This window comes from Amphiura filiformis, chromosome 17 (assembly GCF_039555335.1).
Source record: "Amphiura filiformis chromosome 17, Afil_fr2py, whole genome shotgun sequence".
NCBI lineage: Eukaryota > Metazoa > Echinodermata > Ophiuroidea > Amphilepidida > Amphiuridae > Amphiura > Amphiura filiformis.
Window position 1 is genome coordinate 27,040,332 of NC_092644.1, and position 144,179 is coordinate 27,184,510.

The window sequence follows — 144,179 nt, forward strand, 5'->3', positions numbered from 1 at the left end:
CGCGTGACCTCTACAAATGATGTATGTTGGAAGAATGGACACTTGCCTAGTTAACATCACTGTGTGAAAAATAACCAGCCAATATTTTATTTATTCTCCAAAACTTCTAGCAAATATATTTCTCTAACATGACCTAAAATTACAGCTAGGTTAGATGTTCAGAAATGGTCGCACTTTTGTAAAATATGAGTGAGGGCAAGGCATAGCTAGCCAACTCCCCGTGTTAATTGAATGGAGATTTGACCGAAAATATTGCTATCGGACCGCTCACTTCTGAAGGATGCCACAAAAAAACGGTAAAAGCTACATTTAAACTATTCTAAATAGGTTCTAGAAAATATAGTTTTGTAACATGTCCTAAATTTTTAGCTAATTTAGATGTTTGGAGAGGGTCGCACTTTTGTGTTTTAGGAAGGATATGTAAACGACAGATAACACCAAAAATATGAAGAAATTATTTCCAAACCGTGTTAAGTCAACAATCATTATGTTGCTCATTTTGAAGAATGCTGGTTAACAAAAAGCAGGTCTTTGTCTCATTTCGTGAACAAAGGTACACATACCATTGTTTCCTTTCGTTTCCTTTATAATCGGTTACCCAACTGAAGCTATAATACCAGCTTTATTGCGATGTCGCACATTGAAAACAGACACTTGTGCACAACCAGAGAAGATCTGATTTAATCAGTTGAGCTGCTTCAATGAGTGTTATCTTGGTTTAATAGCTTTTAATGGGGTTTAAGTCCTGCAAAGGTCGAGATGAATTCTACTGTAGACATGACTGCATCATGTGGCAAGTTGCCATACGAGTGAGCAGTTTTGCCGTTTCTGTTTATCATGCCGCTCTCCGCATGAGTACTATTTTCCTTCGGGCTGGCGCCCTCGGGAAAATAGCTTATGATATCACTTCGGACCAGCAGACCATAGTTCTAACCAGTGCCTCTCAAACCCGGGATCACAGCGCACCCTTTCCACAGGTATGTCAGATATTGTCTTTACAAGCCGACGACGAATGTCGGCTTGTTCTGTCTCTTCCCAATTCTTACAAGCCGACGACGAATGTCGGCTTGTTCTGTCTCTTCTCAATTCTTACAAGCCGACGACGAATGTCGGCTTGTTCTGTCTCTTCTCAATTCTTCTTCTTCTTCTTTCTTTCTTTCTTCTTTCCTCTGGCAACCGCAATCAACTGCATGTAGCTCCGCAAGGGATTAACAGATTTCAACCAAAGTTGACCCAAATGACCATTGGGCTAGGCCAAACCTTCCATTTGACTTTGACCTCGCTGTGACCTTTGACCTAGCTATAATGGTCAAAATGTGATTTCACAAAAATGCTACTCCTTCCACAAATTTCATGCGATGAGGACATGGTTATATCATGTGACTCGACTTTAGTCGGTGTCTATAGGGTGTGCTCAGATAAGGGGTCAAAGGTCATTAAGGGGTCATTTCTGGTCAAAGTCTAAAAATATTCAAAAATTCACTGTCTTTACAAATTACATAGCAGAGAGTCGCCATTAGCACACATGCATTGCTACTAGCCAGGGTCTTTAGGATGCCTACAGTTTCGGGGTCAAAGGTCATTAAGGGGTTACTTCCGGTCAAAAACCAAAATTATCAAAAATGTTCAAAACATTTTTATCTCAAAATGTAAACAGACCAGAATAATATAACCAACATACATGAATTAGTGTTCCCTGATGTATGCATGGTATTTTTATTTTGGGGGTCAAAGGTCATTAAGGGGTCACTTCCTGTTTTTAGCTGAATAACTTCAAGAAATTTTATCTCAAGAACTAAACATGGTAGAATTTTTTAATTAAAATTGGAACAATGCATTTTGTCGGTGTACATAAGGTTTTTTTTTCATTGAGGTCAAAGGTCATTAAGGGGGTCAAAAGATCAATCAAAAGTTTTCAAAAAATCAAAATCCATGTATAAGTTCCGATTAAGCTGAAATTCACCAGGAATATTTCTTATGACATCCTAGGCACAATGCAAGAGCAGTTGACCCCATCCGTAACCCAGGGGTCAAGTTATAGGGGTCAAATTGCGGCTTGTATTCAGCGTCTGTTGACTCTAGTTTTTTCTTACCTAGCCGGGACACCGGCTAGGTCTTGTGATGCTATCGGATCTTTCTTCTTTCTTCTTCTTTCTTCTTCTTCTGGCAACAAATTTCAAAATGCTTCTTCTCTTACATGTTACATCCTACATTGACGTCACTTGCACATATGCATCGGCTATATCCAGTGTCTATAGGGTGTTAACAAATTTGGGGTCAAAGGTCATTAAGGGGTCATTTCCGGTATAAAACCAAATATCTTCAAAATGCTTCTTCTTCCACAAATTACATAGTACGATGATGTCACTTGCACATATGCATCGGCTATATCCAGTGTCTATAGGGTGTTCACAGATAAGGGGTCAAAGATCATTAAGGGGGTCATTTCCGGTTTGAAATCTAAAAATATTCAAAAAATCACTGTTTTAACAAATTACATAGCAGAGTGTTTTCAGTAGCACACATGCATTGTTACCAACCAGGGTCTTTAAGGTGTCTACAGTTTCGGGGTCAAAGGTCATTAAGGGTCGCTTCCGGTCAAAACCAAAAATCATCAAATATGTTCATTTTTTTTTATCTAAAAACGTAACCAGACCAGAGTGACATAAACTTCATATATGCATTAGTGTTACCCGATGTATGCACAGTATTTTTATTTTTTTGGTCAAAGGTCATTTAGACGTCATTTCCGGTTTTAAGCTAAATAAGTTTACGAATTTTTATCTCCATAACTAAGCATAGTAGATTTTTTAAATTTAAACTGTAACAATGCATTTTCGTGGTGTATATGAGGTTTTTTTTATATTGGGGTCAAAGGTCATTAAGGAGGTCAAAACTTCTTATTTACAAAAAAATGTTCAAAATTTCGGACAAGTATCTGTATCTCAGCCTATGGAAGACGGATAAAGCCCCATCATGCTACAGTGATGCACCATTAATGGTGTGAGATGTCCATAAACTTTAAGACTGGCATTTCCGGCCCCGGCTAGGTCCAGATCTGTAACCAGATCTAGTTTCTTCTTTCTTCTTCTGGCAACCGCAATCAACTGCATGTAGCTCCGCAAGGGATTGACAGATTTCAACCAAAGTTGACCCAAATGACCATTGGGCTAGGCCAAACCTTCTATTTGACTTTGACCTCGCTGTGACCTTTGACCTAGCTATAATGGTCAAAAATAAGAAAAAACAAAAAATGCTACTCCTTCCACAAATTTCATGCGATGAGGACATGGTTATATCATGTGACTCGACTTTAGTCGGTGTCTATAGGGTGTGCTCAGATAAGGGGTCAAAGGTCATTAAGGGGTCATTTCCGGTCAAAGTCTAAAAAATATTCAAAAAATCACTGTCTTTACAAATTACATAGCAGAGAGTCGCCATTAGCACACATGCATTGCTACTAGCCAGGGTCTTTAGGATGCCTACAGTTTTGGGGTCAAAGGTCATTAAGGGGTTACTTCCGGTCAAAAACTAAAATTATCAAAAATGTTTTATCTCAAAATGTAAACACACCAGAATAATATAACCAACATACATGAATTAGTGTTCCCTGATGTATGCATGGTATTTTTATTTTGGGGGTCAAAGGTCATTAAGGGGTCACTTCCTGTTTTTAGCTGAATAACTTTAAGAATTTTTATCTCAAGAACTGAACATGTTAGAATTTTTTAATTAAAATTGGAACAATGCATTTTGTCGGTGTACATAAGGTTTTTTTTTCATTGAGGTCAAAGGTCATTAAGGGGGTCAAAAGGTCAATCAAAAATTTTCAAAAAATCTAAATCCATGTATAAGTTCCGATTAAGCTGAAATTCACCAGGAATATTTCTTATGACATCCTAAGCACAATGCAAGAGCAGTTGACCCCATCCGTAACCCAGGGGTCAAGTTATAGGGGTCAAATTGCGGCTTGTATTCAGCGTCTGTTGACTCTAGTTCTTTACCTAGCCGGGACACCGGCTAGGTCTTGTGATGCTATCGGATCTTTTTCTTTACACAGCCGTGACGTTAGTCACGGCTGTGTCTTTTTTCTTACAGGTTCTTTCTTACACAGCCGTGACGTTAGTCACGGCTGTGTCTTTTTTCTTACAGGTTCTTTCTTCTTTCTTCTTTCTTTCTTCTTCTTTCTGCCGACCACTACATTTGCTCTAGCACTTACATGCTTGTACCGATTTTGACCTAACTTGGTCACAACCATCATTGACCATGCCCCTACATGTCACATGAAACTCGTGGGGTCAAAGGTCACGCTAGGGTCATAGGGGTCAAAAACGTGATTTCAACTCAAAATGCTTCTTCTCCTACAGATTACGTATGACGGTGACCCCACTTGCACACATGCATTGCTATTACCCAGTGTCTATGGGGTCCTCACAGATTTGGGGTCAAAGGTCATTAAAGGGTCACTTCCGGTATAAAACGAAAAACCTTCAAAAAATTTTATTTGCTAAGAAAAACATAGGACAGTAACGGTATGTTCACACATAAATTGTAGTTACCCTGTGTATATGTGGTATTTTTTTATTTAGGGTCAAAGGTCATTAAGGGGCCACTTCCGGTACAAAACGAAATACCTTTAAAATGCTTCTTCTCCCACAAATTACGTAGGACAGTAACACCACTTGCATACATGCATTGTTATTACCCAGTGTATATGGGGTCCTCACAGATTTGGGGTCAAAGGTCATTAAGGGGTCACTTCCGGTATAAAACGAAAAACCTTCAATTTTTTTTTTCATTTGCTAAGAAAAACATAGGACAGTAACGGTATGTTCACACATGAATTGTGGGTACCCAATTCATATGTGGTATTTTTTTATTTGGGGTCAAATGTCATTAAGGGGTCACTTCCGGTCTGAGACGAAAAACCTTCAAAATGCCCTTCTGCCACAAGTAACAGCAAAGTGGTGCCACATGCACCCATGCATTGACATTAGCCAATGTCTATGACCGTTTTCATATATTTTGGGGTCAAAGGTCATTAGGGGTAACAACACGGCTGTGTTCGTGGGTTAGACCACAGCTTAGTCTAGTTCTTCTTCTTTCTTCTGCCGACCACTACATTTGCTCTAGCACTTACATGCTTACACCGATTTTGGCCTAACTTGGTCACAATGATCATTGACCATGCCCCTACATGTCATATGAAACTCGTGGGGTCAAAGGTCAAACAGGGGTCATAGGGGTCAAAAACGTGATTTCAACTCAAAATGCTTCTTCTCTCACAGATTACGTAGGAGAGTGACACCACTTGCACACATGCATTGTTATTAGCCAGTGTCTATGGGGTCCTCACAGATTTGGGGTCAAAGGTCATTAAGGGGTCACTTCCGGTATAAAACGAAAAACCTTCAAAAAATTTTATTTGCTAAGAAAAACATAGGAGAGTAACGGTATGTTCACAAATAAATTGTAGTTACTCTGTGCATTTGTGGTATTTTTTCATTTAGGGTCAAAGGTCATTAAGGGCTACTTCCGGTATAAAACGAAATTCCTTTAAAATGCTTCTTCTTCCACAAATTACGTATGACAGTGACGCCACTTGCACACATGCATTGTTATTACCCAGTGTCTATGGGGTCCTCACAAATTTGGAATCAAAGGTCATTAAGGGGTCACTTCCGGTATAAAACGAAAAACCTTCAAAATTTTTATTTGCTAAGAAAACATTGGAGGGTGATGGTATATTCACACGTAAATTGTGTTTACCTATTGTACATGTGGTATTTTTTCATTTGGGGTCAAAGGTCATTAAGGGGTCACTTCCGGTCTGAGACGAAAAAACCTTCAAAATGCCCCTTTCTGCCACAAATAACATAGCAAAGTGGTGCCACTTGCACCCATACATTGACATTAGCCAATGTCTATGGGCGTTTTATATATTTTGAGGTCAAAGGTCATTAAGGCGTCAAAACACGGCTGTGTTCGTGGTCTTAGACCACAGCTAAGTCTAGTTCTTCTTCTTTCTTCTTCTTCTGGCAACAAATTTCAAAATGCTTCTTCTCTTACATGTTACATCCTACAATGACGTCACTTGCACATATGCATCGGCTATATCCAGTGTCTATAGGGTGTTCACAGATTTGGGGTCAAAGGTCATTAAGGGGTCATTTCCGGTATAAAACCAAATATGTTCAAAATGCTTCTTCTTCCACAAATTACATGTGATGGTAACATGCTTAGGACATGTGACTTGACTTTGAACGGTGTCTATAGGGTGTTCACAGATATGGTGTCAAAGGTCATTAAAGGGGTCATTTCCGGTCTGAAAGCTAAAAATATTCAAAAAATCACTGTTTTTACAAAATACATAGCAGAGTGTTGTCATTAGCACACATGCATTGCTACTAACCAGGGTCTTTGGGGTGTCTACAGTTTTGGGGTCAAAGGTCATTAAGGGGTCACTTCCGGTCAAAAACCAAAAATCGTCAAATATGTTCTTTTTTTTTTTTTATCTCAAAACGTAACCAGACCAGAGTGACATAAACTTCATATATGCATTAGTGTTACTCGATGTATGCACGGTATTTTTATTATTTTGGTCAAAGGTCATTTAGACGTCATTTCCGGTTTGAAGCTAAATAACTTCAAGAATTTTTATCTCCATAACTAAGCATAGTAGATTTTTTTAATTTAAACTGTAACAATGCATTTTCTCGGTGTATATGAGGTTTTTTTTATATTGGGGTCAAAGGTCATTAAGAAGGTCAAAACATCAAATTTGCAAAAAAATGTTTAAAATTACGGAAAAGTAGCTGTATCTCAGCCTATGGAAGACGGATGAAGCCCCTACATGCTACAGTGATGCACCATTAATGGTGTGAGATGTCCATAATATCAATCACTGACATCAAATAATAGCCGGTCAAAGGTCAAACTTTAAGACTGGCATTTCCGGCCCCGGCTAGGTCCAGATCTGTAGCCAGATCTAGTTAAGTTAGGCGTGCAGCCTAACTTATTTTTTTCTTGCTGTTTGTTTCTTTCTTTCTTTCTTTCTTTCTTTCTTTCTTTCTCACAATTGACTACTAGTGCTACATCCGTGATCGGATGTGGACCAAACGCATAGCCAAGCCGTATTGGGTAAGTGGCTACAAAAGTCTTAAAAAGTTTTAATATCGGAGGTCATCCAGGGGGTCACAGGGGTCAAAAATGGTCATTTTTGCCTCATATGTGCCGCATCCCCCATTATAATTAGGGGCAAAACATGGAGACATCTAGTCTAGTGTTTTGATAAACAAGAGATAACCACAGGCAATGGTTCTGCTGTCTGTGCTTCAAAACGTGTAAAATTTCGTCTGGATTCGTCTAGTGCTAGGTGGTGAGTGCCGTGCATTCTCTAAATTCAGTAAATTTCCATCGTCAACCGTGTGGAAAATGTCATACGGCCGGGCGGTTTCACAAGTTGCCGGCTCTATCATACCAGTCGCTGCCTGGCTATTGCAGCTGCAATCCATACATCAAAACGTGTAAATTTTGGCTATTCCAACTGCAATCCATACACCCTTCATGCAAGACATGACTGGAATCGTCCACACAGGGAGTGAATATTACAAACGGAGTCACCCATTGAGGTAGGCCCATTCGAAATTCACACGCCCTGTGTGGGAGATTAAGATAATGTCTTCCGGAGAGGTTGTATGAATTTCAACTGGAACAGCCCAGTTGGGGTGTATGAAACCCCAAGTGGGCGATTCACACGAAACAAACTGAGGTATGTTCAGATGCCAATTTTGTTACATATCTTGAGTGTAACTTGTGATGTGATGCCTGTATGCTAGATATAAACAGCTACATCATTTCCACTGATGGCTATAGGGTGTGGGGTGTGTGTGGGGTGATATCTTGGCTAAAACTGCATCACGCCTTCCCATGATGCATTTATGAAAATCAATAATCCCACTATATAGTTTCTACAGATGACGCAATAATGGTGAATAAGGGGGTGAGGGGTAAGTAAAATGTTGAAATATGACCGCATTAAACCACAAAGGTCATGTGAGGTCAAAGGTCAGGTCAAATTACAAGTTGCTCCGATTGGGCTGTAACTCGGGAAAATGATCCCTGACACTTTGGGAGTATAAAACCACAAAGGTCATGTGAGGTCAAAGGTCAGGTGAACTATGAAGTTGCTCCAATGAGGCTGTAAGTCGGGGAAAATGATCCCTGACACTTTGGGAGTATAAAACCACAAAGGTCATGTGAGGTCAAAGGTCAGGTCAAATTTGAAGTTGCTCCAATGAGGCTGTAAGTCCGGGAAAATGATCCCTGACACTTTGGGAGTATAAAACCACAAAGGTCAAGTGAGGTCAAAGGTCAGGTCAATTTTGAAGTTGCTCCAATTAGGCTGTAAGTCGGGGAAATGATCCCTGACACTTTGAGAGTATAAAACCACAAAGGTCAAGTGAGGTCAAAGGTCAGGTCAAATTTGAAGTTGCTCCAATTAGGCTGTAAGTCGGGGAAAATGATCCCTGACACTTTGGGAGTATAAAACCACAAAGGTCATGTGAGGTCAAAGGTCAGGTCAAATTACAAGTTGCTCCGATTGGGCTGTAACTCGGGAAAATGATCCCTGACACTTTGGGAGTATAAAACCACAAAGGTCATGTGAGGTCAAAGGTCAGGTCAAATTACAAGTTGCTCCGATTGGGCTGTACTTCGGGAAAATGATCCCTGACACTTTGGGAGTATAAAACCACAAAGGTCATGTGAGGTCAAAGGTCAGGTCAAATTTGAAGTTGCTCCAATGAGGCTGTAAGTCGGGGAAAATGATCCCTGACACTTTGGGAGTATAAAACCACAAAGGTCAAATGAGGTCAAAGGTCAGGTCAATTTTGAAGTTGCTCCAATTAGGCTGTAAGTCGGGGAAAATGATCCCTGACACTTTGAGAGTATAAAACCACAAAGGTCAAGTGAGGTCAAAGGTCAGGTCAAATTTGAAGTTGCTCCAATTAGGCTGTAAGTCGGGGAAAATGATCCCTGACACTTTGGGAGTATAAAACCACAAAGGTCATGTGAGGTCAAAGGTCAGGTCAAATTACAAGTTGCTCCGATTGGGCTGTAACTCGGGGAAATGATCCCTGACACTTGGGGAGTATAAAACCACAAAGGTCAAGTGAGGTCAAAGGTCAGGTCAAATTTGAAATTGCTCCAATTAGGCTGTAAGTCGGGGAAATGATCCCTGACACTTGGGGAGTATAAAACCACAAAGGTCATGTGAGGTCAAAGGTCAGGTCAAATTTAAAGTTGCTCCAATTGGGCTGTAAGTCGGGGAAATGATCCCTGACACTTGGGGAGTATAAAACCGCAAAGGTCATTCGAGGTCAAAGGTCAGGTCAAATTTAAAGTTGCTCTGATTGGGCTGCAATTCGGGGAAAATGATCCCTGACACTTGGGGAGTATGAAACCGCAAAGGTCATATGAGGTCAAAGGTCAGGTCAAATTTGAAGTTGGTCCAATTGGGCTGTAAGTCGGGGGAAATGATCCCTCACACTTGGGAAGTATTAAACCGCAAAGGTCATCCGAGGTCAAAGGTCAGGTAACATTTAAAGTTGCTCTGATTGGGCTGCAATTCGGGGAAAATAATCCCTGACACTTGAGAAGTATGAAACTGGAAAGGTCATCCAAGTTCAAAGGTCAGGTCAAATTGAAAGTTGCTCCGATCAGGCTGCAACTTGCGGCAAATGATCCCTAACACTTGGGGAGTGTAAAACCGAAAAGGTCATCCGAGGTCAAATTTAACGTTGCTCAGAATATGAAGCCGAAAAGGTCAACGTTGCACAGTATTGCTGCGTGATGATGTCATCAGTCATACGCCTAACTTACCTCGTGCCCTTGCAAAGGGCACAGTTGCTCTAGTTCTTTCTTTCTTTCTTCTTTCTTCTTCTGGCAACCGCAATCAACTGCATGTAGCTCCGCAACGGATTGACAGATTTCAACCAAAGTTGACCCAAATGACCATTGGGCTAGGCCAAACCTTCCATTTGACTTTGACCTCGCCGTGACCTTTGACCTAGCTATAATGGTCAAAAATGTGATTTCACAAAAAATGCTACTCCTTCCACAAATTTTATGCGATGAGGATATGGTTATATCATGTGACTCGACTTTAGTCGGTGTCTATAGGGTGTGCTCAGATAAGGGGTCAAAGGTCATTAAGGGGTCATTTCTGGTCAAAGTCTAAAAATATTCAAAATTCACTGTCTTTACAAATTACATAGCAGAGAGTCGCCATTAGCACACATGCATTGCTACTAGCCAGGGTCTTTAGGATGCCTACAGTTTCGGGGTCAAAGGTCATTAAGGGGTTACTTCCGGTCAAAAACCAAAATTATCAAAATGTTCAAAACATTTTTATCTCAAAATGTAAACAGACCAGAATAATATAACCAACATACATGAATTAGTGTTCCCTGATGTATGCATGGTATTTTTATTTTGGGGGTCAAAGGTCATTAAGGGGTCACTTCCTGTTTTTAGCTGAATAACTTTAAGAATTTTTATCTCAAGAACTGAACATGTTAGAATTTTTTAATTAAAATTGAAACGATACATTTTGTCGGTGTACATAAGGTTTTTTTTTTCATTTAGGTCAAAGGTCATTAAAGGGGTCAAAAGGTCAATCAAAAATTTTCAAAAAATCAAAATCCATGTATAAGTTCCGATTAAGCTGAAATTTACCAGGAATATTTCTTATGACCTCCTAAGCACAATGCAAGAGCAGTTGACCCCATCCGTAACCCAGGGGTCAAGTTATAGGGGTCAAATTGCGGCTTGTATCAGCGTCTGTTGACTCTAGTTATTATCTTATCTTTATGATTATATAGTTAGATATTGTACCAAAGAATTCCAGATATTAATTCCGATTTGTATTTTACTGACACGTTTTTTTTTGTATTTTTACATGTGTATTTATTGTATTTTTACCCATATTTGGGTATTTTTACCTTTATTTGTGGTATTTTACCAGTGTTTGGGGTATGTAATTTTACCAGTATTTGGTGTATTTTACCCGTGTATGGAATATTTTTACCCTGAGACGAATTAGGTATATTCTACTTCGCAACGCAAACTTAAAAGAAAACCGGGCAAAACCAGCCTCTTGCCACACTTTCACGATATCCGACGGGTACCTAACAAGCGCTACGAAGCGTGCCTCTTCACACCTTACGAAATGCTTACTCATTAGCGTTGCGTTGCGCTGCGTTGCCTTCCGTTGGAGTTACTTAGGCTACAATTATTTCCTCTTACTTAATAAAAAGAAACGAAACAAGTTAGATTTAAAATTCTACCAAGGATCGACCGAGGTTCGAACCAGCAACCTATCGATCCATCCATAGTCGAGGCACTACACACTATGCTACAAGTGGTTGTGCTAGAAAGTCGTCTATTTATTATACCTATACGGAATAAAGCGTGCGCGCATGGTATACTATTACTATTACTAGCACTAGTATATTACCAATAAATAACCCTAACCCTAATCCTAATCCTAACCCTAACCCTGACCCTAACCCTAATCCAAACCCGAATGCTAAAGCTCTGTGCCGGGCAAAACAGGTACGCCGGGCAAAACAGGTACCTGATCGACGCTACTAAGCGAATCCCAAAATCCCCTTTTGATCGCTACGAAGCGAGCTAAAATGTGACTACGGGGTGGCAAAACGGACGTGTCATTTATAGGTATGAAATCTTTGTTTTGGCGCCTTATTTAAGTTTGCACTGATGTGCCATCTCAGTTTGGGTGCGCCAATGAATTATTATTTATTCTGGATATATAATAAAGCATTAATTACAATTTCAAGCATAGGAGTTTAGGCAAGAAGTACAAGAACCTGTGTAATTAATATGACAAAATATGCAACTATTTCAGGAGCCTTGTATATTTTAGCGTACTAATTGAAATCATGAAATTGCGCAATTACTTTTACCCATGTTTGTGTTATTTTTACCTGTGTTTGGAGCATTTTTACAATTCTTTTTATTTTAGCCGTGTTTCTTATTTTTACCCGTTATGTTCATTGTGTTGTTGCCGTCGGACCTATTATTATGACATGTCATTATACAGGGTGTCCCTAAAAGAACTGTATCGTCGGGAACTGAATTGTTTTAGGTATTCTAAAGCATAAACCAAGCATAACTAAATAACCAATGTGGTTGAGGAATATATCAGCTATCACATACTATTTGAATTTTGACAATTGACCACTCCGTTTTTTGAAGTAAAAGAGTTGTCCGAAACCACCTCATTTTCAATCCGTTCCACGGAGTCAATTATCTATTAATGACAATAGACACCTCATGCGCTGATGATGCGCAGCGATTAGCACTCCGAATACAGATCATCGATTGATATTTGAATCCGTGGAAAGGTTTGAAAATGAGGGAGTTTCGTAAAATTCTTATATTTCAAGAACGGTGTGATCAATTGCCAAAATTCAAAAAGTATATGATAAATGATTTTTCCCCTCAACCACGCCAGTTATTTCGTTATGTTTAGTTGTGGCGATAAAATACCCAAACAATTAAGTTTGCGACGATACAGTTCTGTATCAATTTTAGCGAGTTCGGCATTGCCAAGGACTAAAAACCACATACACAAACAGAAACAATTATTTTAGTCCAATAACTCTTCACAAAGAAAGTGTAAAGATCAGATTAACAAAAGGAGTGAATACAATCATAGAGCAAGATTTGACCTCAAGTTGCGGAGTATGAGTTTGTGTACCCAAATTTTGAAAGGTCATTCAATGAATGTGCAACTGTATTGGGGTTAAAGAAATGTGCCCTGATAGATGAGCATGTTGTGGATCCTAGTGAAAGAATAGGGCCTACAAATCTTTTGAAAGTTTCCACTCGGATTTATTGGTATAATTGCTAACTTATTACAAACGTGTTCCAAAAGGTGAAACACCATTGTACCTTGCAGTAAATTACGTTGGGAACCTGTATTTTAGTATTTGAATTAGATGCCAATGTCTGTTCAAAACTTTAACTGTATATATGTGACCAGCTAGATAGCCTAAATCAAAAGCCTACTCAGTGATTTGCTCGTTCGGAAATCATAAATAATCATAATCCAGTTCTTTTGTAACTTTATTTAATAGTAGCATAGATGTGCTAACATAGCCCGGGGCCACTTGTATTTCAAGGTGGACACCATGCTCGTGTTAAAAGTATGTTTAGGGTATGTTTTGCATGCGCTGAGTAATACTCGTTTAGGGTGCGTTTTGAGAGTCCATACATGAGCATGGTGTCCATCACGTAATGTAAGTGCCCCCCCCCCCCGGGTAACATAGTCTGCTAGTAGTTAATAGTCCTGTTGCAAAGTGTGTGGTTTTCAATATGTCGTGCAGGCTTTGTGATTACAAGGCTTGGAACCAAGTTAAAACTATGCTGAAGACTTTGAAAATCCAGAAAAACATTGGTGGCAAAAATGCACCTTGCTCCAAAACGTTATGGTCCCTTAATTGATAAGATTTTGTTCAAAATCACGTCAAAGTATTCATCTGGTCAAAACGATTTTAACCAAAATGGTCTCGAATCGTTCATCTTGCAAACACAACTCAACTTCGAATAGTTTGAACCATCTAGGACGTAACGTTAAATAGGTAACATCGCCATATAGGTCAAGGTTAATACGGTTCAATGAGTATTTTGATCATAACTTGAAGTTAGTCATAAACTAGTCGAGCGACCAAACTAGTCAAGCAGGCTTTGACTAACGTCCAAGTTAGTCAGGCAACTTAGTCAAGCCTGTTCGACTAACGTCCATTAGTCAAGCAAGTTAGTCGAGCCGGTTCGACTAACGTCAGGTTGGTCTAGCACGTTTAGCCTTTCAAGATGGGCACCATCTGGATTAAATCTGCATTAGTCAAGCTGACCAATTTTTAAATTGAAGTTTTCAGTGTACATACTACATTTGATTTTGTTTTTTTATATTTCTTTGTCTTTTCCCCCCACATATAAATTATAATCTTCTCAAATCAATCTGTTTTTAGATATTCCAGGTATCATTCTTTAATCATTCTTTGTGTTTTGTAACTCGTCCGTTAGAGACACCTTTAGGGATGAAATCAAAACTCGACCGGCGGTTGACCGCCGGTTCCGTTCGGTTTCTATTGTTCTAATCAATGGAAACCGGACGGAAATAGGTGGAACCGGTGGTCAAACTGGTAAACCGCCGGTCGAGTTTTGAGTTCATCCCTTACCTATTTTGCTATTTCGAAAACTAATTTAGCGACAAAATATGGAATACCGTAATATAAAATATAAAATTGGTGAATGTTTTCAAACCTGATATTTTGCTATATTTGTGTTTGCATATGTCTCAAATTACTGAAATCAGCCAAATTTGTTGTACTAGTATTAAGTCAAAAGAGCATTTTCCGACATAGAATGGTTTAAAAATAGAGCTGCATTTCTGTTCTACTTACAATAGTACATTAGTATGTACACACTAACCCAGACGCCCATACGGCTACCCAAACAACAAAATATATTGATAACAATACATTACTACTGCGCGACTCATTGTACGTAAAATAGTACACACGCTAACCCTGACGCCCACACGACTATCCATAAAGGAAAACAAGTCACTGCAAACAAAAAATATTGAAAACAATAATATACTTTACTTAAGGTGAAGGAATTATCCAAGAATTAAAACAACCTTAACATTGACATCAAGAACGTTTCGTACATAATGTTGAAAAGTGCAACTTTTTCTGAAAGCATCATTTTTGGGATTAATTTTGTCCAAGCAAAATGTTTTTGCAAATGAAACAACTCAAGGAGGGCGAAAAACGATTCCTCTATTCACAGATTTTTGAATTTTTCAAATCAACAAAACGTATGGCAAAATGTGTGCATTGTTCATTTCATAGCGAGTGTGTAGAAGAATTCAAATATCACAGATATACAGGGTGAGTCAAAACAAAAAGTGCACCGATTTGAATCTTTTAGGTTTTTAAACACTGTATAAATGATATATCCATTTGTGACCTTGTGTGAAAAAATCAAGGATTTAGCATTTACTGTTTTGTTTTTATGGCACATTTTATAGCGATACCCAATTTTAATGTTTGTCCAAGAGATACCTAAAATTTGAATGTCAGCCCACTCTGTGTAAGGTAGATTTGGAACAACTGCCATTTTCTTAACCTCATTGGCTCTGAAATAAAACAAAAGCACCCTAAGTGTTATTGCCATTGGTCTTGTTTCAGGAGAAGAAACGTTATTTGTTGTTATTTTCATTTTACCATTACTTTAAAGATGTTTATTGTCTATCAAAAACATTCAAATTTGTAGGCATGTTTCCCAAATGTGAGTGGACACTACGAATGAACTGTAAACTCGGCAAATTGTATTCTGAGTTACAGTGTAAAATATGCGTGAAGGTCGTATTCATAGCTGTTTCAATTCAGTGCGACAAGTATCTCATCAAACACTGTTTAAATAAATCTCACCCTGTACTTTTGTAGGTCCTGTGGTTCTTGAGTTATATTTTGTTGTTTACAGTGACCGATTTTCCTTTACGGCTACCCATAAAGGAAAATCGGTCACTGTAAACAACAAAATATTGATAACAATACATTACTACTTTAACTTAGTTATTACTGTGCGCAGGCGGCGGATGACATGATCGCGCCGGCAACTCGTGAAACCGCCCGGCCGTATGGCATTTTCCACATACTCGGTTAGTTTTGTGGGGTTCATTATCGAACCCCAACGGTTTTAGCTTGTATTTATATTATTTATCAACATAGGCCTATTTGTTTGTGATATTTCAAGCGTTTTAAAATTTCAAAATAATCCCATTCAATTACACGGTTGACGATGAAAATTTACTGAATTTAGGGACCGCATGTCATACACCACCTGACTGTGCGGCTCAATGTTATTTCTTTCGAACCCTGTACCTATTGAACTCATTACAGTGCATTAGTCAAGTATTATGTCAAATTGAGTTTCACAGTATATAGGTTAGCAACTATTTTAAACTGTTTGGATTCGTAGGTTAGTTAGAATTCAAATATGCTTCGACCAACAGTACATCGTCTCATACCGTTTCTGTCTCTGATCCTTCAGGCACCCATGCAACCGTTGAACTTAATTTTGACATAAATGATTTTAATTTGAAGTTTTAAATCAGCAGTTGTTTCAAATTAGGAGGAGAAACGCATACATTTGACCAATAAAGCGTGAACATTATTTTACTCTGTAATGGCCCAGACAGCAAAGCATAGTGGCACGACATATTGCTGAATATTAGCACAATGTTGGTATAATTAAAGACCGAATTAAAAGGACTAATTTGCGTCTGACGTCATGACAAAGGCGCGCCGTGATTGGTTGCTAACTTGCGCAGTATGGTATTTTTGGTCTGATTGACAGGACTTCATACGCAGGCTAGTCTTTTTAATTCGGTCTTCAATTATAGGTGAACGTTGTTATGTGCCAACGCAATTTTGTCCGTCAGCCAAACGTTAGCATGATGATGGTAATTTTACCTTTCGCCAACCATTTGCCAACGTTGATCCAACCATTGACAATAAGCCAAAATAAGACAAAAATCATGACAAAAATGTTTAAAAGGTTGATGCTCTGCCAATTGAGCTAACGGGGTTTCTACATTTGATGAAGTGTTTTTTAAACACTTCATCAAATGTAGAAACCCCGTTGAAAGTTAATACAGGGTATAACAATAAAATTTGTACAATTTGGGAAATAGAATTACACTAGTGTGCCGCTTATATTTTGGTTTGATATTTATAAGTCTATAAAGATAATTTATAAAGCTTTATTCCAATAAAGTCGATGGTATACAATTAAAGATATGAAGATCTGAAATAAAACATTGCGACCTTTTCTCATATTTCTTCATATAGACACATGTCGGAGGCAAATGAGCTGAAAACGGGCAAATTTTGACCATACGTTTTGAAAATAAAGCCGCAACAATCTCAAATAAGCGGTGGACTATTTTAACCGAATTACACTGGTACATCAATCGTGGAGTGATTTGGTGGTGCGCCCTCACCGAATCGCTGGTCGGGACAGCGAAACCCCGTGGCATGAGGTCGGTGATAGTGTGCGTGGCACCAGTGTGTGTACCAAGTGAAATCTGTGTTCATCTTTACACAGCCGTGACGTTAGTGGGGTCAAAGTTCACGTGGGGTCACAGGGGTAAAAAAAACGTGATTTCAACTCAAAATGCTACTTCTCCCACAAATTACATAGGACAGTAACACCACTTGCACACATGCATTGTTATTACCCAGTGTCCATAAATCATACACAGATTTGAGGTCAACGATTATTAAGGGGTTATTTGCGGTGTAAAACCAAATACCTTCAAAAAATTTTATTAGACAAGAAAAACATAGGATAGTGACGGTATGTTCACGCATGAATTGTGTTTACTCATTGTTATTACCCAGTGTCTGTAAATCATACACAGATTTGAGGTCAACGGTTATTAACCCTAACCCGCCTGAATACTACAAAATACTACTTGATATATGCGCTGTTCGTGCATGCATCCCAAGTGATATATAGGCACGGTTTCGCTGGCCATCGAAGCCCAAGACCCGTGGCAAAGTGTCGCCGACCGAGTGCTTGGCATGCGAGGGGTCTCGGGTTCGAATCCCACCCAGAGCAAACAACTTCTTTCTTTCTTTTCTCTCTTTATTCTTTCCTTCTTTCCCTTCCCGTCGCCGAAAAGCCCTTAGGGGGTTAGGTTAGGGGGTTATTTCCGGTGTAAAACCAAATACCTTCAAAAAATTTTATTAGGTAAGAAAAACATAGGATAGTGACGGTATGTTCACGCATGAATTGTGTTTAATCGACGTATATGTGAAATTTTTTATTTGGGGTCAAATGTTATTAAGGGATCACTTCTGGTATAAAATGAAATACCTTCAAAATGTTACTTCTCCCACAAATTACGTAGGTAAGTGACGCAACTTGCACACATACATTGCTATAACCCAGTATCTATGAATCATACACAGATTTTAGGTCAAAGGTCGTTAAGGGGTCACTTCCGGTACAAAACAAAACACCTTTAAAAAATTTTATTAGCTAAGAGTGACGTATGTTCATACGTGAATTGTGTTTACCTAATGTATATGTGATATTCTTATTTGGGGTCAAAGGTCATTAAGAGATCACTTCTGGTACAAAACGCTTCAAAATGCTACTTCTCACACCACAAATTACGTAGGATAGTGACGTAAGTTGCACACATGCATTGCTATAACCCAGTGTCTATGAATCATGCACAGATTTGTGGTCAAAGGGGAGGGCACTCAACTTTGGCCTGTCAAATTTGCATATACCCGATGACCCCCTTTTCTAAAAGTCATACCCGATGACCCCTCCTTTTTTTAGGCGCGGCTACCCAATGACCCCTTTTTTGTCTAAAATTGTATCATCAAAATGCCACAAAATATTGCGGAAACTTTCAAATTCTCTTATTTAAGCAAATTTGTATCATAAATTTGGAACAAAAAATAGAATTTTGCTCCATTTTTTCAAAATTTTCTAGCCGATGACCCCTTTTTGGAATTTTTTTAACTTTTTACCTAATGATCCCCTTTTTTCAAAATATTATACCCAATGACCCGTTTTTCATTTTGTTTGTACCAATGACCTTTTTTAAACAACGTTTTGTCATTAGAACAAGTTGCCATAGACCGAGTGACAAACTCTAATGAGATGTGACATCAATACCCAATTTACATCTCGCCGTCCACAGCCAATACAAGAGAGGTTAAGCTGCATATCCTATCAGCGATACCTTGTTCAGGACTTTCAAAAGAAGTTCCTGCTTGTGCAACCATGACTGTTTCAACACTACGATAGCCCGCCAAAGTCATGCAGGTAACTCCGCTGGAGATCGTGCATTGAATTGGTCTGAATGAGGAATCATACGGGATCCAGCGCCTTTTGTTAGAAGTCACACATGAGTAAATGGATAACCTCTATTGGAGCAACATTGGCCTGTTTGCCAACTATGGGCATAATATTCAATATTTATGAATATTGCATGGTACATGAAGGGAAAATACCCGAATGGTGTCCAAATTTTGCGCGAATATACCTTATGGTTGATACTGTCGAGTGAGTTTGATATTTTTATGAATGATCTGGCAATGGCATTATTGGGCCTTGATTCACTACGAAACAGTGGTACCTGAGTCGGATTTTTAAGTTTTTAAATTTTTTTGCATGAAATATGAAGATAAGATATACAATTTTAATTGTGATATCTTGGCCTAAATATATTTGTTTAGCAAGATACGGCTTTCGAAAGGAGTGGATACGTGCAGTTGGCATATACCCTAAAGCATTTTAAGTGTGTGATTATTACGTAGTCAATTCACCACACACGGCCGGAGATGTCATCCAACATTTTCTAACGTACCGACAGGCCCCTACTTCGCGACACCGGTAGGCACATACCCGTCAATTCTAAAGTTGAGTGCCGATAGCATAAAACCATGGTCCGCGTTAGGGTTAATATAATATGGGTGATTGACAAAAATAGACTTGCACTGTCAAAGAAGGTCAACAAGTCAGACATAGGCCTATATTTTTAAGTTGTTGTTGTTGCTGTTGTTGTTGTGAATGTTCTTCGGATTTATTTATATTTCATTCTTGCTTGTTTTCTTTATACAGCTTCGGTAAAGCATAGTTCATGAAATATTACAAGCCCGTTACAAGCAAGCTGTACAAAATGTTGAGAGTGATAGCTATGACGATGTTCTCCATTATTCTGTTTTCTGAGGCGATTCGTGCATCGCACCTCCGCGTTGTTGACCTTAGTCACACTCATGACCTGGACGCAGTAACTTGGCCGGGCAATCCCGATTATAACTTCACGACGATTTTCCGAGGATCCAGCGAAGAGGGCGTTTGGTAGGTTAACTTTTACCTTTGTGTGGTCGATAAGGCCATTAAGGCGGGCGTCCTAGAAAAATCGAAGTTTTTCTCTTACACCACGGCTTAGAAATTAACCATATCTATACAGTTTGGAAAACTTAGAATCTTCTTTAAAACTTATTTAGGCGGATCTAGTTTTACTTTTACACCGCGTATTGCATTCATATCTACATACTGTGGAGAATCTTAATAATATCTTTTTCTCGGATGAACCGCAGAGTGTACTGTCTTATCCCTGCAATGAACTACCCAGCAAACACAAAACGTTTTCGACATCATTCGCAAAAGGTTATAAAAGGTTGTCAGAAAACGTTTAAATGTCGGGTTACATAAAGGGTGGGTATATTAAGGGTATAAAACGTTTTCATAACATTTCAAAACATTTTTTGATAATCTACTAGTTACCCAGCAAACACAAAATGTTTTACAGAAAACGTTTAAGGGAAGGGGTATGAACGTTTGGACAGTATTTATTGTGGGACATTAGAGCACATCAGACATATCGAATTGCATTCTGAATACGAAGAATGGCCTTCTGATATCAAACAATTTTGATTTTTTGAAATTCGCAATGTAATACACATTTTATGGCAAATCATTAAAAATTGATATTTTTGATATTTAACAGTACTCGAAGTAAACTTTAAAAATGCTGTCGAAATGCTCAAAACGCTCACTCCAGTTCCCTTAAATGTCTGGTTCCGGTTATATAAAGGGTATAAAAACGTTTTAATAGCATTTCAAAAACATTTGTGAAAACTTGATACAAAACATTCTAAACAGAATGTTATTTTGGGGTTGAAAAATATTTCGCGAAAAAATTTTCCAATAAAGTTTTGAAAACATTTTCATGACCTTTATATAACCCGACATTTAAATAATATTAAAGCGTTTTGAAAAAACATTTTAAGAACATTTCTGTGTTTGATGGGTTCAAATATTTTAACAATAATGTTATTAAAGTGTTGACAAAATATTTGGCAAAAATATTTGCAAAAATAGTTTACAATAACATTTTGAAAACATTTTAAAAATATTGTTGTACTGTGTTTTCATATAAAACGTTTTGAAACGTTTTCATGACCTTTATATAACCCGAGATTTAAATGTTATTAAAACGTTTTGAAAAAAAAAAACATTTTAAGAATATTTCTGTGTTTGCTGGGTGCAAATATTTTAACATAATATTATTAAATGTTGACAAAATATTTGGTCAAAATGTTTGCAAAAATAGTTCATAATGACATTTTGAAAACATTATAAAAATATTGTTGTAGTATATTTTCATACAAAATGTTTTAAAACGTTTTCATGACCTGTATATAACTCGACATTTTAATGTTATTAAAAGGTTTTTTTTATTTAAAAATTTTGGTGGGTATGCTCCCCCGGAATTTTGAGGTGGTGGTTCTTTGGGAGCTGACAGCGTACCGGTAAAAGGAAGTCTTTTAGAGCTGCGAACAAGTAAAATGGGGATTTTTGGAGCTGCGAAAGGTCAAAATCAAGGGTCTTTCTTGGCTTTCTGGTTGAAAATCGCCTGAAAATACCTTTTGGAGCTGAAATTATCAAAATCAAGGGTCTTTCGGAGCTGTATTTTGGTCCACTAGGGAGCTGCGAAATCCAAAAAGGGGGTCTTTCCGGGGGAGCAAACCCGTATGGTCATTTGTGGTAAGTGCCACCCCGGGATTAGGCCAAAAACTGTCTAGGTGTTCTCTGCCGTGACAGTCTCTACTACAAAACATTTCCAAAACACACGAAAATATCTCTGAATTTGCCATATGTAAGACAGTAAACGATGACTTTATGCGATTAATAATACGAAAAACAAACTGAAGATGGGATCAAATATCGAGATTTTCAGACAAAAAGCTAAAAACTAGTCAGACGAACACACAAACTAATGTATGGAAGAGAAATCTTCTCAGATTGGCGTTTACAACTGTACAATTATTTTATATTATTCTATTTTATAATGGTCGTTTTTCTAGGTTGCAGTTCAATTCTTTTCAAACGCCAGAGCATATGGGTACACATATAGATGCTCCATCTCATTTCAACGAAGATGCTCTCCAGGTGCACCAAATCCCGATTGAGAAGCTTATTGGGCCAGGAGTCATAATTAATGTGAAGGTAACTTAATAGTAGCAACCTAGGAACTAGGTAACAAAAGACAGCCGGGAATCTGGAGCCCTCTATAGATCAGTCAACTAAAAAATAGCTGGAATTCCAAAAGCAAATTATGACAAATAGAATTACGAACCATTGACATATCAAAATATTTTGGAATTTTGAAACCCCAAAGGGACCGTTCACAAACACGTGTTAGGGGGCCTGATACAAAAAGGGGGGGTGAAAAATTTTTACGATGAATTTTTTTTGCATCAGACCCCTCCCCTAACAAGTGTTTGTGAACGGTCCCTAAACATCGCAAGTACATTAACACGTGTACTTTTCTCGCAGGTGCATAATCTATTAAATTAATTAATGTTCGAACGTGTTCTTGTGTATACCACAAAACAAACTACTTGGAAAAGACTACTAATACTTACGGTTTAGGATATTTCTATCAGTCTATCCAGACTACTTTGTGTGCTTTTTATGTAAGCCCCGGGATGTAAGCCTGTCCGTCCCGTAAATTCCCATCCAATGAGGACTTTTGAACTATTTGGTGGTTCCCGTTTTCTGATTGTGCGGTTCGGCGGTGTCTGATCACCGGAGGGGTAATGCCATGGGGCACTAGCTTAACTCAGTTATTCTGCCTTGGGTTGCACTCATCACATGTGTATGTGTGCAATCATGGAGAGAGGTTGTGCATAATATGCATATATTATGACCCCCGGGATTATGACCACCGTAAATATGGCGGACTACTCAAATGCATGCAACAAAAGCATGATTGCAATCTACGGCGACAGTTCGTCTCACAAACATAACAAATGCACTACGATCAACAGATTGATGACAATATATGATTGAATGTACTGCACTGCGCCATGATTACGGTGTAGTACACTGGTTCAAATCCTTTGATTGGAGCCAATCAATAATTTCACGTACAACCTCTAAATGATAGCTCTTTTCAAAGATACCAACCCTACAGGTACGGGTGATCAGCATGATGTGAAATTTCTATAGACTTCCAGGCCTTTATTATTTTTTTTTATTATCCCTGTCGATAATCTATGGTATGGTGCAATGCAGAGGAATAGTGTAACGTCAAGTGCTGAGCAATACATTCACCTGGTTTTTAGGATATATTTCGAAAAGTTTTCACTTTGGCAAAAAGTCATGAAAGAAAAGTTGCTAAACACGGTCAGACCTAACAGAAATTATTAGAAAAGCGATGAAAAATATTCTTCCTTGTCTACTTTTATTCAATTTTGACCGATTTACAGCAAGATATCTGGGTCCAGCCGAATATTCCTAATGACTTGAAACTTTTGATGGGATAATCTATTTACAGCAAGGGGTGTTTGAACATTGTAATCATGCATATTGATCAGTGATTCCACCCTTTTTTTCTTTGATCCTTTTACTAATTCACAATAATGGCGGTCTAATAAAATGCATTCAACAATATTTGATTGAATGGACTGCACTGTGCCATGATTTCGGTGTAGGACACCGGTTCAAATCTTTTGTTTGGAGCCAATAAATAATTTCATGCACAACCTCTATAACTCAAAAGATGTCACAGTTGGTGCATTATAACAAATGATAGGGCAAGTTACTATGCGTCTGGAGTGTATTGTGAATTATACTCCTCACCAATAACATCCGAACATTTATAGGGCATACAATTTGTATTTTCTTAGAATAATGGGCCAAGCCAAAAGCATGCATAGAAGAAGATTCAAATACCGCAACGAATTGTTGTAATTGGTTGAGGGACAGCTGGGATCACTTATAGTTAATACACTAATATGCCAATTAGAAACACTGTCTGCATTTTATGAACTGAATTATATTTTTCATTTTTATAAAATGTTTTTGGTGAGGAGTATTATTAATTTACTATTCATCCATTCACTATCCAAAATCACCATACCTACAAATCTGTATAATGAGACCTTCCAAAATAATGGTACCCAACTTCTACCGGATTATTTTTAAAGTGTTGAGAAAAACCTACCAATTTCAATAGAATTTCTGGTAAACTCTCACTCAATGCTTTGGAAACACAAAAATCCCGTTAGGTCTCAGCGAATGTTAACACTTTTCTTTCATGACTTTCTTTAAAAGTGGATATTTTTTCAAATAAGTAACAAAAACTGGGTGTCTAAGTTATTTGGACAGACAATAATCATGTAACATCACTACTTCTTTGGCGAATTCGCAGTATACATGCCCCTTGTGCTACCCATGTATCCGGGTACGAGACTATAGTGTTGGATTCATATAAACATCCCGGATAAACATGATAAATAATTACTTTAGTCGTTTTTAGCTCTTCTTGCATTTCACCGGATTTTACAGCATTATTCACATTATTTTTTAAACTTTTTTGTTCTTTATATATATAATATTACTATCTTTACAGTCGAAGGTCGCAGCAAACAGCGACTACAGAGTCACCTTAGATGATATCCAAGACTGGGAAACCAAGTACAACCAAATTCCTGACGGTGCGGTCGTTATAATGAACTCGGGATGGTCCCTGAGATATCCTAACAAGACGCTTCTATTTGAGAGCCAGACCTATACGGATGCCACTACGTACCATTTTCCTGGTTGGCACGAGGATATTGTTGATTGGTTGTTGAAAAACCGAAATATAAACGTCATCGGTGTGGACTCGGCTTCGTTAGATTACGGGCCCGCGACAAACTTTCCGGTTCATCAACTGCTCGGTGCAAATAATATTACGGGTGTTGAACATGTTGCCAACTTGGACTCCATTCCAGAGAGTGGTACAATCATAAGTGTCGCTCCTTTTAAGTTATACGGAGGAAGTGGTTGTCCATCTCGAGTTTACGCGACACATACGGTTTCTTCTGCTTCAATACTGTACACAACGCCCTGTTGGACAATCTCGGTACAGGTCTTGGTCATGTGGGTAGCAGCAATTAAATTTTAATGTGGACACGGGTAACCATAAAGATTTCTGGCGAGGGCTTTGCTAAAATGAGAAAAAACTAAAATTAACATAAATTTGATGGAAAAAAGTCTATAAATTTCTCAAAAGATAGAACCGGTCGCGTGAAATATATTGAATCAATTGTGCCGGATACCGGGGTCGGATACCAATGGTAATACCTTAATAATATGTAATCCAGAAATGGGTTAGAAACGAATTGTTAGGCTGCGAGTGGGCCCCGGAGTGGGCAATTTTTTGCATTATTTTTCGTAGTTGTCGGGAAGACATCACTTTTGGTTAGGGATATGGCCAATGAGGGTAGTTTAGGCATTGCTTTACTATTGTTTCTAAGAAAAGTATTATAGGAGGGAAGTCTTGAAATAAGATATGTATTGTTTGAAGGCGAGGGTGTTTTAGATTTCTGCTTTTGAAAGGGTAGTACGGCTGCTGCGACCGCACGGAGGGAACATTTGGAAATTATTACAGTAAAGGATGTGGTGGTGGGTCTTTAGAAAATAGAAAGTTTTTGGTTTGTACATCTGTTAGTTACTTACATGCAGTACGGGCATGTAAGCACGGTGGCTCAGTGGTTACGGCCTTGGTGGCTCAGTGGTTACGGCCTTGGCTCAGTGGTTACGGCCTTGGACTCATAATCTGAGAGCTTGCTTTACGTGCGTGGGTTCGAGTCCCCGTTACGCCACCGTGTTGCGCCCTTGGGCAAGGCGCTTTGTCTCGCTTGCTTCACCCCACCCAGGTGCAATGGGAAGCTGTTAGGGGTAGTCACAGTCGTTGTACTGATGAACCCTGCGCCATTTGTAGGCAGCAAACGTGGTTCCGACATATTCTAATAACGGCGGAATAAATGTAAAGCGCTTTGAGGCTGTTTACGGCATAAAGCGCTACATAAATATCTACATTTTTTTATATTTTTTAGTACTGTAAAAAATAATAGTATTGCTTCTGTACTGAGTCTTATTCAGTATTGTAACAGAACTAGGGCTCGGGCTATTATTAATATGAAAACGACACGAGGGAAAGCCTAACTGGTCATATATAAAAGTGGATGAAAGTCTTTAAGGTTTTTTTTAAAACTATTTTTGCAATTTGAGGGGAAATGGGCCAAAACGTGCAATTTTGCATGTTTTCTTTTATTTGAAGTCACAAAGTTCTAAGACTTGGCACAAGTCAAAGCTATCAAATCTTGAGTAAAGGCTAAGCGTTAACTCGTAATGTTAATATTTTATGTTATTTTTGACAAAAGTTTAGAAATGCATGACTTGAAATTAGTCTTGCATACGAAAAACGTCCTAAAAACGCATGTTTTTGGCCCTTATATCCCAAAATTGAAGTATTGCCAGTTAGAACTAACTAAAGGATTTAGCTATGTTTCATCTGGCAAAACAGGATAATTAAAAAAATTAGTGCTGCATTTTTCTGGAATGGGGAGTAGTCGTGATCCAAAGAGCATTTAAATATAAATAAAAGTGTCTCAGTCCAAGAGGTTTCCTTCTTAGTTTTCCTTTCTTATGTTCAGCAATTTTATGGACATTAATCTTGTTGGTGTATTGAAATGTCTATTATTTGTAAGATAAGAAAAGTTGTTTATTCTTAATAAAGAAATGTGACACTCTTGTGAGTTTGTTTCTTTACATATATAATATGAGTTAACAGGCGCGGATCCAGACATATGCACACCGTGCCCGTGCAACCCCCCCCCCCCCCTCGGGGTCCTAATTTTTTTTTTTTTTTTTTACAATTTGAACCATTTGTTTAGCTTTTCATTTTTAATTGTTTTATGTTTTATGGAAGATATAAATTACATCTTATTTAACGATCTATGACCTCCCATGCCAGTGGCGGATCCAGGCTGGGGCACACACGGTCTGTGCCCCCTTTCCTGTTAAAAAAAAATTCCGTGAAAAAAGAATAGTGAAAAAAACTGCGACGGGCACTGAACATTCACAACATGTAATAGTAGTGTAAAAATGGTCCAAGGCTTTTCGGCCTTTTTTTAAATACTGAGGGGCGCATCTTCCTCCACACACCCTCCCCCCGCGTATAAAGAAGTGCACACTTTGACTTCTGTATTGGACATCCGTACATTTTTTTTGTTTTAAGCAATGATAACAACTATAGTGTCAAAATGAAATGGTCAATTGGGCATTTATTTTGAATTTTTCCACATACAGAGGGGCTCATACCTCCTCAGACGTACCCCCTCCCACGAATGGATAAAGAACTTGTCTGTTTGGGCTTCTGTTTTGGACACCTGTACACTTATTGTTTTAAGTAAAGATAACAATAGTGTCAAATGGTCCACCAAATGGTTTCAGTTGGCTCTTTATTTTGAATTTTTTTCCAAATACTAAGGGCATCCCCCCTCAGCCACCCCCCCCTCTGCGTACGGATAAAGAAGTGTCCGTTTTGGCTTCTGTTTTGAACACCTGTACACTTACTGTTTTAAGTAATGATGACAACTGTACAATAGATTTTAAAATGGCGTTTATTTTGATTTTTCTCAAATACTCAGACACCCCCTGCGTATGGATAAAGAGGTGTCAGTTTTGGACACCTATACACTTGTAGTTAATGATGGATAAAGAAATGTCCGTTTTGGCTTCTTTATTAGACACCCGTACACTTTTGTTTTACTGATAACAACAAAAATGGTCCCCGAAAATCCGGCGGCGAAATGACTTCAATTAAAGGGGCATTTCGTGATCCACAGCCTCATCCCCCCACTTTTCTCAAAAAAAGTTGGACTTTTTATATCACTGGAAACCTCTGGCTACATAATGTTTATGTACAAAATATTTCTTGCAGATTAATTCGTTTTGCAAAGATATCGTGAAATTTGAATTTCGTTCTGGTGCACCAGAACGAAATTACAACACATTGTCTATGGAGCAGTGCAATACACATAATCATGCATAACTCGCAAACACAAAATCGGAATCAACTGAAATTTTGGGAATAGGCTTTTTCGTGGATATGTAATGAAAAATGTCATAAAAGAGGATGCTAGGATTACGAAATCCTCCTTTAAGTCTTTATTTTGCCCAAGTTTCAAATTCTCAGGGGGTACATGATTCCCCCTCCCCTCAAAAAGGTGGCATCAAAAACGTCCCAAATTCCCGAATCCGCCACCGTTGGTGATGTTGCCATTAACCCTTACCCTAACTTCACGGAGGCTTTTTGGGGCGAAGGAGAAGGAAAGATAGAAGGAAGGAAGAAGATGGATAGAATTTTAATTTTCTCGGGCGCGTGTTTGAACCCCGACCCCTCGGGTGCTAGACACATGGACGGCAGTGGATTGCTGCTGTAGCCTTTTGTGGCTTTTGGGTAACATAGGGTTAACCAAGCATTTTGGTTTGCATGTACATGCTTTCGATGACGTCAACCAGATTCTTGTCCTCCGATCAGGCCCTAACTGGCCCGCTAACGGGGAGGGCCGTTTCATCTCGAGATCTTTCATTTCGAGATACACCTTCGTACCTAACCACTTCAATGTCTAAATTCAACATTCCAAGTCATAATTCGTCGACTGTATTCCATAGTGGCGTATAGTGATTTTTGGTCATTTTTTTGAAAATTGGCACAAATGTTTTTAATGATGTTCTCTTTCATTTTTTCTAAGTCTCATTAGTCATAATTAGCTAATTAATTAGTAATTAATTAATTCAATGCGGCGTATAGTTACAAAGTGACATTTTTTGTATTCCATAGTGGCGGATCGACCATACGCCACTTTGTATACACATTTTATAATTAAGAAATATCGGCAAAAATGAGAAACATTGTATGTCATAGTGGCGTACACGTATCGGACCTATACGCCACTATGGAATACAAACGACGAAAAGTAACGCCATAGGGATTACACGGCGACCGAGGTGGCGTAAGGTTAACGTTAGGTTAGGGTATTGCGTTTTGTTTGTTTTCAATAGTGACGTATAGTTTTGTGCTTTTTATTTTCAGTTTGCCAGCAATAGTATGTATTTATTTCTTTTGAAAAATATATAACAATAAAATCTATTTAGTTTACTACAGAAATTTCACATCATTTACAAAATATAATGAATGTCTGATTTACACAACTCGATTTAAAACTGGCATTTCTTCAAACCCGATTTTCTCGAAAAGTTGTTTATTCGCGGCGCCCCACTATACGCCACTATGGAATACAGACGACGAATTTTGATAAAAGAATTCTCAAAATAAATTTTTTAATTACGTACAAATATTTATCACAGGCAATCTCCTATTTGAACGCGGAGTATTGTTTCAGTTTAGTGCTGTGTTTAGCGCGTATTACTTAAAGGAAATCTGTACCATAAACTAATCAATGGCTAATATAGTTATATACCCCTAAATTAAACATACCACGTTCTATATGAATTTCGGAATATTCCTAACAAAGAAAAAGCACTTTTAATCCTTCGTTTCTGCGATTCATGGAAGCCGCCATAATAGCTGCTTGCGAATTCTTTCTGCCACAAGCGGTAGTGTAACCCTTCACACAGACCCGCGGCGAGCGTGTGTTGCTATGGCATTCGCGACCCCCACAGTGATTTTTGGTTTTTAGTGCTGTTTTTACTTTTCGTTCTCAAAAGACATTGTTGATCATAAATATTACTTAAAATACATTTTTTTATGTTCTTCTGTAGTTTTATGGGTAAAAATTGTCGCGTTTTCTTTTGAACGAATGTTGAATCTGAACTCACCAAAGTTCACGAGGGACGAGGCTCGTGGCACGGATTTCGCTGGTTTCAAAATCGGGGTACCGTTACAGCGTAATAAAATACATCGGGTATCAATATGGCCGCCACCATGGATTACAAACTGATCGCTGATTCACGGTTGTTTGATGGGATAATTTATTAGTTTTTCAAACAAAACATCATGCACTTCCAAATTTTAGATACAGATGTTTTTGAGTCATTCTCAACTTTAATTGCCCCTTTTTTTACAGAATTATTCACTTTTATAGCATTTTAAAAAGCTTTTTCGGATATAGAATGTATCATTTAATGACAAAATTGGTGGCGCTATTTAGTAACTGGAAATTACGCTTTCAAGCTTTTAATGCAGATAATTCCTTTTATTGTTTGATAAAATATGTTTATAAAATTTCCTTGTTGCTTGTTTCACCTATTCCAGCTGTTTTAATGGCAGTATTAATCACCTACCCCTTGCAAATAAAGAAATATGATTTAGGATAAATAGCGCCATCTATAGTTTGCATTTAGTTAATAATGAAGCCAAATAAATAATGTGTGCATCCGCCTATTGATGGAAACAATGATCTAATCCGATTGATCAACTAATACGATAAGTAGCTTTGCGAGTCACGACCGGTCACGACTGTCTAGCTCTAAACGACGCATGCCCGGATATCAATTTGTTACGTCAGTTGACCGCGAAATACAATTTCTGTATTGTTTAGCATGACTGGCTGCTAAGTTTGACCCGAGATCCCTGTGAAAAAGACCCGCATTTTGGATCCAAAATAGCATTTTTGGACACGTTTGGACACAAAACGGGAGTACATGGAGAAACTGACACGAGTTTGAATTACTGATTACACTGGTTTTAAGTTTCCGTAAACTGCCGCAAATATTCAAATAGTTACCATTTAAATTTCTTTTCCTTTGACCTTATATTAATTTGACTGGAAAATTAATTATGCTTGACTTTCCATAACTTAACAATTTTTTGATTTTTTTAATGCGAGTTGCGATATATATAATGCTTTCTCACTCGTTTAAAAATCATGGTCACCCTAGTTAGTATTTTTTTTTTAAAGAAAAAAAGCATGATTTGACTGCAAAATTGGGACTTTAACGATGTACTTCCGTGTGTGTAATATTTTCTCCACTAGAGAGAACTACCAAATCAGACGAGCGTGTGGCGGATGAACAGATTACCACAAAGGAAATTTCAAGTGGTGTTTTAAGTACCCCAAACAAAGAAAAGTGAATAGAGGTTAACTGTGGGTAATCGGATTATATGTTCGAGCGATCTCCTCTTTTCTCATCTTCTCTGGTCTTACGCACAGTTTTTTTGTATTTTGTAATCATATTCAAGGTTATTAACAAACTGTTCATCTTATTTCCACGTTAAGATGCATCCTTTGCTTAAAATAGGACGTAATTATGAATTACCCTTAAACGTGATCTAGTCAAAATCTGGCAAATTTCACTAACATTTGTGTGTCTGCTGAACGCTTTGATGTTTTCTTCTCATATAAAACATGTTTCATTTTGTTTTGAAGTCCCAAAGTATGTCAGGGAGCTCAAACACAACCAAAATAGTTATCCTGAGTAAGCAATAACCACATCTTGAAACATTTTTATGGACATTACCCAAAGCTACAATATGATGCTTACTAAACTTTTGGCTTCAGTTTTTAACCGTTTCCGATGTACCAAATCGGTATTTAACCAACATATCTTAACAATCAAAAATCAAACTTTCCATTGACTCATATAGCGTGCGCACTATACTAAGATGAACATGGGAATTACAGTGGGTGTTCGAACACATTTTTCCGGGGATTGTAGATTCTCGCGCAGCACTGCCTGTACACAATAATTATTTACCTGGTGTGGACGATGTGGTCCTTGTTGTTCACACGGTCCGAGCGTATAGCAAGTTGCCATACGAATGAACAGTTTTGCCGTTTCTGTTTATCATGCCGCTCGCCGCATGAGTACTATTTTCCTTCGGGCTGGCGCCCTCAGGAAAATGGCTTATGACGTCACCTCGGACCAGCTCAGACCGATAGTTTTAACCAGGGCCTCTCACAGCATTAAACCCGGGATCATAGCGCACCCTTTCCACAGGTATGTCATATTGTCTTTATTATCTTATCTTTATATAGATATATATTGTACCAAAGAATATATAATTTTCCGATAAGACATTATTTTACTTGCATGAGCCGTTTTTATTTCGGTTATTAATCCCTCAGATTCGATTTGTATTTTTACCCGTGTTTTTGTATTTTAACCTGTATGTTTATTGCATTTTTACCCATATTTGGGGTATTCTTACCCTTATTTGAGGTATTTTACCAGTGTTTGAGGTTGCAGCAAAATAAGCATCAAGTTGCCAGGGCACTATAGGGGGCCTAAAAGATACAGTCATAGTCATGACAAATTTCAGAAAACTGTTAGCGCCAAAATATGGAATATCGTAGTATAAAATTGGTGAATGTTTTTCAAACCTGATTTTGCTATATTTGTAGTGTTTGTGTATGTCTCAAATTACACCTAACTGAAATCAGCCAAATTTGTTGTAAATCAAAAAAAATTCTGACATAGAACTCCACGTTCAGTTACAAGGCCAAAATTGCCAGTGGAGTATCTTTCACTTTACTTCATTAAGTGAGATTAAAATGGACAGAACCCTTTCCTGAGAGTTTACAACTATATCAAAATTTTGGGTAAAGAATAAAAATTTGAATTTGAAGGCAGTCGTACATTATGGTTTAAAAATAGAGCTCCATTTATGTTCTACTTACAATAGTACATTAGTATGTACACACTAACCAGACACCCATTCGGCTACCCATAAAGGAAAACCAGTCACTGTAAACAACAAAATATTGATAACAATACATTACTACTACTGTGCGACTCAATATACGTAAAATAGTGCACATTACCATGACGCCCACACGACTACCCATAAAGAAAAACAAGTCACTGCAAACAAAAAATATTCAAAACAATAATATACTTTACTTAAAGCTGAAGGAAATATCCAAGAATTAAAACAACCTTAACATTGACATTGAACAAAATGTTTTTGCAAATGAAACAACTCAAGGAGGGTGAAAAACGATTCCTCTATTCACAGATTTTTGAATTTTTCAAATCAACAAAACGTATGGCAAAATGTGTGCATTGTTCATTTCATAGCGAGTGTGTAGAAGAATTCAAATATCACATTCTACAGGGTGAGTCAAAAAAAGTGCAATACAGAAAAGAATCCATTTTGATTTAAGAACCGATTTGAATCTTTTAGGTTTTTAAACACTGTATAAATGATATATCCATTTGTGACCTTGTGTGAAAAAATCAAGGATTTAGCATTTACTGTTTTGTTTTTATGGCACATTTTATAGCGATACCCAATTTTAATGTTTGTCCAAGAGATACCTAAAATTTGAATGTCAGCCCACTCTGTGTAAGGTAGATTTGGAACAACTGCCATTTTCTTAACCTCATTGGCTCTGCAATAAAATAGAGCACCCAAAGTGTTATTGCCATTGGTCTTGTTTCAGGAGAAGAAACATTATTTGTTGTTATTTTCATTTTACCATTACTTTAAAGATGTTTATTCTCTATCAAAAACATTCAAATTTGTAGGCGGGTTTCCCAAATGTGAGTGGACACTACGAATGAGCTGTAAACTCGGCAAATTGTATTCTGAGTTACAGTGTAAAATATGCGTGAAGGTCGTATTCATAGCTGTTAATGCGACAAGTATCTCATCAAACACTGTTTAAATAAATCAATAAATAATACTATTGCTGAAGAGGATAATAAGCTTCTACCTATCTCTGTAGAATAGTTCTTGTCTTGTAATTGTTTGCTTTGGCCAAATCCTGTTCAAGTGGTAGATAACAAAGCATTGTTATTTGTCTAGGTATGTATAATCAACAATTAACAATGAGAGGACATTCCTGAACCTCGTTGACTTGGGGATGATTTGAAATGACCGCCAATTATGACAATTTGATATTTGTCACCAGAAATGTGGAAAAAGAGACACATGTAGAACCGATAAAAACTAAAACTTTTGTTGAAGAGTTCAACTAACCATTGCCCCGCTTCTGGATATCGTTTGAAGTCAAATGATATACCGGGTACCAATTTAATGCTTATGATATATATTTTCTAAACACGAAATAAAACAAAATTGACCGGGGCCGACTTTACGGCTGATTCGTGATGTCCTGTCACAAATATCAAAATGAAATGCGCGCAAATTAAAGTGGTGTGAATTACAAAATATCCAGGAAGTTGGGCATATTGGGTATGAAGGACTTAAAGTAATGCTAGAAAGATTGTTTGAACAGAAAAAATAAATAAAATAACACTAATAATAAGTTGAAGTCAGTTTAAGAGCCTTTATCGGGCATTGTGTGCTCTCAAAATACATGGTACCTCGTGGACAAATAATGAAATTGGGTATCGCAGCAAAAGGACTCATAAAAATTAAACGGTAGTTGCGATTCACTTCATTTTTTCACAGAAGGTGACTATTGAGTGTGGCATTTATGGAATTTTCAATAATGGGAAAGTTCGACTTGGTTCTTACATAAATATCGATTATTTGCTTTACTGCACTTTTTTTTACTCACCCTGTACTTTTGTAGGTCCTGTGGTTCTTGAGTTATGTTGTAAAGAGGGCTGATATAAGAACACTTTTGAGAAACTTGCATAACTAATTAACAACAATCAATCGTGCAAGTTTTCAAAGTATATGATTGGTAGAATGAACTTTTCCAAAACTTCAAAGCGTTATTTTTCAATAATATATTGATTTAGATGATGAATATCGACCAACAATACTTCGTCTATATACCGTTTTTGTCTCTGATCCTTCAGGTACCATGCAACCATCATTCGTTGCACTTAATTTTGACATAAATGATATTTTCTTTGAAGATTTAAATCAGCAGTTGATAAAATCACTAGGGAGGTTTACATTTGACCAATAAAGTGTGAACATTACTTGACTCTATAATGGTCCAGACAGCAAAGCATAGTTGGCCCAACGTTGGCACGACATTTTGCTGGATGTTTGCACAATGTTGGTAGGTGAACGCAAATTTGTCCGTCGGCCAAACGTTAGCATGATGATGGTAATTTTACCTTTAGCCAACCATTTGCCAACGTTGATCCAACCATTGGCAGTCCAAGAGAACGCCAAATATGGATCAGGAGTATTACATAATAATACCCTGCTATGACAATAGCTGCACTAGGTTAATGGTATAATCTCCTTATGTGGTTAGCATGGCTGGGCCAGGAAATCCACAAGGTCAGCCAATGTATGTACATGTATTCGGTACATGTACCATATCTTTACAATGGGTGATAAATTTCTGGTTTGTTTTATTTCAAAACGCAACATTCGATATTCTAAAGCTTGGTCCAAATCCAAGAGAAGAACCAACTCTAGTAATTTATGTGGTTTCAAATTATATCAGACGTTGCCTTTTTGATAGAAATGATGTTTGTTGATGTGCACAGTTTCCCATTAGATCATAACATGCTGTTGTACAACAAGGTCAAAGGTCTTTTAATCCATATTTGGCGTTGTTCTGGGACTGATTGGCAATAAGCCAAAATAAGAAAAATCATGAAAAAACTCTGTTTAAAACGCATGTTTAAAACGCTGATGCTCTGCCAATTGAGCTAACGGGGTTTCTACATTTGATGAAGTGTTTTAACTTATATTTTGGTTTGATATTTATAAGTCTATAAAGATAATTTCGTTATCCACCAGATATAAAGCTTTATTCCAATAAAGTCGATGGTAGACAATTGAACATATGAAGATCTGAAATAAAACATTGCGACTTTTTCTCATATTTCCTCATGTAGACACTTGTCGGAGGTAAATGTGCTGAAAACGGGCAAATTTTGACTATACGTTTTGAAAATAAAGCCGCAACAATAAACGGGGGACTATTTTAACCGAATTGCACTGGTGCATCAATCGTGGAGTGATTTGGTGGTGCGCCCTCATCGAATCGCTGGTCGGGTCAGCGAAACTCCGGAGATAGTGCATGATGCAGTCATGTCTACAGTACATTTCACCACGACCTTTGAGGGACTTAAACCCTATTAAAAGCTATTAAACCAAGATAACACTCATCATGTGTCTGTTTTACATGTGCGGTATCGCAATGAGCTGGTATTAAAGCTTCAGTTGGGTAACCGATTATAAAGGAAACGCAAGGAAACAATGGTATGTGGACCTTTGTTCACGAAATGAGACAATGGTCTGCTTTTTGTTAACCAGCATTCTTGAAAATGAGCAACATAATGATTGTTGACTTAACACGGGTTGGAAATAATTTCTTCATATTTTTTGGTGTTATCTGTCGTTTACATATCCTTCCTAAAACACAAACGTGCGACTATTTCCAAACACCTAAATTTAGGACATGTTACAAAACTATATTGTCTAGAATTTCATAGAATGTAGCTTGTACCGTTTTTTTGTGGCATCCTTCAGAACTGAGCGGTCCGTTACCAATATTTTCGGTCAAATCTCCATTCAATTAACACGGGGAGCTCCGGGAGTTGGCTAGCTATGAGCTAGCTATGCCTTGCCCTCACTCATATTTTACGAAAGTGCGACTATTTCTGAACATCTAACCTAGCTGTAATTTTAGGTCATGTTAGAGAAATATATTTGCTGGAAGTTTGGAGAATACTTTAAATATTGGCCGGTTATTTTTCACACAGTGATGTTAACTAGGCAAATGCATATACTTATAAACATACACTATTTGTAAAGGTCGCGCGTCAATGGTGAGAGCACTGTGTATTGTGTATAGGAAAACGGACAGTAACTGCAGTATGGTGCGTGTACCAAGTGAAATCTTTGATCATCTTTACACAGCCGTGACGTTAGTGGGGTCAAAGTTCACGCACATGAATATACTCGATGCATATGTGACATTTTTTATTTGGGGTCAAAGGTTATTAAGGAATCACTTCTAGTATAAAACGAAATACCTTCAAAATGTTACTTCTCCCACAAATTACGTAGGACAGTGACGCAACTTGCACACATACATTGCTTTAACCCAGTGTCTATGAATCATACACAGATTTGATGTCAAATGTCATTAAGGGGTCACTTCCGGTATAAAACAAAATACCTTTAAAAATTATGTATCATGTATATGTGATACTTTTATTTGGGGTCAAACGTCATTAAGAGATCACTTCTGGTATAAACGCTTCAAAATGTTACTTCTCCCACAAATTAAATAGGATAGTGACGTAAGTTGCACACATGCATTGCTATAAGTTAACCCAGTGTCTATGAATCATGCACAGATTTGAGGTCAAAGGGGAGGGCACTCAACTTCGGAATGACGTTATGTGCCTGTCAATAGGGCCCCTTTTTGAAGTTGCATATACCCGATGACCCCTTTTTTAAAGTCATACCCGATGCCCCCCTTTTTTTTTTAGGCGCGGCTAACCAATGACCAATTTTGTTTAAAATTGTATCATCAAAATGCCACAAAATAATGCGGAAACTATCAAATTCTCTTATTTAAGCAAATTTGTATCAGAAATTTGGGAAATTCGGAACAAAAAATAGAATTTTGCTCCATTTTTTCAAAATTTTCTACCCGATGACCCCTTTTTTGAAAATTTTATACCTAATGATCCCCTTTTTTCCTAATATTATACCTAATGACCCCTTTTTCATTTTGTTTGTACCCAATGACCTTTTTTAACAACGTTTTATCATTACAACAAGTTGCCATAGACAGAGTGACAAACTCCAATGAGCTGTGACATCAATACCCAATTTACATCTCCCTTACTTCGCGACACCGGTAGGCACATACCCGTCATTTCTAAAGTTGAATGCCGATTGCATAAAACAGCCCCCATGTCACAAGGGAAAAAGCGGTAAATCGCACATTATTTCACATTATTTGCACATTATTTGCAGAATCTCGACTCTTGTTTCAGATTATAAGCTTACTTAACAGAAATTGTGGGAAATTTTGGCGAACTTAGCGTTTTTGAGCGATTTTGCTCGTTTTACCGCTTTTTCCCTTGTGTCATGGGGCCTGTATCACCCGCCATACACCAAATTTTTTGAAGGGAAAAAAAAAATGCATTGGGGGGTGTTTGGGGGGTCAAAAAAAATAAAATGTTTGAAATTGCCCATACTTTCAACCCCTGCAATTTTAAGGCAGTCAATATGTAGGATATTGTCCAATTTGAATTCCAAAATGTGGCTTTACCACAGGGTTCAATGGGAGAATTCAAACTTTAAATGGCTTTTTCCGGAATTTCAAGTGCTTTTTTCCTCTGGCGTCACAAAATTAGAATTGAATCCGGATCAAAGTTTCGCAACGAGAACGCGCATATTACTTAGGGCTTTCGAAAGAGGCGGGAAATTTAAATCAAATTTGCTCCACAGGTTCCAAAGTACACAATGTGCTTACACTCAGTGATTTACCAGCCTACCTTGTATGTCCGATGTGTGAAATGCAGCAAATGCTTAATGGGCTGTTCCAGTTAAAATCCTTACACCCTCTAGATGGAGGTCATGACGTCAATCTTGCACAGAGGAGTGTAGATATCAAATATGGTCACCCATTCAGGCAACTCCATTTGATATTCACACTCCCTGTGTGGAAGATGTCTTGCCGGGTGGGGAGTATGGAATTCAAATGGAATAGCCCAACATTTCTTCTTTTGTAGGATTTGAAGGATTTCAATATTTAAGTCTGTTCCAGATCATGATTTTACATTTGAAATCACTCGCCTTTAAAAAATTTAAAAAATCTCATGGGGTAGGTGGGGGGGCTGAAAATTTGAAACGTTCAAAATCACTCATATTTTTAACCACTGGAATCTCAAGGCAGCCAATGTGTAGCATATAGCTCAATTTGGACTCCAACTTGTATATTTTGCATAGGGTTCCATGTAAAATTACAACTTCAAATGCATTTTTCTGAATTCCAAGTGCTTTTTTCTCTGGCGGCCAAAAAAATTAGAATTGGTTCCGGATCAAAGTTTCGCAACGAGAACGCGCATATTACTTACGGCTTTCGAGATAAAAAAAAAAAAAAAAAAAGCCGCAAAAATTGAAATCGATATTTTGCTCCACAGGCTGTGTACTGTACAAACTCAATGTGTAGCTGATACAGTGAAATTTGACTGCCACACTCTTGCAGCCAATGGGCTATTCCATTTGACATGCATACACCCCCTAGATGGAGGTCATGACCTCAATCGTGCACGCAGGGGTGTAGATATCAAATGGAATCGCCTATTCAGGTAACTTCATTTGAAATTCACACTCCCTGTGTGGAAGATTAAGGGCATGTCTTCCATAGGGGTGTATGGATTTTAACTGAATAGCCCAATGGTTTAATCACCTGTTTGAGTTCTGCATGTAAAATCATCTGCAAGTAAGAAGCCCCCATGTCACAAGGGAAAAGCGGTAAATCGCACATTATTTCACATTATTTGCACATTATTTGCTGGATCTCTCATCTTTTTTCAGCTTATAAGCTTACTTAACAGAAATTGTGGGAAATTTTGGCTAACTTAGCGTTTTTGAGCGATTTTGCTCTTTTTACCGCTTTTTCCCTTGTGTGATGGGGCCTGTTTCACCCGCCATACACCAAATTTTTTGAAGGGAAAAAAAATGCATTGGGGGGTGTTTGGGGGTGTTTGGGGGGTGTCAAAAAAAAAATGTTTGAAATTGCCCATACTTTCAACCCCTGCAATTTTAAGGCAGTCAATATGTAGGATATTGTCCAATTTGAATTCCAAAATGTGGCTTTACCACAGGGTTCAATGGGAGAATTCAAACTTTAAATGGCTTTTTCCGAATTTCAAGTGCTTTTTTCCTCTGGCGTCAAAAAATTAGAATTGATTCGGATCAAAGTTTCATAACGAGAACGCGATATTACTTAGGGCTTTCGAAAGAAGCGGAAATTTAAATCAAATTTGCTCCACAGGTTCCAAAGTACACAATGTGCTTACACTCAGTGATTTACCAGCCTACCTTGTATGTCCGATGTGTGAAATGCAGCAAATGCTTAATGGGCTGTTCCAGTTAAAATCCTTACACCCTCTAGATGGAGGTCATGACGTCAATCTTGCACAGAGGAGTGTAAAAAAGCGGAAATTTAAATCAAATTTGCTCCACATCTCCAAAGTACACAATGTGCTGACACTGTGATTTACCAGCATACCTTGTATGTCCTATGTGTGAAATGCAACCAATGGGCTGTTCCAGTTAAAATCCTTACACCCTCTAGATGGAGGTCATGACGTCAATCTTGCACAGAGGAGTGTAGATATCAAATATGGTCACCCATTCAGGCAACTCCATTTGATATTCACACTCCCTGTGTGGAAGATGTCTTGCCGGGTGGGGAGTATGGAATTCAAATGGAATAACCCAACATTTCTTCTTTTTGTAGGATTTGAAGGATTTCAATATTTAAGTCTGTTCCAGATCATGATTTTACATTTGAAATCACTCGCCTTTTAAAAAAATTAAAAAATCTGCAGGGGGGTAGGTGGGGGGGCTGAAAATTTGAAACGCTCAAAATCACTCATATTTTTAACCACTGGAATCTCAAGGCAGCCAAAGTGTAGCATATAGCTCAATTTGGACTCCAACTTGTATATTTTGCATAGGGTTCCATGTAAAATTAAAACTTCAAATGCATTTTTCTGGAATTCCAAGTGCTTTTTTCCTCTGGCGCCAAAAAATTAGAATTGGTTCCGGATCAAAGTTTACAGAACGAGAACGCCAGATATTACTTAGGGCTTTCGAAAGAGGCGGGAAATTTAAATCAAATTTGCTCCACAGGTTCCAAAGTACACAATGTGCTTACACTCAGTGATTTACCAGCCTACCTTGTATGTCCGATGTGTGAAATGCAGCAAATGCTTAATGGGCTGTTCCAGTTAAAATCCTTACACCCTCTAGATGGAGGTCATGACGTCAATCTTGCACAGAGGAGTGTAAAAAAAGCGGGAAATTTAAATCAAATTTGCTCCACATCTCCAAAGTACACAATGTGCTGACACTGTGATTTACCAGCATACCTTGTATGTCCTATGTGTGAAATGCAACCAATGGGCTGTTCCAGTTAAAATCCTTACACCCTCTAGATGGAGGTCATGACGTCAATCTTGCACAGAGGAGTGTAGATATCAAATATGGTCACCCATTCAGGCAACTCCATTTGATATTCACACTCCCTGTGTGGAAGATGTCTTGCCGGGTGGGGAGTATGGAATTCAAATGGAATAACCCAACATTTCTTCTTTTGTAGGATTTGAAGGATTTCAATATTTAAGTCTGTTCCAGATCATGATTTTACATTTGAAATCACTCGCCTTTAAAAAAATTAAAAAAATCTGCAGGGGGGGTAGGTGGGGGGCTGAAAATTTGAAACGCTCAAAATCACTCATATTTTTAACCACTGGAATCTCAAGGCAGCCAATGTGTAGCATATAGCTCAATTTGGACTCCAACTTGTATATTTTGCATAGGGTTCCATGTAAAATTAAAACTTCAAATGCATTTTTCTGAATTCCAAGTGCTTTTTTTCTCTGGCGCCAAAAAATTAGAATTGGTTCCGGATCAAAGTTTCAAGAACGAGAATGCGATATTACTTAGGGCTTTCGAGATAAAAAAAAAAAAAAAAAAGCGCAAAAAATTGAAATCGATATTTTGCTCCACAGGCTGTGTACTGTACAAACTCAATGTGTAGCTGATACAGTGAAATTCACACTCCCTGTGTGGAAGATTAAGGGCATGTCTTCCATAGGGGTGTATGGATTTTAACTGGAATAGCCCAATGGTTTAATCACCTGTTTGAGTTCTGCATGTAAAATCATCTGCAAGTAAGAAGCCCCCATGTCACAAGGGAAAAAGCGGTAAATCGCACATTATTTCACATTATTTGCACATTATTTGCAGAATCTCGACTCTTTTTTCAGATTATAAGCTTACTTAACAGAAATTGTGGGAAATTTTGGCGAACTTAGCGTTTTTGAGCGATTTTGCTCGTTTTACCGCTTTTTCCCTTGTGTCATGGGGCCTTAAAACCATGGTCCGCGTTAGGGTTAATATAATATGGGTGATATTAAATTGACAGAAATACACTTACACTGTCAAAGAAGGTCAACAAGTTAGACATAGGCCTATATTTTTAAGTTGTTGTTGCTGTTGTTGTTGTGACTGATGTTCTTCGGACTTATTTTAATTTTATTCTTGCTTGTTTTTCTTATACAGCTTCGGCAAAGCATAATTTATGAAATATTACAAGCAAGCTGTACAAAATGTTGAGAGTGATAGCTATGACGATGTTCTCCATTATTCTGTTTTCGGAAGTGATTCGTGCATCGCAACTCCGCGTTGTTGACCTTACTCACACTCATGACCTGGACGCCTATATTAATTTACTAGTCAACATTTGCATAGGAACCGCATAGTCGGAGGCAAGGTTCATTATTGATTGGAGATTATATACGTATTTATTAGTAATAGACAAGTAATATATATATATCGCGTGTTTGCGATTTATTCCGTAATCAATAAGTATGATGAACAAACGCATTTCTGGCAGAAGCACACACAGCGTAGTGGTATTCGATCTCGACTGTTAATCAAAAGGTTGTGGGTTCGAACCCTGGTAGAATTTTAATTGGAATAAATTTGTTTTTCTTTTGTTAAGTAAGAGGTATTAATTATGGCAATAAATCCGCCGTATAAAACTGAACACAGCTCAATCCAGCCTCATATAGGCCTATATCATGTAAATGTATTATGTGATGCAAATGTTGACTAGGAAAAAATATCGCGACCTGGACGCAGTAGCTTGGCCAAGCGATCCCGTGTATAACTTCACGACGATTTTCCGAGGATTCAGCGAGGGCGTTTGGTAGGTTAACTTTTACCTTTGTGTGGTTGATAAGGCCATTAACCCTAACCCGCCTGAATACTACAAAATACTACTTGATATATGCGCTGTTCGTGCATGCATCCCACGTGGTGCGATGACGCAATCGCCCTAAGTGATATAGACCTTTTTCCCTCTATCCCACAATGCACTATTCCAGGGGGGTATGACGTAGTTCATCAACCTCATAGATCGTGTGCATCCGATGGTCTTTGCCAGGCCTTTGCAATTATTTTGTCTTAATATGGGCATACTGATTCCATATATGCGGATTCTCGTAAAGGCCATCGATGTTACTAATTATGCAATTATTGAATACACGAGTGATGCAGTTACGGAGCGATGCAGAACATATGTGTAAGAGATTTTGTGTTCGTTTTATTTTCAACTCCGAAAAAAAAGTGAAACGGACGCCGGTAAAATATCACTGCGTGTCCCGTCATCAGTTTTTCACCATTAGGTCTATAAAATGTATGCAAAGTTAGGTTTCAATAACAGGAAACTTTTTTGGGTGAATATACCATGTCCATAAGGCATAGAAATGTTGTTTAGTGACCGTGGCGCCATTATCATCATTATCGGGGATTCCTTTTTTGTGATGAAGGCACCAGTCGAAATGTCCGTATTCCAGAATGTGATGAACATAACTCTGTACTCCCCCGGGGAGATGATGTATTTTGCGACACTCATACCCCCCTGAAATAGTGCATGATGGGAAAGAGGGAAAAAGGTCTATATAGGCACGGTTTCGCTGGCAAAGAGTGCTTGGCATGCGAGGGGTCTCGGGTTCGAATCCCACCCAGAGCAAACAACTTCTTTCCTTCTTTTCTCTCTTTATTCTTTCCTTCTTTCCCTTCCCGTCGCCAAAAAGCCCTTAGGGTGTTAGGGTTAGGTTACCACTATCGAAACTCAGTATAGGCTTCCTTAACCCTAACCCGCCTGAATACTACAAAATACTACTTGATATATGCGCTGTTCGTGCATGCATCCCACGTGGTGTGATGACGCAATCGCCCTAAGTGATATATAGGCACGGTTTCGCTGGCCAGCGAAGCCCAAGACCCGTGGCAAAGTGGGGTTAGGGTTAGGGGCGCCCTAGAAAAATCGTTTTCCTCTTACACCACGGCTTAGAACCATATTTACACAGTTTTGAAAACTTAAAATCTTCTTTAAAACTTATTTAGGCGGATCTAGTTTCACTTTTACACCACGTATTGCATTCATATCTACATACTCTGGAGAATCTTAATAATATCTTTTTCTGGGATGAACCGCAGAGTGTACTTATCCCTGCAAGGAACTACCCAGCAGACACAAAACGTTTTCGACATCATTCGCAAAAGGTTGCCAGAAAACGTTTAAATGTCTGGTTACATAAAGGGTATGGGTATAAAACGTTTTCATAACACTAAAAAACATTTTTTTGATAATCTACTACCCAAAATGTTTTAGAAACTAAAGGTGTTCTGTGCCGTGACTGTCTCTATTACAAAACGGACATTTTCAAAACGCACAAAAATATCTCTGAATTTGCCATACGTAAGACAGTAAACGATGACTTTATGCGATTGATAACACGAAAAACAAACTGAAGATGGGATCAAATATCGAGATTTTCAGACAAAAGCTAAGACAAAAGCTAATGTGACCCCTCGGCACAACTGAGCCCGGATGACGACAGTGCCACTATTGACATGATCCATTAACAATGATAAACAATATGAAACAAAAGATTTATTGACTGTTTTATTGATTTTTCACTTCTTAAATGTCAAGTACTATAGACATGATATACATCATTTTAAAGCTAATTTCTAGCAGAATATTTTGGTTGAATATCTCAAAAATGATGATTGGCGACTTCAGGGCTCAGTTGTGCCGAGGGGTCACAATTATATGGAAGAGAAATCTTCTCAGATTGGCGTTTACAGTTAGCAACCTGGACAACCGATTCTTTTGTTATGCAAGACTCACTCAGTCATTTAATGAGGCAATACAAACGATCGAATTTGGTGTTGAAATGAGCTAAATTTTGAGTTACACCTTTTCAATGTAAAATTAATTTTCTCGGCCATATAAAAAGCAATCATTTTCATTTTTTCAGTAAATGTCAGGTCAAATTGTAGTGCTTGATACTGTATTTTTTTTCAAATCCTAGTGTTAAACTTAGGCGTGAAATTCAGTCATTTCGTGTAAGATTTTCGATTTTGATAGGCTTAAACTCTGCCCGCGAGCCTTTTTTTGGATCAACCTTTTAGCTTTTCAAAGTAATATAGTTCGCTAATGAAGGATTTTCCCCAACTTTCTAACGCACATCACCGTGAGCGATATATCATAGTTTTGTCAGAATTTCCGTTTTGATTTCACCATTTTTTACTCCCGCCTGAAAATTTTTCAAAATCAACGCGTGAAATCTAAGGCTAATACTAGCATTGTGGATCGATATCCCTGGGTTTAATAGGAATACCGGCATGGCTACAGTTTTGCCAGAACTTCAATATAGCAACGAAATTCCCAGGCCTAATAGCGCTCCTACTGATCACAGCGGCGTAGCTGGGATTTTTTCCAAGGGGGCAAGCCTGTATGGGGCGGGGCCCAACCACCAAATTTTCCTGCACTTGGGGGAGGGCGGGGGCCCAAATAGACAATTTTGCCAGGCTTATTGAATATAATCGTATGGTATTGCATATCATATGGATTCTCCATCTCTCTGCCCCTCTTCTCCCTCTCTCCCCCTCTCTCCTCTCTTTTTTCTTCTTTCTCCTCCTTTTTCCTCTTTTTTCTTTGCATTAGGGGGCGGGGGCCCAAATAGGCAAATTTTGCCAGGGGGCAATTGCCCCCCTGCCCCCCGGCAGCTACGCCATTGACTGATCATGTTTATAGCACGATGAGGATCTTTCATCACGTGAAATTGCATTGGAAGTCATGGTTAAAGTGTGTTGAGTACCACCCCAAAGTTTCCCTACATACACCCCCACTACCCACCTCACACACCTCTGCACCCACCCCACCCTATAGGCTTATACATGTACATGATATTACATAATATTATATAGTATTAAGCATAGCTATACATTTAGGTATACGCCTACATGTCAAATTAAAAACAAACCCGAACACAAGTCTGAAGGGTGTAATGAAATGGCAACCCGCGATGGGGGGGGGGGTAGGTCATACAAAATTCACCTGGAGATAGGAGGGACAGAAGATTAAAATCCCGTATAATAACACGCTAATTTTTCTAGGTTTGGACCGTGGATTTTCCCATGGACCTCAAGCGTGCGTCTCTTAATACGGACTAACCTAGGTAAACAAACAAACAGACAGACAAAATGGTTTTCATAATCATGGAATCCATATAAATTGAAATTGCAGGCTATCACGGGAGCAAATTTTTAAAATTCACCTCATTTACCAGAAAACCCAATTGGGGATTTGGGCTACTAAATCGCTGGTCGGGCAATATTTGCTTTTCAATGGAAAATTGCCCTGGATGACAACAATGAAAATATCGACTATTTCTGCTGGTTGCTCACGAGATAAAAGTACTGAGTTTGACATTTTCGGAGCATGAAGGGAAAAAGGGTAAAATAAAAACGGAAATTCTGACAAAACTATAATCTATAGACCCACACGATGTGCTTTACAGAGGTGGGAAATATCTTTCTTTAGCAAACTATATTAGTTTGAGACGCTAAAAAATCAATTCCGTAAAAAGCTCGCGGGCGAACTCAAGGCCTATAAAAACCAAAAATATCACACTAAAAGACACAATTTGATGCTTAATTTTAACACCAGGATTTTTAAAAAAATGTATATCCAAGCACCAAGTTTTTAACTGACATTACTGAAGAAAAAAAAATATTGCTTTATATTTGACCGAGAAAATTAATTTCATAGCAAAAAGGTGTATCTCTGAATTGTGCTGATTTTAACATGTATCGATCGACTTTTAGCGCGACTAAGCATTTCTAAAGAATCGGTTGTCCAGGTGGCTGACTGTTTACAACTGTACAATTATTTTATGTTATTCTATTTTATAATGGTCGTTTTTCTAGGTTGCAGTTCAATTCTTTTCAAACGCCAGAGCATATTGGTACACATATAGATGCTCCGTCTCACTTCAACCAAGATGCTCTCAGTGTGCACCAAATCCCGATTGAGAAGCTTATTGGGCCAGGAGTCATAATTAATGTGAAGGTAACTAGACTTGACTCAAGTCCTTTGGCGTATATATTACATAGTTAGTGATGTTAAATTCAAGGAAGCTTTGCCGCATCTTCCAAAAATTCTTGTTTCTTTCCAAAATTTTGAAGTTATTCTTTCAAAATAATTATTCACCATCATAACTTTGTAAAAATCTATTCTGAATAATTGCTAGTCCAGATAGTGGACTTTCTTATCATACTTTACCCCAGGCGTACTGTGCACAGCAGGGGCGGTGTTTGAGCAAAATGCCCACCATGCCCACAAGGCACACTTCCTCCCTAGCGCATGTAGCCACTGCACTGCGCCATGATTAAGGTGAAGTACACCGGTTCAAATCCTTTGATTGGAGACAATCAATAATATCACGCACAACCTCTATAGCTCTTTTCAGGTGCGGGTGATCAGCATGATGTGAAATTTTTATACACTTCCAGGCCTTTATTATTTCTTATCCTTGTCGGTATATGGTGCAATGCAGTGGAACAGTATAACGTGCAGAGAAATACATTCAAAAATAGTGTGAATCGCTATGTTAATTAATCCTGTAACAGTATTACTTCTTTGGCGAATTCGCAGTATACACGCCTTTTGTGCTAGCCATGTATCCGGGTACGAGACTATAGTGTTGGATTCCAATAAACATGATAAATAATTACTTTAGTCGCTTTTAGCTCTTTTTGCATTTTTAAAATATCACTGCGGATTGTCGCCCATTATTTCAAACTTTTGTTTGTTCTTATTACCATCTTTACAGTTGAAGGTGGAAGCAAACAGCGACTACAGAGTCTCCATAGAGGATATCGAAGACTGGGAAACCAAGTACAACAAAATTCCTGACGGTGCGATCGTCATAATGAATTCGGGATGGTCCCTGAGATATCCTAACAAGACACTCCTATTTGGGACCCAGACATATGGTCGAATCCAACGAAAAGTGTACACGGCATGTTCAGGGCCATAACTTAAAAGTATTAATCAATTGGCATTCGTTTTTGTATTGTGTTTATTCGCCTTGATCATACGCTTCGCGCCATATATAATAAGACCCCTTCTGTGAAAAAACATAGACACAGAGACCCCAAAACATGCTATTTTTACCAATTTGTTCAAAATATTTCTTAAAGTATTTTTAAAAACATCTAAATCAGTTATGAAAAGAAGTCATTGGATTGAATCTAAATTGATTTCCTGAAAGGTGTGTATTCAAAGATTTCCTGTTCAATTTTTCACATATTTATACATAATTATGAATTTTTTGTGATAATTTTTTGAGTGGTATTTTTTTACATTACCTACGAATACAATTTTTCATAGCACTAGATATATCTTTAAAAATGGAAATCACTAATAAATGCGCAATTGATACAAGCTTTGATATGTCCAATACTGAAATGCATTGCATTCGGACATCTTTATTATTGTGTTTAGCTGCCAGAAATTCTAAATGGCACAAAGGTAGGTTTGGTAAAAAATACGCATTACCTCCGAATACATGTTAAAAGCTGTGCCATTTCCACAAAGTGAGAGAATAGTAAACAATAGTTAAGCAATAGGTGCAGGGTAATACACTCTTTATTTCTACCAAGTTTCAATAACCTGCGTTTAAATATTTCTGAGATGTCAACAATAAAAGCAAGTATTCGTAGGTAAATTTCGGTAACCGAATGTTACCTACGAATACACTTTGACATCATGACAGTATTGTGAAACACCGCCATTCATGCCAATGCCCATATTGGTACATAACGAAGGCCTGTATGTTTGCTATCAAATCATATGTCAATGAAAGTTGCGAATTCACATACATGCCCACCATGCAAAACTGAATACGGCTTAATTGGTGAAAAATATGTACTGAAATAGACGACGGTCTGCTCATTTGAAAGAAAAATCAGATTCAAAGAAGATTAGAAGGGATAAATACTTGGATTTGTCAACTGTCATGTGTGCTTCATTTTAAATGTTTACCGACCTTCTGGTTTCTTAGTAATTTGTGTCCAAATTGATTGATTCGAAGGTAACTTTTGAGGTTTTCGCTAAGGTGACGTACGAATACCATGGAAAAAACGACTGTTCTCATTGTCTCATGATCTGGACAACACATTGATGGACCCTGGTATAAAGCTAATTGTAGTTGCCCTCAAACGAAAGGCCACAAGACGTAACTGACTCCAAGATGGACTTCACAAGTCTGCAATAACGGTTTTAAGCGATTTGTGTGCAATTAAGCAAATTAAAGTCACTTTAGTGCCTTTGTTTCTTACTTCAATCCTCTTTCAACCGTTGTGAACCGACATTATTAATACATGATAGGGTCTAAAGTATCAATAAACGCACATAAAGAAAATAATACATTCAAAGTGCTTTATAAAATGAAGTTTTGATTGTGATATCCACCAAAAGTCTAATTCTTACCTACAAATACTGAAATGTTACTTACGAATACAGCATAATACATGACATGTGTAATGAAGTGTCCCTACCAATGGAAATTAATTGTCAAAAACTTTAAGCGGTACCCCAGGACACTATTATTACCCATATATGGATTCATTCAACAATTATTTATTATGTAAAATTGCTGATTAACTACTTGTATATCAAAATGAAGTGGTCAAAATCTTGCTAAAAGCATCAAAAATTGTTGATCTAAGGTAATAGCATTTATTCATTTGGACGTACCATCTGAAAGGGATCTAAAACTACCATTTTATTAATTCATTACCATAATAGCAAAATTTAAACCTATAAACTCAATATAGATATTGTTAAATCGCTCATGTTACCTACGAATACCCGGGTTTCTTCACCTTTTCATTGTATAAAGCGTTAGATGTATGCGTATAATTCCTAATATTCTTGAAAACATATATCATACTCGTTCTTATACAATGTGTAAATTGATTCATACCCATTTGATAAATAAAATACAGAAACTGACCTAAACTTCATTTTCAAAAATAAACTAGCATAAATTGACTAAGATCATATTGATCGCGTTATAAAAATTAAAACAAATATTTTCTGGTTGAGTTAGCATTTTCCTGACACCCTGTGGTCTACATTACACGAAAAAAGCGTTAATGGGAATATTCCATTTGTTTTAGGTTGATTAGTATTGCGATAGTGAAAGCATCCTAGTGGTATTCGTAGGTAACATTGGGTTTTGATATCACATTTACTATCACACGTCCTGGATTTAATTTTCAAGATTAGTAATGGCACTTTTGGTTCCTATAAGGCCAATATGTCATCAATCAATGGGCAAAAGGAAACAATTGTGGAGACATTTTTATTTCGGACTTTTATTTTTGGCCCGTGGACACTTTTGGTTGGATTCGACCATATACGGATACCACTACGTACCATTTTCCTAGCTGGCATGAGGATACTGTTGATTGGTTGTTGAAAAACCGAAATATAAACGTCATCGGTGTGGACTCGACTTCGGTAGATTACGGGCCCGCGACAAACTTTCCGGTTCATCAACTGCTCGGTGCAAATAATATTACGGGTGTTGAAAATGTTGCCAACTTGGACTCCATTCCAGAGAGTGGTACAATCATAAATGTCGCTCCTTTTCAGTTATACGGAGGAAGTGGCAGTCCATCTCGAGTTTACGCGACATATACGGTTGAAACCCCAAGAAAAATGAGAAAAAACAAAAATTAACATAAATTTGATGGGGAAAAGGTCTGTAAATTTCTCAAAAGATAATGTCGGTCGAGTGAAATATATTTAAACAATTGGGCCGGATACCGGGTCGGATACCAATGGTAATACCTTATGTAATTCGGGAATGGGTTAGAAACGAATTGTTAGGCTGCGAGTGGGACTATTATTAATATGATTGGATAATTAGATATTATTAGTCGGGATAATTAGATATTATAAGTCGGGTTATTATTAATATGAAAACGACACGAGGAAAAGCCCAACTGGTCATATATAAAAGTGGGTGAAAGTCTTTAAGGGACAAGATCAAAACTTGTCCGGCGGTTAACCGCCGGTTTCGTCCAGTTACTATTGTTTAAAAAAATAGAAACCGGACGGAACCAGAGGTTAATCGCCGGACAAGTTTTGATTTGAATGATTTCATCCCTAAATATTGTTAAGTTCAGTTTTGATAAAGTTCTAATTGCCAGGAAAGAATTCTCTTATCTGAAAATTACCTGTACGAGAATCTCTATTACTCTCCATTATTCAAGAGCAAACAGAATAATACTTTTAACTTTACAGGTAAAATGCCTGCAAGAAATTAAATTATAGGTCTGAATTCTTCCCCTTGACCTATTTACTTACAAACTGGCAATAAAAGTCAAATTTTAATATTTTTGCAATTTGAGGGAAAATAGGCCAAAAACAAAGTTCTAAGACTTGGCACAAGTCTAAGCACTCAAAATATTGAGTAGAGGCTGAAAGTTAACCCATAATGTTAATATTATGCATACGAAAGAACAACGCCCTAAAATTGCATGTTTTTGGCCCATTTTCCCTCAAATTGCAAAAATATTAAAATTTGACTTAAAGATGAAATCCCACTTTTGGTTCCTTAGGGAATTAGTCAAGGTTAAAATGTATCCATGTAAACTCTGTTCTGTCTATCATCAAAGTAACAGGTGTATTGTCAGTTCTTCACAGAAGAACTGGCCAAACGGGGCTTCCTCTTTAAGCTATGTTTCATTTGGCAAAACAAGATAATATTTTTTTAATCCCAAAAAATTAGTGCTATATTTTTCTGGAATAGGGAGTAGTCGTGATCCATTGCGACTAAATGTCTAAATAAAAGGGTCTACAGTCCAAGAGCTCTCCTTCTTAGTTTATAAGTTTTCTAAAGTTCCGTTTTATGGACATTAATCTTGTTGATGTATTGAAATTTCTATTATTTGTAAGAAAAGTTTTGTTTACTAATAAAGACATGTGAAAAGAGAGACGTGAATTTGTTTCTTTACATATGAGTTAACAGGCGCGGATCCAGGCATATGCATTCCCTCAGACACCCCGTTTGCGTACGGATAAAGAAGTGTCCGTTTTGGCTTCTGTTTTGAACACCTGTACATTTATTGTTTTAAAGTAATGATGACAACTGTACAATAGTTTCAAAATTGCGGGGTTTTTTTTTTCAAAATACTCAGACACCCCCTGTGTATGTATAAAGAGGTGTCCGTTTTGAACACCTATACACTTATAGTCAATGATAACAACATAATACCATGATAGCATGATAATGATGAATTGTTTTTTCAAATACTGTGGGCGGGATATCCCCCTCAGACACCCCTTGTGAATGGAAAAAGAAATGTCCGTTTTGGCTTCTTTATGAGACACCCGTACACCTTTGTTTTCTTGATAACAACAAAAATGGCCCCCGAAAATTTCAATTAAGCCTTTATTTTGCCCAAGATTCCAATTCTCAGGAGGCACATGATCCCTCCTCAAAAAGGTGCCAGCAAAAACTTCGAGTGTCCCCCACACCCTCTTTTCCCGAATTCCCGGATCCGCCAATGTCGGTGATGCTGCAATTAAACCTAACTTCACGGAGGCTTTTGGGGAAGGAGAAGGAAAGATAGAAGGAAGGAAGAGAATTTTAATTTTCTCGGACGCGGTTTTGAACCCCGACCCCTCAGGTGCTAGACACACGCACGGCAGTGGATTGCTGCTGTAGCTTTTTGTGGCCTTTGAGTAAGATAGGGTTAACAATAATTTTGGTTTGCATGTACATGCTTTCGATGAGGTCAACCATATTTTTGTCTACTCCGATGATCCGATCAGGCCCTAACGGAGAGGGCCAGTGTCATCGCCCCGATATCTTCATGGCAGAAATCGCCATGATGGTAGATCAAATCCACTTGTTCTTCAAAAGCCACGCATGGCCATATTGTGCCGACCTGTTTAAATAGTTTAGAGGCCATGGGCCGATGGACTAAGGCTATTGACAATAGCCTGGTAACTGTTCTCTGTAGATGTCAGTGAGCCTGGTTCGTCATCTGCTTTAGACTACCTACACTGCGCTAGTACCGTGTTATGTTATGTAACCATACAGGGTTGACGAATGAGGGCATCAGTCGGGTTTTTTTGTTCTGCGCACATAAAATCCGATTTTTTTGTCAGTTTCTGGTTTCAAAACGCACAGTTGTTTGTCAATACGCACGCTCATGACTATCATGTTCTTTCAATACATATATTCAAGTGCAAGCCTTACAATTGGTTTCTGTAGAAATCAAAAATGACGGGAGATATTCAGCATTTTCTACCTCGATATCCAAAGATCTATTGTCTGAAAATTAATACACGTTGATGATCGGCGTGTATAGCAGATACACGTGTATTGATTTAGTTTCCTTGCCTGTACAATATAATTATTTACTAGGCGTTGTCGCTGTGGAAGGGTTAATGCGGGTGGTGCGGCCGCACCCTCCAATTTAAACAAAAAGTTTGAAAAAAGGCCTCAAAAATTCCAATTTGCCAAAATCGCCCCCGGAAAAGTCCCCCCAAAAAAAAAATCATGCGTACGAGCCTGACGTATACATTTCCATAATGCAAAATAATACTTTTTTCAATAGAAAGATTGAAAGATTTACTTCACGTTGGTTAGAGTAATTTTTTAAAGTTAAAATTTGAATAAAAACGTCTACATCGTCTACAAAACGTCTACAATGCTACCCAGCAAACGCAAAACGTTTTCGACATCATTCGCAAAAGGTTATAAAAGGTTGTCAGAAAACGTTTAAATGTCGGGTTAAATAAAGGGTATATTAAGAGTATAAAACGTTTTCATAACCTTAAAAACATTTTTGATAATCTACTGCTCAGCAAACAAAAATGTTTTACAGAAAAACGTTTAAATGTCGGGTTATATAAAGGGTATAAAAACGTTTTAATAACATTCAAAAAACATTCTTGAAAACTTGAACAAAACATTCTAAACAGAATATTATTTTGGGGTTGAAAAAATATTTTGCGAAAAATGTTTGCCAAAATATTTTCAATAACGTTTTAAAAACGTTTTCATGACCTTTATATAACCCGACATTTAAATGTTATTAAAATGTTTTGAAAAAGACATTTTAAGAACATTTCTGTGTTTGCTGGGTTCAAATATTTTAACATAATGTTATTTAAGTATTGACACAATATTTGGCAAAAATGTTTGCAAAAATAGTTTATAATAACATTTTTGAAAACATTTAAAAATATTGTTGTAGTGTGTTTTCATACAAAACGTTTTAAAACGTTATCATGACCTTTATATAACCCGACATTTTAATGTTATTAAAACGTTTTTACCTAAACCCAAAGCCAAAATATAACTTATTTAAAACGTTTTTAAAACGTTTTTGTGTTTGCTGGGTACTTCCCTCCGAGGTAAATCGGCGTATATCACAAATAGTACATGAGACTAGAATTGTTTGCATGGCAGATGAGTGTTTTTAACCCGTCTACAGGCTCAGGTAAAATACAGCATGTACTGGAAAATAATATAGCAGATGCAGTGTTTGTAATTGTAATGTGAAGGAATGTCGATATATGTGACGTGTCATGTCAAAAGGAGACACTTTTGGGCAGGATCGTAAATGGAGAAATAGCCAAAATTCTGCCCGGATGTGATTTTTTTACAATTTGGGTTTGTTGCGAATTTGTGATGTTATAAATGTTTAAAATATTGTCTGATAGTTTCAGACCGGAATATAACTGGCATCTTGTATTTTTGGAGACATTATTAAAGGTAATTCCTACTCTCAACATAGTCGATATTATTTTTAAAGGTCGATATCTCAATTTCCAATTTTATAATACCATAACTTACAAACTCAATATCTTCGCTTAGGAATGTCCAATTTCATTGGGGAAAACGGCATTGTGGGGCGAAATATCTCTATATTTAAGATATGTAAAAACCTCAAAATTGATAACCTGCCCCAAAGTGTCTCTTTTTGACATGACACGTCACATATATATATTTTGGCATTACATGTAACCAAAACCAGAGTATCTATCGATAGTTAATAATACGCACCTTGGAATTGAATTAATGAACTTTCACACAGTATGACTTTAACATGAATAGAATGGTTGATTACGTATTACAACGCAAAACCACCAATTTGTAATTCTTCAACCATGGTATAGCTTTCACCAAATAATAAGCTCGAATGGTTAATAATAGACTACATACGCAAATAACTGTTTTGAAAACCTTTATTCAAACTATCACACAATATTACTAGCTAGGTATGACATGCAAATCACATGTTTAGCGCGTGTTACTTAAGGTTACACCAAGAAACATATAAAAGACGTATAAACTTGTTCTCTAAAACCAAGTTTTCTCATTTGTTCAAACCTGATTTTTTTTGCATATTTGTAATGTTTACACATGTCCCAACTTGCACCTAAATGGAATCGGCCAAATTTGTTGTCATTTATAGGTCAACATAGCAAAGTTCGACATAAAGTCATAAAAAAAATTATGACTTTATGTCCCCCCATAGAACTTAACTGCATGTCAAATGGCCAAAATAACCAGTGGGGTTTATTTCACTAATACCTTGTTGTTTCAGCTTGAGGGGGTACTACACCCCTGGCCAATTTTGTGCCTATTTTTGCATTTTTCTCAAAAATTATAGCGCATTGGTGACAGGTAAGATATGTATATTATAGGGGCAAGGACTACAACTACTGCACTGGAAATTTTATTTCAGCACAGACAACAGTTGTGGAGTTACAGTCAAAAATGAGGGAAAACCAATATTTGATCAATAAATCAATAACTACTTGCCTTGAGTTGCTGAATTTTCAGTGCAGTAGTTGCAGTCCTTGCCCCTATAATATATACATATCTTACTTGTCACCAATGCACTATAATTTTTGAGAAAAATGCAAAAATAGGCACAAAATTGGCCAGGGGTGTAGTATCCCCTTAAGATAGACATTAACCCTTCCCGGTGCTGCGTAAGGATCTAGTTGCAGTGAAAAATGGGTAGTTCTCCACGTTTTGACCGTGATAGAGTCGTGGTATACTATGATCATCATAGAGCGTGTTTATAGTGGGAGCTGAGCAGATGTGCGGTACATTGCGGTATAATTTCTATCCGGTCAGAAATTATCCCACTATAAACACTAGCAGTATATGTATGTACGGTACATCGATATCCTTCTCAACCGAAGGATATCGTAGCGAGATATTTGCACTATAAACACACCAGTATAAATTGTGTGCGGTATTACCGGAAGTAGGAGCTTCTTAATGATGCGTAGGATGCGCGCAGGACATTCGGAACGATTCTCACCCCAAGAGAAGCTACATGTTCACCGCCATGTTCATATTGTTGAATGGGTTGTTTATAGCTCGCACCACAATATTTACACATTCCCCGTGTGACCTCGGGGTCATTGCAAATGTACGATAATGTTAGTTGGTATATAATTTGTGCGGTAACTGTGTCTCACTATAAACAACAAGGGTATCGGTACATATACAAGGATTATCGTATACGGCATACTCAAAATGCGGTATATATTCACTATAAACACGCTGATAGTGGTAATGTTTATATACACTGGGTGTGCATTGAGGTTCATTTGCATAATGCTGTACAATTTAGTAGAGGATCAGCGGTAATGTTCCGTGACCAAATCATTAAGGTTCAAGAGTGTCGTTTGACTTGCCTGAAGGATGCTGAACAATTTGGCTTGAGCTGCCCTCTTGAACATGGTCAAAGTTTTGGCAATTTTGGTAGGGGTCAATTAAGGTTAAACAGCGGGGTCAAAATTGAAAACAATTCCCAATCCTGTTGAAAAGTATGTTAAATTATTCGTCTGGAATCCAAAACTGTATATACAATGGTTCGTGATATATTGGTGCGCATCTCTAGCCCCCTGTTTGTGAACGGGTCCCTAATATGGTTAACATTGTCCAAATGAAATTGCACACTCTTACCCGGATTAGTAGATTGGTCCCAGCCGATGGATTGTTGACCTTTGACACGTTTCTGCCAATAACATCGTAACTAAACTAGACAAGATGGAGCAAATTATTCTTTGGTTCACATCAAGTTTGGTTGTGACATACTGTGTCGGCCGTATCACATACTGACGTATTACAATACAATACAATAAACGGAATTTATATAGCGCCTTAGCATAAGTATGAACAAAGCGCTTTGCAATGATCTTAAAAGTACAACTTACACTACATCTTAGGCTACAGTAAAATGTACAACTTAATTAAAAATAAAAAACTTAGTTTGGAAACAAATAGGTTTTCAGATTTCAGATGTGAAGTACGAAGTTTTACAGGTAATTTGTTCCAGAGAGCTGGCACAGAATTGCAGAAGGCATTATTCCCATATGTTGTGTGAGTTCTTTTACATTCAAGCAGACTGCCATCAGCATGTGATCGTAGGAACATACCATCAGAAAATGTGTGAGATTTTAGGAGATTTTGTATGTACAGTGGTGTTGTTTCATGTCTACTTTTATAAGCGAATGTGAGTAGTTTGTAGGTAATACACTCATTTACTGGAAGCCAGTATTCGGCCTTTTTAACATTTTTGAGAAAATTGATATGTTAGTTTGTTATTGTCTACTCTATATATTCACCAAAAACCATGCCTCAAAGTGGCTTAATTAGTAAGATATTAATTAATTAAATTATGTCGTATTTACAAAACCTTGAAATGTCTGCATCACATAACGACGTATTTTCCGATCACCTACACTCATAGAAATGACTTGTTCGCCTTGTTGGCGCAATTCAAAAGGAGTAAGTTTGACAACTCAAAAATAGTGTAAAAGTTGCCCAAACAAAATTCATTTTAGTTATCCGAACTTAAAAAATGCTGAAAAAGCTCAAAAAGTTCAGTCAACTAATCAACTTTGTTGGTTAAAGGTGAACCTCATTGAAAATAAAGTTATATATCAATGGAAAGCTTATGATGTCAGGATATTAAAAATTATTTTTTCCGATTTTTTTGATTGCTAATAAAGCTGAAAAATTAAAAAAATGATTGATTTTTTGGTCTTTTTTAAGGCGCCTAAAAAGCACCCAAATCAATCGTCTATGACCTTGGGAATGCTCGTGACGTAAGCTCAGGGTTCGCAGTCACGTGATCCTACTCGGAAACATGTAAACAAGACTTGCTTCCTGTACTTTGCAAGCTGCCCGGCAAGTCTGATTTTCACAATAAAGCTTGAAATTAGAGGAATCTTCAAATTGCTGGTTCCTTCTATTTATATTAGAAATAATAGAATTATTGTCAACACATAAATTTTCCGTACATTTTTGACAAAATCAGTCATAACTGGCTGGGTATAACTGGGTAATTGAGTTTGAATTTCGCGCTGGGATCAATCCCATGCGCAAATGCTGCTACCGTTCATGTCATGGACTGAATAAACATGATCGAATAACAAATTAAATAGTTGTTTGTGACATTCCCTATATATTCTTGATTCATTTTAAAATGTCTGATTAAAAAAAATATCGTCTTGCAGTAATTAAAAAATTAATAAAAAACCGCCGATTTCATCAAATCCAGCCCATAAAAGGTTTTCATATTTAGCGTATTGCGGTAATACATTCTTTCGATTGAAAGAAACAGATACTCGGGCAGATACTTTATTATAAAATAAATACAATTTAGGCTTAGTATGCCGTTATTTGATGGAATTCTGAAATCTGAATAAAATTAAAATATTGTCACTTGTGTCATGATTCTTTAATGATAGTACAATCAGTGTACGGTACTGAAAAAGTGAAACATTCATGTTTTATGGATTACCGAACACGATGCGTAAATTGCTGCTGAATTGCAGGGACGGATATGCACAAACACAGCGACTCGCTTCGGGGCTTCGTCCTCCGTGTTTCATGGGGTGTTTCAGCAGATTTGATCAATTGTTCCCTTATTATTTGGAACATTTACAGGAATACATTTTGCTGATGAAGTAGCAATAAGTTGGAAATATCAGAATGTGAATATCAAATCGGTCATTTTGTCTGCAAGTTCAGTACAGTCGCGGATACTGAACACTCGGCGTAGTGAGACTCAGTCAGTCACTGATCTCATCCCGTATGTATCTGTACGAGTTCGCCTATCATATATGACCGGCCATGACTGGTTGTAAAGCTAAGAAATAATTAAAAAATCCTGTACATGTACCTTATTCTATTCCTTCATTTTCTCATTGTGATAAGTTCATCTCAACTTGGTGTGACGATCTGTACTGGTAGCACTAGCAGTTATTTTTTTGTAATCTGTTTTCATTCCGGTTCTTCGGCGAATCTTCGCTCTTCGTGCTTTACTGTAATATTCCCTATGCATATCGTGGATGGCTTGGCCTATCTCAAATCACCCCGGCCAGCACTTTTCCCATTTTTAAATCCACACACTTTATTCAGGAACTTCATTCTTAATTTGATCATGATATTTCCTTCATGTTATTCTTATTTTATTGAAGATATTTTTCATGTAAAATAAGTTGACAATGACTGAATTCGTGCATTGGCCCGATGCATGCCACAGTAATACACGGACATTGTGTTTACAATCAAACCCGGAAGTAACTGTGTGTCCCTGGGCTGACGTCATCAACGAAAGCGCCCAATTTGAACGATTTCGTTTTGTAATTTAGGGGGGGTGCCAATATCCAATCTTTGCATGGAGATTATGTCTAGCCTGGTACGCTATGCTAATAAAAAATATTCTTTTCTGATTCCTGACATCATAAGCTTTCCATTGATATATAACTTTATTTTCAATGAGGTTCACCTTTTTTAAAAAGTTGATGTAAGTCGTTGCGTCAACTTTTTAAGTAATGCCAACTTCTGAATTCAAGTTCAGGGAACTTAAAAAAATAAACAAGGATCAAAGAACCAATTAGTTGAGTTATTGTAACTCAACATGTAAGTTGATGTAACTCGTTCATATTAAGTTACTGGTACTTATTGTTTTGAGTTATTCCAATTCGGTACTTTGTTACTTAATTCACGTAATTGGATCATTTTCTGCACAATTAGCAGTTTTCAAATATTTATTTTTGTAATCAGTGCAAAATTTTGTATACTATAGCACACCTCTAGAAAATTATGCTAACCTAGTTTCATTTTCTGAGTTGTAACAACTCAATAAAGTAAGTGCAAATGAGTGCGACCAACATAATGATATCGAGTCAGCGTTACTCAAAATTGTACGCGTTGGCATTACTCGGAAAGTTGACGCAACGACTTACATCAACTTACTGAGTAATGCCAACGAACAATTTCTATGAGTGTATATACTGCGCAAGCCTAGTATATCGCATCTGCAATTTCAAGAATTTGCCGTTTCCCATACTGACGTATTTGCGCGACTCTGTCAATGCACGGCAAAATTGCTGTTTTGTCCTTTTCACATAGTGACGTATTTGCGCAACTGTTTCACATACTAACGTATTTGCGCGACGTATTTGTCATTTGAACGGCGAAATTGACATTAGTCCTTTTCACATAGTGACGTATTTTATTTAATATTGATTTTTTGAAGAATAAGTTATGCTCTGATAGTGATAAGTGAATTATATTGAAAAATATATATATTTGCATCCATCTTTCTCTAGCTTGAAGTAGAGTACCGCTTATGATCAAGTTTAAGTCTGATTGTTTCAATCTGATATCCAACTTGGCAGTCCGCATGACTCTTGCTTTCCAATAACTTTCTCGGGAACTTCGCGAACCGCTGTTTCAAAGGTCTCATACCTATCAGAGATGGGTGTGGCGTCATCTATGCTCAAGACCTGGAATCTGTTTGATAGCTCCAGCTGAAATTCCTCCTTTGTATCAGGATCTTGCAACTTCTTCCAGTTGAATTTTGGTATCTTCCAAGGTTTTCCTTCGCTTGTTCGCAGATTGACCTTTGAACATACTGTTCTTTGAACCTGATGATTTCCTCCGCCCTAAAGCTGGCATGTTCAGCAACTGAGCTAGGTAGTCAGAGGGCGCTCATTCCCTCTGGATACCAGCCCGCACCTGGGAGCACCCAATGGGAAATCCAACACCAGAAACAGCATGTTAAACACTGATTCTTTGCAACCGGGGTTGCAGGTGTTGGCAAAGGTATTTTGCAGCTCCCCGACACTGCAGCAGTGTCTCCCTTTCAGAATGTGTGCCTTAGTATAAGAACCCATACCCGATCTCCGGTTCTTTTACTTAATACGGACATCCGTCGTGGATTCATCGACCGATATCCGTATTAAAAAGATGTGAACGCCGGTATGGGTTCACGCGAACCAGTGTATGCAATGCATTTATGGATTCCTTTATTGATTGGGACATCTTTCAATTTTGACCCCCTGTCTAACCTTAATTAATTACCAAATATTGCCAGAACTTGGAACATGTTGAAGAGGGCAGCCCAAGCCATATTATTCAGCCCCCTCCGCAAGTCAAAAACACTCTCGAACCTTAATGAGTTGGTCACGGAACATTACTGCTGCTCATTATGCAAATGAACCTCAATACACAACCTGTGTATATAAACACCGGCATGACATCATTTATACCACGTCTCTATCACGGTCAAAACGTGAAGAACTACTCCTTTTTCACGGCAACTAGATCCTCGCGCAGCACTGCCTGTACAAAATAATTATTTACTTGGTGTGGACGATGTGTTCCGTGTTGTTCACACGGTCCGAGCGTATGCCAAGTTGCCATACGACATGTACGAGTGAGCGGTTTTGCCGTCTCTGTTGATCATGCCGCCCACCGCATGAGTACTATATTCTTTCGGGCTCGCGCCCTCTGGAAAATAGCTTATGACGTCACCTCGGACTAGTTCAAACCAATAGTTTTATCCAGTGCCTCTCACGGCAGTATTAAATCCGGGATCATAGCGCACCCTTCACACAGGTATGTCATATTGTCTATATTATCTTATCTTTATATAGTTATATATTGTACCAAAGAATATATAATTTTCCGATAAGACATTATTTTACTTGTTGAGGTAAGTTTAAACTGGTCACACAACTTAAGAAAAATTTTTGACTTACTCAAATTTTCGTCCGTCATCCGACTTGCATGAGTCATTTTATTCCGGTTATTAATCCCCCAGATTCGATTAGTATTTTTACCCGTGTTTTTGTATTTTTACCTGTGTGTTTATTGTATTTTTACCCATATTTGGGGTATTTTTACCCTTATTTGAGGTATATTACCAGTGTTTGGGGTATGTAATTTTACCAGTATTTTGAGTATTTTACCCGTTTATGGAATATTTTTACCATGAGACGACTTAGGTATATCCTGAGTTCGCAACGCAAACCGGGCAAAACAGACGTGTCACAAATTATCATCGGTATGACATTTTCATTATTGGCGCCCTGCTGAAGTGTCATCCCCGGGGTGTCATCTCAGTTTGGGTGCGTCGATTTGGATCATGTGCTAATGAATTTTTATTTATTCTGGATATTTTTAAATAATGAAGTATTAATTATAATTTCATGCATAGGAGTTTAGGTAATAAGTACAAGAACCTATTAATATGACAAACATGCAACTATTTAAAGCTACAGGATCCTTGTATATTTAGTACAAACTCATGAAATTGCGCAAGTTGCACCCGATCTCTCGACCGTCTGTGTATACAAATCCTCCTACGCCGTTGTGCAAAGCAACTACGGTATTATAGGTTCCCTGCACTAGTATATTCGTCTCAATTTTTACCCGTGTTTGGTGTATTTTTATTACTTTTACCCATGTTTGTGGGTTTTTTTTTACCTGTGTTTACATAAGCATAGCATAACGAAATAACCAATGCGGTTGAGGAGTATATCATGCCAGCTATCACATACTATTAGAGTTTTGGCAATTGACCGCTCCCGTTTTTTAAATAAAAGAATTTTACGAAACTACCCCACTTTCAATCCGTTCCACGGAGTCAAATATCTATCAATGACAGTAGAGGTTATCCACGTTACTCATGTGTGACTTCTAACTAAAGGCGCCTGATCCCGTAGTATTCCTCATTCAAACCAATCCAATGCACGACCTCGGAGTTACTTGCATGACTTACATGCGCGTATTTTTTGGGGGGCTTTGGGGGCGCCAGCCCCCCGGGGTAAAAAGGGGGCAAAAAGGAAGGGGCGGCAAAAACAGGGGCGGCAAAAACAAAGGGGGCGGCAAAACGAATTAACAAAGAAAAAATGGCGCTATCGCCTAAAATCCTATACCCAATGACCCCCCTTTTAATTCCCAAATTTAGGTGGTATTTGTGTTCTCCTCCAGAAATAATGAGATTTTTCACATTTCTAAGGTGGCCAAGTTGTTTTTACGCAGTTTGGCACTTACTTATGTGTACTTAATGATACTCTTTTGGCAATCCTGTGCTCAATGACTCCCATTTTACTTTTTGTTACCCCAATGACCCTCCTTTTTCAAAGTTTCATACCGAATGACCCCATTTTTATTCAGGTTGTGTACTGAATGACCCCATATTTTTGTAATTGTACATTTGACCTGAATGCCCCCTACTTTCAACATGGCCGAGGCACATCCCTGCCATTTCAGATAGGGAGTGCCCCCCCCCCCGGGGGTTGCACATGCAGGTACTTCTTTTGAAATCCTAAACAAGGTATAGCAGTCGTTGATAGGATATGCAGCTTATAAAACACGGACAATCTCTATAGACGCCTTGCGCTGATGATGCGCAGCGATTAGCACTCGCAATACATGCAGATCGTCATCGATTGATATAATCCGAGGAAAGGTTTGAAAATGAGAGAGTTTCGTAAAATTCTTATATTTCAAGAACGGTGTGGTTAATTGTCAAAATTCAAAAAGTATATGATAACTGATTTTTTTCCTCAACCACGTCAGTTATTTCGCTATGTTTAGTTGTGGCGTTAAGGGCTGGGGTATGAACGTTTGGACAGTATTTATTTTGGGACATTAGAGCACATCAGACATATCGAATTGCATTCTGAATACGAAGAATGTCATTCTGATATCAAATAATTTTGAATTTTTGAAATTCGCAATTTAATACACATTTTATGGCAAATCATTAAAAATTGATATTTTTGATATTTAACAGTACTTAAAGTAAACTTTATAAATCTGATGATTTATACTTAAAGTGTATGTAGGTGGGTTGAAAAGCCGACGATCAATTGAAAATTTTGACCTTTCGTATTGAAGATATGGATTTTTTTCCCAAAACACCAAAAAAATTAGGTCTTTTTGGGAAAAAATCCATATCTTCAATATGAAAGGTCAACATTTTCAATTGACCGTCAGCTTTTCCTCCTGCTACATACACTTTAAGAATATATCATTAGATTTATATAATTTACTTCGAGGACTGTTATATATCAAAAATTCGAAAAATATCAAATTTTTATAATTTGTCATAAAATTTGTATTATATTGTGATTTTCAAAAAATGAAAATTATTTGATATCAGAAAGACATGCTTCGTATTCAGAATACAATTCGATAGGTCTGAGGTGCTCTCATGTGCCACAAAAAATACTATCGAAACGCAATAAACGCTCATTTTAGATCCCTTAATATACCCAGACAATTAAGTTCACGATCATACAGTTCTTTCAAGTACACCCTAGCTGTATTTATTGTAGCGAGTTCGGCATAACCAAAGAATACAACCGCACAAACTGAAACAACTATTTTAGTTCAATAACTCTTCACAAAGAAAGTGTAAAAGATCAAATTAAATAAAGGAGGTAATAGGGATCATGTCAAAAAGTTAGTTTGAACTTGTTACCAAATGTAAATGTCATTGAATGAATCAGCGTGAACGTTATCTTACGTAGTCCCTTAAATAATGGCTCTCTATTGAAATGTGACTCTTATTGAAGTGAAATTTCTTTGGGCAAAATGCAATCAGAGTCTAAGAATAGGTATTGTTTGTTTGTTTACCCAGGTTGGTCCGTGAGGAACACATGCTAATCCATGGAAAACCATGGACCGTTCCAAGCTCATACAAATGCACAAGCCTGGATAGCCAGTGTAGGCTAATATATGCATGCTGGCCTAGATAGCTTTGATAAACAAAGCAAGAAATGGAAGAAAATAGCTAGGAAAAAGAGAAAAGAGAGAGGCCACTCCCAAACACAATTGTACAATTTTACTCTTAGCCCTTACTTCGTGAGAAAGGAAACTGGAATTCCAATCTCAGGCCCCGATGCAAAGGCTATAATGGTTCATGGTCATTGGTCATGTGTGTGTTTAGTGGGAGTTGGATAAAGAATAGAGCCTACCAATCTCTTGAACGTTTCCGCTCGGATTTATTGGTATAACTTTAATTCAGGGCCGGATTTACCATAGGGCCAGATTGGCCCGGGCCCAGGTCCCCCCAAATTTTTGGGGCCCCCAAAACTGCTCTGTGCAGTGTGCCTCTTCCATTTTAGCCGAAAAACACCATGTTTTGGGCCAAAATAGGATACAAGAATTGCACAATTTTGCGCGCTTCGCCTGTTATATAGCAAAATTCAGCTTCAATTTGGACTAAATTAGTCTAAAATTGAATTTTTTTCAAGCGCTTTGCGCGCAAATGTCCTAGTAGAATCTAAAAACTTGGCCACTTGAGTGCACACGCCTTCCTCACGGTGCATTTGGGGGCCTCCAAATTTTGGCCTGGCCCAGGGCCCCCAAATAGGTAAATCCGGGCCTGCTTTAATTGCAAACGTGTTCCAAAAGGTGAAACACCATTGTGTTAGGTAGGGTTCATGGTTGGTCATGTGTGTGTTTAGTGGGAGTTGGATAAAGAATAGGGCCTACCAATCTTTTCCACTCGGATATATTGGTATAATATAATTGCAAACTTTAATTGCAAACGTGTTCCAAAAGGTGAAACACCATTGTGTTAGGTAGGGTTCATGGTTATGTGTGTGTTTAGTGGGATTTGGATAAAGAATAGGGCCTACCAATCTTTTGAACGTTTCCACTCGGATTTATTGGTATAATATAATTGCAGATTAACTTTAATAGCAAACGTGTTCCAAAAGGTGAAACACCATTGTACCATGAATTAAACAGTAAATTATGTTGGGAACCTGTATTTTACTAGTATTTGAATTTGATGCCAATGTCTGTATAAAACCTGTGTGACCGGCTAGATAGCCTATAGATCTAAAGCGTACTCATTGCTCGTTCGGAAATTCATAAACAATAATCAAAATTCAGTTCTTTTGCAACTTTATTACTAGCATAGATGTGCTAACATTGTCTGCTAGTGGATAGTAGTCATGTTGCAAAGTGTATGGCTTTCATATGTTGTGCAGGTTTTGTAATTATAAGACTTGGAACCAAGTTAAAACTCTGCTGAAGACTTTGAAATACCAGAAAAACGTTTGTGGCAAAAATGCACCTTGCTCCAAAACGTTATGTCCCTCAAGGTCATACAGGGGTCAAATTTCAAAAGTGATAAGATTTTGTTCAAAATCACGTCAAAGTATTCATCTGGTCAAAACGATTCAGAAAAAGTATTGTTATTAGTCTACCTGCGATGTGTGGTTCTCGAATTATAAGCAAAAAGGTCAAAGGTCGCATTTAGGGCCCATATTGGTAAAAACCTAAAAATACTCCGATTATAACCAAAATTGTTTCAAATTGTTCGTCTTGCAAACACAACTCAGCTTAAGAATAGTTTGAACCATCTAGGACGTATCGTACATCGCCAAATAGGTTACGGTTAATACGGTTCAATGGGTATTTTGATCATAACGAGGGTTGAGAACTAGAAAGCTTCAACTCACAATCACCTGCTCCAAAATATGAGCATAAAGTCGTCAGGGTACTATAAAAGATACAGTCCATTAATGACAAAATTCAAAAGAACACAAAAGACATTGTGAAGGAAATATTGATTTTTGAAGACCAAAGCAAAGAGCCAATCATTTTGTGAGAGCAAAGTCATAGTGAGTTACGGCTTTCTGGTTCTGAAGCCTCGATAACTTGAAGTTAGTCATAAACTAATCGAGTGACCAACCTAAGCTAGTCAAGCAGGCTTTGACTAACGTCCAAGTTAGTCAGCCTGCTCTACTAACATCCGTCGAGCTGGTTCGACTAACGTTAAGTTGGTCAAGCACATTAGTCAAGCAGGCTTGACTAACCTTACGTTCGTCAAGATGGGCACCATCTGGATTAACTCTGCGATAGTCAAACTGGCCAAATTTTGAATTTGAGTTTTCAGTGTACATACTGCATTTTTAAGTTGTTTTATATTTCTTTTCCCCACATATATATTATAATCTTCTCAAATCTTTCTGTTTTTAGATATTTCAGGTATCATTCTTTAATCATTCTTTGATCCTTGGTGTGTTTTGTAACTCATCCGTTAGAGACACCTTTAGGGATGAAATCAAAACTCGACCGGCGGTTGACCGCCGGTTCCGTTCGGTTTCTATTGTTCTAAACAATGGAAACCGGACGGAACTAGGCGGAACCGGTGGTCAACCGCCTGTCGAGTTTTGATTTCATCAATTACCTATTTCCGAAAACTGATTTAGCGTCAAAATATGGGATATCGTAATATAAAATTGATGAATGTTTTTCAAACCTGATATTTTGCTATATTTGTAGTGTTTGCATATGTCTCATGGGTGTCCCAGAATGATTTATACCGAGAAAGATGAAATTTTTTAGGTATGAACGGCATTTCTATTGGTCATTTTGTTTTGCATTTTAAGTTGTACATATATTTAGCTTTCTCAGATTTTTTTATTTAAAAAATGGACGTTTCTAGTAGAAGTTAGAGAGGATTGCGTAAAAATGGTGAATTCCAACACTGAAAACGAAACTTGGGGTGACTAACTAAGGAAAAGTTAGTTAAAACAATGTCAAGTACGACTAACCTGTAACTAATACGGCTGGACTGGACTAAACTATATGTTAGTAGGTCAGGATACACTAGGGACTTAACTATCAAAATACTAGTTCAACCTTGACCTACTAATATAATAAATTAGTTCAACTAGACCTACTAGAGCTTACTAGGGACTCTACTAATATATTGGGGTGTTCTACTAATGGGCTCTACTATCAAAAACGATGTCAAGTACGCCTATTTTTTTTAATAGGGCATTCTGTACTAATGTTCGACTAGTTCAGCTGACTGAACTAGTCTGTGGAACTAGCCCAATTCTAGCCCGGTAGAAGTGGTCGAAGATATGGAAACTTACGTTTTATTGACCTTTTTTCCCAACCTTGTATTTTTTAATAACTTACAAACCGTTTTAGCATGGTTAGAATTTGAAAAACAGATTTGGCCCCGTTTTTTTAGCTCTGTTTTCTACTACACACGGCATGATGAAGGTTTCCACGAATTCGGCAGCCATGGCAGCCTCAACCATGCATGCACAAACCCACGGTCCATGATCATGACATTTGTGTTCCGATTTACAATCTCATTTCAAATTCTAACGGTTTGTAAGTTATTCAAAAACAAGCTTGGGAAAAATGTCAATAAAATATACCTTTCCATTTCTTCGACCATTTCTAACGGGCTAGAATCGGGGCTAAAATGTCCATCTCAAGACGCTAGATGTGCTATGTCTACAGCTGCATGTGTGAAATGTCGTCTATAAGCTAGTAGAGACTAGCTCTACTAGCTTAATTTGTCATAAGAGTCATGTCATGTGATCAAAAGGGCGGTAAATTCAACTTTAGTACAACCCTTGGTACGGTCCACAACCATGATTCGTTCTACCAATTCGTAAAGCCAGAAAAGTTAGTTGGACCAACTTTTGCGGTGCAACTAATTTTCACTTATTAGTAAAGTACCATAATTTGGCATAGTTCGGCATGTCCGTACTAACAATTTCCCTCACTGCATGCTGTACTAGCCAAGCATACTAGATGGACGTTTAGTACGACATTAAAAACTAGTTTACCAGGGGAAACTAGTGGTCCTACTAAACAAAAGCTTAGTTCAGCTTACATAATACGAGTTTTTGTTTTCAGTGAAGTTTTAACAAAGCAACCTATAATGTTATGCAATATATTGCTGTGTCCCGTTCTTACTTCTATTAAATAGTGGATATCTGTCGTTTATTTATGATGTTACGAAGCAATCATTGTATGGAATAAAGAATTTGTTTCGCTTGAGTGACCTTAAACTATTCGTTCATTGGTGGCAGTTTTGAAGACAATTATCGAGGTGTGTGAGTTTCATCATTTGAAATGCCGGCAGAGAGGGATTGTTCATAAAAGTATAGAGAAGGTTCGTCCTTTGTGTCACAGCATGCATTTATGTCCATAGTATATGGGCAAACCCACAGCTATACGTAACGGAGAAGATAAAAATTTACTGTGGAGGTTCCTTGAGGAAGTTATAATAATGACATTTTAGGGTCAAAACTGTGGTAAAAATCATATATGCTTTTCAACCTAAATATCTGATGCCATTTTGCAATGTTTCACTTAATCCCATATCAAGAATTATTTAGCATTGTAAGCTCTACATCTGTGCCAAATTTGGTGTATTTCCTATCAAAGAATGTAGAATTTTTCCAATATATTTCACAGTGCGGCTGGACGATGGTGATAAAGGATCCATGTGTTGGGGTGCCTTTGCACTGTAAATTACACACATGCAATTTTCAGTAATAGCAATGTCACACCAAAACTAATCAAGCTATTTTCATGAAAGTCACAGAATTAGTAGGAGACATGTATGGCATTGTATTGCACTTATTAAAATTAGATACGCTGTTGACTATATATTTTTGATATTTTGTTCAAACACGGTATAAATCACTCTGGGACACCCTGTAGTATTTGTAAGTCAAAAGAGCATTTTCCGACATGTTCAGTTACACGGCCAAAATTGCCAGTGGGGTATCTTTCACTTAACTTCATTAAGTCTGTTAAGTCTGATTAAAATGGATAGAAACCTTTCCTAATATTATACAAAATTTTGGGTAAAGAATAACAAAATTATAATTTGACGGCACGGCAGTCGTACATTATGGTTTAAAAATTCTACACACAATAGTACAATAACTGTACAGACTAACCCAGACACCCATACGGCTACCCATAAAGGAAAACCAGTCACTGTAAACAACAAAATACTTCATAACAATTATACATTACTGGTTCTATTTTGGGAAAACACGTGTTCCGAGCGTTTTCGTAAAAGTTGGCAACTAGCTTATTTTTGTTAATTTGGGTATATGCTGAACTCGAATCTGCTGTCTGCCAAGCAATATTTTGCGACCATTACCCTGTGATGTTGTTCAAACCATACATAAATATTCCTCTGGTATCAATGAGTCAGAAAAAGTATAGATTAGCCTATCTGTAACGTATAGTTCTCGAGTTATAAGCATTAAGCAACAAGGTCAAAGGTCATACCCTCCCACCTTGTTACTTATGTAACGAGACATCTGAGATGGTGCAAACTATTCTTGAACAATATTCATGATATTTGAATTGTTATCAACAATGACACAATTAATTAGAGACCATTTTTATGACAATTGGAGCATTTTACAGATGTTGACCCCTGTAGAGCCCACAAATGCGAACTTTTACCTTTTTGCTTATAACTCAATAACCATTGCATCTCAGAAAGGTCAAACCATACTTTTTTGAACCGTTGTGATCAGAGCAATACTCACTATGATGTGGATTATAACAAGATCTGATCAATTTTGAGGAGGAAGGTGCATTTTTGCCACCCAAGACTTTATCTTGTCGGATTTATTTGTATTTTATTCTTGTTTGTTTTCCTTATACAGCTTCGGCAAAGCAAAGTTTATGAAATATTACAAGCAAGCTGTACAAAATGTTGAGAGTGATAGCTATTACGATGTTCTCCATTATTCTGTTTTCTGAGGCGATTCGTGCATCGGAATTCCGCCTTGTTGACCTTACTCACACGCATGACCAGGACGCAGTATCTTGGCCGGGGCCCAATAACAAGTTTAACTTCACGAAGGAACACCGAGGAATATACGAAGGAGGCCCGGGGGAAGGGGGCTTTTGGTAGGTTAGCTTTTAGTTTTTACATTCATATGGTCGATATTGATCATTGAACACAACCATATATAGAGACCACAAAATACTACGATGAAAACCACTGCTCATGCGTGAATCCCAGTGTCTGCGATGAGTGTTAAATGCTCACAGAATTGCTGCCCGGGGCAGCGTTACCCGTGCACACCGACATCGCCTGGCTAATAATTACTTGGTACAGCAGAGATACTAAAATAAATACCCGGGATCGATACACGTGAATTTGCTATGCACGAGTTTGATATGAGAAGAAAATCTTTCATGGATACCGGTGTAGAAAATGATGAATATCTCCCGTAAATGATTTCGTATAAAGAAACCAGATGTGGTTCCTTGCACATGAATATATATTTTGAACAGATATGATAGTCGTTAGCTTGCGCTTTGAGACAGTAGCTTGCGTCTTGAGTCAAAAACTGACAATAATTCCGCAATCATTCTGATTTATATGTGACGAATTATATAGCGCAGTGTATAGGCCAATCGTGAAGGTTGTCTAAAAGAATATGACCTATGGCATACCATGCTTGACTGACACACAGCGAAGTCAGTCACCGAGCTAATCGGGGCTATTGTCAGTAGCCTTAGTCAGATGTCCTTCAGCCTATTATGCGACTCAAAACTATTAAACAGGTCGATATGTATAATGGCCATGCGTGGCGGTGGATTCAATCTACCATGGCCATTTCTGCCATGAAGATATCGTGGCGATGACACTGTGCCGTGTAGCTACCGTGATCGTGTGCTTGGCATGCCGGGGTCTAAGGTTCGAATCCAGGGGTGCCAAGTGACTTCTTTGTTCATCTTCTCTCCTTTTTCGTATCTTCTTTAACTTCCGATATCAAAATGCAGGGTTGGGTGATAGGGTTAAGGAGCGTCCCAGAAAATCGAAGTTCAGTGCTCATACGTCTGTACACCACGGCTTGGAACCAGATCTACACACTTTGGAAAACTTAGAATCTTTGAAACTTATTTAGGTGGATCTAGTTTCACTTTTACACCACGTAGGCCTATTGCATTCATATCTACATACTATACTGTAGTTTGGAAAGCTTAAAATCTTTACATTACAGTAAGTTTTGTGAAATAATAATAATCTCTTTTTTTCTGGGAATGAACCGTAGAGTATACTTATCCATGCATGGAACTGACGAGGTTCCCTCTTGAATAAAGTGCAGAGAGAGAGAGAGAGAGTAGATAATTGATAGAGTGAAATTCCCGGAGACAAGATCAAAACACTAAATTCATGATAGCTTTGCCAATTTAAAGTCATATTATAACATTTGCTCTCAATATTTTTCAAAATTCTGTTTTTTACATTATTATCATAATTATAATGTACTTTATTAAACTAACATACCCTGCAGAAATCAAGACTCTAGGTACTGTAGTTTAGTCACAATTCTAGAAAACGCAGGAACCGTCGTTTTTAGCACAACCGAATGGAGTGACACGCATTGACGATATCGGCGCTGGTATTAAATTCCAATTTTCTTTGTTTTACCTCAGTTTTTCAGCTTAAAATTAAAAGGGGACATATCTGACAGTAAAGGCTAACATTTTATGGAAAAGAAATCTATTTTTATGGAAATGTTATAGCATGGCTTGTGGTCCCGGCTTGTGGTCCAAGCCATCTGGCTGGCGTGACCTTGCAATTAGACCAAAAACTGTCTAGGTGTTCTCTGCCGCTTTCTTGACAAATATGTGACGGTCAGTCGATTGATTGAATTTTACTTTAAAACTGTAAGGTCTACTACAAAACATTTCCAAAACACACAAAAATATCTCTGAATTTGCCCCTGATAGAAGCAAGAGTCTCGGGGCCCATGGACAAGGACCTCACCTTTATCAGCCCTATCCCTAACCCACTTCACTTTCGCTTTTACCATGTTTACTTGGGGCCCCTACAACCTCGGGCCCCTGGACTTCATCCACCCTGTCCATCCGCTTGCAACGCCCCTGAATTTGCCATATGTATAAGACGGTATACGATTACTTTATGCGCTTGATAAGAGCCAAAATACGAAAAAAAACTGAAGATGTGATCAAATATCGAGATTTTTACGTTCGTAGAAAGCTAAAAACTAGTCAGACGAAGACAATCAGTATGAAAGAGAAATCTTCTCAGATTACGTTTACAATAATCATGATAATGTACAATTATCTTATATTATTCTATGGTAATTTTTCTAGGTTGGAGTTCAATTATTTTCAAACGCCAGAGCATATGGGTACACATATAGATGCTCCGTGTCATTTCGCCGAAGGTGCTCCGAGGGTGCACCAAATCCCGATTGAGAAGCTTACTGGGCCAGGAGTCATAATTAATGTGAAGGTAACTTGATAGTCATGATAGTAGCAATCTAGGAACTAAGTAGCAAAAGACACATACTGCAGTTACTGTCCGTTTTCCTATACATAATACACAGTGCTCTTTCCCATTGACGCGTGACCTCTACAAATAGCCTACGTTAAAAGAATGGGGATATGCCTAGTTAACGTCGCTGTGTGAAAAATAACCGGCCAATATTAAAAGTACTCTTCTAAAGTTCTAGAAAATATAGTTTTGTAACATGTCCTAAATTTTTAGCTAATTTAGATTTTTGGAAATATTCGTACTTTGGTGTTTTAGTTAATGTTATAGGTAATAGTACATTGCCTAGTTAACGTCGCTGTGTGAAAAATAACCGGCCAGTATTAAAAGTACTCTTCTAAAATTCTAGACAATATAGTTTAGTAACATGTCCTAAATTTTTAGCTAATTTAGATGTTTGGAAATATTCGTACTTTGGTATTATGACAAAAGACTGGATTCCGAACCATTGACAAATCAAATTCTGGAATTTTGGAACCCCTTGTAAGTGCTTGAACACGTGTACTTTTCCCACAGGTGTATAATTGGTGAAGGCCTATTGTTCGAACGTGTTCTTGTGTATAACGCAAAACAAACTCAGTACTATGCATCGGTGGCTATGTTAATTACCTGTAACATCACTACTTCTTTGGCGAATTCGCAGTATACATGCCATGACATATGGGTACGAGTAGTGTTGTGACGATAATTTATTTGCATAATTGAATATTGATCATTGTGCCTTAAGCCCTGATACCCGTTCATCAAGTGAACGTGTTTTGTCCCCGCGCATCAATTGAACGCCGTGAAGTGAGCTATTGTCCGTGCTTTGGTCAACATGATTGCGAATATTTTGTCATCATGTCTTACACGTGAATCATATTCAATTATACCTATTATGCTGAAACGTGACTCTGGTAAGAATTATTAACACATACATTATGTTAGTTTGATTTGTTTGTCTGATGTAAGTCCATAATAAGGGAGTGTTCATTAATACTTTGGTAGGGGGGGCTGGTCTTCCTCAAATTTTTCGCCCGAAAACTTTTTTGGCCCCCCCTCGATGGACCGCTAACTTTTTTGACCCCCCTCTTTTGACAGACAAAACTTTTTGACCCCCCCATTATCGTAGAACAAACATTATACTGAAGTGTTGTTTCCAGTGGTGTGGTATCATGTCATATGCATTGAGGGAGGCAAATGTTTGAAACATTCCCGGTGGGACAATTGCGCATGAAATATATAGGCCTACTTAATTTAGAATTGTCCCAAATCAGGGTGTTCATCTGATTTTACAGGAATAAATGAAATAGAGGATTTATTTGGAGGTTCATATAGACACATCAGCATAATTTGAATCTGTGGCTATTATGATAGTACAAATGTACGCAAAAAATTTGGCCATGGAGCTTGAATGGTCAAATAATGTTAAAATTGGAACTAATTTATGCAAAAAGCTAAAATGATCAAATGTGAGATTAATTTGGTCACGCAAAATGTACACAGGTATCAGTTTTGGCCCCCAAAGACCATGGTACACTGAAAAAAATAAAGGTGTCATTTTACACCACTAGAGGTGTCGCATATGGGTCCCCACATGAGCATGCTATGGTGTCATTTTGACAAGTATGTGGTGTAATCTTGACACCTTAATGGTGTCATTTTGACAATTATGTAGTGTAATCTTGACACCTCAATGGTGTCATGATTAACACCTTTAGGGTGTCATTTTAAATTGACACCATTGGGGTCTCGTCTCAGGACCCATTTTGAAAGGTGTCAAAATTACGCCTTTCAAGGGTTGGGAGACCAACTAAAGGTGTCATTTTAAAATTGACACCATTGGGGTCTCGTCTCAGGACCCATTTTGAAAGGTGTCAAAATGACGCCTTCCAAGGGTTGGGAGACCAACTAAAGGTGTCGTTTTAAAATTGACACCATTGGGGTCTCGTCTCAGGACCCATTTTGAAAGGTGTCAAAATGACGCCTTCCAAGGGTTGAGAGACCAAGTAAAAGTGTCACGTTGGTTGATATGTGAAATCACACATTGCCAGATATCCTGTAGGGTTGTAGATACCACACTCAACTGTATGATGCTGAAAAAAATCAGACAACAGAGTGATCAGACAATAACATACTGCATTCTACTGTTGCTACATGGACCGTCATGACTAGAGAGTCGTATGCCTACATTAACATTTATACATGTAGAATAAGCTTACTGGGCATATACGTGCAATTTATGGGGACTAAAAGTATACTATAACGCCGTAGTTTACACGTTTTCATGAATTTATACGAATACTGTATAATCTATAATATTCATATTTGTCATTGCACCTTTTTTATTATACCAAAAACATGAAATTAATGATAATACTCACATTTTAGACGGAGCTCCCGATTTCACACGACCACTTCGCTGCGCAGACGATCAGTGCTATGAAATCAAAATACGCATGTGCACAGCGTGGCCAGCTCAAATTAACACTACAAAGGTGTCAAGTTACACGGGCGTGTTGACACTGCAGAAGAGTATGTAGTAGAAGCACACTCCCATGGGGTGTAGTGACATACTCCCTTGGAGTGTAAGTGACATGTTCTACTACTGGAGTATATCGGAGGGTCAAATGACACCCTTGAATACACTGCTGGCGTGTCAATTAACAACACACTGGTGTCAATGCATTTCGGTACTATTATCAAAACACTTTAAAGGTGTCAAGTAACACCTCCAATCTTATGTGGTACTCAATTTCAGCATTTCATGGTTCCATTTTCAGTAGCTAAGTGTGTCAAGAAAAGAAATACACGTGAAAAGTGTCATTTTACACCCCTGTATTTTTTCAGTGTACCTGGGCCTGTGCCCACTCTGTCCTATGGTAAATCTACCCATGGGCCTATGTGTACAAAATAATTTTGCAACATATGAGAAATTGTGAACTGAAGTGTGCAGTTTACATGCAAAGAAATCCAATTTATTTGCAATATTTTCTTGAATTAGTTGTATTTTGATCAGATTGGTACATAATCATGTTTGTAGCCTACTTTGAAGAGATATAAAATTCTATGATAAAAAGTGCCAGTATTTCTTAGACCAACCCAGATGTTGCTGATTAATTAATAGATATGTGTACACTAAGTGCCATAATTTTTCAAACAAAAGGACTGAAAACCCAAACTTGCCCATGTGGTAGAGAGGGTGTCAATGCGCGCAAAGCGCGCGAAAATTTTGAGTTTTAAAGCGGAAAACTTTTTTGACCCCCCCTTTCCTACCACCTAAAACTTTTTGGTCCCCCCTCTTTTAAGGTTCAAAACTTTGTTGGCCCCCCCCCTTTTTACCCCCCCCCCCCCCCCCCCCACCAAAGTATTTCTGAACACTCCCTAAATCCCTTAAACTTATTTCTTTTTCACCTGGTTCATTTATTCATTTAATTTCCCGTTCATTATCCCTCATCCCTTGGAACTCCAAATCCGGTACCTCGCTCTGCTTTTCCCTTGGACTAATTCCCCAATTTAGCTTCATAATAGTGTTGAATTCCAATAAATGATTACTTCATTATAAAAATATCACTGCTGATTGTCGCCCACTATTCACATTATTTCAAACCTTTTTGTTCTTTATATGTTACCATCTTTACAGTCGAAGGTCGCAGCAAACATCGATTACAGAGTCGCCATAGATGATATCCTAGACTGGGAAACCAAGTACAACAAAATTCCTGACGGTGCGGTCGTTATAATGAACTCGGGATGGTCCCTGAGATATCCTAACAAGACACTTGTATTTGGGAGCGACACCTGGGAGGATATCACCTCGTACCATTACCCTAGTTGGCATGAGGATACCGTTGATTGGTTGGTGAAAAACCGAAATATACATATGGTCGGTGTGGACACGACTTCGTTAGATTACGGGCCCACGGTAACCGCTCCGGTCCCGTTTGCGGCTCATCGAGTGCTCGGTGCAAATAATATTACGGGTATCGAAAATGTTGCCAACTTGGACTCCATCCCAGAGAGTGGTACAACCATATATGCTGCTGCTTTTAAGTTATACGAAGGAAGTGGCAGTCCATCTCGAGTTTTCGCGACGGTACCGGTTGATAACCCAAGAAAAATGAGAAAGAACAGAAATTAACATAAATTTAAAGGGGAAAAAGGTCTGTAAATTTCTCAAAACATAGAGCCGTCCGAGTGAATTATATTTGATCAATTGGGCCGGATACCGGGGTCGGATACCAATAGTAATACCTGATGTAATCCGGAAATGGGTTAGAAACGAATTGTTAGGCTGCGCGAGTGGGCCATTTTTTAGCATTATTTTTCGTAGTCGTTGGGACTCCTTTTGGGCAGGGATAGGGCCAATGAGCGTAGTTAGGCATGTGTTGTATATTATCAAGTTGTTTCTCAGAAAATTATAAGGAGGAAAGCCTTGAAATAAGACATGTATTGTTTAAAGTCGAGGGTGTCTATAGACTTCTGCTTTTGAAAGGGTAGTACGGCTGCTGCGACTGCATGGAGGGAAACATTGGGAAATTATTACAGTATAAAGGATGTGGTGGTGGGTACTGTCACGTGCATTATATTGCACCAATTATAGTGAGATACTTCAGGTGTTGCAGCATTCATCATAATGATGTATTCGGTAATTGTAAGCATATAAATAGAAAGCAACGCTTCTACTCAAATTTAGTACACTCGCCAGAGCGCTTTCACCGGTTCAACCAGCGTCTTCAGCGGATGTTATTGCGCTGAGTGTGTTTGACGTCATCTACACATGTGACGTCGTCGGAGGTGTCTCAACGTGACTGGTAACAACACATTTTCAGAGCAATATAAATAACATCCGCTGACGCCGGTTGAGCCGGTGAAAGCGCTCCGGTAAGTGTACCAAATTGCAGTAGAGTAGAAGTAGTGCTGATTTCTATTACCATTTTTTATGTTTATTTTGGTCTTTAGAAAATAGAAAGTATTTGGTTTGTACATTTGTTAGTTACTTACATGCAGTACTGTAAAAAAATAATTGGTTTGCTTCTCTCTACCTAGCCTTATTCATTATTGTAACGGAGTTATGGCTCGGGCTATTATTAATATGAAAACGACACGAGGGAAGCCTAACCCGGAGCCTAACTGGTCATATATAAAAGTGGGTGAAAGTCTCTAAGGGATGAATTCAAAACTCGTCCGGCGGTAAACCGCCGGTTCCGTCCAGTTTCTATTGTTCTAAACAATGGAAACCGGACGGGACCGCCGGTCAACCACCGGTCGAGTTTTGATTTCATCCCTAAATATTGTTAAGTTCAGTTTTGATAAAGTTCTAATTGCCAGGAAAGAATTCTCTTATCTGAAAATTCCCTGTACGAGAATCTCTATTACTCTCCATTATTCACGAGCAAACAGAATAATACTTTTAACTTTTACAGGTAAAATGCCTGCAAGAAATTAAATTATAGGTCTGAATTCTTCCCCTTGACCTACTTATATTTACCATGGTCATTATTACTTACTCCCTATTCGAGAAAAATACAGCACTAATTTTTTTGAATTAAAACAAAATATATTATTCTGTTTTACCAAATGAAACATAGCTAAATCCTAATCCTTCAGTTATACTGGCAATAAAAGTCAAATTTGAATATTTTTGCAATTTGAGGGAAACTGGGCGAAAAAAATGCAATTTTGCATGTTTTCTTTTATTTGAAGTCACAAAGTTCTATAGACTTGGAAGTCTAAGCACTCAAAATCTTTAGTATAGGCTAAGAGTTAACTCATAATATTAATATTTTATGTTATTTTTGACAATTGGTTATGAAAAAGTTTAGAAAATGTGTTTTCCAAAAATTAGAATGCATATTAAACTTTAAATTTAATAGTCTTTGAACAAGTCTTTGGGCTTGATTGTCACAGCTTACGAAAAACGCCCTAACGCACGTTTTGGCCCTTATATTAAAATTGAACTTTCATTGCCAGTTAGAACTAACTAAAGGATTAGGATTTAGCTATGTTTCATTTGACAAAACAGGATAATATTTTTAATCCTAAAAGTTAGTGCTGTATTTTTCTGGAATGGGGAGTAGTCGTGATCCAAAGAGCATTTGAATATTTGAATTTAAAGGGTATACAGTCCAAGAAGTCTCCTTCTTTATCAAGTTCAGCAGTTTTATTGGTGTATTGAAATTTCTATTTTTTGTAAGAAAAGTTTGTTTACTAATAAAGAAATGTACAAGAGAGACGTGAGTTTGTTTCTTTACATAACATGAGTTAACAGGCGCGGGTCCAGGCATGTTTTTACCCCTTTATTTTGTTTTTCACCCGGTCTGTGCCCCATGATGTTTTAAAAAAAATAAAAATAAAAAACTTCCGTGAAAAAGAAAAAAATTTCGACGGGCACTGAACGCCAATTTGTGCGCAAAGCACGTGAAAAAAATTCAATTTCAGAGTATCTTAACCCCAGATCAACATGAATTTTGCTATTTGAATGCGCGCGAAGCGCGGAAAATTGTACAATTTTGCTCTATCGGCCAAAAGACATGTTGTTATTGGGGTTAAAAGAAAGATGCATAGGGAAATTTTGGGGCCAATTTTTTGGGGCCCTGGACCCGGGCCCATCTGACCCAATGGTAAATCCGACCCTGCTCTCCATTCGCCTTTGTGCTCGGGCCCCAGAATCCTCGGGGCCCATGGACTTTGTCCACCCTCCCCGCCCCACCCGCTTACTACACCCGGGCGCGCCCCTGCTACTAGAAAATAATATAGCAGATGCAACGTTTGTAAATTGAAGGGGAGAGGAGGAGAGCGTGGCCTAGCGGTGAAGGCATAGGACTGTGAACCCAAGGGTCAAGGGTTCGAATCCCAGGTCCGGCTCTTTGTGTCCTTGAACAAGACACTTCACTCTACTTGCTTAGTGCTTCGGAGGGCACTTTAAGCTGTCGGTCCCGTGTACATGCATATTTTCTCACATTAATGTAGTGTGCACGTTAAAGAACGTCACAGGCTATTCGAAAAGAGCAGGGGATCATCCCGGTCATGTTGACTGTACTTCAAAATACACTCATCTACTCTAGGTTCCAGAGTAAAAATAAAGTACAGCTTGTCTGTACGCAGTGCGACAATACTCATACATATGAGGGAGGCACTTATAAGGAAGACGAAGGGATGTCGATATATTTTGGCACTGTGACTAAAACCAGAGTATCTGAGTATCAGAGTAATAATACGCACCTTGGAATTGAACTTTCACATAATTTTATGACTTTAACATGAATAGAATGGTAGACCCACGCAAAACCAATTTGTAAGAATAATTCTTCAACCATGGTATAGCTTTCACCAAATAATAAGCTCTAATGGTTAATAATAGGCTACGTACGCAAATAACTGTCAAAAGCAATATTCGGGGCAATATTCAAACTATCACACCATATCAGCTTGGTATGACATGTTTAATCACATGTTTAACGCGTGTAAGAAACGTATAAAAAACGTATAAAAGATATATAAACTTATTCACTAAAACAGTTGAGTTTTCTCAGCATTTTTTAAAAAGCCATAATGTCCGGCATAATGTACGATCTTATAATTTTTTCAAACCTGATTTTTTTGCCAAAGTCTGATCCTAAATCCAGAGACCCCAGTGCACACTATACTGGGAAAACTAGCTTCGATGGTGACAATGTTGATGTTTTACCAACGACTATACCTCAACGACAACTTTTGATAGCTGTACACTAGTCCTTCCGGGCCGGGTGGACCGTTGCAACGGTGTGGTACTTGCTAGTGTAGCTTAAGCCCTGTTATTCATTTTGTTTGTTAGTTACACTGCAACAAGGTGATTTTTCTAATTTTGTCATCTTCCAAGAGAGAGTAGTGCTCATCTTAAGAAGGGTGAAACTAGACTCCGAAGATGACCGCGCTGGTGATCTACCAATACCCACAAAAGAACCTGAGATGGACATCTCTGACAGTCAGGAAAGGACTGGCTGACTGGTGGGGAATAGTACTTGCTGGGAAAGACAGCTGACTGCTGGGAAAGACCGCGCTGGTGCCGGGGAAACAGCTGGGTTGATCTTCGAACAGGTTGGCAACCTATAGATCTACAGATTTACTTGCTTATAAAAGTCCTACAAAGAGAAATACCCCTGGGTCCATGCGAGAGTTGGGGCGGAAGATGGGGCCAAACGGATTGACTCAACGGCAACAACCTCCGGAACAGAATAGACGGATGAGTAGTTCTGTAACAATGCAAGATATTAGTGCTACCTGTCCAATATGTGGAAAAACAGGCTTCAAGAACGTTAAGCTGCATCAAGCGAAATCATGATGTGGAACAAGCTAATCGCAGCCATGCCCTCGCACCGAAGGCAGGCGTAAGTCGAGCCAGCCGACATGCCCACCACAAGAGGCAATTCAAGGAGCCAAGATAAACCCCACAGTGCTTCTACGACGACGTGTAAGAGCTTCCACCATAAACGAAATACCAAAGAAGAAGCCCACCAAGCATGCAGAAACCTAGCTGTTAAGGAATCTACCGAAACCATCGGACAACATCTGGAAAGCCTTGGATGAAACACTATACGAAGAACTACCCACAGAAATAGGAGGTAGTCCTGATGAGCAACTAACCTACTTAGAGAACCATGTCCACAAAAAACCAGTGACATCTAAAATGTCTGGCAAAAAAACCCCAGCATGCCTCAAGACAACAAAGGAAACTCAGACGCCTGAAAAGGGAAGCTAAAGACCAATACAAAATAGCCCTCAAAGACGGGGACAAGCCAAAAGGTGCAAATCTCAAGAAAGACTTTCTCAAGCTGGTCAGGTTACATAACAAAGTCAGAAAGTTGGAGCTAAAACTTCAAGAGAAGAAATCAACAAGCAAAGCACAACAACAATTCGACAAAACCCTTACCAATATTCGAAACGATAGCTTAACGACAAGCAACACAGAATTCCATCCTTCAGTAAAATAGCTGCTGAGAAATACTTCAGAAATACGACAAAAGGCGAGAATACTAATACCAACCTATGAAGGACATGAAAAGACCACCAAAACCAACAACACAATTCAAGACCAAACCATCAAGCCTGTCAGGGTTCAATGCCTATCTCCAAAAGCGTAGAAATGCCAGTGCTCCTGGAACCAACCGTAGTCCCCACCTAGTATGGAAGAAATGTCCAAGAATAACTGGAATAAATTTGAACCAAGAATAAATTATCTGTGACATCTGGAGAAGCACATCAATACCCTCTACATGGAGAATACATGAAACCATCCTTATCGCCAAGGAAGAGAATGCCAATGATCCATCATGCTTCAGACCTATCACTCTGAAGAATTCCAGTGGCAACCTTGGAATGGGTATTCTTGCTCAAAGGACAATCGAGTACCTGACAAAGAACAAATATATTGACAATGCTGTTCAGAAGGGTTTTATGGAGAAGATATCAGGATGTGTGGAACACACAGAGGCACTCACTGAAATGCTCCAAGATGCCAAAATGAACGGCAAGCTAATTGTTACAACCTGGTTAGATTTGCAAAATGCATATGGCACTGTACCAGACAATCTTATACAGTTTGCCTTGGAATGGTATCATGTACCAGAAGACATTAGAAAGATCATCTTCAATTATTACGATGAGTTTTTCATCAGAGTGAAAACTGAAGATTGGATCACAGACTGGATTAAATGTTGTACTGGTGTCTTCCAAGGATGCCCATTATTGCATCTTATTCCTAGCAGTCGTCAATCTGTGTCTGGATTTTCAATCCAGCAAACCTTGGATACCGCATGAGTAGCTCAGACATTACATCGTCAGCCAAGGCATATGCAGATGATCTGACCCTTGTAGCAAGAAGCACTACATTGTCAACAACTTCCTCAATTGGACAAGAACTATGAAGGCCAAACCATCCAATTGCAGATCTCATGCGATGAAGAAAGTAATTCCAAACGCAGAACAGAAGTTGAATGGCCACAAGACCCAATATGTAGCCTACAATCCTCAGCTACAAATAGCCGGACAGATGATCACCTATATTCACAATCAGCCCATGGGATTCCTAGGAATGCTCATCTATGAAGATCTAAAGGATGGTGGCATCAGACAAATGATTAATCAGAAACTGCCATCCATGCTGAAAACTTCTGATAAAAGTCAACTGAACGGAATCATTAAAATGTGGATATAAAATCATATGATTATCCCCAAAATGACATGAGAGTTCATATACAATCTCCCAAAAACCCTACATCGAGAACCAGGAGGCAACCTATACGAAGTACTTGAAGAGATGGGCTGGAATTAGCAGGTGCACCACCAATAGTGCATTGTACAGAACTAAAGGAAAACATGGCCTACAGTTGAAAAAACTCACCACCGCTGTCAAATACCATCTGAACATTAATACTCCAGAGATGGAAAGACCCAAACACTATATAGAGATTGTTTGGAAAATAAGAAAACCAAGCAGAGGTGGAATGGAGTTAAAGAGATCGAACAGAGAGGGGGCCACGTCATCTTAAATGATATGAGTCGAGGTCAAACTGGCCGGGCAGGACTGGGTTTCAAGAAGAAAACCCAAACGTTTATTAAGGACATGAGCCAGAACGAAAATGCCTCACTAATCTGGTGAACGAAGTGAATGAAGAAGATATGCTGGTTTAACTCTACGGATGTGCTAAACAGGACAGTGGTTGAGATGGGACTCTGCCATGCAGACTGACACCTCATGGAAGAAGCTCCTATATATCTGGACACCAAAGCTCCTGTCTTTTCACATCAATGCCATCCATGACCAACTTCCTTCACCTGCTCATCTGAGTGGGTGAAACCAATCTTGGACTGTGCCAACTCTGCAACTATACCGTAACTATACTCTGCTCCACATCCCGAATTGTTGCAGCTACTCGCTTGAGAATGGAAGGTACGACTGGCGCCATGACCAACACTAAGAACAATAGCATCAGGCCTGGCACCATATATTGATGAGGCTAGCAACAGCAAAACAACAGAGAATACTTCATCCCTACCATTGCTTTCCGTACAGCCGATGGCACAACATACAGGAACCCAGCTCTACGTACTCCAACGACAGAAGTAAAAAACATCCTGAAGAAGGCTAGAGGCTAGACCTTCCTGATGGATGAGGAGCACAAGCCAATAGTGTTCCCTACAGAAAAAGCAGAAACTGCCAAGCGGCCTGATATTACGATCTATTCAGCCACCACCAAACAATGCAATCATCATCATAGAATTGACAATACCATCGGAGGATAACCTAGCCACTGCGTACGCCATGAAATAGTGTTAATATGAAGACCTGGTAGCCGAATGTGAAAACAGAAGATGGACTGTGTTTTACTTCCCAGTAGAAGTGGGAAAGCAGAGGCTTCTATCATCTGAGTAGGCTAGCAGAGGATTCGGTGGTTGTGTTGCTCACACCGCATCCAGGGTGGCTGTGTTTATCCAGCAGATCAAGACTTAAGTTGAAGACAGCCAGAAATGGGATGCATGATAGTGGACAACCTTGGAACACACCAATGCTACAGTGTATCCAGTCTGTTGTCTTTACACGAATATAACTCTCATCGTAAGCTATCGTAGTATTAAGATGTTATCTGGGACATCCCAGCAAACACAAACACGTTTTTAAAACGTTTTAAATAAGTTATATTTTGGCTTTTTGTTTTGGTAAAAACGTTCTAATAACATTAAAATGTCAGGTTATATAAAGGTCATGATAACGTTTTAAAAACATTTTTGCCCAATCTTGTGTCAATACTTAAAAAACATTATGTTAAAATATTTAAACCCAGCAAACACAGAAATGTTCTTAAAATGTTTTTTTTTAAACGTTTTAATAACATTTAAATGTCGGGTTATATAAAGGTCATGAAAACGTTTTTAAAACGTTATTGAAAATATTTTGGGCAAATATTTTTTGCAAAATATTTTTTCAACCCCAAAATAACATTCTGTTTAGAATGTTTTGTATCAAGTTTTCAAGAATGTTTTTGGAATGTTATTAAAACGTTTATATACCCTTTATATAACCCGACATTTAAACGTTTTCTGTAAAACATTTTTGTTTGCTGAGCAGTAGATTATCAAAAAATGTTTTTTAAGGTTATGAAAACGTTTTATACTCTTATTCTATTACCTCCACGACACATTATTCAAAATCGCGCACTGTGATTTGTTGAAACGCGTCACGTGAGAGCCCATTATTCTGCATTCTTAGTCAGTGGGAGTGGTCTAGTTCGTAGACACATTTGTGATTGGACAATCGCATGATTTCGGGTGCCGTTTATCAGGCCGTAGACGACCCCACGTCATCATGCGTCTCGATAATGTGTAACACGCGTGTAGAGGTGCGCGTATGTATCGCGCTGGATGCGTAGACTAGTGCGGAATACGCGAACGCGCTAGCAATACGCACAACAGAATACGTGAAGTTGTAAACAAGTTTCGTTCATTTTATAATGAGGGGAGTTTTTATGACGGTAACTTAGTTTTTGCTTAAAAAATTAGTTTACAGTTATTATAATAATATTTAACCGACTAAGAATGGGAATAAACGGTAGAAATTTTTATTTTGCCTATCCTCTACATGATAGACGACAGGCAGGTCCAATATTTTTATCGTAGTGGATACCGGCTGCGCCGGCATCCACTACTCAAAATATTGACCTGCCTGTCGTCTATCACACGGTAGAGGATAGGCAAAATAAAAATTCCTATCGTTTATTCTCTAAATAATGGGTCGAGCGCCGTAACACATTCTACGCACAGCATTACGCTTGGTTACGCGTGCAATATTTCCGCGATACGCACTGTCACTTACGCGTACGCGCTCCACCTTGAAGTAAACAACTTAAAATATTTGTGCCAAAAAATGATATTTTTTCTTTAAATCGCACTATTTACTGTTAATAGAATAGAAATAAAGGGTGCAGCATTATCTCTTTACACGCAAATAATGTGTCCTCGGCAGTAAAATGTTTAAATAATGGGTTCGGCTGCGCCTCACCCATTATTTACGTTTTACTGCCTCGGACACATTATTTGGGTGTAAAGGATAAAGCATTACCCTTTATTTCTTAAATATAACCTTTATATAACCCGACATTTAAACGTTTTCTGACAACCTTTTATAACATTTTGCGAATGATGTCGAAAACGTTTTGTGTTTGCTGGATGGTACCATTCCAATGCGAACTGAACATCAAGTTGTGTGGTACAGTGCCATTCGCATTTTGGAGATCAAGCCTTGTTGTCACAATAGGATTTCCATATTTTTTGGCATACTGGAGCATCTCGGTTAGTGCCTCTGTATGTTCTACACAGCCGGATACTTTCTCCATGAAGCCTTTCTGAATGAATTTGTCAATGCAGTTGTTTTCACTCAGGTAGGTGATGGTCCTTTGAACTAGAATTCCCATTCCAAGATTACCACTGGAGTTCTTCAGTGTGGTTGGTCTGATGTGGGGATCCGATGTCTCCTCGTCTTTGGAAATAATGATGGTTTCACCCATTCTCCAACTCAAAGTTAGGCCCATATTTCCAGTCCGCCATATACCCGGGGCCATATACTGCATATTACTTCGTGCAGAAGTGCTGTTGTTTTAGGGCACTTTTTTCTATACTAAGTAGGTATGTGCCCGAAGCACTGGAATTTTTTCTTTTCAGCAAGTAATTTGTAAGACTTCGTGGTTTGGTATTGAATGGTTTCTTTGGGCATGGTCTTCTCATCCCCTTTAGTGGGCGGTATTTGTATCCACGTTTCTTGTCATTGTTGACTGAACTGAAGTATATAAATTCTGCTTCAGGTTTCTTGAGGGTTGGAGTTCTGTTTTCATTTTGATCACGAAGTTTCTTGGCAAATTGGTGAGGATGTTCCGGTAATTCTGTTGAGCTGTGCTACTGGATGTTTTTTCCTGGTTTTTCAGCTCCAGCTTCAGAACTTTGTTGTGTATCCTTATGATCTTATGGAAGCCTTTCTTCGGCTTCTTAGCCTCCACCTTGTCTCCATTTTAGCGCCAATTTGAATTGGCGTTTTGTCTCCTTCTTGAGAGGTCTCAACTTTCGTTGTTGTCTTGACATCTTGGGTTTTTAGTCTGCATTTCTTAATGATGCTGGTTTCACCCCAAATCTGTTCACTAATCTTTTGTTGTAATCTAAGTTGTAGAGCTGATCGGCAGGTGATCCTCCAATTTCTGTAGGTAGTTCTTCTTCGTAATTAGACGCTATTAGAGTTCATTTAATTTTTTTTTTTCAAGAAATCAACCCTAATTAATTATGCAGATTAAAATGAGCAAAATGCTAAATACTTCTATTGTGCTTGTACCCAGTCTCAGCTAGACTAGTCCTTATAGTTACTTGGCTGAATTCCACTTGGCAAAATTAACTTTGCATAATTGGGCGTATGCAATTTTCATCTTTGGCCTGGCTTTCAGTTTTCTGATGCAGAGCCAAACGCCGCCGGGATAAATTCACGCCGCCAACGGCAACGAAGTGGTCAATTACAAAAACGGTGCATAAGGACATGTATTTAATAAGGTTCAGCAAGTCCAAGGTCAATTTGCAGAGTTAAAAATCAAAGTTGCTCAATCAAAGATTTTCGTAAAACTGGAGCCAACCTGTTCCTTACCTTCATATGCTATAAAATCCTTTGACCTCGCCTGTAATAACCCTCTGGACACTACTGATCATCTAACAGAATTTCTGATTGGTTGATAACTTGAAATGCTAATTTCAATTGCCAATTATAACTAGGCTTTAAACTTTTTATGGTCAAACTTGCATTTGCAGGTTTTGGTTCAAAATTAGATTTCGTTTTGGCCAATTGGCAGGTAGTTCTCATCACAATAAAAAATCCAGGATCACAATATTACCATTCTTTGTCACATTTTATCACATCTGCCAAATTTGTTCCAGTTAAGTAGTTTCTCGAAATATAATATTATATCAGATATTTGCTTGTAAATGAACAAAAAATATTTTTTTTAAATCACAATTATTTCAATTCAATTTTATTAAAATAACATCGCTATATATTTGATATCATCTGGTCATTCTTCGTATTCAGAATGCAATTCCATGTCTGATGTGATCTCATGTCCCACAAAAAAAATACTGTCCAAACGTTCATACCCCAAACCTTAACAATGTTTATAAGACTCCCAAAAAACCAAAGCATCTGCAGTACACAGACCCAGTCACCGGGCAGTCGGGCACGGTCAATCTGTATGTATCAACGGCAGATCATGATAATAAGTTTGAGAGTTTAGAACAGGTCTTGAAATAAACCAATTTAAGGCCAAATAAAGATTCTACACCACATTTCATATTTATACCCATGAAAGTGGTCACCGGCAAGAAATTTAATGCCTTTTTCATCCTACACAAAATCCATGTACTTTCGTGGTCAAAATATTATTTGTACTTTCACTTAAAATGATGGGACGGACGATGGGTATTGGTTTTGACATACTAGTATTGAAGCAAAAATGGTAAACTACATGGTGCAAAAGCGGAACAAATTTGCACAAATAGTGCAACAATTGGCACTTTTTAGGCTAAAATGGCCAAATATGAGATTAATTTGGTCAGAAATTCACATACAGACATCAATATTGGGGGAATGAATGTACCCCCCTTATCAAAAAAATGGGCGGGGGTGGTCATCCCCCATCCCTACAGGATTTATGCCTATGGTATCCAGCTTATCAGTAAGGCTCACCAGGGTACAATTTTATTTCCTTTTTCATTAGCATAATAATTATTGGACTATACTTTTATGGTCATTGGGGTAGTAAGATATACTGAAAACACTAGACAAGGACTTGACAAAGAAACACATTTATTATTGCAAATCTGGAAGGAAGTTTATTAAATACTGGAAGCAATTTGCTCTGACATGAAGTCTGATTTTACCCTCTCACATGAACATAGATACTGCACACTACATAATAAAATGAATATTGAATCTGTTCATCTGGACTTACTATTTTTGATAGCGACAGTATCACGTCTCATCCAAGACGTATCATCATGCTGACTGATCAATTGATGAACCATTGACCTGTGACACACTTGATGGTATGAGGTCACAGGAGTCGCCGGGGTAGCTTTACGATTGCTGTGTCGTAAGTCCTTGAAAGGTTGTGGCGCAGTCCCCCTCCTCTGTTGAGCGAAGGTTCCTCCCGCCGGACATGTATGACCTCCTTGACCCCTGTTTCAAATCACTTATGTTCTCTATCGAGCACTAGCACATCCTTATCCTCAAATGCATGAGCTACCCCTGCGACTCTCCTGTGACGTCATACCATCAAGTGTGTCACAGGTCAATGGTTCATCATCTGATAAGTCAGCCTGATGAGACGTGATACTGCCGCTATCAAAAATAGTAAATCCAGATGAACAGATTCAATATTCATTTTATTATGTTTATCTACCTGGATGACTGACAATATTCACAAATTTATGCACACTACATACAAACATTATTATTGCAGTTGTCACAATTATTTGAACAGTATCTTACCTACAGTTTGTCCACTTTGAAGTACGAAGTAAGGTACGCACATTTTGCTCACGCATTTGTGTGCAGCTAGCAGCGTGTTAATTCCTTTTGACATCATGGCGCGCCAAAACTGCGTAATTTACTGCGTACTTCAAAAAGCACCAACTGTAGAAATAGGTATTTTCATTACATACACAAACATTTCTATTGCGGTTGTCACAATTATTATTTGAAGAACGCCTTATCTAGAAATAGGCGATTCACATCATTTGTGATCTGCTACCACAAAATGAGCGTAAATTTGCAAGTTGGTAGTTTTGAAACATCCTAGCTGCTGAGTCAATGTTCTTTGATTGCTGCGCCTCTGTACAAACCAGTATAATATATCCTTCGTGTGGCCCATTGTGAGCCGGCCCATTATGATTCACAAAGGACACACAGTTAGACATATAGGCAGGTTTCATGTACGACATGGGTTACTAGCCCTGGAGGCACAACAATGATATTGGAGCACATGAAAATGAAATATCACCCACAGAGTGCTAGTATTCCTTGGGTTTGAATGATGCGCCAAAGATTCACAGAGGATGATAATAGTTTGTTTGTCCTCCAGCATCACTTGACTGACTCTCAATGCAGGTTATTTTTATCAACCTTTTAACCTTTCGTGCAAGCGCCCTATTGGCTTGAACAGGTGTGTGTGAAACAAAGAACACAACGCAGCAGCTGAGATGATTCAAAAGTACCAACTTTTCTCTCATCTCATGGTAGCAGATCACATTTGAATAAAACTGACCAACTTATAAATTTGACTTTAAACATGTTAACCAGGCTTCATCAGCCTTCTGTGGGTTCAATAAATTCAATGTGCTCTATACTTCTAATTTAGCATATCTGTCAAGGACATTATGTAAGCAATCCCTGAGTATACTGCCTGTCCAAAATGACATAAGGACAGGTGGATCGATTCCTCTAGTATCATCGCTTTTAATCTCTTTGATGAATCGCAGTTAGCTGTCAAAGTGACGTAATACTCAGTTTAACGAACTACCATAGCAATAAGTAGATAATTAAATCTGGTCAACCAGAAAAACTCACTTTTGGTCAGATGGAATCACCGACGTTTCGGCCAAAACCTTTGGCCTTTAGCTGGGTGGATGATTTAGGGTCATCCGAGGTCAATCGATGAGGAAGTTGCTTGATGACCCGATCCCAACCATGTGACAGATTCACTCTAACGCCCGCTCCTGTTGAGTGACGGGTTCCACCCAGCTGAAGGCCAAAGGTTTTGGCCGAAACGCCGGTGATTCCATCTGACCAAAAGTGAGTTTTTCTGGTTGACCAGATTTAATTATCTACTAATTGATCAAATCCCAGATGACTGAAAGTATACACAGTGTTACCATAGCAATAGATGAATACAATATTTGAATAGATCGCCCTGCACTACAACGGTCACACGGTACCTATGCATTGAACCATAGATGTCAAAGAACAGGGATAAAGAACTGGATAGCAATTCTATAGAATATGCATATTATGCTGATCACTCGCAACTATAATCAAATTAAGTCATTTTTGGCCAAACTGGAACACTGTGAACGCTAGTGGCTCCGCGATAAACACACACGAATATAGCGCGGTACAGACATGACAGAAGAAAGTATACACACGCCTTACACTGCGTACACGCTTAGTACACTACATGGACGCAACGCGCATGTTCCAGTTTGGCCAAGAATTACTTAATTTGATTATATTAAATCTGGGTTTGTTGCAATGAACCAACCACACTGATGATTTAGATCATTTATTGGTGCCATTCATATGTATTTTATATTGTGTATACAGTTACTGTACAACATAAAATAATGCATAGGGTTCTTTATATATTTACATTATTTACAATATTAATAATAATTAAGTCTATACAAATATTGATATACAAAATTCTGCATGATGTTTGGACGGAATAACAAGCACACATAAATCTTCCATTTTGTGGGGAAAAAACTGATTCTATCTAATCAATACCATCTACATCCAACTGTATACGATAAGGCCAAGTAAAATAAATAATATGTATATCGTCTCCGCCCTCACCAATGTTTGGAGATTTTCAAATATTTTGATTATTTTTCTTCTTAGCTCCCTTACTTTGTTTTTAAAATTGTTGTAATGAAAAGACATGTTAGGAAGTTATTGTTTATCATTAATAAACACATTGCAAACACTTTCTTCAAGCTAGGGTAGGGCTTTGGAGAAATAATAAAAATATTCGGGGATTCCCTGCAATTGCAATTTTGCACAGAAATGAAAAGTAAATTTGTAACAAATTAACAAATAATAAAAGGGGCCTCCCTCACCAATTTTTGAGAAAGTCTGGACGATATAGGCCTACATGTTATTTATTTTACTTGGCCTAATGATGTTCTGATGGGAGAGTCCATTACTTTCCTTTCTTGGACCTATGCGATGCCCGTGAGCTTGCGCCTGATCTATTGGATACTTGTGAGTGAGGTCTGCTCTGGGAAGAATGAGGAGTCTTCCTCCCAGGTGTCGGAGATGGGGAATGAGGTGGTGTCGGAGAAGCTTTGACTTCAGCTGTTGCTTTGGGTTGGGCTTGTTGTGGTGTTGCCTGACCACTTTCCTTTGTATCATCATCAGTAGCTGCTGGTGCTGTTGCTGCTGCTGCTGCTGTTTCTGATGGTTCATCTGTCTTGGTGTCTGCTTCGGCAGGAGCAACGGCAGGTGTGTCAGCTGCCGGGTTGGGAGTAACGCCTGTGCGTTCCATTGCACGCATCTTTTCATTCGTTACTTTCATGAGTTCTTCCAGCTCGGTGACACGGTCTTCGGCTACCTGAGCTCGCTCCTCTGTTTGACTGTAATAACAAATCAAAAGGGTGAAATATATAACTGGTTATTTTTGCATTCATAATTTTTTGGGCTTTCTGACAACAGGGACTTTTGTGTATATTGGTATTTTCCTGAAATTCATTGACAGTGTTATCAACAAAAGTTCACATTCACAAGTATTTGAATTTGTGACCTTCTATTAGAAAACATCCGAAACTAACAAAAAACACTCTTTGGTTTCTGAAGGAAAATATCAGACTACAGAATGAATGTTCAGTAAAAAATGACACAATTTGTATTTTGCAGTTGGGTACAACTTATCCAATGTCAAGATTTAATGTAGGACAACACTTTAAAATAGCTCAATTCTGATTGATTCTATAATAAGTCACTCTTGAAGATTAGGATAAAGGTTAGTATATATACTTCACCATTTAGTAGGATTAAGAAGTTAGCATTACTGGTACCCACTTTTCGCATGTTGCACCAAATGTTGGATTTGTTTGATTTTTTTTTTCAACAACTTCATTCCCAATATATTTTTGCTGATAAAATACATGAGTAAGTTTTGAGTCAACTTTCATCTGGTTTTGAATTGTTTTTGTACTGCACAAATTTCTCAAGCAACTTAGAACTCAATCCCCACCTCATCTTCCTATTCTGTTTCTCACCTACAGATAGGCAGTGATGTTAGAGAGCATTACGTTGCATGCTGTCTTTACACACAAGTGTATTATGCCGAGGACAGTATGTGCGCTCCAAGGCTACGATACCTAAAACATGCAGTGAGATCACTACCAATATAGAGGTCAAAAGCAATATAGTGGACCCATGTGAACTTTCTAACATGTTCAGCTGGCCACAGAGTTCAATATGAGTACTCACATGAGCTGCATCTGCAATGTTTTCACAGCAGCTAGAGCTTCATATGCCCTGTTTGTGTCTGGTGTGGACGGCATGGTACTTGCTGGTGTGCCACGGAAAGATATCGCTGTCTGAAGTACAACAAACAAGTATGAAATCAGCATAATTACTGGGGTAATCAGTACAGTACAATACAACACAATACAATAATAACATTATCAGTATAGTGCAACAACAAGCGTTTCTAAGCGCTTTGCAATGCAGAGCATGAGAAAACAAGGATCAATTTCAAATCAATACAGATAAAATTCAAACAATCAAAATAATATCATGCTAGATAACTAGGTGAGTTTCAAATGAGATTTTAAAATACTGAATGATACTGAAACACTGATGTCATGTGGAAGCTCATTCCAGAGTTTTGGTCCTGCAACAAAATGCTTCCTCAGGCCCATAACCAGGATTTATTTGGGGGGGCTAATTTTGAAAAAGTGGACTTTTTTTCATCAAAATTTGGACCTTTTTGGACTAGGGGGTGGATTTTGAGAAAGTGAACTTTTCCCCCAAAAATTGGACCTTTTTTGACCAAAAAGGCATAAAAACCCCCCAATTTTTTTCCGCTCGCTAAGCTCGCAAACGGGACTTTTTGGGCATTTGGGGAGGGGGGCATCTTCCCCCAGCCCCCCTGGTTATGGGCCTGTGCTTTCTCACCATAAGATTTTGTTCTGAATGCGGACCAGGTTTTAGTAAGTTTTGTGATGAAGAACCAAGTAAAAGGTTTGAAGAACATAATTATATAATGTTATGAACTTACAGCCGAATACTGATTTGACTTTTTTTAAATCTAAGTTACGCATCAATTAATTTTGAATTAGCGAACACGGGATCAGCGCTTTAGCTCAAAAGGGCAGCATATAAATTTTTAACAGGATCAGCATCGACCCTACTGCACTGCACCGTTAGCTAACCCTGTATACTGCCCTCTTTTGGTTACTTCTCATGCTGATGACCATTAAAAATGATATGCTGCTCTTTATACACATGAAACCTCATACAATATTCCCATTAGGGTCAGTCCATATGAAATCAAGGAGGCCCCCCACCTGTCCCCCTCAGATTTGCTTTATATTTCAGTCATATGTTGTACCTGTAAAAATATTAAATACCTGCAAATTTGAGGTCTGTAGCTCTTACGGATTTTCTGTGGCAGCCATTTAAAGTTGGAGTATGGGGGTCTAAATTTGGACTCAAAAGTTGCCCTTTAAATAAATTTCATCTTTGGGAGTCTGTAAATTCTTTACAAAGAGAGAGAGAGGTCTAAAACCTTGTATACACACTAACTGCATGCCCAATTTGTCAAAAAGTAAAAAATAATAAATTTCTGTAATTGTGCGTTGTGTCACGGGGTCATTAAATATGCACGAAAAAATGTAATGTTTTGTAAACTGGCAAGTTTAGCCCCCCTAAATTCACATTTTTTGTCAGATTAATTATTTTTGGTTGTCACTGATGCTAAATATAGGATAAATACAATACATATCCAAAAAATTGAGGTCACAACTCATTTACATTTCGAACAGCGCCTCACGAAGATGAAATTTATTGCAAATTCAACATTTTCAGGGGTCCAAAGTCGATGTGGTCCACCTTCAAAATTTATAAAACATCACTTTTATATGACTACTAGTCTTAAATTACAACTTTGTAAAGTCCCAGTAATTGTATAGGTTGACTTCATATAAAACGACAAGCCCAAATTTGACCATTTCTTATGATTGCATGTACTGCAAATGTGCCGAATTTGGGAGGCTTAAAAGTCAAATTGGCCACAATATTGAAAATAAATGATTAGATGTGTAGTTATTGGCCCTATTTACTTTTATTTCCATTTTATTTTCAATATACAGATTTTCTGTGGCAGCCATTTAAAGTTGGAGTAGGGGAATCTATCTTTGGACCCCAAAGTTGCCCTTTGAATAAATTTCATCTTTGGGAGCCTGTACCTTCCTAATAAAAAGAGAGAGAGGTCTGAAACCTTGTATACACACTAATTGCATGCCAAAAGTAAAAAAAAAATAAATGCCTGTAATTGCGCATTTTTTCACGGGGTCATTAAATATACAAAAAAAATGTAATGTTTTGTATATTGGCAAGTTTAGCCCCCCTAAATTCACATTTTTGTCAGAATAATTGTTTTTTGTTGTCACTGATGCGATATATAGGATAAATACAATGCATATCCAAGACATAGAGGTGACAATTTATTTACATTTCGAACAGCGCCCTCGCAAAGATGAAATTTAAGTTGCAACTTCAACATTTTCAGGGGGCCCAAAGCCAACGTGGTCCACCTTCCAAATTCATAAAACATCACTTTTATATGACTACTAGTCTTAAAGTACAACTTTGCAAAGTCCCGGTAATTGTATAGGTTGACTTCATATAAAACGGCAAGCCCAAAGTTGACCATTTTCTTATGATTGTATATACTGCAAATGTGCCGAATTCGGAAGGTTTAAAAGTCAAAATGGCCACAATATTGATAATAAACGACTAGATGAGTAGTTATTGGCCCTATTTACTTTAATTTCCATTTTATTTTCAATATTGGGGCCAATTTGACTTTTAAGCCTTCCAAATTCTGCACATTTGCAGTACATGCAATCATAAGAAAATGGTCAACTTTGGGCTTGCCGTTTTATATGAAGTCAACCTATACAATTACCGGGACTTTGCAAAGTTGTAATTTTAGACTAGTAGTCATATAAAAGTGATGTTTTATAAATTTTGAAGGTGGACCACATCGACTTTGGACCACCTGAAAATGTTGAATTTGCAATAAATTTCATCTTCGTGAGGGCGCTGTTCAAATGTAAATGAGTTGTGACCTCAATTTTTTGGATATGTATTGTATTTATCCTATATTTAGCATCAGTGACAACAAAAAATAATTAATTTGACAAAAAATGTGAATTTAGGGGGGCTAAACTTGCCAGTTTACAAAACATTACATTTTTTCTTGCATATTTAATGACCCCGTGACACAACGCACAATTACAGAAATTTTTTACTTTTACTTTTTTGACAAATTGGGCATGCAGTTAGTGTGTATACAAGGTTTTAGACCTCTCTCTCTTTTGTAAAGAATTTACAGACTCCCAAAGATGAAATTTATTTAAAGGGCAACTTTTGAGTCCAAATTTAGACCCCCATACTCCAACTTTAAATGGCTGCCACAGAAAATCCGTAAGAGCTACAGACCTCAAATTTGCAGGTATTTAATATTTTTACAGGTACAACATATGACTGAAATATAAAGCAAATCTGAGAGGGTCAGGTGGGGGACCTCCTTGATTTCATATGGACTGACCCATTAAGCAGATAGTTACCAATCAGGTAAAATAGATCAATAAAGTCAAGACAATATAATTTGTCATTCTGTTTAAGTTTATTCCCTCCTTACAGTCCTTTTAAACAAATCAAGGCCATCGTGAAACACTCGATATGGATATAGCTCATCAGCGATAACAATACATGGATGTACAATGAAGCAGTAACACTATACATGCAATTCTAGGAGTGCACTGCATGCGAGATCTCAAAACGGTGTACAATTCGTCGGTCGCAACACATAATGGCGTAGAGTGATTTTCCAAATTTTCTGTTTCACATAGTGGCATATAGGTTTAGAGCCAGCTATTATCCAATAATAAATATTCCTTTTTAATTATTAAAGATATAGTTTTAAAGGTTGCACCTTAAACTTCAATTTCATATGGAATTGGGCCACAGTGGAGGAGTATCGACTCCCTTACTAGTAGCATATCCTTCAAAAACGTTTTGCTCGGAAACGTATTTTGTCCTTCACGTACGTCACTGTGTTGCGACCGACGAATTAGTATACTACATCATGTGCACGACAAATACATTCACGATAACTGCAATTTATTTGAAAATAGTGTAGTGAAGATTTCAGTTTAAACATTCTGCCAAATAGAAAAATAAATGTTGGTATTTATACAGCTCCTTTCACATGTGCACATGTACCAAAGCACTTTACATTTATTCCGCTGTCGTTAGAATATGTCAGCTACCATACAATGCCCAAGGCATGCTCATACCTTTGGGCGGCGCTCAATGGACAATATTCATAACAGCTCCCCATTTCACCCTTGGGTAGAGAGAGGCAAGTAAGGTAAAGCGCCTTCCCCAAGAGCATGACACGATGGCACTGCCGGGGCTCGAACTCGCAATCCACCGATTACAAGGCAGAACCCGTACCGCTGTGCCACCTTTGTCTCAAATGAAAAAAAAAAGATCAACTTGGTTTTTAAGAGCACCTATTCTTCATTCTTACCTTAGGAGGTGGTGCAGGTGGTTGCGTTGGTTCCTCCAATGACTGCATCCTGACATTATCATCATGACCTATGACCTGCATCTCACTCATGTCTACCTCGGACGGTTCTTCTGTTTCTATGGCTGGAGTCTGAGGGATAGACATAGTCTGTAATACAACAAGCAATGAATATGAAATTAATTATGCATAGGTATTGAATGATGCAGGGATTCCTATTACACATTTTCGTCTGACTTGGTTTTCATCTAGGGCTGTAGCAAGCGGCAGTGAAGGGCATGGCCACCCTAATCAATCAGTTAAGACAAAAAAAAATTATTTCTGCTATCCCAATTCTTGATGGCCGCCCTAATAAGTTTGATGTAAAAAGCAGCCGTCTCCCTCCCTGAAACGTAAACATGAAATTTTGAAAAAATCTTGACAAACATGATCAAGACTTTTTTAGCCCCTTCCCCTCCTGACAAAAGGATGTTCGTTTATAGGATGTCATCAAACTTTTAGATTGTTCCCTGGCTACAGCCCTGTTCTCTTGTCTATTCTATTATTGACGCAGATAAAGAAAATTGCATAGTGTCTCGATATGGTGCATTGTATTCTAGACTTGTTATTTAATATTCTATACAGCATGTGGATCTGAGCTGAATGGGCTATGCGTGTTCCTTTCATGATTATAATTCTCAAACAGTTGAATATATCACATTTTTAACATACGATTTAAAAACAAAAATGGTGAAAATGCAGTAAAATATATATGTTTAAAGAAAACGGCAATCGCCGCTGAGTGTATTGAATTAATGAATTTCCAGTTAGTGTATTGAAAACAAAACCTGGGTTTTACCCGACAACAAATCAAATTTTCTTGTAATGGTACCATCATATGGGGTACTGAGCATGCGCAGATCGCAAAAACGTGTAGAATGGAAACTCTGCGGTATCTCATATCGCTTAAATGATATGCTTAGCCTGAGTCGCTCGCCCTATCTCGAACAAAATCGCCATGCGTAAAAAACGAGTGGATTCGCTGTACTATCATGGCAATTTTTGACATGAAGATATAGGGATGATGACGCTGTGCATCCTAAAATGGAGTTTACAATATGGGGAAATACAGTTTCATTCTATTGGTTGGAAGACTGTATGAAGTAACAGACGGCGGATGACATGATCGAGCCGGCAACTTGTGAAACCGCCCGGCCATATGGCATTTTCCAATATAGTCGGTTAGTTTTGTGGGGTTCATTATCGAACCCCAACGGTTTTAGCTTGTATTTATATTATTTATCAACATAGGCCTATTTGTTTGTGATATTTCATGCGTTTTAAAATTTCAAAATAATCCCATTCAATTACACGGTTGACGATGAAAATTTACTGAATTTAGAGAATGCAATGCGGCCACCACCTATGAAGTAAGGCACTGATGTGAAATCTCAGTAGAGCAAGTGGACTTACCAAGGATACAAAATACAAACTTAAATATTATAAATATTTATTTTTTTAAATACTCACGGCATGAGATTCTATGGGTGCTGGTGTTTCCTGTGGAGTTTCTATTGGCACTGGGGTGTCACTCTGAACTAGCTATAATTTAAAATAGAAACAATAAACATGATATGAGATCAAACTTTGCTAAACATCTAAATATTTCAATGCTACACACATCCTTGTGTGATCATGTGGCACATGTGAACCATATAATATAGTAGTAGCAGGGTCGTGAGACTAATAAGAAGAAGAAGTTAGGACAATGTTTTTTTTTTGCTATTTGCTATTTTTGAGGGCGCTAAATACCCGGCTAAACAACATTGTTTAGGTCCAACCTCAGGGAAATTTGTTAAACTCCCGCTAGAGGGCGGTTTTCAAATGAGTATATCGATTGAAATTTGATCTTTTGAGGGTATTGAATAGGAAATATTGGGCGGAAGGCGGGTTTTAAAGCGGTCGATTGAAATGCGTTCTTTTGAGGATATTGAAGAAAAATAAAAAATAAAATTATAATTGAGAATGCTAAAAGGGGTTAAGTCAAAAATCATGAAAATAGCATTAGCTATACTTTGATCAGCTCGTAATCGGCGGGGATTGCTAGGTTTTTACCACTACGCCGAAAAGTAGACCGACCTCAAAAGTGATACATTTGACCTGTATGGTCTATATTTTGAGTGTTAAAGAAAATAGACAAAGTATATGACTTCAATGAATAGTTTATTATGCTTCTGGCGAGATGTCACAAGACAATTCTCAAAATAAAATATATTAATATTAATCCACAATGTTACAAGGCCCGGCGATTACAAGCTGATCAAACTTTCTTGATCAAAACGTTCTGCTATAAGGAGGTTATCTACACCTGCTGTGTAAGTGTCATAGTGAAATAATGTGGTAGAGCATAAAAACTGCATGGACAAAACCACTTTGCATTGAAACTGCATTTATATCAAAATGCACTCAAGGTGACTTAACTCCCTTCAGAACTAGCATAACCAATTTCATATAAGGCTGAACAGTGACATATTACAAAGTCAATTAATTAAGCTAATGACATTTTGAGGGAAACAAGATGAAGCATCATATCACGTAACATGTAACACCAATTTCAAAACAGAGACTGTAATTGACCCTGCTGTATCGATAACAAACAGGTCATAAATCTCTTGTCTATTTTGTACATCAACATCGTTGTCCATTAAGGTATAATTGGTTACAAGATATGAGGTGGTGATTACAATTTACTGGTTTATATTTCAGTTGACTTGTTGAACCAGCCTGTAATAGACAGGGCCGAACAAATTTTTGCAGAAAATATTGTAAAATGTGCGGAAAAAATAACAAAATATAAATAATCATATATAGCCTAATTTAAAATTAGGTTTAAACTATACATGTTGTCAAAGCTGTACTTCATTTTTGTGAGCAAAATGGCAGAGACAGAGAGCAAAGTAGTAAAATCATTATATTTTTATGAAAATTGGCTGATATGAATAATACAATAGTTGAATTGCAGAGGCAAATCAAATTGGGAGAAGGCGGATTTGAAAAAATGGTTGAGCCCTGGTTACAAGCAGGCATGCCACATTGAAAAGTCATCAATTTTAGTACTTTTCATTAGTGAAACTTATAAACAAAGTTCTTGATGTTAGGATTAAAGGAATATACAGACATTTAAAAGGGGATAACTAGATTGGTTTAGAATATGGATTTCGTTCAAACTTGCGTACAATTGAAAATGATGCATAAATAACCAAGTTTTGAAACTAAAACCAATAGAAAGTACATATTCAAAAGTTGCTACCTTATTGGTTTGTGCACATAACAATAACCTTATTCATCATGTTCAATCATGGAGGCCACCACGGATAATGGGGCTTGCTACGGTAAACATAAGTTGACGGAAAATGAAAACTCATGATGTGTACAAATCAATAGGGTTGCAACTTTTGAATTTGTACCTAAATCCAATCAATAAGCAATAATATCATCAATGCATTGAGGGAACCAGAAGCCTTTTGTCAAAACTATCTACCAAAAACAAGTTTAACTAGACTTAGCTGTGGTCTAAGACCACGAACACAGCCGTGTTGTGGCCCCTTAAATGACCTTTGACCCCAAAATATATGAAAACGCCAATAGACATAGACATTGGCTAATGTCAATGCATGGGTGCACGTGGCACCACTTTGCTATGTTACTTGTGGCAGAAGGGGCATTTTGAAGGTTTTTCGTCTCAGACCGGAAGTGACCCCTTAATAACATTTGACCCCAAACAAAAAAATACCACATATGAATTGGGTAACAACAATTCATGTGTGAACATACCGTCACTGTCCTATGTTTTTCTAAGCAAATAAAAAATTTTGAAGGTTTTTCGTTTTATACCGGAAGTGACCCCTTAATGACCTTTGACCCCAAATCTGTGTACACCCCATAGACACTGGGTAATAACAATGCATGTGTGCAAGTGGCGTCACTGTCCTACATAATCTGATGCATTTTAAAGGTATTTCGTTTTATACCGGAAGTGACCCCTTAATGAGATTTGACCCCAAATGAAAAAATACCACATATACATTGAGTGACTGCAGATCATGTGTGAACATACCGTTACTGTCCCATGTTTTACTTAGCTAATAAAAATTTTTGAAGGTTTTTCGTTTTATACCGGAAGTGACCCCTTAATGACCTTTGACCACAAATCTGTGTACACCACATAGACACTGGGTAATAACAATGCATGTGTGCAAGTGGGGTCGCTGTCCTACGTAAGTTGTAGGAGAATATGCATTTTTACGTTTTTGACCCCTGCATGACCTTTGACCCCTTGAGTTTCATGTGACATGTAGGGGCATGGTCATTGATCATTGTGACCAAGTTAGGTCAAAATCGATGTAAGCATGTGAGTGCTAGAACAAATGTAATGGTTGACAGAAAGAAGAAGATCCTGTAAGAAAAAAGACACAGCCGTGACTAACGTCACGGCTGTGTAATACAGTTTTGATAGATACAAAGAAAACCCTCTAAATAATTCTTTGTCACAGCTCTTTCCACAATCCTACATGTATGCCAACTAACCTCAGATCTATCATTTACTCCTGGTGTTGGTGCAGGTGTAGGTAGCTCTGATTCTGTTTCCATCTCTTTAACTGTAGCTTTAGGTGCCACAGGTGGGCCTTCATAGCCAGGCATGTTTTTGAGTTCCTCTATCAGAAGAATGGCTGTATGGATCCATTCTGCACATTCAGTCTGAAAGATAAAGAAATATTATGGCATGTGATTGACAGAGATAATGTATGTTTTAATATGTTTGCATTGAAACCCAAGATAACCCAAAAAAAGCCTCTTTGAAGCTTTTTTTTTAATAATGGAGTCCATTAGAGGGTGGGGTACAGGTATCGGAACAGGGGTGGTCCTCCTTCTCTTTAAGGACAGCTCTGACACTTTAACTTTAACACTCTTCTGTACACAGGACCAACAGGTTTACATGACTTCCGAACCACAAGATGCTGCATGCTCATACATTACCTAAACCTCCATGTGCTAAACAGTGTATGGGAGTAAGAAGAAATTCTACAATTGTTATATTCCGATAAACTACCCTTGCAAGTAACTGAACATAATTGCAGGATTCGCAAGCTTATGGGAACATTTTTTCACAGAATTCTCACCTGAACAAGCCCATCAAGGCTCAAACTCTAACATATCGTATATTCTCCCGGCTTATAACGCAGCGCCTTAGACAACTCAGCCATCTCACCTTACATTTTCAATAGCAAATTCTAATAGGTAACTTACTTTGACTTTTTTGAGGTCTCTGAATTCATGGTCAGCATCCTCTGCTCCCTGCTCCTGTTGCTTCTGAACCTCCAACGCAACAATTGTAGTGCAGCAACTATAATGAAAGTACAGATGCACAATTATAATGACAAAATTAATTTCTTCTTTAGTTGAAAAATCCCACAAATTTCTACTTAAAAGCTTATTAACTGTTGCATATGCGTGTGGTGTGCAATATTTCTGTGTGGGTAGGGGTGTGTTTGTAAATGCCTCCAAACGAGGACCTACATATGGATACACACCATACAACGAGGACACACCTCCAAATGAGGACGTCCTTGGTTTGAAACTATGACCAGGATGACGTAAATGATGCAAATATGTATATAAGTTGGATAGTAAGTTGTCTGGTGTATTTGTGTGAGGTCCACGGTGTGTCGATTAAAAACGGTTAGATCCTCGTTAAGTCAAGGTCCTCGTTTGAACGTATTTACAAACAGGGGTGTGTGTGGGGGGTGAAAGATGGAAAGTGTGGGAGGTCAAGAGAGAGGGTGGGGAGGATGAGGGATGGGTGAGAGAGAGGGTGGGGAGGAGGAGAGAGGGGTGGGAGAGAGGGGTGGGAGAGAGGGGTGGGAGAAAGAGATGGTGACAGAGATAGCAAAGAAGGTAGAAAGTACAGATATATAGACCAATGAGGCTAAACAAAAAGTATCGACTCAGCCATGCTTGCATGTCGCTCATGAGTTTGCACACCTGGCAAACTTCAACTCCAAGTGCATCTTTGTTTGTGCTCTGCATGTAACGTGTTGTGCAAAAAATGTGCACTAAGCACTAGCAAATTATCATTCAAGTCGGGCTGTTGTTGAAAGAGTTGGAGATCCACTATTTGCACAGACTACTACAGACCATGTATCAACAGTCAAAGTCCCTGTGCATTGTATCAGGGATGTACATGGGCAACATATCCATTTCCTGAAAATCCATCTGGTCCTTGGGATAGGTAGCCGCGGGTTTGCACACGGTATGGAACATTTAGAGGGGTTTGTCTGGGGAATACGCTGCACTCCCCCCTCCTAAAAAAGTTTTTTGGTTCTTTTTATGATGAATTATTATCATCCAATTCCGGAAATGCAAAAAAATTTTTTTTAATGGCCAAATCTTCCGGAATTCCGGCAATTTCCGGAAGATTCCCTGATTGTATGCCGTGAATTCTCGCATATTCACAAGGGCCGATTGTTTGATTGTGCCATGTCTAAAAATCATGCGAGCATTGCGAGCATTCGTGTATACGCGTTAGAGCGTTGCGTGCTTTCACAAGTACGCGATAGAACGTAAAAAGAAACGCAGCAAGTGCGTAGCAGTTTTGCCTGCCGCATTTCATGGAACAATCGGCCCTCATTATCGGGTGATGCTGAGACTTTAACTGCTTGTACGCGGTCTGTTATCTTTTTCGTCCATGACTATAGAGGTAGTCATTGTGACGTCAACGCAGCCATCTTGTGGGTACGGAGTGACTTGTTGCTAAGATCACCGCGTTGACGCGTGACTGAAAAGGTACGTCACACGCTGCGACTTCTGCGTTATCGGGGCCTAATGTATAACGCATGACATGCAGAACAGCAGTACCCACAAGATGGCGGATCCCGCGGAAAAGGCTGACGGCCTCTATTTGCCTCCAAGAGCGACAAACCAAAATGGCTGATTTACACAGGCCAATTTTGAGTCTGTACTCTATGGGTATAGTCTCTTTGAAATGGACTGACAAACAGAGAAGGTAACAAAAATTACTTCATTCATCATACCTTGTTATATAATTGGAGAAAGTTGTAAGTCTGTCAAACAAAACTGAAGCTTTCTCTTCTATCTGTGGAATGGTTGGGGCATTTGCCATAGCACTTTCAATGGTTTCTGGTGGGCTGTCATCACGATCTGGTGCCAGCCTGAGTAACACCTGGATCATCCAATGTACCATGTCTGCATGTAGTACTGACACCTACAATAGATAAATGTGGTGAAATAAATAATACAACACAATGAAAACTCAAAACAGGTATAGTGTAGGAATCACTAAAGTCAGGTCCATGCGTTTCAAATTAACAAGTGAATAAACCATGCATTGTACCGGCACTTGGGATAGTCGGCAGGGGCCTATCACGGGGAAGCAAGCTTGACCACGCTTCGCAATTTCGACTGCATGCATCGTTTTGATTCGCAACTTTCATATACTGGTATCAATCTTTTTCAATTTAGAGTGTTTGGTAGCAAATTTGGTATCAAATTGGAGCTAACACAATTCTGCACACGGCCGTTTCAATCAACCTGTCATAACAAGATCAGGTTTTGGTGTAGGACAGGTTACATAACTGCGGACTTTCTTTATTTGAGGTGTTTAGTTAACAACAGCATGATCTGATCGCACATTATTCTTCCCCTAAGTCGGCCTGTCATTTTCTATGGACAAATACTTGGTACCTGCTCCAACACACTCACAGGCAAATAACTATACTTTACCTGTTCTACCAGCTTGGAATCCTGGCTGTCAATACCATTGGTTGTACTTGTCAGCCACTTCTGTGTGGCACGGAATACATCAATCATGTGCAAACTGAAAACAAGCATAATATACGAAAGAAAAACCATTCAATATCAATCAAACAGTATTATTGTATTTGATTTTTTATTGTTTATTTTAGAATACATCAACAAAATCCCAAACATAGGTGATGAGCTGATCGAGGCCGCAAGTTGAGGGTTGAGTGCTCAAAAAATATAAACATAAAATTTCAGTGGTGCATAAACATCTGCATTGCATTCAAAAAGTACATATAATTTACTAGATAACATATCAAAGTCTATTAGCAACATTAGTATTAAGAGAGTACATATAATTTAAAAGATAACATGTCGAAGTCTACTAGCACCACGACTAAACAATATTCAGCAAGTTATTTGACAGGTTTGGGCATAACTTTTTTGAAACAATTTTGACTTTTGGCATTTAAGTCTGAAACCGAATCTGACACAAGTTGAGAAGTACATGATAATTTATGTGACTTACGGATTGTGCGCTTTCCCTTTATTCTTCTCATCCTCCTTCTTTGAGCTGCCAATATTCCTCATGACTTCATCAATAAGATTGACCCAATCTTCAAATAATTCATAGAGTCTAGACCATTCAGCTTCCAATGGCATAGCACCACCATTCAATATGGAATTGAGCTTGGTATCCCATGCTTCCATTGTGTTCTGTACATGTATACACCCTCTGGCTGTGCCTGTAAGATTGGATGGTGTAATCAGTTGTAATCAGTTGTATCAATTGGTAAATTAGTAACATCACTGCATTAAAGGCTTTCAATACATTTGTAGTGGCCCATATTGGCTAATAACTTAATCGACATACCGAGGACGTTTTCCGCCATTTTGTTTGTGTATTTTTGTGTATATGGAATTTAACCTAGCAACTGCAGACGTTATAGCTTATACCGCGAGGTCGTATTTCGCAAATACATTATACATGTGTCTGCGGTCATTTGCAGACTTCTAGAAACTGAGGATGGTCCCCATCGCAGAGTGGTCCGCGGTTTGAATGTAGAGTGCGCGTATGTGTCCTTGTTTGCTGGCAAACACCAACACCGATGCACATACCAAAACATACACACAAATTTTAAAAAAACCACCAATATCATATTTAAAATAACTACAAGTTCAACTGATGCCATCATAAATATTAGCCATTTCAAGTGAATTCAATGCTAAATTAATGGAACAATCTTTTCATACCATACTATAGTTTGTAAAAATACAAGATAAGTGAGTTGGATGGTGTCAAATTAATTAAGGATTAGAATCAAGTATCTTTTTTATTTATTTATTATTTATTTACTTATTTATTAGACTTCATCACTGGTACATACCGTGTTGTTTGTAATAAACGCCCCGGGGGCGTTGCATTTTTCCAAAAGGGGGGCATTTATTGGAAGTGAATTGTCAGTGAAACAAGCTTAAAAATCGTGTTCAATTTCCCGATGGTGCTCCTATTAATAGGAGCCCATGGAAAATGATATTTTCGTGGGGAATACAACAAAATTACACCTGTAAGTGCATGGAATTAGTGAAATTCTACCATAATTAGGCAATGAAATGGATGGGAGTTGAGTCATAATAGGTTTTGTCCATTCAATTTAGCGATCGTGACTGACATGACTGATGCAAGTTTTAAGCTTACCTACACGATATGTCATGGAAATGTTTGCATTTTGTCAATTTTTCACAGAAAAATTGGAGGGGGGGGCGTTTATTAGAGGGGGAGCGTTTATTACAAACAATACGGTAAGTAGAATTATTGCACAACAATATATTGAATTCTATTACCTCCACTACCCATTATTCAAAATCGCACCCTGTGATTTGTTGAAACGCGCACATGGAAGACCATTATTTAACAATAAAGTGGCAAGGGCAACAAATTTATGTTCTTCTCGTATCACAGCGCACGGCAAAGCGTGACGCAGTATATTAGCGCCGTTACGCAGTCTACGCAAAGCATTACGATTGGTTACGCGTTCTTCAATACCCACTATCACTTATGCTTTGGCTACGCGTAGGCGCTCCACCTTGAGGTAAACAACTTGACAAATTTGGGCAAAAAAAGTAATATTTTCTCTTTAAATTGCACTATTTTGTGGTAATAGAATAGAAATAAAGGGTGCAGGCATTATCCTTTACACACAAATAATTTGTCCTCGGCAGTAAAAACATTTAAATAATGGGTTGGGCTGCGCCTCGTTTTTACTGCCTCGGACACATTATTTGCGTGTAAAGGATCATGCATTACCCTTTATTTCTTAAATATATAATTTTTATACAATGAGAGTATCTTAAGCATATTTTTATGATTCTCTTACCATTCTCTCCATTGACTCTGATATGGAATTGACTGAGCAGTGCGTCACAATCCTAAAGTTGGATAACAAACAGGATCAGGAAAAACTGTTTTAATAACACAACAAGTACAAACAAGTGCCTCTTCTTAATAGAATTGCCCAATTTGAAAAGTGTGTTTCCTTTCACAATAAGTAACAGTAGATTCTGTATTGGACACTTTGCCAACATTAATGTTAATACTATACCATGTGTTATGTCTTCAAAGTGTAATGGGATGTTCTAGTTGAAATCCTTACACCCCCTATGGAAGACAATGACCTTAATCTCCCACACAAGGGGTGTAGATTTCAAATGGAGTCGCCATTCAGGTAACCCCATTTGAAATTCACACTCCCTATTTTAGGTCATATCTTTTATAGGGGGTGTATGTCGATCTGTTACAACATACCTGTAATCCGTTGCCTTTTCAATATGGTATGCTAGAGCACAATCATGTGTACTATACTTTTCACCTTGAGTTTGGCAGGGATGTAGGCGCATATATACTCAAAGTGTAACGAAGTGTATACATGGTACTCTCTATTCAACTATAAAATGGATACATTTTGTTCAGTCCATGCAGTATCCATGTAACTGTTTCAGGGTTGTACCTCAATTATACCTACCTGCAAACTAGTAAGTATATGGGGCATTATTTTCAAATTACTTATCCCATAATTATAATGTCCAGCTGAAAATTTTTGTGGACAAGCTATGCCCTTACTATAGCTGGTGTATCAACTCCCCCCAAAAAAAGCCAATACAAAACTTAATTAAGGTATAGTCCTGAGCAAATGGTGAGATGTGAAATTCAACTTTCATCTTGCAATGTATATGCAAGCACTTTACTCATGCTTGAATTTAAAACCCATTAAAATAATTACTTTTTTCATTCCATGCACGCTTATAATATAACACATCTGTTTATCTTAAAACAAAACACAGGTTGTATGTAATAATATATTTCCCAGCTCATCACCAGGGCCCAAACAATTTGCACAGAGAAAAATAACCATTAGCCAATTGCACAGGGAAATTGACGGAAAATGGCCAATTGCCCACGGAAATTGTGTGAAAATGGCTAATTTAGCAGGGATTTGCGCAGAGGTTTACATCAAGATTTACATCAAGGTTATCGGATCATTTTTCGTTAGCAAAATTGGTGGATTGTTCAGAAAAAGTCAAATTGCACGGCCCAAATGTTATTGCGCAGAGAGTCTAATATTGCGTCAGTGTGAAAATCATTGGGCCCAGCTCATCACCAGCTACGATGAGGCTACCATGCTAAAGTGTAAAGGTGAAGAGTAAAACTTTAAAGTGAACAGAGTTTAATTAATCAATTATCAATTAATAGCTAACCCGAACAGTGAAAAACAGAGAAACATGACTGTATCCATAGTCTAAATCATGGTTACAGGTACACGCAATCTCAGCATAACCTAGAGGCACATGACCCTTTCTCCCAGATATACTGACAGTTTATACAGGTATTTAACCACCGAGTTATAATTTAGGGAACAGGGTATTAGCTCATTAGTCCAAAGGGTTTTCATCCGAAAAGGGTAAAAAGTTAGGCATTTTGTGCTAAGATTAGGGCATTAGGTATGTGGTTGGGGTTAGTTTTTGTCAGAGTAAGTGTTAGGATTAGAGTTATGGTTAGATTTTTGGCTAGGGTTAGGGTCATGTTCAAGGTTAGGATTAGGGCTTAGGTTATAGGCTAGAGCAAAGTTTAGGGTAGGGTTAGGGGAAGGGTAGGGTTAGGGGAAGGGCAGGGTATATATTTTGGTTTTCGGCAAATGGTTTTTGGACTAATGACCCTTTGGACTATTGACTAAAAAAAAAAGGGGGAACCCTTACAAAGTGTATAGGTATGTTTATATAATAGAACAACACAATTACAATCAAAACAAAACAGACCAAGAGAGTACATTATAACACAGCACACAACACAATTGTTTTACTTGTAACAAACTGAAGAGTTAAGCTTTATAGATACAGATACATATTTTGTACAATGGTTTCATGCCTTCAAAGGGATCAGTTGAAAACATAAAATAAAACACTAAAAAAAAGTTACTATAATAATGCTATATTAACATCAACATTATTGAATATATGAAAGCTATTTTAAAAAGAGTATATATATATAGAACAGTTCACCTTAAAATATGGCCTGATCCCAACACTGCAACCTGGTGTTGGGAATACATCCCTGTCAAACACAGGAATATAATCAAACAGTTCTCTAGTACATTATCCCTAAAACAGTCAGTCGTGAGCACGCTCAAACGCTGCTCTGTGTGAAAGTAAATATGCATAACAACCAGTGCGCGTAATGCTCCGTGGCCAATTATGCATACTAATTAGCTCATGACATTCCCCTGTTTGAAGAGCTCTCATTTCTTTGTTTTAACACGAAAAATTACGAAACTTTCAAATTATCATGCAACCCAATGAACTTGCACGTTGCACAAAAAAAAGTAGATCTAAGTTTATTTGGATGAATAAATAGCGTGTGATTTGAACTAGCACATTTCAGTACAAATGTCGAAAAAAAACACAGTATTAATGTCCATTTTTCTGCGGTAATTGAAATAACACATTCGTATAATTCAAATATCTGACCAATACAAAGGTTTTGAATACTTTGAAAAATCCGTACGAATTAGCGTAAATCGACCAGGAGGTAGACACTTTTTTGGGAAGGTAAAATGAGGTTCGAGAACAATCAGCCCATGACATTTCCCTGTTTGAAGAGCTCTAATTTCTTTATTTTAACACGAAAAATTATCACTCTCTCAAATTAGCATTCCAAACTAGTAAACTTGCATGTCACAAAAAAAGAAGGAAATCAAAGATTATTTAGATGAAAAATAAACGTGTGTTTTGAACTAAACAATTTCAGTACAACCCGAATGTTGATTGATAGGTGACGCAAAAAATACCACGAGAAAGGCCTGCAATTCGGTAAAATTCGCATTTTTCCATCATTTTTGAAGAACAATTTAGACACTTAATCTAAATAACACATACCTATAAATATACCAAACGAAGCGGAATTATGTGAACTACGTGAAAATGAAGTCAAACAAGTTCATGATTAGGTAAATCGGAGAGGAGGTAGACGAATGTAAGCCTAAGGTTTTCAATTTGGAAAAATTGAACAAAAGTTAGTGTCATTTAAATGATCAAAACAACAAAAATAAAGCAAACTTGGTCTCGTTTTTGTCACAGAATTAAATGTACATGCCTCCTTAGCAATTTGGAAGCAATTTTGAAATGTTTTCATAAAACAGATGACAGTATATACCTATCCTTTCAGGTCAGCCAGTGCTGAGCGTGTTTTTGTCTAAATTATTGTACACGGATTGCGAGCGAGAAACCATGAGATTCTTCGAGATCCTCATTTCACAACTAGCCGATTCAGCTCATTAGCGACCGTGCTCACGACTGACTGTAAAAATGATATGACCTATATAAATGATGTAACAAAGGTGCAGAATGACTGTGGACACACAAACCAATATTTATAATACATATGGGAGGGGGGGGAAGATTATAGTGAACAAGGAAAGTGCTAAGTGCCTTACATCAGCACACATAAACATGAATTCACGCAGATACTCCTGTTAAGAAAAGCATGTAGAGACAACACATATATTAATATGACAACAACAATGTCCATTAGAAAAGTGTGTACAGTGTTATTACAATGAGACAATAGACACATATGCGTGCATGTGCACAAAAAGCATGAAATAAAGTCATGAAAGTTGAGTCACAAGTTCAATAGAGTCATTAAGAGGTAGAGTCACATGTTGAGTCGAGTCACAAGTCATCAAGGATCAAAAGTCACTAATCATCAAGGGGCCAGTCACAAATTGTCAACCTGATAGAGTCACAAGCTGAGTCATTTAAATATCATATCTTGAGTCAAGACACCAAATGTTGAGTTTGAGTCATTACAGCTAGGTAGAGTCATGTTGCATGGGAGTCACAAGTTATCAAGGGTAGAGTCACAAGTCATCAACCTGGTAGAGTCATAAGTTGAGTCTTTCGGCACGGGAATTTTGAATATCGTGTGTTGAGAGATTGTTCTTTTTATTTGTTTTTATGGCTCATATGAGTTGTTTTTAAAAATAAAACCATGTGCTTCATGCTTGATAATTATTTTTATATATGAGACATAATGTTGCGACTGCTGGACACTTCCTTTTAGTCATATGAGTCCAGTCACATAAAGTTTAATAATCTGTACACTACTCAAAATACAACAAATCTTTAGCAACATTATGGAATGCCTTTAACATTCTGTGTTTAAGGGTTAAAAGAAAGATTCAGGTTTAGGATACATATGATATGATTAGAATCAAAACAAAGGTTTGGAAAGGGATCCTGTGACTAGTGTGAGGTTTTCAGAAACTATTATTTTATCATTTAAATGTGCCAAAATAGCCACACTACATCAGAAAGTATGTGCAGAGTTATTTCAGTGAAATAGCAAGCAAAGTTATGGCAAGTGAAGTAGTGCAAGTTTACAGGAGATAAAGTGATTATGAAAATGTTGTTTGTATACCTTTTTGACTTCCTATGAGGTGATGATACAGTCAGGCATATCATGCATGCAGCAGCAAAAAATAAATAAATAACAATAAAAAGCAAAACATGGTTAGGCAAATTGCAATAAACTTTGCTAATATAGTGCATTATGTTTTAATTCACTACATATACTGTGCCAAGAAAGTATCCTTACACTTGGAAAAATAATCACAATTTCAAAACTGAACCATATTGGGGTAAATTTGTTTTCGTAATAGATGCACTATCTAATCCTGCACCTCAAGAAGTAAAGTTACAAGCAATTGAATAGACGAAGGTCCAGTTTTAAAAGTGACAAACTGGCCAATACAAGGCGCAAAAAGATTCCAAAAAGTGCAACAAAGAGACAACACAGTTTCTTCAATGAAGCTTCTCTGTACTTTTCATAACTTTTATTTTATTTGTCAGTTCTTTTGTTTCAGTTTTCTTTTGTTCCTTTTGTTTTAAATTAAAGGCACACATAAATTAGCCATTTCACCACTCTCAAACCAGATGTCTAGATCGTGGAGTTTTGAATAGGCCACAGTTTGTCACTTTTAAAACTGGACCTTCGTCTAATCAAATGCTTGTAACATTGCTTCTTGAAGTTACATTGGATTTAATGGGATGTCATAATGTGCCGGATTAGATAGTGCATCTAATAAAAAAACTAATTTATTCCAATATGGTTCAGTTTTGAAATTGTGATTATTTTTCCAAGTGTAAGGATACTTTTTTGGCGCAGTATATATGCATGCTACACACTACTTGCATAATGCTACATGTAGATACATAGATTGATCATAAATGTTGTGCCAATCTGCTATTCCATTATCATCATGCAAATATAGAGTTAAAATTATGATAGAAGTCATGTCAAATAGTATACTAAATATTTGCGACCCAGGCTCATTGAGTTACAACTGTAATTCATAACCTCCGCATATCATGCCATATGTGCGTCCCAATCAAATTGATCGTTAGATGATATACGCACGCCGGCGCGGAGGTTATTGATACACATCAATTACCTCCGCGTATGCTTACGCGGTACAATGATTTCCGTGTGTGCACATCTGTTGCGCCGGAACACTTGACGCGCACGCAACTACCATATTTGCACATGGCGTGATTGCGCAGTGCTGTAATTGATCATATTTTTCACAATGCCCTCCAAATAACTAATGCGCAGTTATTAACCTATAAATACGATTCAATCTTGACTTTATGAGGCTCAGGTAAACTGCCATTATAATAAATTGAGATTTATTATCAGTCATTTGAATCAAATTTCTTAGGCTTGCACCATGTTTTTTTTTTGATCCTCGGATATATTAATTGTGTTTTGCTCTGCCAGGGTGAAGCATATATAGGCGCCTCCTTCTTCTTAATGATTCAATCTGAAATATTCAAAGTTTGGATTCAAACCTCATACACAGCAATACACTAAAAACACACACAAATGACTACATAAAACACAAAAAGAATCTACACACAGCAATACTAACTAACTAAACACTGCACTGAAGGAGTAAAGTACTCTGATCACACCCCCACACTCCCCCCTCCCACACACACACACACAAAATCAACTACAAACCTACACAGGTAAAACCACAGGCAATATATTAAACATAGACCTATACAATTAAAACTTGACCAGCAAGATATATCATTAAAATACAAAAGGGACAATATGCATTAAAAACATTAATGCATGGTTTAATCCTGGAAATGGATGTCAGCAAATGTGAAAATGGAGTGGCAAAAGGCTGTAAACAAAAAGTTTTCAATCATTATGTGGTCACTAGCTCTTTGAAATCTTTATTTTATTTTGTACTATACTTTAAGCATTGTAGTCATTTCATTTCATATAATACAAAAGAAATTTGGTCTGCAATATAAATGTAAAAAAAAAATAGTACTGATGTATTGAAAGAGCTTATTGAAAGATAGAAAGAATAAAGCACAAAATTTCTCAGGAGCTTTGTTTTTTAATATAAATTTGAAAAAGTATACAAATAGTGTACCTTTAAATTAATTGAATTAATGCTCTGTGTGCTAGCCATGGGCTTGAATGTAAAAAGTCCCAAATTTTGAGATATTTTCACAAAATATCAAGAGCTATCTCTAGAACCACTGAACCGATACTTGGCTTGTTTGTACTCATTTGAATGCATTTTTCATGCTGATTCCAAATATGGTCGTAAAAATGTACAATTCTGAAATTTTTGTAATTAAAAAAAAAGGAAACTTGTCATCTGTTGACGCCCGCGCAGAGAGAGTTAAATCTGTCAACTATCACACATCAGATTCTCAATTTCCGAAAGTGTTATTTAATCCACACCTACTTATCCAATTGAAATATACTGAACAGTAGAAGAGTGGCTTGATATTACTCTTGATTAAAATTTCTTAAATGGGCATTCAGAGATCTGCCATCCCCAAACTACACTATTCCCCACATGTGTCACTCCAATTTTTTGCACTTAATCAGAGTTTATTGACAATTACCAAACATAAAAGCTCATAAAACATGTAGTCAAAAGTATAATATTGGTTACAAACTGCATAGATATAATGAATTACATAACATGATAACAATAAAATCAACTTTCAAATTCTAGTATATTATTCTAGTAATAATTGAGCAGAATGACTTAATTTTGGAATAAAATAGTGTTACATATCACATATCATACTGTACATAATCCAACAGAGTTGAAGGGCAATGAATACAATTCTGTTGACTTAAAAGTGGTAATATACATTTTTCTGTCAAATTTTTATTTTTCCACACAAAAAAAATATTGTTAATTTTGGTAATTTAATAATTTTAAAATAACATTAGTGATAAATGTCAGGAAGGTCTTCCTGCCATTTTAAGCCAAAAATGAGGGCAAATGAAGAGAAAATCATTTACTTTCTCAAACCACGATAAATTGCTTAATTTTCTTGCCATGCAGGCATATTGCCTATATGCTGAATGCATCATTAAACTACATGTATCACATAAATCAAGTTCTCAATTTCTAAAATGTCAGCTTTTCCAGACATAATAAAATGTAATACAATCTAATTAACTTAACCAAGCCAATTAAGTTCTCGGTATAAATGTCAGCTCATCCAGATCAACACTTTATCAAATGGATATCATCAAATGGTTATCAAAATGGAGATTTTTCTTAGATACTAACTATCAACCAATTTTAACCTTTGACAAAAGATATCAGAGATACAATATATTGGGTCCCATACTTGCTAATCCAATAAAGAAGATGCATGCAATCCAATTCTATTTATTGTCTACAAATCTACAATACATATCAATACCCATTTTGTTCACCATGACCTCAAACTTGTCTATGAGTAAGAATCTTTCAATCTTTCTGTCTAACAATTTCCCTCATTGGGATGTTTTCTTCTTGACTTTCATGTTTACAATGTGGGCATTTTACTTTGTCAAATGAAAAGGCAGCAAAACTATACAGAAATGGATTGAGGGCAGAATTGATAGGTAACACAAATGTTGCTATCCAGGCATAAGCAGTAGGGCTGACTTCAACTGCACTAGCCTGGACAAGAATCGATAAAACCCCAATCGGTACCCAGCATAAGAGGTCAGTGAGGACTAGAAGGGACATTTTCATAGCCATACGCGTATCTTTGTGTGAACTTTGAGGTTGTCCAGAACCTCGGATAGTTTTTCTAGCATCAATAAAAATAGCTATGTAACAGAAGCCTACAACTAAGAAACAGACAAGGTTGAGGCCAGTAAACATGGCAATGGATAGATACATGGATACCTTGCTATGATCATACATATTATTTAATATGTGGTCATGTACCGTTATGTTCCTCTTATAATAACTGTAAACAGTGTCAATAGCAACAATGCTTTCATTATATACTTTGAATTTTGTAATAGGAAGGCCACTACAAACCTCTGAAATTGAATAAAAATCAGAATCTATTCCTGCTAATACAAAAGAAGTGATACTGAAACTGACTGCTACTGACCATATTATGACTAAAAGTAAACGAGCTAAAGTTGTACTCAATCGTCGGCTTCCAAATGGGTACCGGTACTTTACTCGCAGAAACCTGTCTATGCTTATCAGTGTTATTAAGAAAGCTGAAGCCTCACTGGATAACACAGATAAGGCTCCAGCAAACCTACACAATGCACTTCCTCGCCAGAATTCAGAACTTGCTGGGAAAAAATCTGCATAATACATATCTACTGAAAGCAAAATGAGCAGATAGGTACACATTATGAGATCTGATATTGAGAGATTTGAGATGAGAAGAAACTGAACCATATTTCTTTGCTGCCTATGCTTAAATCCTTTGTAAAGAGCAAATACATTCCCAAAAATGCCAATGATGCTCATAAGCCACATAACAGTACGAAGTATGTCAAAAGTCAACATGCGCTCACATGTTAGGAATGGAGAAGGTGGCTCATCACTTTCACACTGAACAGATGATGCATAACAGCAGATCGCAGCTTTGGTGACTAACAAATTGACAGTTTCATTCAACCCTGACAATACATCACTGTGTATCCATCGAAGTGGATTTTCTTTTAAGTTAACTGTTTGTAAAGAGGTGCACTTTGATAATGTTGGAATTTGATCCAAACTGTTGTAAGACAGATTTAAAATCTTCAAATGAGTGAGGCTATGGAAAGTGTTTTCTGGAACATGATGAAGCTGGTTCTGATGCAGTGTCAGATCTTCAAGCATGGTTTGGTTTTGAAATGCCCCAGGATGGAGAAAGGTTAGCTTATTGTTGGATAACCACAGCATTTGTAAGTTTCTTAATGATCCAAATGCATTCAGTGCTATCTCACGTATTGTATTGCCCCACAGACCTAACAGTTCCAGACTTGCCAGGCCTTCAAACACACCAGGCTGAATCTCATGCAATGCATTGCTGTACAGGTATAACCTCTCCAGACTTGCCAGTCCACTAAACACACCAGGCTGTATCTCATGTAATTCATTGCTCTCTAGGTGTAAACTCTCCAGACTTGCCAGTCCATTAAACATACCAGGCTGTATCTCATGTAATTCATTGCTCCCTAGGTGTAACCTCTCCAGACTTGCCAATCCTTCAAACACACCAGGCTGAATCTTGTGCAATGCATTGTTGTACAGGTATAACCTCTCCAGACTTGCCAGTCCATTAAACACACCAGGCTGTATCTCATGTAATTCATTGCTCTCTAGGTGTAAACTCTCCAGACTTCCCAGTCCTTCAAACACACCAGGCTGTAACTTATGTAATGCAGTATCACTTAGATTCAATGTTTGTAAAGAGGCAAACCTTGCAAATGATAATGGTTTGATGATGTACAGAGTACTGCCAGCCCAGCTGAGACTATTCACATCATCAAATGGATACAACACTTGAGTCTCAAATACACTCCCATCAGTGCAATTACTGATTATGGCGACATCATCTAAGGCACAGGTACAGTTAGTTGAGCATTCCATGTGACATATTGTATCATTAACTCCCCCTACACATTGAATGATCTTGTCAATGTCTTGTCCACTAACAGTCATCATCTGTTTGCTGCAAATTGATAAAATCATGTATAAAACCACTACTGTTCCTATATGGTGTGACATTTTACAAGGCATCTCGTAATTGCAGGCATAGCCAGCCATGATGCTGCTCTCAGCTTACTTTCATAGCACAAACTGATCAGTTTATTCCAATTGCTTTGTGCATTTTTGTTAAGAGAAGTTTCTTATTTCACTTTGTCAAAACAATCAGTGTAATTGGCTGTATTATATTTGTAATTGAATAGCTTTCATTATTATCAGATTGATGAATGGCTGGATGAGTGGGACGGAGCTCACAATTGCTTCATATATTATTGCCAAGAGAAGTTTTATATTTCAATGTGTCAAACAATCACTATATCATTATTCGTAATTGATTATCTATTAGATTTATGATTGTAAGTGCCTGTTATAATCACTCCTTGGTAATATATAGGCCTACTGAGAGGCAGAACTATAGTGGGATGGAGCTCACCAGTGCATCATGATATATCCTCAGTATATTATATTGAGAGCCTGTTGATTCATTTTGACCAAAACGACAGGCCTGTGTCTATTCACTGTTTATAGTATACCCTAATAGAGAGAAAGTATACAACTGGAGATGTGTTTTGTTACAGGTGAGAGGGGTGGGCTAAAGGTCCCTAGTTTGCTACAAAATATAAGATTTTTTTACCTAGTTGCAAAAACAAAACAAATGAAATGCATAAAAATGTGGTTCTTAACTACGCAGTCTGTGATGTCATCATTATGTTTACCAAAGTGAAAAGCGCACTCTATGTTAAGGTTTTATATCCCCCCATCATATAGTAGAGAGTCCTATTTGAACAAAGTATATTCCTGGTTTCAAGCACATGGGTGTGTGTCCCCGTTGCACAAATTCACAAATGCACCCCTGCACACAGACACACCCCACTCATTCACACCCACACACCTCTACTTGTAATACCTCCAAACGAGGACCTCATTCTATATATGATTTAATACCATCTAACCGAGGACTCACACATCCATTCTTAATCACCACACCGTGGACCTCACACACACACAATAAACCACTTACTATCCAACCATGGCCCGTCCTATACCCCACCAAGTGGACCTGTTTTAAATGCATTTTTATGTTATTTGCGATGTCCTGGTTATATCCAGCACATCGAGGACGTCCACAGTCGGAGGTGTGTCCTTGTTTGTCATGTGTGTATCCATATGTAGGTCCTCGTTTGGAGGTATTTACAAACGCACCCCTACACACATGCATCAAATTGTTCACACTCTTGATATCAAATCATCGATTCATTCAAATAAAAGTACCCTATTGCAACCTAATTTAGCATCCAGGTTTTATAAAGTAAGTCAATATAAAAGAGGACACTTATTATTTATTTTGACTTGTTATGAAAGTAAATTCTGTGCAAGTACAATGTTGTAAATCAGGATAATAATAATAATCACTTTGGAACAAATGTCACAGCCATTGCAACTTGATTTCCTAGTGATTTCATTTACACCAAATCAACACTACCCCTGTGGAAGATATCTACCACAGGGGGAGTATGAATTTCAAATGCAACTAACACATTAGGCAGCTCCATTTGAATCTCACCTTCCCTCTGTGGAAGATTCAGGTTGAATCTTTCTCAAAGGGTGTATAAAATTCACATGGATCTGCCTCATGTGTACATTTCATTTGAAATTCATATTCCCCCTGTGGAAAATATTTCACAGGGGTAGTGTTGATTTTAAATGGAATAGCCCAATTTTCATGCTAAAAGTGTACCAAAAGTAGATTGTGTCAATTAAAAATGATGAGTGTGAAGTGGCGCTAAATAGTTAAATTAGGGTCCTTGCATTGGTAAGCAACTTCTAACAAACACATGTATGCTTGATTAATGTAGAAGTACTGATGCTTTCTAAAATGAAAAAAGTTAAGCAGGTTAATAATTCCAACTCCAAAAGGTCTGTTCATACTACGGCGCAATTGTTTTGTGGTGCCGTGCGTTGCTGATATATTGATTACTTTTTGCCGCAACTCAACACAATTCATCGCATTTAACTTTATTGCAATACCGCAATGCAGTATTTTGCAGTATGATGTAGTGTGGCACCGCACCACAAAGCAATTACGGCGTAGTACAAACGGACCTTAAGCAGCTGTACTACTCGGACTATGCTAGACTTCCTATATCACTACAAGCCATGCACTACACACAAAAATTACAACAAAAAATAAAATTACCTCAGTATTCTGTAAATGAAGCGATGAAAGAAAAACAAAATAAAAACAAAGCAATGTGATGAATGATAATGAAAATGACTTGTTAATTAATTACAAAGCACATGCAGTATATAGATGAGAAGATATGTTCATTGTCAAATCACCTGCATAATACTACTTGTACTAGCTGCAAAGATAAAATGCAGTATCTGAAACAGTATCAGATATTTGTACTTTTGGAGCAAACTCATTTAAAACTATCTTCCAAGCAGAAAGGCAGAATCTGTTATGATATAGTAAAGTGAGAATTTCAAATGAATGAACCCAGTGTGCCATTATATGCATACGTGTGTCTGCTGCATCCAGTATGTTCCCGGTGGACGCGTTGTCATGGCTGAATAACGGGAAAGCGTTGGTCACGCTGTACTCATTCATTTGAAATTTTCAATGTAGATTCAAAAGTAGCTCAAATTTTTTCTTTGGAGCAGACTGTCAGCAATGGTCAATTGTGGCCAATATCCAGAGTTGTACTAAGTCAGGACATGTGACTACATGTAATTATGATTTGACTGACTGGAATGATATTCGGTGACTTGACCCCACTGAATTTATACAGTGACTTGAGTCTTCACTTGACTTGAGCTCAAAATCAGGCCACATGACTTGAGTCACCCTGAAGTGTTATAACCCTGCCAAAATCGCCTAGTATCCAACTGCTTGCAATGCTGATCAATTAGGGAATGATCAGTATATCAGTTAGTCGCTGTCTTGATAGATCAACTTGATGTAGACATGAAAAGTGCCACAAAGCAATGACTGCTTAGTACAATACAGATGTTACCCTACTCATTTGACATACCTTGTTCATCTCTATGAGTTTTTCCCTGTCAGGGTGATCCGACCCATCCTCTGGTTTATGTCTGTTGAATACTTGTACTGATATCTCAGTCCATCTGTCTACCAGTCTCTTGATCTGGAACATCTGATCTTCATATCCAAGCAGAATGTCACCCCCAAATTTCTCTACTTCTTTATTTAAAACCTTTATGATATTGCATAAAAGGATGTGAGAGACAATTAAGGTAAGATTTTAAAATGACTTTATCACATTATCACAATTATACAAGATTTAGCAAAATGGTGTCCAACTGGAAAGATCACAGTTCTCTACTGTTAGAGGTACAGCTTCTATAGCATTATTTCTGCCCATGAAATGCTGATCAAAAGCAATTTCTAATGTTGTCTTCAAAAATTTTTTTAATGTTTTACATCAGGCATTTTCATTATTTTTCAGAGTTACTTGCCATACATTGAGATTGACGTGCATGTTCACAATTGTATTTAATTAGTTGCCTCATTTGCGCGCACATCATGATTTCGAATGGGCGGTGTCATGCATACAGTGCACCTTAGCTAGGTAGTCCTTTCATGATGACAGCCTATTAAGACATCAACAATCCCTGAATATTTATTTATTGCTATGGAATCATAATGCCCCTCTGGGGAAAGGAAAGTTATATTTGACAAAATCATTTGTGGTTTAAGTATTACTAACTACAGCATGACTTACCTCTTGCCATTCTCTCATATCTTTGTACAGTTTCTCTATCAAGTCTTTATCAGGTGGTTTCATCACAGAATGAACATTCTCACTTGCTCTGTAATAAAAACATTATGTTGAAAAAAAGTAAGTTAGCATGTCTTTGATTTTGTCACAATAATGATTTTTTTTTTTCATTTTAAAGTTGTGCCAAATTGAAATCAATCAACAATTCCGTAGTTTGTGCTCACAGTGTTCAATACATCTGCTGATATGCCTATGTGTGCATGCAAGCATCTTTTTGTTTTATTTTGTAAATTAAATCTAATACTGGAACTAAAATTTGCAACTCACTTTGCTACGTTGCATCCGATAATTTCGGACTTGATTCAGACATAATTGATGATGTTGTGATTACGTCAGGTGTTGTGACGTCAGATGGCAAGGAATGTCTTCTAATGCCGGGTTCTATGTGTGTGACAACTGAAATCAGAGTCCCCCTTTCTTGTTGATCATCATCAATCTAATGCCTGATGAAGTCCGAAGTTATCGGACGCAACGTAGCAAAGTGAGTTGCAAATTTTAGTTCCAGTATTAGATTTAATTTACAAAATAATCTTTTTGAACTACTGAATGAATAATCTACACCAAGACATCTTTTTGTTTGTTGCTTTATTCTCTCTGCCCTCCCTTTCTCTCTTTGTCTATCTTTGATTCTAACCATGTATGTCCTTCCATCTCTTTTACTCCCTCCCTCCTTTCCCGTGTCTTTCTCTCGTCATTCTCTCTATCACTACCATCGCTCTCTATGTTTTTCTGTGTGTGTGTTGATCATGAGTTCTCATCATCTCCCGTCTAGACTACTGCAATCTTCTGTTAAATGGTATCAAACAAAAAGATCTGAATCATTTATAGAAGCTCCAAAACAAATGTGCCCGGCTGATTTACCAACAACCAAAATCTTGCCATATCACCCCTTTGCTCACTGATTTGCACTGGCTCCGTATTGAAGACCGCATCAAGTTCAAACATCTCCTATGTTTGTATAAGTCACTGAATGGACTCTGTCCCCAGTACATGAATGACTGTCTGGTGGTGAAAAAACCTTGTCTTAGGTCAGTAACCACCCGTTCTTGTCACAACTTGAACCTTGAGATCCCTAAGACACATAAATGTGCTGGAGACAAGGTCGTCTCAGTGGTTGGCCCCAGAGCTTGGAATAATCTCCCATAGTTGAAACCTTCAAATTTGCTCTCAAAACTTATCTGTTTCAGATTTCCTATATTTAGTTTCTCTTGTCTTTTTCTTCTTTGTTTTTATTTTTACTGCGCTTTGAATCCAGCAGTAAAGGCGCTTTATAAGTGTTGATTAATGTAATGTAATGTTGTTGTCCATTTCATGTGTGTATTGGGGTGAGGTGTGTGTGGATTGCAGGTGTTCAGGTTTGTACCTGCGTATTTGTTGTCTTACAAAAAAACATAAAACATAATGTGCACAATCACTGTGCTATTTATCACAGCAAAAATAGTGCAGCAAAACAGATGTGATACAATGCTAAAAAAAGTTAACATGTGAAAAGACAAATATTTAAGCTTGGACAAGTACAACAAAACTCTCTGCAGGAATGATAAAAATGACTACTACTACAATGAAGGACACAGATACAGTTTTCACCATTTCATATCAACAATGTGACATTGGTGCACTATTCTCCCACACCTGCTATCACATTAAATGTGGGGCACTGGTGGGGATTGTACGCTGGGATTACATAAGGATTAACCAGTTGGTACGCTCCAGGTGCAGGGGTGTGTAGCGTTATGTACCTTGTGTAGTCTTACAACCCCACACCATTTCCCCACATTCCCTGGAATTGGATGGGGAAAATAGTTAATTGTGCATAACAGAACAGAAAATCAAACTTTTTAACAATATTATTTCACATGTAATGTGTGCTAGATTCACATTTTCACACGAACAGAAAACATAAGAATTATATTACTTCTAAAAGAACCTAAAAAGATTAATATACATGAAGGATAGTCAAAAACACAATCCATATTGGATTATTTCACGACTTTTATTTCTGGATCCTACTTTGAGGCAAACAAAAGCCAAACAATAAATTTCAAATCAGAGGGCTGAGTTTCTAGGTTTTTTATTGTTTCTGCAAAATTCATGCCAAGTGCTTTCAGGTTTCACAAATATCTTTCTTGGAATACTGAGTAAACAAACTGAGCAGAAAAATGGCAATATTATTTGACCATGTTTGTTTGTCACTCATAGACATGATAGAAGGAGAAAGTAGTTTTGTTTCGCCATATGTCCAGAAAATTTATATTTAACCATTTTTCTTTTGCATTCTGTGTATTATGTAATGTTGCTACTTGCACTCTAAGTGCTATTTGCACATATCTCTATAACAAACATTATCTAAGACTAATATATTATTTGATTTGGGCTTTTGCCATAAAAGCAAAATGCCACAGGTACACTTCTTTGGTCCTCATATATGACAATCCAAAACGGCACATTTCACACAACATTGTGCATAAGACTATAACAACGCTCAGTGAGTAAAATGCTATATTATTTAATCACAAACTGTGTTTATACTTGTGCAGGTATAGATCAAAAACTTGTTATCTCCATTAATTCTTTGATTATACTTCACCTTGATGCAATTCTCATAGATGCTGTGGTATCTGATATAAAACTGGGTGCCCTTATCGTGCTTTTTAAAAAAATAAGCGGGAAAAAATAATGCAATGCATGTCAAGCTAAGCTCTAAGCAAACATTAAAATGAAATTATCTTGATAAAAAAGCTTAATAGCAATACATTGAGCACAATCAAATTCTTTGAAAAGTTGTACAAAGCAAAAAATGCAAAAAAAATATCACAAATTGCAGAAAAATAACAATAAATGAAGAACAAAGCAAGCAATTACACATTATTTATGTCTACAGAATTTTGCAAGCAAAATCGTCATGCCAGGCTGCTACTATTTCAAAGTCTTACATACAGAATGAAAAATGCAATATTTAAACTGAAAAAAAAAACATACCTAAAAAAATGTAATATTTTACTGCTGCTGATCTATGCAAGATGCCAAATTGTACAAAAATTGCCTCTATATCTTTGAGATAATTGACATACTTACACAATTGTTCCCATAAATTCCTGCAGCCATTTCTCAATTCCAAACTTAATAGTCTGCAACCTTTCATGAGACGTGATATCATCATTCATAATTGCTCGTTAAATTTCATGGTGAGATCTCGATGCGATTCCACCAGACTTTGTAATTGTGACAACTGTTCTGTGTCGCGATCACTGAGCACTATGGTGAAGTGATTGGCAAGTTTGGACCAGGATTTCTCACTGATGTGAAGTCGTTTGGCTGTGGAGAGTGCATTGGCTTCTGTGACCTGAATGGATAAAAAAAACATGTAATTCATTAAGTGTAAACCAATGTCAAGGTACACAGATCATCAAAAGTAATGGCATGATCCTTCAAACACGCTTCAGTGAGGTGAGACCAATTAAGGTAGAACCAAAAAGGACCGACTCAGCCATGTTTGTGTGTCACTCATAGAAGGTAAAATAGGGTGTGGTTGTTTGCGTTTTGCGTGTAACATGTTGTGTCACAAACGCACACGCTAAGCGCTGCATGCACAAACTTTTATAATGATCAAGCAGACAGACACCAATCATTCCATTTCAGGCTTTGGTACATTATTTGCCCTCCATGAGCAACAAATCAACATGGCGATACTCTCTGGGTCTAATCCCTTTGGCAAAGGCAGTTTGTCATTCATTCATAAAACATCTGATTTACCAACTATATTATATTATATTGCAAATTACTTGTTGAGATAAATATTAGACAAATCAATGTAAACATGCTAAGATGTTGATGCATCTAATAAACAAGCCCTGCAGAAACATGTGTGTCAAGCAGGCATCAAAGCCTCAGCAACATCCATTGAAGTGGGTTGAATTTCTCATTTCTTAAGCAACATGCAATACAAACTTTTTAACACATTACAATGAAATAAACAGTGTTTGCTCATTTTATGACAGACTTGACACCTAAGACGTTGTTAAACAACAGGAAAATTAATCAATCCTATGCTATACTACATGCCCAAAGCCAGTGCACATCATATTTTTAAACTTCTTTTTTTCAACGATTCTGCCATCCCATGAGTGTACATGTACACACATCAATTCTGGTTTACCTTGATAGCCAAGTTGTAAGCAGCAGCACTCCATAGTTCTCTCTCCACCGCCAAATTTGTGACTTGTATCTCCAGACGCTTCCTCTGTAGCTCATACAACTCATGGTATTCACTTAGTAAGCTGAAGAAAAAAACATGGTTACATTTCCCATTATAACATTAAAGATAAAAAATATTGAACAAATATATTGAGTTTGTTATGAAGTAAAATTGAAATATTGAGTTTGTAATTAAACTTTTGACCTTGTCCATTTCTTCAATTACTATGTTAGCCAATATTTTTGCGTACAGATATTTTCACTGTTGCAAGCTTTACAACATTTTTGCAGGATGATGATTTCGCAGCTGTCATCAAGCACATTCCTGGGGTGTTTAATTTGCAAGCCTATGTCAAACCTTGAAATGCATGAAAATGAAACTACTGCGAAAATTTTGGCTTATACAGTATTTGATTGCCTGCCCATGATAATACACTTCTGTCCTCAATCCAATTCCTCTCCCTTACTTTATAAACTCAGCCACTCTTTCATTCACCACACTTGCCAACTCACTTGCTCACCCATTCACTTATTTGAACACTCATGCTCACTTACTCGCTCGCTCGTCCTCTCACTCGCGAGCCAATCACCCAATCAGTTTGTTTCTGCTCATCATCCTTCCTTCCTTCCCCATATGTCCATGTATCTAGCCATTCTCACTGTCTCCCTGTTCAACCTCTGCTCCTTCTTCCCTCCCTCCCTCCTATCTCTCTTGCTCACTCCATCCCTACTTACTCACTCACTCTTCTCACCTTGAGTTTTTCTCAGATTCTGCCAGAGCCGATGCCAGTTCGTCTTGCGCCTGCTGAGCCTGGGTGGTTACAACTTTGTCATGTTCTCTTACATCAGATAATTCACTGCAAACAATTGGAAAGGCAATATATATTTTAATAACATGAAAAATGAACAGATTCTTGTTTGAGATTTTCTTCACTTTGAGATGTTTGTTGTTTCACAGACACAAAATCAATGAAGCCTTTTTAAGATTTGTTGGAAAGACAGTATTTTAATAACATGAAAAATGAACAGATTCTTGTTTGAGATTTTCTTCACTTTGAGATGTTTGTTGTTTCACAGACACAAAATCAATGAAGCCTTTTTAAGATTTGTTGGAAAGACAGTATTTTAATAACATGAAAAATGAACAGATTCTTGTTTGAGATTTTCTTCACTTTGAGATGTTTGTTGTTTCACAGACACAAAATCAATGAAGCCTTTTTAAGATTTGTTGGAAAGACAGTATTTTAAAAACATGAAAAATGAACAGATTCTTGTTTGAGATTTTCTTCACTTTGGGATGTTTGTTGTTTCACAGAGACAAAATCAATGAAGCCTTTTTAAGATTTGTTGGAAAGACAGTATTTTAAAAACATGAAAAATGAACAGATTCTTGTTTGAGATTTTCTTCACTTTGGGATGTTTGTTGTTTCACAGAGACAAAATCAATGAAGCCTTTTTAAGATTTGTTGGAAAGACAGTATATTAATAACATGAAAAATGAACAGATTCTTGTTTGAGATTTTCTTCACTTTGAGATGTTTGTTGTTTCACAGAGACAAAATCAATGAAGCCTTTTTAAGATTTGTTGGAAAGACAGTATTTTAAAAACATGAAAAATGAACAGATTCTTGTTTGAGATTTTCTTCACTTTGAGATGTTTGTTGTTTCACAGAGACAAAATCAATGAAGCCTTTTTAAGATTTGTTGGAAAGACAGTATTTTAAAAACATGAAAAATGAACAGATTCTTGTTTGTGATTTTCTTCACTTTGAGATGTTTGTTGTTTCACAGAGACAAAATCAATGAAGCCTTTTTAAGATTTGTTGGAAAGACAGTATATTAATAACATGAAAAATGAACAGATTCTTGTTTGAGATTTTCTTCACTTTGAGATGTTTGTTGTTTCACAGAGACAAAATCAATGAAGCCTTTTTAAGATTTGTTGGAAAGACAGTATTTTAAAAACATGAAAATGAACAGATTCTGTTTGAGATTTTCTTCACTTTGAGATGTTTGTTGTTTCACAGAGACAAAATCAATGAAGCCTTTTTAAGATTTGTTGGAAAGACAGTATTTTAAAAACATGAAAAATGAACAGATTCTTGTTTGAGATTTTCTTCACTTTGGGATGTTTGTTGTTTCACAGAGACAAAATCAATGAAGCCTTTTTAAGATTTGTTGGAAAGACAGTATATTAATAACATGAAAAATGAACAGATTCTTGTTTGTGATTTTCTTCACTTTGGGATGTTTCTTGTTTCACGAAGACAAAATCAATGAAGCCTTTTCAAGATTTGTTGGAAAGACAGTATTTTAATAACATGAAAATGAAGAGATTCTTGTTGGAGATTTTCTTCACTTTGGGATGTTTCTTGTTTCACAGAGACAAAATCAATGAAGCCTTTTAAAGATTTGTTCATATGGCATCATCAATATTTTGGTATATTCCCTTACAAATCTGCTATGCACAATCAGACTATATTTCAGCCTGAATGGTCAGTGGAATTTCAAGGGTTTTAACTTACTGTGAAATGTCATTGTTACATTGCACTGAAGACAATTTAAAGTTACTTATAAGTTTATACAAGATACTAGATTTTGCGGTTCTTGGGTCGGGCGGTTCTCGTGTTAGGCCTATTTCTAATTACCCAACACCTATTACCCATATACCTGCCCTGACCTTTTAAACTACTTTGAAATGCGTTTCTCAATGATTAAGATGCAACTTGACATAACTTAATCAACTCTGTTTTGTAGCTCTGATGCTTACTTCGGTAGTTCGGTAGGCCTACTCATAATCTGGAAACCCACCATTCGCCTCTTCCAAGCCCAGTCCTGCTAGTTGGAGGATATGTATTGAAAATAGGCCTATTGGTCCGATGAGATGCACCTGTCAGTCACACTGCACTGTAATGCTTTCCGATGCGTGCACTGTACTCCGGGCACACTCCCATTGATACTCCGCGATTGCGTACCGCGAGCATGAGATAGTGCACCGCGAGAACGCGAACGGACTGACATGCCGTGATTAGTATTATGATTACGGTCTCATCCAAGTCTTACAGGGGGAAATGCATGCACTTTCTCCAACTCCAATTGTTGCAATGTCTTTTAAGATCATTTTTTTTAATTTCCAGGGGGTGATGTTATTATTGTGAACATAAAGAATGGTTACTAACTTTGTAAGTTCAGCAATAGATGTTTTAAACCTGAACAGTTCTTCTGTTAACCTCCTGTCTAACGCCCTCTGAGCCATCACCTCCTGGTGTAAACTGCAGAAAAAATGAATGACACGAAAATAATGTTAACAATAAGAAAAGGAATGTTGATAACTATGAGCATGGGGTTGTACAAAAAAAAAGGGTGTGAAGATGTTCAAAGTGTAAACACAGTAATTTCTTACAATATTTGCTAGTATGGTAACAGGGTTACTAATGAAGAAGAAGCTAACAGTAGAGTAGTATGATGAATTTAATGCGAATACTGGGAAAAAAACTTGTTCAAAATTAATCAAGTTCACCTCCTTTATCTTATTCAGTGTGGAAAAATGGTCAAATATGCACCAATTAGAATATTCAAGCAGGCAATTAAATTTATAATAATATGTTTTACACACTATCTGGTCCAATTCCACTGGCATTTATAACACTTTATGATTATTATGAACCCCCAAATCAACCAAGTTTCCATTGAATTGAGCAACGATTTACAGGTACATATTATCTTACCTTTTCATCTGTCTAGGTACTTTATCCAGCAGTTTACTGTAATGAGCCCTCAGATTGGCTAGTAACTGACCCCTTTCCGTACACTCAACACTCACCTGCAAAATAGCGAGTATAAATTAATCGCGCACCAAATTTTAAAATTATAACTAAGCAAATTTTAAAGTATTTATAAAAAAATTCCGAATTGTATAATTTACTTCAGCTAACCACAGTTATGAACTTTTTGTACAATTCAAAGAGTTCAATGTAAATTTTGAAATGTTTGCACAGATCTTGTTATAATTCAAAGCTGCCATGCCCCCCCCCCCTCCATTGTACTTTTTCTACCTGTGACGAAACACACATGTCAAAAGTTTAACCAACACCCATTAAAGTACTTTGAATAAAATTGAACCATGATATTTGAACCAAATTCCAAAAAATAGATACAAAAACAATTCTTGCACAGATTTTCACAGGTGTTCGGAAGTCACTTATGCTTCTCGGGATGCTTCTCCCCAAAAGGCAAGTAGGTGTCAACAGAAAATCCTGAAAATCTTAATTTCAGTTTTGTACAGGAGAGTGAAGCGAAAAATCCTGAAATCTGGATTACTCTAGCAATTTCAGTCACCTGTGCCTGAACTGATTTCTATTAGCTTTGCTCTTAATTTTCAGATTTGATTCCCTTCATTCTCACAGAGAGTATTAAAATTATTGACATCTATATCCACAAATTATGCAGTTACCTGTCTGATGAGCTCATGAAAGACAATGTTGTAAATGTTCTGCTCCTTCTTGATCAACTCCAGTAAATTATGTAGCTGAAATGCAAAATCAAAATATTAATTTGTCAATGAAGTTTTTCAGGATACTGTGCCACAATTCAAAAGTGACATTTTGTTAGCTAAACCCTTCAAATAATCTGGCAGATTTCATAGTTTAGCTCACATCACATTTTTTGTACCCCACAAGAAACCCTCATTTGGACCCATCTCACTCAGTCAGTTTTCCCGATGCCTTATAGGCAGTGAAAGAAGCACAAAGGTGTGGCGAATCAACAATTGACCTTGTGACATACTCAAACTTTGTCTGTGAAAAGTATAAACTGTCCTTATGGTATGGTAGTGATAAGTTGGTAAGACTTGGAATGACTATCATCACCCCCAAGTGATTAGGTTTAGGTTTTCTTCAACTTGCTTCTCAAGTTGCGAATAATGATTGCGGTATGATTGTACTTTATATTAGCACAGCCCAATGCTCTCTTTTCATGAGCATAACAAAGTTTGGTACTGGTATAGCAATTTGCATTCAATTTGCAGGAAACGCAGAGAAAGCAGGGCCAATTTATTGCTGGGCCCACTGACCCGGATGTTTAGTTGACCCCTGTTAGGGTTAGGTTTTATGATTATGGTTAGGACTGCAATTAGGATTGGCATAAGGATCAAGAAATTCGAGTTAGACTTAAGATTATGATTGGGTGGTGATCCACTAATCAAAAACTGCTATATTAGGCGACGAAAAAAGAAAACCCTGTTCTACGGGCCCGACCGACCCCAAATTTTACAAGAATTGGGAAACAAATTTTTTCTGTACAAATGAATGCCGACCCAAATTTTGAAAATATCATGAACAAAATTTTGTTTAGTATTTCCCCAAATTGCAAAATATTTACAGATTTGGTTGATGTTTGGGGTCATTTGCAAAAAAAAACACCAAAAAAAAAACACCAACCGACCGACCCTACTTGAAACGTCCATCGCCCAGTAGAACAGGGTTTCTTTTTTCGTCAGCCTTATGGTATGTTTTTCAACTTCTTACCTGTGTAGGACCTTTGACCTCTGCCTCCTCATCTTCCACCCCTGCCTTCTCTAGCATACTTTGTAACGTCTCTTGTAACTGTAGAACTTCATAACGACTAGCTGGTTTCCTATAAACAATCAATTGACGATGGAATCAATCATGTCTCAAGGCATGAGAGAATGGTGAAGTAAAGATACAAAAGAAATAGTCTTAAACAGCCCAGACTCGGGATAGCCCCAGGCGTAATGCAATGGTGAACCCTCCATATTGTGGACTGTCATGCACAGGGAGCAAAATAGATCATTGGTAAACAACAATCCAAGAAAGAATGTTACTTACATGGATGGAAAAGATATCAGGCGTTTTTCTGGGCTCACCAACTGTGTAGTGTATTTGCTGAAAGAGATGCAGGATACAGGATTGAGACAAATAGTAAAGTTGTCTACATAACACAAATAATGTTTCAAGAAATAAATTGCTTTATTCGTTCAGTAACTCTTCTCAAGGTCTATATCATAATTTATTTGGTAGTGGTGGTGATAAATTAGGAGGGGAAATTAAATTCATTTTCAAATTCAAAACTGAAAGATCAGTTATTCACAGTTCAGGGTACAAAATTCTGGAATACACAAAACAAATTATGTAACATCTCAAAACTTACGTTCAGTTGTAAATGAGGGCTAGAATAATGAGGCCAATATTTGAGATATTTGCACAGAAATTTCTTTTCTAAATTTTGTCCTATAGTTAATATCTCATGAAAATTTCACTACAAAAAGGAATGGAGAAGAAGTGCCCGAAATGAGACTCTTCTTTAAACATTTTTTTGTTTATTCCGTTTTTAAGAACAACTCATTCACATCCCTTGAGTGAAAGCCACCAATTATGTATACACTACTCACTCATCATGATATTCCAAATGCTGTACGCCCTTTGACCTGACCACATGGTATTCTGAAGGGACAAGAGTCTCTGGTACACCTACACTTTGCTGTCAATGTAAACACATCAGAAGTTTATGTGATTAATCAAAACAGTACCGAATAGTAATGGAAAAAAAAGACACTTTGTTGACTCTTTGCACAGTCATCTCAAAATGAGGTTCTACTTTCACAGTGCATGTTGTGTTGCTTACGCCTACATGTGCATGCTTTAACTACCACAACAGCTTTGTAAAAGCTTTCTGGTGTGTTACGTTCTTGCATGCAAGGGAAGCATGAAATACAAACATGCTATCTTAATACTAATTACGGCGTGTCCGTCCGTCCCTCTGTCCACGCGCTATCGCGTGCGAGTCCGCGCGGTTGGCGTTCACGCGGTGCACTATCGCGTGCTCGCGGTGCGCTATCGCAGAGTATCAACGGGAGTGTACACGGAGTACAGTGCGCGCATCGGAAAAGCATTACAGTGTGACTAACAGGTGCATCTCTTCGGACCAATACTTATAGGCCTTATTTTCAACACATATTTCAATACCAAACACATGCACACACCAAACACGTGCATATATAGGCCTATTTCCGGAATCCTCCAGAATGGTTAACATAAAAATTATCCGTTGTGGTAAGGCCTATAACCGTTTTTTGCGTTCACGTTTCTCGCGATTGATTTCATTACTTTCACGGCCTATATCCACGTCCAGATACTAATTTCGGTTTCTCTAAATACGGTAGCAGGACAGGGTTGGAAGAAGCGAATGATTGGTTTCCAGATTATGGGTAGGCCTACTTAAGTACCGAAGAAGCCTAAGCATCACAGCTACAAAACAAACAGAGTTGTTGTGTCAAGTTGGTTCTTGATCATTGAGATACTTATTTCATAGTAGTTTTTGGTAACGGGTGCTGGGTAATTAGAAATAGGCCTATCACGAGAACCGCCCGACCCGAGAACCGCGAAATCTAGTTTTGTATAATTATGCACCTAGTCTGCATGCAACTAATGATGCGCCTGATGTGTTGACTTTTTTCCAACATATTTTCTTGCAAATAAATGTAAACAAACATCAATTCGGGAAATATACTTTTTCTTCAGCTTTGTTTTGGGGTTCAGTTTTCCCGAGGATTCTGTTTTATATACAGATACAATCAGGGGTCCATTTTACTAAACTTTACAAAGCTTTTTAAGCCTCCAAATCAATCGTAACTTACAACGCATAGTAAAATCCATTTCATTAAGATCGGTACAATTCGTAAGTAATAGGGATTTACTACAGGGATCCTTCGTAAAGTTACAACTAGTATTAGGGTATTAGTAACAGGGGTAGCGCTGGCTTCAAAATTTAAGGGGTCCGAGTGATTTTTGTTGGACTCATTCAGCCCTCCAAAAGTCAAATTTAAGGGGTCCAATGGGAATTTTAAGGGGTCCGAGTCCAACTATGGAAACATCACCCACTAATATTAGAGGTTACGATATGCTGGACATGGGGTTGTATTATGCATTTTACATCAACAAAATACAGCGTGCAATAATTATGAGCCTCCCAGGGGGTAAAATTTCCAAACGGCTAAAAAAAGGTAAATATTGCTTGCACCCGGCCTGCTAAAAATTGTATTCGTCGCAAGCAGGAAAATGTAAAAGTTTCCATAAGCCTACTATTTCTCAAGTTTGTTTCGAGCATTTAGTTTTGAACATGCCCCATGAATGTGTGCTCAAAATCACTTGCACTTGCCCCCCCTCCTTTGACTTGCCAAAATTGCCCCCGGCTGCCAACAAATTCTTGCCCTCCCCCCAATTTTACCCTCATAATTGCACAACCTCTGAACTTCAAGAAAATCCAAAATATGGGAGTGCAAACCCCCAAACTAGGGGTTGTTTTTTACAATCCAGTCCTTGTTCAGGGGTTGTTTTTTACAATCCAGTCCTATTTGTCCATCATGTATAAATGTTATTGTTAGTGGAGCTTTTTATTTAGTCAGAACGCCAACCCTTAATTATCGAAAACGTAGTCCTAACCCTAATTCTGACCTTTCACCTCCTAAACCTGAATCAACCCCTTCAAAACTGGCAAAGTTCTGAAAAATTATGATCACACGACATGATGACTATGTTTATGTGTATTTTTAATGTAAAAAGGTGCAGAATTCAACACCCCAAATCTTACCATGTGCCGCTAATTCACTGCAATTTTATCCTATATTGCCATCAATAAAGAATACAAAGTTGACTTTTTTGTGTTGAGGAAACTCCATTTTTACTTAGCATGACATGAAAATTAGTTAAATGATGATTTACTATGGTATAAAACTCCCGATAAAACGATCATCAGTAGTAAACATTAACAATAACATGTTAATGCATGATCGGGGAAATCCCCCACTGACAGTTTATACAAAGGAGAGATTCTTTCGCAAGTGGAGTCAATTGTCACACTATTTCATTTGCAGAGCCTTGACTTGCACAATGTTTCAACAGATTGGTATTCAGAGTGAACGATCTGATATAGTTCTTGGAGCATTTATTTTGACATTCTGTCTGAAATGATCGCATTTGTTTTGTGCCCTGTCCATAAGGTTTTACATGCCTGATTTTCTGTGCGTCTGAGATATTCTTGTCTAACGCATTAGGTAAGCTTAAGGTTAATTTTATTGCATCCCAACAACAGTTCCGCGCGTCCCTGACGCGCAGACGCGCACCAGCGTGACCCTTGATTAGTAACTTATGAACAGTTACATGGATTATGAAGGGTTAAAGTTTAGTGAAATACACCCCAGGTGCACAATTATATTTCAACAATCTATGAAACACTCGCTACATTTGGGTCCTAAAACAAACCCTAACCTAAAACCCCAATCCCTTTTCAAAAATGTGCGTACTACTAATCGAGGTCAGATGACGCACTCTTGACGTTGCGAGCAAACTATGTGAGGACTACACCTAAGGTTACAGATTGGGTACCCAGGAAGAAATAACATACAGGTACTTGTTCCATTGGCGCAGGCTACATTCCCATATTAGAACAAAGTCTGACAGTATCAGGGAAATTGGGTCAGAAATTTTGAATTCCCTAATCGTCGTCATTGGGCAGTTAAACCTCCTTTGCTTTTGGCCCCTGAAAATGTTTAAAACAAAACTGCCAACAGGTTACATTGGGGCCAATGACACAGGAGGTTTTTAATGCCCAACGATGTAATGTGAAATATGTCAATATCTTACCTCTCTGTCTTTCTGTTTAGCTTGAGCTCTAATCTCACTGGGATCATTTGCATTGGGTTTGCCTTGAGATTGATCTGCTAATGCTACATCATATAAGAATGATATGTCTCTATAAGAAGGTAGGAAACAAAAAGATAAGGGGCATGAAAAATACTGCAATTGGGTTGTTCCAATTGAAATCCATATACCCCTATGGAAAACCAAGAGCTAATTAATTTCCCATACAGGGAGTGTGCATTTCAAAAAGGGTTACCTAAATGGGTGACTCCATTTGAAATCTACACCCCTGTAGGAGATTAATGGCATGTCTTACAGACGGTGTATGGATTTCAACTCATGGATTTCAAGCCCATTGCAACAAGTTGCAAAATTTACATTCCTTCACCATCTCTCTTGTGCACTCTCTCTTTCTGATCCTTTCATTCTTTGATACTAAAGAAAACATGTCCGGTTCATCACATAGTGATGGATATGAACAATCGGGTAAAATCCATAATGACGGCTCATGAGATTTTACAAAATTTGTTTTCACATAGTGATGAATAACTTTGTATTCTTTGTGCATTACATAAGCGAGATGTACGATTTGCAACATTTTAATATTTTGGAAAATAACTTTCAATGTTGTACTTTTTTAAAAGACACATAAATCACTGAACATTAATGACGAGTTTACAATCTATGCCCTATACAAATCACCTACTTAACGTTTCCCCCGATGTTCATTGCTTGGTCAATTAGCGATTGTCATCCATCACTATGTGATACACCCGATGTTTACCTATGTCACCTTTTCCAACAAAGTGACAAGTAAGATTTTTAGAAACAAATTGCTGTTGGATTCTGGCCTTAGCTACTATGGGCTATATGCGGGGAGGAGATAAGTATAAGTGACCAGCCTGCCTAATTTCAACCAGCCTACTCTGAAGCTCCCGTAGCCAATTGGATAAGGCACATATGAGGTCCTGGGTTCAATTCCAAGGAAGCATCACTTTTTCTACTTGTCTCTTTCATTATTTGTGACAGCAAAACCCAGCAAAAAAAAAGTAGATTGTTTCATACTTACTTCCCTGCCCCGGTTAGTGACTTTGGATTGTCAGTAAGATGCTGAAACCGTTTCCTGCGACCAGGATAATTCCATACGTTGGCTGGCGTTGCACCACCTTTTGGTAACTGGAGAATAAGAAACAAATTATCACGCATAAGTAAACAGTCTGCATTTGTGATGTGATCAAACAAAATGAGTCGGAACTCGGAAATATTGATTTTGAGATATAGCCAAACAAAGGAAATATTTCCTTTTGTTTCCTAGTGTTTTGACAACTCTTTAATTGCTCATATCTTTGGAACTGGTTGTTGAATGTCAATGTGGTTTTCTTCAAAATCCAGCTTTGTAAATACTTTTTACTATCATGTAAGAAACTGAAAATTTATTATTGCCGAGTTCCGACTGATTTTGCTTGATCGCATCACATTTATAGCATCACTACTCTTTTCCAAATACGGTATTCTATTTCTGTTGCCAATAAAATATGGCTGGCTGCCACAAACAAAAGGATTTTAATATCCATGTTTACTTTGGTTTTATGGCAAGTTGACTAAGGTGGTCCTCTTTATGATGCTATTTAGAATAAACTAGCACCCCCTTCCCCCGAAAAGTCTTGCCCCTCTCAGGGCACCTCCTTGGAAGCTGGCCACCCTGATATTAAAGATTTGTAGGCATCTTTTGTACTTTATATAACCCATTTTGACATTTTCATCAAATTTTGTCCCCCTTTGAAAGTTGCCTTGCTTCCTCCTTGTCCTGACTACGCTAAATGTGTGACTGCTAGTAATATGATATGGGCATTCTTATTCAATGGGTGCGTCTTGTAAAGAATTCACGTAATTTGATTGGTTTTCAGGTGTATAATATCTCACAATAGTTGATAGTAATATTAGTCAGGGCGCGCGCCGCCACGCAACGGCGGCACGCTTGTTGCTTCTCAATGATCGCGCGATAATGCGTTCGCGTAATACACGTTCGAGAACTAAGAACGCGATTCGGTGGCTTACATGTTCGTGATGGTTTCATTCATTTAAAACAACGGGGATGTCCTCACAAAAGTAACTTTATTTTTTTTCTGAAAAAAGGCAGTTTTTCTCGCAAAAATTACATTAAAACTGAATAAGAATGTGCGCCCTACTCACACTACGATAAAAATAATGGCCAGCCCATCCATTATGACACGATATTGGATAGGCAAAAGACAAAATCCTATCATTTATTCTCTAATTGTTAGTATGTATCCTATTCAGGGCTTTTCCCAGGTGCCATCCTCTTGTCTGTTGGTATTGGTAACGCAGTGAGTGCATTCAGGATATCCTCTGGTATGAACTCACTTTGTAATGAGGTTGGTAATGGTTTACTCTTGTCTATGTCTTTGTACTTACTTTATTATACATAGGAGTAGGCCTTGGTTTCCCAGGTGCTATCCTCTTGTCTGTTGGTATTGGTAACGCAGTGAGTGCATTGAGAATATCCTCTGGTATGAACTCACTTTGTAATGAGGTTGGTAATGGTTTAGTCTTGTCTATGTCTTTGTCACTGGACCTTAGATCTGGAAGTGGACTTCCTTGCTCTGTAATTGGAAGTGAAAAATCCATGTAAAATAGCATCAATATTTGAAACTGATATTGTTTGTATTCTCAGATACCGTTGTACAACTATAGCTACTCTTGTTGAGTTTGTTCATGAGTACATTCAAATGTACCTGTTCTGTCCGAGAATTAATTACACAGATGCAATACAATGTATCGGCTGCCAACACAACAAAACACAAGTTTTGCCATACCGTATACCAACATGCATTTCAGCAGTATCCAGCCTTTTTTAATCAACTTTATAGGCACATGTACTGTATAAGGCCCTGTATCCATAGGCTGTTCCCTTGTGGCGTGTGCCCTTGTTCCGTGTTCACTTGTTCCCAGCTGCCACACAGACAACGAACCTTTGTTTTGCTTAGTGGTTGTATACTATGGATATGGCCACTAAGCAAAACTAAGGTTCGTTGTCTGTGTGGCAGGTCACATGGGAACAAGTGAACACGGAACAAGGGCACACGCCACAAGGGAACAGCCTATGGATACAGGGCCTAATGTATACATAGTTGAGGTTTGTAAACAATATGGATGTTTTGTCCAACTTTCTTCAGAGAAACCTTTTCTAAAGAAGCAGCTGACCAGTTCCATACAGAATCATCTGCATCACACAACTATGCCCGAGACTTGCATCAATTTCAATCTAAACCCAGTCACACCATCCCACGTAGAAAAATCATTCTGAAAAAAAAGATCTAAATCAGCGCCGGGACTTGATGGCTTAGGTATGTCTGTGCGTCGAGGACACGATTTTCTATTGTTGGACATACTATTCCGAGTCCGAGTGGACGCACAGTAATTTCAAATCAAAATCAAGTATAAGCTTACTCAATCTACTTCCCATGAAATAAAATAAATATTTTTTATTATTTTCTATTATTAACCTCCATCGTGCATAAATGAATATTTTAGCAACATAGAGCAATGGACCATTCAGTAAACGAGTTATTGACCTTTTAACCACTCCTATTTTGCGACAACTTCCAGGTTAACCAGTCAATGAAAATTCTTACGGCAGCGGGACGTGTGAACAACTATAAGCTTACGCTCAAACACAAGAGCAAAAATACAACTTTCTAAACTATCATGCAGTGTCAGCAAGTTTGCATTCACATAATTTGTTATTGACAATATTATTTACATAAATCTTTAAAATCTCATCAGCAAAATGGAAGGAAAGAGTCAAATGTTCGCATCAAACTGCGATGTAGTGCGATGCAATACCGGCGATCGGGGGCTTTGTAAAATTGTTTTCCCTGTTGCCCAACAAATTAATATGTACAGACGCACAAAATTTAGTGGGACGCGCATTTCCCGACCAGGTTTTACAGTTGTGCATCCGATCGGACGCAGAGATTTTGAAGGCTAGCGGCAGTAGCGGGAGCCTTGTACAGTAGGCCTATTGTTAATGTAACAGTAGTTACTAGTGAAAAAAAATGTTGGTAACGATGGTAAACTAAACATAAGCAATTGAAACATCATGACACTAGATCACAAATTAATTAAAATTATTTATTAGAAATTTGAAAAAAGCAAAGCTATTTCATGTGATCCACAGTAACATTTTATGTGATACAACAACAACAACAACAACAACAACAACAACAACAACAACAACAACAACAACAACAACAACAACAGGTAATTTTGTACCGAATAGTGGGCTTGGCCCTCTCAACAACAACAACAACAACAACAACAACAACAACAACAACACCAACAACAACAGAACAGATAACTTCTTTCCTACCTCCATTCCTTGACACCACGGCTCTAGATTTCCTTGGTGTAGGACTCCCCTCGCCTTCAGGTTTTATCCCTGATGGTGGGCTTGGCCCTCTCAATCCTCCAAATTCATTGGCAACTGGCATGGCTGAAACTGCCGTCGTCATTTTTTTCCACCTAATTTCACTTTTCCTCTTTTTAATTGTTTTCTTTTAAAACATAAATTTCATTCTGGAAATAGCTTCATCTCTGATTTGTGAGATATTCTACATCATGGTTTTTTGTAATTCTGGTTTGAACAAATCTGAAAGAAATAAAGAAAAAAAAATGTGAGCATATTTTCATTTGATCATCTTTTCACAAAAATGTTGTTCATGCATTGGTAAACAGTAGCGCGTAGAATGGGAGGTGACCAACTGAATGAGGTCAATGACATTGCATCAGTTATTTTTCGGGTGTTGTTATATCTACACATTGCAGGGTTCGCAGGTTTTTGTTGTTTTTGGAAAAAACAGTGGTTTCAACCGCGGTTGGCAAAAACAATTTTTGCCAGTTTTTGTCGGCAAAAATGGCAAAAAATAAAAAAGTGATTTATAGTTCAGTTTTTCATCTCAAAACAAATTATTAAGTTACAAAAACCATTTCCTGAGTGTAACAAGGCCTGATTTTGTAATTATAAGTAACATATTAAGAAACTAAAGGCATGCATTTTCATTGCTCAAGTGCATTTAACCGAAATGCGGTATATCAGATTCAAAACTTTTTCATTTTAAGGACTTGATAAGACAAAAATTATTAAAAGTTGTGTGCTGCTAATAATATTTGAGTGACTATACATGTATGTGAGTTTATGCCTATTTTTGCCGGTTTAAACCAGGCAAAAACTGGCAAAAACTGGTTTTTGCCAGTTTTTGCCACCGGCAACGGCAAAAACAGGTTTTTGCCGGCAAAAACCGAACCCTGACACATTGTACTTTGGACCTTGGAATATACCCTGAAGGATATTCCGAGGTCCAAAGCACAATGTTTAGATATTTCACAATACCAATGCGCAGTCATTAACCTTAATTCATGTTGCGTGAATTACTCTTTTCGTTGTGGACCATCCTTCTGATACTTTTTTGACAGGTCTTTTGTCTATCTCTCTGTTTGTAAAAAAAAAAATTGTTATCCTTGTCGTTTTGGTTTGCAAGAATCAAAATCCATCATAGTCACTGCACTTACTGTATAATACAATGAGAGAAGTTGACTCTCACAACCGAATCTTATGAGAATCATTACGAGAATTGATTCTGTGATTCTTGTCAAAATCTAGGTTCTGCCGCTGCCCCTCCAAAGTGAAAGCTTGGTAAAAAACATTGCATGATTGACGGTAAACCACTGGTCAGATATTCCATGATTCATATTGATAAGCTGGCGATCTTTTCTTTTAGACCACCCGAGCTATAATATAAGGTTAAAATTACGAATTTATCAAATTAAATTTTCGCATCAAGGTTAAGCATGCTCTTAGCTACACAAACATACCTTTTATTTTGTCGAACAAGCTTTATTATGTTCCAGAATCCATGTTTTGATCCCAATTTTTGACGTAAAAGAGCTGAATACAAAACCGGTGATGCAAACTCCAAAACATTCGCGTAGCACAACCGCTTGATATACGCTCGTTTTGACGATGATTTATGCTCGCCTGTCAAGCATTTTCATGCTGTTTGACAGTATTTTACTGCATGGCGCAATTTTGCATTTAATTTCAAGATGTATAGCGGATTCTTGAAAAACACAATGTATTTTTCTTTAAAAAATCCTTCATTTCGCAAATTCTTTACCACTTTCCACTCATCTGATCATCTTTTAATGTGACGGAAGTGATGCTGATTTTATGAAGGTATGTTTCTTGCTTTTCAGATGATTTTTAAATTGTTTCTTGAGACAAAAACTTCCCAGCAGGATTCAGAATATATGTGTGGCTCACGCATGCAATACAAAGTATTGCTAGCGAGTCTCTTTCGCAACTATAAAGTAATGGTTGTTTTTTACTCTTTTCAAAACATGACATGTACACCAAATGCAGCCCGTGAAATGGTCTACTTTTAGCGCACCTCAACTCCGAAAGAGTTTACTCATTGTTAAAAATGCGATCCCCAACCCTTTGCTTACCTTTGGACAAATTTGTAGCAGTATCTGTGTCAAAAATGCCCGGTACAAAGTACAAACATAGAAATGGCCACATGGTTCCAACTGGGTTCCAACGTGGGCGTCATGATGATAGTCTCCTACACGATCAGATCTTGTCGGCCTGACGCTCGTCGATCCTAACAAACCCGTGAATCGTGATAGCCACATGGCCCTAGACTAATTTTATACACATGCGATGACATATACACAAAATGTATCAGAATATAGCAGTTTTTGTATTCATTTCCTGTGTTTTCTCAGTTTTTGTATTTATTTCCTGTGTTTTCTCACTTACTTTCTTTCTTTCTTTCTTCTTTCTCTCTTTCTTTCCTCTTTTTTCTTTCCTTCTTTCTTTCTTACTTTCTTTTTTCTTTCTTTCATAGGCCTACTTTCAGCCTTTCCTTTTCTTTTTCCTTTCTTTTATTTCTTTCTTCTCTTTTCTTTTTCCTTCCTTTCTTTCTCTCTCTTTTCTCATCATCTTTATTTTCTTTTTTCTTTTTCTTTTTAATTTCTTCCTTTATTTTCATCACTCTCTTCCTCTTTCTTTGCATTTCATTTAATATCTAGAGTTTGTCTGTGACCACTTATGCTTGCACTACTGAAATTTGTGTGTTGCGCCATTTCTAGTACGCACCTTTTAACATCGCGTTTCTGACATTCTCTATTTTCTCACTTTGATAAAGTACTCTTGTACGAAATGTCAGTATATAATTTTATGTCAATTAAAACATCGTTGAACACCACCAATTCATTCAAACTACTCTTTTTATTTTAACCATGCGATGTTACGTGGGAATCTTAACTTTTAGCCAATCGTAAGCCTTGTTTATGTCCGTTTAGCTGCACTGCCCATGCTCTTCATTGTCGACAATCGACAAAATTAAAAAGCCGACGTCGACAACTGTCGACAATCAGGCCTAATTAATAACCCCCAAATTCGTCCCACAAATCAAACCTGGCAAATTTTGCGATGATCCGGGTGCAAAAACATCATCTGTGATTGGCTCATATTTTACCCATTTCGCATAAATACCCAATCAGTGTGCTTGTTTCAATAAATATAATAATGTCATGTTGACCATCAGGGACTTTCCCTGTTTGTCAATGTTGCGTGACAGCGAAAATGGCGACTGCCAAGTGAAAGAATTGGATGCTACCAGCGTGTGCAATAGATCAAAAAAGTCATGATGAAAACGCTAAAGAAACACAACGAGAATGTCAGGGAAATCGACAAAGATGTAAAGAATACAAGAGATCCCGAAAATACCTTGGTAAATTAATTAGGATGTTAAACTTTTCGAGCTTTCTTATAGCCAAAGTTTTTGTTTACTTTTTGTCGACAAAGCCTTGTCGATACCAGCACTACTATGATTTCAATTTTTTATCATTGAAGTTACAATAACATGTTGTTTTGAGGAATAACACTGGAAGTTTTGAGTTTTATTCCAACTGGTGATGTAGGAAGGTGAGTGAATTCGTGATGAGGTTTTCTTGTTTCAACGATCCGATAGCAGGATACGAGAAAGGCTAAAAAGGTCTTACCCATGCCATGTCATGCACGGTGGTGTTCTTGAAAATGAAATCATCTAGAAACGCTTCATTCG

The 144,179-nt window shown here is 37.7% G+C and overlaps 4 protein-coding genes across 5 annotated transcripts in view; 3 read left to right on the forward strand and 1 right to left on the reverse strand.

Moving 5' to 3' along the window:
- Window positions 1-954: 954 nt before the first annotated feature.
- On the forward strand, window positions 955-51,937 carry LOC140137554 (isatin hydrolase-like). The gene is made up of 6 exons (XM_072159269.1): window positions 955-977; window positions 42,131-42,279; window positions 42,703-42,779; window positions 46,856-46,997; window positions 47,761-47,917; window positions 50,350-51,937. The coding sequence occupies exons 2-6, from the start codon at window positions 42,178-42,180 to the stop codon at window positions 50,676-50,678; spliced, it is 807 nt and encodes a 268-aa protein (XP_072015370.1). The 5' UTR covers window positions 955-977; window positions 42,131-42,177; the 3' UTR covers window positions 50,679-51,937.
- Window positions 19,788-26,691, forward strand: LOC140138373 (isatin hydrolase-like). The gene is made up of 3 exons (XM_072160280.1): window positions 19,788-19,983; window positions 21,996-22,137; window positions 24,548-26,691. Exons 1-3 carry the CDS (start codon window positions 19,802-19,804, stop codon window positions 25,082-25,084), a joined length of 861 nt encoding a protein of 286 aa, XP_072016381.1. The 5' UTR covers window positions 19,788-19,801; the 3' UTR covers window positions 25,085-26,691.
- Window positions 31,908-78,890, forward strand: LOC140137553 (isatin hydrolase-like). 2 transcript variants are annotated; one of them, XM_072159268.1, is made up of 4 exons: window positions 31,908-31,929; window positions 70,752-70,998; window positions 73,222-73,363; window positions 77,025-78,890. In XM_072159268.1, exons 2-4 carry the CDS (start codon window positions 70,799-70,801, stop codon window positions 77,520-77,522), a joined length of 840 nt encoding a protein of 279 aa, XP_072015369.1. In that variant the 5' UTR covers window positions 31,908-31,929; window positions 70,752-70,798; the 3' UTR covers window positions 77,523-78,890. The 2 variants fall into 2 exon arrangements, with proteins under 2 accessions (XP_072015369.1, XP_072015368.1); XM_072159267.1 differs by lacking the exon at window positions 31,908-31,929 and adding an exon at window positions 61,779-61,896.
- Window positions 78,891-89,259: 10,369 nt separating this feature from the next.
- The window catches only part of LOC140137555 (axonemal dynein light chain domain-containing protein 1-like), a 55,496-nt gene continuing 576 nt past the window's right edge, over window positions 89,260-144,179 (reverse strand). The window contains 28 exon segments of the mRNA XM_072159270.1: window positions 89,260-92,794; window positions 93,654-93,763; window positions 97,990-98,136; window positions 99,496-99,567; window positions 102,553-102,723; window positions 103,273-103,369; window positions 105,057-105,247; window positions 105,766-105,859; window positions 106,313-106,529; window positions 108,162-108,213; window positions 112,757-112,768; window positions 121,412-121,594; window positions 122,123-122,210; window positions 124,767-124,826; window positions 125,255-125,342; window positions 125,345-125,522; window positions 126,336-126,456; window positions 127,126-127,230; window positions 129,553-129,645; window positions 130,102-130,196; window positions 130,827-130,901; window positions 131,899-132,007; window positions 132,220-132,276; window positions 132,783-132,871; window positions 136,033-136,141; window positions 137,099-137,205; window positions 138,466-138,653; window positions 140,423-140,701. Coding sequence (XP_072015371.1) covers window positions 92,362-92,794; window positions 93,654-93,763; window positions 97,990-98,136; window positions 99,496-99,567; window positions 102,553-102,723; window positions 103,273-103,369; window positions 105,057-105,247; window positions 105,766-105,859; window positions 106,313-106,529; window positions 108,162-108,213; window positions 112,757-112,768; window positions 121,412-121,594; window positions 122,123-122,210; window positions 124,767-124,826; window positions 125,255-125,342; window positions 125,345-125,522; window positions 126,336-126,456; window positions 127,126-127,230; window positions 129,553-129,645; window positions 130,102-130,196; window positions 130,827-130,901; window positions 131,899-132,007; window positions 132,220-132,276; window positions 132,783-132,871; window positions 136,033-136,141; window positions 137,099-137,205; window positions 138,466-138,653; window positions 140,423-140,564 — 3,483 coding nt within the window. The 5' untranslated portion in view covers window positions 140,565-140,701 and the 3' untranslated portion in view covers window positions 89,260-92,361.

Bases quoted from the DNA above. Each gene is read 5' to 3' on its own strand.
- LOC140137554 (XM_072159269.1), top strand. From the start codon at position 42,178: ATGTTGAGAGTGATAGCTATGACGATGTTCTCCATTATTCTGTTTTCG. The intron at 42,280-42,702 runs CTGGACGCCTAT...AAATATCGCGAC, and splicing joins ACCTTACTCACACTCATGAC to CTGGACGCAGTAGCTTGGCC. The intron at 47,918-50,349 runs CATATGGTCGAA...GTTGGATTCGAC, and splicing joins ACTCCTATTTGGGACCCAGA to CATATACGGATACCACTACG.
- LOC140138373 (XM_072160280.1), top strand. From the start codon at position 19,802: ATGTTGAGAGTGATAGCTATGACGATGTTCTCCATTATTCTGTTTTCT. The intron at 19,984-21,995 runs GTAGGTTAACTT...TCGTTTTTCTAG, and splicing joins TCCAGCGAAGAGGGCGTTTG to GTTGCAGTTCAATTCTTTTC. The intron at 22,138-24,547 runs GTAACTTAATAG...CTATCTTTACAG, and splicing joins GAGTCATAATTAATGTGAAG to TCGAAGGTCGCAGCAAACAG.
- LOC140137553 (XM_072159268.1), top strand. From the start codon at position 70,799: ATGTTGAGAGTGATAGCTATTACGATGTTCTCCATTATTCTGTTTTCT. The intron at 70,999-73,221 runs GTAGGTTAGCTT...TAATTTTTCTAG, and splicing joins CCGGGGGAAGGGGGCTTTTG to GTTGGAGTTCAATTATTTTC. The intron at 73,364-77,024 runs GTAACTTGATAG...CCATCTTTACAG, and splicing joins GAGTCATAATTAATGTGAAG to TCGAAGGTCGCAGCAAACAT.